Source organism: Nyctereutes procyonoides, unplaced genomic scaffold (genome assembly GCF_905146905.1).
Source record: "Nyctereutes procyonoides isolate TBG_1078 unplaced genomic scaffold, NYPRO_anot_genome, whole genome shotgun sequence".
Lineage (NCBI taxonomy): Eukaryota > Metazoa > Chordata > Mammalia > Carnivora > Canidae > Nyctereutes > Nyctereutes procyonoides.
The window spans coordinates 27,627,760-27,770,000 of record NW_026575142.1 but is presented as its reverse complement, the minus strand read 5'-3'; the positions used below and the strand labels follow the sequence as shown (position 1 = coordinate 27,770,000).

The 142,241-nt window shown below is 39.2% G+C and overlaps 1 protein-coding gene across 2 annotated transcripts; it reads right to left on the bottom strand.

Annotated features, from left to right (window-relative positions):
• Positions 1 to 49,784: 49,784 nt before the first annotated feature.
• On the bottom strand, positions 49,785 to 129,313 carry ACVR1C (activin A receptor type 1C). 2 transcript variants are annotated; one of them, XM_055308491.1, is made up of 9 exons: positions 129,157 to 129,313; positions 98,957 to 99,187; positions 76,397 to 76,633; positions 71,381 to 71,611; positions 68,623 to 68,790; positions 66,915 to 67,071; positions 64,988 to 65,112; positions 62,675 to 62,805; positions 49,785 to 56,899 (listed from the first exon to the last, which is right to left on the bottom strand). In XM_055308491.1, the coding sequence occupies exons 1-9, from the start codon at positions 129,224 to 129,226 to the stop codon at positions 56,774 to 56,776; spliced, it is 1,476 nt and encodes a 491-aa protein (XP_055164466.1). In that variant the 5' UTR covers positions 129,227 to 129,313; the 3' UTR covers positions 49,785 to 56,773. The 2 variants fall into 2 exon arrangements, with proteins under 2 accessions (XP_055164466.1, XP_055164467.1); XM_055308492.1 differs by lacking the exon at positions 129,157 to 129,313 and adding an exon at positions 125,938 to 126,075.
• Positions 129,314 to 142,241: the final 12,928 nt, after the last annotated feature.

Genomic DNA, 142,241 nt, shown 5'->3' with positions numbered 1-142,241 from the left:
CACACTATAGAAGCTGTTTCTAGTAGGTCAACAAGTATTAAAATTCTGCGATTTTTGAAAAACAATAGTTCTGCAAGCCACACTAAGTGCATATCCTAAAGTCAACTAGGTAATTTGAGTCTGACCATCCCTTCAGACTAATTTCCAACCAGAGAATCCAACCTGAGCATCCAAAGACGGTTGTGGAATTTCTTTCAGTTGCTTCCTCTTCCTGTATGAGACAACTTCCCAATGGTTACCAAGAAGTTATACTCTACTAGTGAAATCTTATCAGTAGAGGAAGAATGTGGACAGTGATTGGTAGACAACTGAAGGTTGGCCTTTGATGACCTATTCAAAAAATAATGTCTTATTAAAGTAGTTTAAATATTAAAAAAATGGTAAGAAACTAAAAGGGAAATGGGTACAATACAAACAACACAATAAATACCCATATAGATGGAGAAGTCAGCAAGGGCAAGGTGACAGAAATTTCCTACAGATAGCCAGAAACATTTAGCCGAAGCTAGTGCCCTTGTTCCTCTGATAGATGTTTTCTCAACACACTTAAATATGAGCACAAACTCTTTTAAAGTTATATCTCTGGTTCTAAGCTCTCGTAAGCACATCATCACGGAACCTTAACGATTCTATCGAGGCCAAACTAGGAAGAGGAGAGCCCTTGGAACTTGAATGCCCTATTTACACCCCTATTTACACAAGTATGCATATTGCAGGCGTACATGTGAACGTGATGGGAGACGGGGGAAAGATTATTCCCGGTGTCAGGCTGGTCTACTTTGGGGTTATCGGTTTGCGTGATGTGACACCAAGAGATAACAAACGTGTCAATGACCGGTGAGCAGAGGAGGTGGATAGCTGAGTGAGGAAGCTAAGTGTGAAAGGATGTAGGGCAGGACAGAGGAGAAAGGTAGAGAAACAAAAAAGAGAAAATAAGACGTACTAGGAATGGGTTGTGAAACAAATCCCACGAATAGAGACTTCCCTCTCGTGTTCACATCTTACATGTAGCTGACTCCACTTTGCTTGGTCAAGAGATGTGTTCTTTGATGCCAGACCTTAGTGGGTGTTATCGACGTAGTGTCGGTACCAGAAGGCCAACAGAGACACCATCGTGTCCAGCCTTTTCTCTCCTAGCACCTGTAATAACGATTTCCACCAAGTCTAAGAGCCAATGGGACACAGCCTAGACCCTCAGACTTCATCTTTTCTATGAAGGCTTTCACTTTCATCCTCATTTCACTACTGTCAAACCATTGCTCAGGCTTTTGAGCAACTCAGGTGAGCTTTGCTAGGAAGGGGCAGGGCTTAGGCGCTGATTGTGGTCCCCAGAGGATGCAGTTTTAGTGCACCTGCTCACATGAAACCCAGCACGGCACTAGTCCCGGTTTCTCTTGCACAGTCAAATAGCACTTTTCACACACCTCGCGGACAAAGAAGACAGAGTAAAGGCTTCTGCAGGTTTCCCCAGGGGAGTCATTTTATAAACACCTTTTCTAGCAACCCCAAGCAATTGTCTCTGGTGAGATTTTACACCTGAATCCTCCTTCTTTTTTTTAAGATTTTATTCATTTATTCATGAGAGACACAGAGAGAGAGAGAGAGAGAGAGAGAGAGAGAGAGAGAGGCAGAGACACAAGCAGAGGGAGAAGCAGGCTCCACGCAGGGAGCCCGACGTGGGACTTGATCCCTGGTCTTCAGGATCACGCCCTGGGCTGAAGGCGGTGCTAAACCACTGGGCCACCCAGGCTGACCTGAATCTTCTTTTTGAGATAATGGGGCAGTATCTTCATGAGCTCCATCCTTGTTAGCCCAGTTAGTGCAGAAAACTTCTTCCTCTTCCTCCTCTTAACTGGGATGGAAAAATTCAGTTTCATAGACATTAATTGAGCACTACTATATGCAAAGCTCTGAGATAAATCTGGACAGTAGAGGTATGAGCCTAAAATGATAGGCTCCTCGAGGCAAATTGTATTTTTTAAAGACGGCCTCATCGATATCGATAGGCTATCCCACACACTTTCCTTACAATGTGACTTTTGAGAGGCAGGCTGTACATTCTATCCCCTTGAGTCTGAGGAAGCCTGTGGCTACTGCAGAAATGATGCTCTGCAACATCCAAGAGCACATCACACACAAAATATATATAGTATCTGCCCTGTTTTCTTTGGATGCATGCAACCCGGCCACTATATTGAGGAAGCCAGCTCCACAGAAAAACCACAGGAGGGTGTCCCAGCTGCGGTCTAACTTGGGGTCCCAGCTGGAACACTCACATATAAGCAGGTGAGCCTTCACATGACTCCATCCCCGGCCTCTGAGCCATCCCCACCAATGCTGAGTGGAACAAGGATGATGACCACCCCTACCCCTCGAGCCTCACTCAAATTGCAGATATGTGAGCAAAAAAAAAAAAAAAAAAAAAAAGTTATCATTAGTTTTAACCTCTAAGTCTCAGGATCACTTGTCATTTATTAACAGATGACCAGAACAGCATGTGTAGCATGACCTCCGAGTGCTCACTGTCAGTTTAGGGAAATAAGCATGTTCACAACAACTATAATATGTCAAAGTGTAACACAAGGACCTGCCTAAAATAATGATAAAATAAGTGGGGAGGGTCAACTAGTGCCGTAAGCACCTTATGAGGCCAGAATGCAAGGAAGCATTAGAAGAGCTGCATCTTCTCTCCGCGTGCCTTAGTGGTCCTATCTATATCTGGAAATACTACCAGCCTCGAAGGCTCGAGTGCACACAAGTGCTTCCTGACACCAGGAAGCACTCAACAAACATGGATAAAAAGATCTAAGCAGGTTGTCTGCGTGGCTCAGCCGCTTCAGCGACTGCCCTTGGCTGAGGTCATGATCGTGGGGTCCTGGGATCAAGTCCTGCATCAGGGAGCCTGCTTCTCCCTCTCCCTCTACCTACAGCTCCCTCTGCTTGCGCTCTCTCTCTCTCTCTCTTAATCTCTCTCTCTGTCAAATAAATAAAAAATATTCTTATCAAATAAATATAAAATCTTAAAAAAAAAAAAAAAGATCTAAGCCATCCTGAACTGCTGAGCGTTGCCATGGCAGGTGGTCAGAGGGTCCCAAGTCACAGAATCAGACTGTTGCTTTAGGAAGAAAGACCCTCTCTCTCTTCTGAAGATTAAAGGATAAAAAAGAACCGGTGTTCTTAGGTACAATTACACAAGCGCATGACGGCAGTGATTACAATGTGACAACTGCAAATGCCACATTGACTTACTCGTTTTCCAAAATGTGAAGAGACCACTAAATTAAAACTTTCCATCCCACTTCCCCATTGTGCTTCCCCTTCAGGGTTTTCACTGGGTGTAACCAGTGACTGCCATCCACGGGAGGCCGAGGTTAATGCTCACAGTACTTTCGCATCTAACGTCCAGTTTTTCCCTATATTTTGAGAAGCTGGGCATCGCGTGGGTTATGTCAGAGGAACACTGATCTTTCCATTTGTCCTCATGGATGGTTTCCCCACTCGGGTTACGTAGGATGGGGTAGGCCACCCAGAAGGTAGAGAAGGATAAGTTAACTTCTCCCTCAAGGTGTCCTGTGTTCTAAAGCATTTGCGAAGACGTGATCTAGTTCTAGAGGTCAGAAGGATTGGAATATTCTAAAAGAGATGGAGAAGGCAAAGATGCCCATGAGATGACATGATGCGAGAGTATCAGCCTAGCATGTCAGAGTTGACAATGCGTTACCCTGAGGGCAGTACGTTTCAGGGCAGTGGCATCACCGCTGTGCTTGCAAAGCCAAATGAGTAACGAGCAGTTCCTCTCTGACTCAGAAACTTCTGTTGTTTCCTGTTTGATTTAACTTCCCCAAGTATCTTAGAAACAGATGAACTATTCTTTCGGCTTCTTAAAGGTGACCGGGCTTGATGTCTTTTCTTATGAATCAAGCGTTTCTCCTCCTCCAAATTTCTGGCATTTCAGGAACAGTTTCAAAGCTCCATTCTCCTTTCCCTGACTTAGAGATGATACCAGCCTCCCAAGTGCAAGAGAACTCTCTATGCTCACAATGAATTAAGCAACAGCAAAAAAAATAGTAAAAGAAAAGAGAAATCATGCTAAATGTGGTCAAGAGCCAACTTGTTCAATTTGACTAAAATGTAGCCACGTCAAGTCCCTTTTGGTATCAACAGGGATAAAATTAAATAAACCAAGAGAATGACTGTGTAACAAACAAATGCTGCTGGTTCCATCGCTGTGTAGTGAACATGAACAAATGTCCGTGTGAATTGTAATGAGTACAAAGAGTACATTGTGCAAACGCATACTCGGGGTTCTCCCTGACACGTAGGGTGGACTGGGATGGGGACCCGAAGGCTCCCTAGTTCGCTCTACATGGAGTTCTTGAAGGGGAGAAGCATTATCTACAAAGGTTCGGTGGCAACCTTAGTCCCCCTTAGCTGGGACTTCTGAAAGCTGGTTCAAACCACCAGCAAAAATCAACATCAGCAGCAGCAGCACAAGGGGCACATCAACAAGAAGGCTGGCAGTCCAAGATGGGTGGGCTCTGAGGCTCTCGTGTATAACACGGGACTGCGGTTGCTAACACTATATTATATAACTGAAATTTGTAAGGAGAGTAGAACTTACATGTTTTCCCCACACCAGAGAAAGGGCTAAATAGGTGAGGTGATGGATGTGATAATGAGCTAAAGGGGGGGGGCTTTCATGGTGTTTATATGCATCAAATCATCATTCTGTACACTTTAAATATCTTACCATTTTGTCCATTTTGCCTCCATAAAGTCGGAGGGAGGAGAAAGACGTCTACTGGGGTTGACATTACTTCAAAACAACAAGAGACAGAGCCCCACTAACTCATGACCTGAGGCTGATGCACCTTCTATTCTTAGCTGCACAGGCCATACCTCTTTTTCCACCACTAAAAGTGCCTCTTAATGATCTGATTAGAACCAATTTGACACCTGCTCTATCTTCATGCCCTCTAGGTGAGGAATTTAGACACTTTCTAATCCATCTGTTGAGGTGCACACATGCACACAGCCCCTCACCTAGCATAGACAGAAAATTTTAATTAGTTTATGTGTTCTTTCTTATTTTTATGTATTCTTACAATAAGTAAAAATTTTTTCATAATAAAGTGGTTTATTTAAAAAAATAGTAAAACTTTTAGGGCATGTCAAAGAGTCCGTATATTCGCAGGGTTACATAGGAAGTGCTGATGGTCACGATGATGATCTCATAATCCGGGCACCTGTTTCCCTAACCCCCAAGACGGGTGGTTTCAACTACAGTACCTCAGATTATCTTTTTAGCCAAGAAATAACATCGCTAAGCCCATGACAACCAACACTCAGCAGACAGCACAAACAAAAACAAACCAGAAAACTAGTGCCCAGTGACATTCCTGCCCCAGGATGGAGTATCCAGGGCTCCTCACTGATTCCTGACTTGAGTCTCCTGGACTGTATTTCTCCTTTAGTGAGACCCACTCGCCCCCAGGAAGACCCTTTGTTTGCCTTGTCCTATGAATCCAATGTTTACATCTCTACCCTCACCAAATTTATATATTGAAACCCTAATACCAGTGTGGTGGTATTTGATGAGGAGGACTTTGGGAGGTAAATACATCATAAGGGTGAAGCCCTAATGATGGGACTAGTGCCTTTATAAGAAAAGCCATGTGAGCTTGCCCCTGTCTCTGATCTTTTCATCATATGACACACAGCAAGAAGGAAGCAGGCTCTCAGCAGAACCCAACCATGCTGGCACCGTGATCTTAGACCTCCCAGTCACATGAACTGGGAAAACTGGGAGAAATAAATGTTTGTTCTTTAAGTCACCCAGTCCATGCTATTTTGTATAGCTGCCCAAGACTAAGATTCCTTAAAACCTGTGATAACTGTCAAAACCCAGGCTTTTGTTGCCAGTGTGTCACAGATCGGGAACGCTCCTAGGACACATGGGCCTTCTGAATCACAGGGACTGTAAACAGAGCTCAACAGCAATTTGCTGTTACATATTGTATATTAACTTCTAATGTGCTCCATAATAAATTGAGGATAATATTCAATGGATGAAAGTTTTTGAACTCTCTGTGCCTTGATATCCTCACCTGTAAAATGAAGATAATATATTTATTCTGCAGGATCGTTCTGCAGATATGAAAAAATGCTTTGGACAGTGCCTGGAATATAGTCACTCAACAATAACAACAACAGAAACAACAAGAAGCTTTAGTAGTGGTGGTAGGAGGAGGAGGGGTAGAAATGGTGGTAGTAGTAGCATCAGCAGTACAGGTAGTGGTAGCAGTTGTGGTAGGAGAGGTGGAAGTAGGAGAAGTAGTAGGGGTGTAAACAGCAGTAGAAGTAGTAGTTGTTGATGTAAAAGTCATAGTAGTAGTGTTAGTAGTAGTACAAGTAGTAGTTTAATAGTAGTAGCAGCAGCAGGAGCTATAGTACAAATAGCAGCCATAGTAGAAATCGTGGGGAGTGCAAGTAATAAAAGTGGTGGTGGTGGTGGAAGTAGTAATAACACGAATGAGGATACTTGGGAGGAGCCAGATAGAGACGTTGGACATTACAGGCAGATCAAGTTGGAGAGCGATTGTGGCAAGCAGCTGGACACTAAGGTTCAAAGAATCTGAGGCAAACAAAGAGGAATTTACAGAAGGCATCCCAGGGAACCCTCAGCGGCATGGCAGCCTTGCCCACGTGGACCCTCTCAAATGGGGTTATTCACGGGGTGGGTCCATTCTCAGAGGTCACTCTGGGCCTCCAGCGAACTGCCAGGAAAGTTATTTTTTTTTAATAAATTAATTTTTATTGGTGTTCAATTTTGCCAGGAAAGTTAGATCTGCAGCCAGACACCAGAAGAAACCCTGGGATCCAGCAAGACACATTCAGGATGTTTGTTCATGAAAAAGAAATCACCATTTATATATATATATTTTTGTTTAACATGTATTTAGTAACACTGAGAAAATGCCCCCCAATTTTAACAAATGGAAACACCACCAAAACCAGAGAATAATGACTGCTGTTTCCCCAGAGCCTGGCCAAGTTTGGTCTGGATGATTTACTGCCCTCTCACCCTGGGGCTTCTGGAAGTCCTGTATGTGCCTGTGTCACAGGCATCATGCCGGTGCATCCCATGGAGGAGGGACCTGAAAGCATCAGGCGCACATAGTTTTTGCCTCTCTTCTTCAGCTTCTATGCGGTTTCTCCAAGAACTTTCCCTGACCAATCCTCTCCAAAGCCATTCTAGGTGCCCCTCTTTTGTACTCGTGTTCCTATAACATGGGGGATTTTTCTTTCCACGGCATATTATTAATTGGCTCTTTCCTTCCTGTATTTTCCAATAAGTTGTAAGCTCCCTCCGGGCAGGGTCTCAACTCTTTCTCACTTGTGTCTCTAGCACCTATTGGAATGCCTGGCAATGGGTGCTCTTTCTATTTGCAACAAATTACTGAATGCTACAGGTAGATGCAGTGGCAGGGTTACATGAAAGGCTAACAGCACCAGGATTTGTAACAGGAAACAAAGGGGGCTTATGGAACATGGGGTGCAATCCCAGCCTAAAAATGGCTCCACGCTTCTGAAGAGACTTGGTGGCTCCACAGGCATTTGAACCTACCTATAGACATTCTGATTTTAAATCAGCATTTTACAGTTCTGTTTGTGACTTCTGTATTTCTAAAACAGCAGCAAAAACCATAGCTGTACTACTAGTAGATATTACTCACTAAAAGACGAACTGGCCCAAGTGACAAGATGTTCCTATAAATAGGCACAACACCATTTGCGTTTGAAAATCTGGCACTTGGTGGACAGTGTTTGGTGATGGCCGAAACAAATGGAGATGGGAGAGGAAAGAAGGTGAGTGTGGAAGAGTGTGAATCCATACACATCATCTCCTAGGCGCCACAGGGCAAAGCAGTGAAACAACGCACACGCCATGGTGATTCACGCCCTGGCATTGGTGACGCCACCTTTTGAGAGCCAACAGCCCGAATCTCATATCCTGGGCTGCGGGAGAACCCCCACAGGATCTTACTAAGAGAGGGGAAAGAAAATGTTCTCTACATAAAACACTTCATGGGATCCCTAGATGGCTCAGTCAGTTACACACCTGCCTTTGGCTTGGGTCATGATCCCAGGCTCCCTGCTCATCGAGGAGTCTGCTTCTCTGTCTTCCCTTCCTCCAGTTAGTGCTCTCACTCTCTTTCTTTCAAATAAATAAATAAAATCCTAAAAAAAAATAAACAATTCAGTGATGACTCAATGGAAAATACCAGCTTTAAATACACCTTATTTCTCTTCAAGTTTATTAGAGGTAATTACATTCATGTCTGAACCAAATACATTGATACCTCCTAAAAAGGAATGAAGAAACGACATTCCTTTCTACCGTGTCTGGATAAATGGCCACTCACTGTGGACATACGGCTGAGGTGATGGTAGGCAGGCGGGTGCAAGGGAACATAGGAAGAGATCCGGGGTACTGTGAGGAGACAGGCACCGAGAGCATAAACTTGAGTGTGGCCCAGGATCCAGCATGCTGAAAACAAGCAGGTCAGGGTCCAATTCTGGAAGGGTTTGATTAGAACCAAGAGGTCAAGATGAGAACTAAAAATGCACGGAAATCAATCCCCCTGGACACGGAGCAGAGCCTATAAGACATAAATACATCCGACTTCCCCGGGTAGACAAGCGTTTGAAGAAAATAATTAGAACTTCAAATTTCTCTGAGACATTTTAGAAAGTCCTGTTGAAGTGAGGGTGGGGAAAGTTGGAAAATTCTGTGTATATTTATAGAAAACTGAAAGCGACAGCTAGTAGACCGATTACCTCTACTCTTGTTGCTGCCCCCCCCCCCTAGTTTATAACAGCATGAACTGGAAAGTCCACAGGCTTAAATAAGAAGAAATGCTACACACTGAATTTCAAGACTCATTCCTTTGAAAACAGACAGTTGAGAGGTAGCACTGAAAATCTATGTGACATCTGTACAAACAAGAGCTTGGGCAGAGAACTGGTTTGTTTTAGACAAACACTGGCTTCTATCAACAAACCCCAGGGGATGGATTGGCAGGTCTTGCCAAAGGTAGAGAGAGAAGCAACTATCCTTGCAGTTTTTCTATTGACTCCATTGCTTTGAAGGGGCTGGCCAAGAGCGTGAACAGTCTCAATATTTTTATTCACTCTAGACTTTCTTCTGGCTCTGCCATCATCTCTGATTTGAGATATTTGTGTGCCTCTCACCATTTTCAATGATCTGTCTGCCCTTTGCCCTTGGTCTGTGTATTGCCCCTATACTTATTTTTTTTTTATTGAAAATACATTTCCTCCCATTATTGGCTCTGTTTTAGGCAGCTTGTAAGAGATAGAAGTCCCTACCACTAGTTATAGCCATGGTGAACATTTGTTATAATCCTTCAAGTCCTCTTTTACTGTTATTATTTTTAACTACATAAATAATTATGTATCATCCTTTGTTACACTTAAAAGCACTAATAACCATGTTCACTTCTCACTAAGAACTACTCATGACAGGATTTTAATTGTGGTAGGATAGTCCACCCTACAGCCACGCCATATTTTCCAGTTATTACCAGCTAATCCAATATATAATATTAAGTAGTTTCTAACATATCACTATTAGAAATGATGATACGATGAAAACTTGAACATAAATATTTGTCCACATAGCCATTTTCTTAGGATGAATCCACATATAAAAACACTAATTTGAAAAATATGGCTATTTTCAAACTTTCAATGGCTATTGGAAAATTATCTTTAGAAAGGTTGTACATGAAACCATCCATCCATCCTGCAGTGCTCCTGACAACCTTGATTATTACCAGTTAAAACTTGCCTGGTTTTTCTTGTAAAATGTCACCTAGTTTTTTACATAATTTGAATTTTTGAAAATTTGCCTTTCTTATAAGAGGGTGAGTATTTTTCATATTTTGTTAGCCATTTCCCTTCCTCCTTTGTGGTTTTCTCACAAGTGTGTATGAAAAAATTATAATTTCTTAAATATGTTCATTGTTTATTTTTTCTGTCTTATGATATATTAAAATTTTTATTTTTCCATCAGTATTTTCCTCTGTAATTTTTTAATTGCTTTTACGTTTAGAAAATCCTTTTTAATCCAGAGATCAGATACATACCTATCTATATTTCTTCCAAGTTATTTTGGTTCGCATATTTAGATTTAACGCCTTAATTTATTTGGAATAAAATGGGTAATTATCTTTATGGAGGGGGGCATGATAAACTGAATTTTAAAAATCTAAATAACTACTTTCCCCAAATAGAGTTGTAAAATTACCCACCTTCTGTTTCACTGATTTATGGTGCTTCATTTTTCCTATTAAGCTTTTCTATATTCTATTTCCAGTCTATTTATTTTTATTACATTAAGAGCTCTGATTTTCAGTGAATGCTATGTTGTTCTTACTATTTTCTTTTTTGTAACTCGGTAGAGTGATAAAGAGCCTGCACTGGAGCTAAATGCTTATTCTCAGATTTCAACTCTACCCCTAACAAACTATCTTACAGTGGGCTGGTTATGGCCTCTCTGTGATTCAATTTCCTTCTCTGTAAAATGGGACACACCAATATTATTTCCCTCATGAGTTTCTGAAGACTAAATTCATTTGTAAAATAATGAGCTTAGAATAGTGTTCAGCACATAGAGAGTGCCCGTTCTGTGTTAACGGAGGAAGCCCCTGTAATGCTCATCCTTCAAAATTTTCATAGCTACTTTGTCTGTTTTTCTTTTGAGCAATAGAAATTTTCAAAAGGAAATAGATTTATTTTTTTCTGATGATATACAATGCATCTTCATCTTAAGGACAATTTTTAGATAATGCATTAATGTACTTTGAAATCACCTGTAACCCCATCACCTAGAGATACATGCAGGAAATCTCCAAATAGTCACTCTTCGTTACATTAAAATGTAAAACATTTTAATTTGACAGAAGGTGTCGGAGAGACCAAGACCCAGAATGGATGTCTACAGCTAAATGTGAAATAATACTACAGTGGTCAAGCGCCAGTGTTGTCCAAGTGACTAAATGTCTCAGGGCTACACCACGCCTGACTTGACAGCTTCAGTTTTGTCTTTCTCTGCTTCTCATGCTGATTAAAGACCAACTGAAGTTGTGAAGAGAGAAAAGAGTGTTCTAAGAAAATAGAATCCCAGATGCTTTTTTTTTTTAAGGTAATAATGACTCACTGTGGAGTTACATCATTCAGAACTGTAACTGATGCAGGGTTCTCTGCAGCCCTGAGGTGGCTGCACCATCTAGGAGAAGGCTTCCAGGAAGAGGTGTCTGTGCCCCTCCACCTGTGCTGTTGCCCAGTCATCTCAGGATCAGTATCTCCCAGCATGAACTACAGACAGGAGGTAGAAAACTAAACTGCACCTATCATTTGCTAGGCATTCTCTGTCCAAGGGATGGACAAACATATAACAGATTACTTGGTCCCATATGGATGTGAAGAAATATGTTAGCCATTTGGAAAGCAGATGTCTCTATTTTGGCTACCTGTGACTCTTTATAAGAATAGTTCTACTATAAATGTTTAATAGACCTTATTTTTTAGAGTAGTTTTAGGTTCACAGCAAAACGGAACAGAAGGTATAGAGTCCTCATATACCCCTAACTCCTACATGTGCACAGTCTCTCCCGCTATCAACATCCCACACCAGGGGATTTGTTACAATTTTTTAAAAGATTGTATTTATTTATTCTCGAGAGACATGGAGAGAGAGGCAGAGACACAGGCAGAGGGAGAACCAGGCTCCCTGCAGGGAGCCCGATGTGGGACTCGATCCCAGGACCCCAGGATCACACCCTGGGCCAAAGGCAGATGCTCAGCCACTCAGCCACCCAGCGTCCCGGGACTTGTTACAATTATTAAACCTGCACGGACACATGATTATCACTGAAAGTCCATGGTTTACATTCGGATTCACTCTTGGTGTTGTACAGTCTATAAGTTTGAAAAAATAAGATATATATGCACCATTGTAATATGTACAGATTAGTTCCATTGCCCTAAATATCCTCTATCTATCTATTCATCCCTCCCTCCTCCTGAACCACTGATCTTTTTACGATCCCCATAGTTTTGCCTTTTAAAAATTTGACATAGTTGGAATCATACAATAGGCAGCCTTCCCAGGTTGGCTGCTTTCACTTAGTAATACCTATTTATAGTTCCTCCATTTCTTTTCATAATTTGATAGCTTATTTTTAGTACCGAATAATATTCTATTGTGTGGACATGCCACAGTCTCTTCACTCACGAAAGGACATCTTAGTTGTATTCAAGCTTTGGAAATTAGGAATAAAGCTGTTATAAACATCTTTTTTCAGGTTTTTATATGGACATATAACTCATTTAGGTAAATATCCAGGAGTGCAATAATTGTATTTCAGGGTAAGGACATTTTTAATTTTGTAAAAAATTGCCAAACTCTTCCAGAGTGGCTGTAGTGTTTTACATTCCCACTACAGTGAATGAGAGTTCCTGTTGCTCCATACCCTGGCCAGCATTTGGTGTTGTCAATATTTTGGATTTCAGTGTTCCAATGGGTACATAGTGGTATTTCATTGTCGTTTTAATTTGCAATTCCCTAGTGACATATGATATTGGGCAGCATACAAATGCTTATCTGCCATCTGTGTATCTTCTTTGATGAGGAATCTGTTCAAATCTTTTGCACATTTATTTCCTCGGTTTGTTCATTTCCTTATTGTTGAGTTTTAAGTGTTCTCTGTACCTTTTGGATAACAATCTTTCAGTAGATATGTCTTTTGCAACTATTTTCTACCAGTCTGCGGCTTGCCTTTTCATGCTCTTGACAGTGTCTTTTGCAAATAAGGAGTTTTTCATTTTATATCAATTAAATTTTGCCCCCAGAAGGGCACAAATGTAACAGAGCTGCTAAGTACAAGTTTCTCTGCCGCCCCGCAATGAGCCAGGAGGGCTCCGATCTCCTCCTGCAGCCTCCACCTTCTCCCAGGTGCCCTGATAGGATGGCAAGTGCTCTCACCCGCCACCCCCCACTGCCCTCTCCTTCCCCAGGGCAGTCTAAGCGGACGACTGGAGAGGGAAAGGAGAAGCAGCAAGTCTTCAAAGCCGTGAGGCGGCCTTGACAAGGGCGGAAGAGGGTGACGCTGCAGGTTCTTCGGCTACTCCCCGGACACACCTGTCACCCCTGAGCCAGGGCAACCATTCTTAAAGCCCGGGAGGGGGCTGTGGCAAGTGGACACCAGCCAGCATGGCCTGGCTACCTTTGACATCTGCATAGGCAGTGAGTGGCCTTGTCCATTCACTTCCTGTATCTGTTTGAACGGAGGGAGCAAAGAGGAGAGAGGGCTCACAGCACTGGGCCAACTTGCAAGCTTTCCTCTTGGGCCAAGTGAACTCAGGGGAAGAAGCCAGTTCGTGTTACCTTGCCATGTTCCCAGGGTAGTCACGGGCTGCTGACCTCGCAGACCCAGCAGCAGTAGGCTGGGTGGTAGTGCTGGGAACGGGGGCTGTTACATTTATAAAATCTTGCTGGAGCTGTATCTCCCATCAGTAATTTGGAGAGGCCCCCAACGGGCGCTCCGAAAATGGTCATGTGGATGCCTACCATGCACAGGGCCTTAGTCTGCCTGGTCAACATTAACCAGACAAAGAGCCAAAATCTTGAAGAGGAAGGATGAAAACTTCCCCACAACATGTGAGAAACTTGTCCTTTCTTCTCCTTCCTCCCTGCCCCAAATCTCCTCAAATTGTAGTAGTCTGGAAGAAGGAGAGACAGATGGTATCCCAGAGACCTACCACACCCCAACCTTCCTTCTAAGATCTTCTACTAACCGACGACGTCAAAGGAGATACTTTTAAGTTGCATTGAGATTGAATTTATATAACACAGAGTCGGTTGTGTTTTGCTTTCATTTTTTTTTTTTTTGTAGATCATGGTATCTGCCCAACGAAAAGGGAAATTTGACAAAGCTTAAGTAACTGGAGAAGAAAGCATTGTCACCTTCATGTAATACACACATGGGCATGTTCAGACTAGTCAGTAAACAAAGTGCTCAAAGTAAAAAAAAAAAAAAGAGAGAGAGAGAGAGACATTGCTGTTGGAAAAGTGCTCCCCTCACGTGGTCACAAGTGAAGTGTAGCAGGAGGACAATACACACACTTTGCACTGTATTTTTGAATAATAGAAGAGTCTGGATCAGGGTGCAAACTATACAGGCTTACTACGGACGCACCTAATAGAGCAGATTTACAGTGTCCTACAGGATAGAAACATGGAGTGAAGAGTTAGAAAGACCTGGCCTTGGATCCCAACTCTGCTATCGGTTCCTCTGTGACTTCCAATAGAAGTCATCATAGAATCCTCGTTGAAACTGGCCACAAAAAACACAAATCAAACCAAACCAAAATGGCCACAGTGATGCCTCCTAACAGAGCCAGAATAAAGATTAAAGAGGAACTAGAACAAGCATAACACCTAGGAGATCATAAGTGCTCAAAAATGGTGGCTACTGTTCACATTTCTTTCTTCGTCATTTATTTATCATCACCACGCACTATCATACTTATTTAATGAGAAGATATCCGGAACATGCAGAGAAATAACAGCACCGGCTAAAATGTATTTAAGTTGAAATTTGTGTTTGTGGAAAAGCCCTGAAATATTTGTATTTCACGGTAAACAAAATTCTTCAAAATAGCATTTACAATAACCTAGGTGCCCTCGTTTGGGGACTACTTCCCAGGTAAAAATATGAAAACATCGGGATGTGTCCCACCGTCCATGCCTTACCACTGTGTGTCAGGACGAGACGGGCATTTAGGGAGAAAAGTAAGACCCAAAGAGGCTGAACGAGGTGCTCGGGACAGTCTGGTGGCATCTCACCCCCTTTGGGCCTTGTATCCCCCACCCATTCATTGGTTGGCTGTGTCAGTCGCGGCATACCTTGCAGGGCCTCTGAATTTTACCTGTGTTTGAAGACAGGCATCTCCCCAGGGGTCGGCCTGTTTCCTCTGCCCCTCACGCCTGGCCCTGGGTGCACCTGGCAGCCGTCGGAGGGCGAGTCAGCGGGTTCAGTACCACCCGGCCCCTCGCTCAGTCACCAGACAGGGGGGTCATCTCATTACAGCCTTATGATTGGTGCCCCCTGCTCCTTTCATTCTCTTCCTTCATTACTCTTTCTGTGGACAGTGGGCGGCAGGTATGAACAAGCCACCGAATTGGATGCATTTCCCTTCGTTCCCCTCTAGAGGTCCTTGTAAAGGTTTTCCCAAGGAAAATCAATTTACTGTTGACTTACATAGCACGGGGGGATCAATTACAACTCCAATTAACTGTGCCATCTGGGCTGCTGATTACCACTCTTGGGAAACATTTGTAATGGTGAGAAAATGTGTCTCCCATCCTCATGTTTATGCATTTTCTGGTCTATGATCTATCTTCAGACCTCTTCCTTGGACCCCCAGGATCCAAGAGCCGGCCTCCTGGTCGGTCACACGTTGGCTCTGCGGGCCCCAAACCATCTTCCTGGCCACAGAGGGCTTATCACCGACATTTCCCTTCTCTCTCCACCACAGGAGGTAGTATTTCCTACTTGCATTATTTGGTGCCACTCTCCTAAGTGCCTTGTATGCATTATTTCTTTAAATCCCTAGAGGTAGACAATATGGTTGTCCTCTTCTAAAAAGGAGAAACCTGAATTTCAGAGAAGAAAAGCACTTTGTGCACAGCCACGGGGGATTCAAGCCCACACCTATGTGACACAGGCAGTGCCTCTTCATCCCAACTGCCAGGAGTCTCAGAGCCAGGCTCCTGGTGGTCTCTGAACCAACGGTCCTCCAATGGGATTAACAAGCCAGAGAAACCCCACATATTCTTCTCAAAAGTGGGGTCCTTCAATACCTGCACCTTTTACAAATGAAGATTCCCAGGGATATATTCATTCCCCACCTCCCACCCCGGCTTCCTGAATCAGAATCATTACAGGTAAAACCCGGCATCCAGTACTCGAACACCTGTCATTCTTAAAAGTTTGAGATCCACTGTCCTGTTCCCTTTGACACCCAATGTCCTTTAACAAAGCTTTCCTGGAGACGATGCGCTGACCCCTGGTGGTCTAACCCAACAGTGTGCCGGCGGTGAGGACCATCTGAGGGGAACACCTGCTGAGCCGCTCACCTTTTGACTCCTTTGATTGGGTTGCAGTGGCCTGTGTCTGAGCCCTGCTTACCTTACCCAGGTCCATCACACATAAAGGACCTGAGAGCAACCAGTTTGCTTTTTTTTCTTGTAGCAGCTATAAAAAGAGATAGCTTTTTGTTCAATAAATATTTGATTGTTTCTTCTTTGCAGATGATACAGAGCTAAAGACACACACACACACTGAATTTCCATGAGCTGCTTTACACAGTCTTCATCACTAGGGCATCACGTTTGAGCTCCAGTGCTTGGTCAATTTAAACTAGGCTCCTTTCCAGCTCTTTCTTTTCTTTTCTCTTAATAAGAGCTTGCAACTTCCTAGTCCATTCTCTTTTTTCCCTTTTCCTTTCTGTAATATCACACTCTCGTATTTATTGGACCTTCCTGGCTCTTAACAACGATAGTCGGGGTGTCACAAGCTCATCATCTCCCTTTACAGAAGACATTCCATCACCAGATCCACTGACCCTATTACTAAAGAAAAAGTAGAAGGATTCTAGTAACAAGAATAACAAGAACAAAAAAAGACCAACTTCTAAAAACAAGTAGAAGTCCAAAATATTTAGAAAAGAAACCCGAAAGAGCCAATCAGCTTACTCAACGCATGAATGAGGAGTTCCCGGCAACCATTCCCTCAGTATTTTATTTATCTTACTATTAACACTTCGGTAAAACTTGTTCCCTTCCTCCCCTCCTGGCTGCAAGAAAATAACGCAAAATGAGAATCAACCCACACATTTCAAACTCCAACTTACCATAGAACTCTGATTGGCAAATCTCAGCGATCCCTCCCGGCTTCCAGGCCCCGGCTCATGGGGTGCCCTGCCGTCTAGCCCCCTGCGACACCACGGGACACCAGCATTCGGAAAAAGAAATGTGATCTCCCCCTAATTCATACGGCCCTCCCCCTTCTTCCTGAAGGGAGATCCCGCCTGTTTATTTTAGAACCTGGGCAAACTGCCTAGTATCAACTACCTCACAAAGAGAGCGGGGAGAAACCAATAAAAACTCAATAACCCCAATGTGATTCTCAAGCTCCAAACAAATGGAAAATCAGGGTTCTTCATTTTATAATGAATCGAGCAGAGAAAGAAACCATTTCTTATCTGGAGTCACTCCCAAATAAATGTCCCACATGAGGCTTTTATGGGGACACTAAGCTCTCAGAGTTTCAAAGCGCGCACTATAATCTAGCTATAAACGTGCCCGGCCTGTGTGTGTCTTCAGGTTGATGAGCCCACTTTAATTGGAGACACGTTTCCTCCCACAATTTCCTTTTAAACAAAATGTAAGACTCTTGGTTGGCTTCATGCTCTCAGCAAAAGCCAGACTTACCTGAGCTTTTTCCTCGAAGCAAAACAGACATCGTCTACGTGGTCTTTTCAATGGGAAACCGCGTTCATTTTTGTCCACGTAGCACCCACTTCCAGTCCCTAGGGACAACCTAGAGCCAGAACAAATTTGCTGCATGTCCAGCAACAGGCATATGAACTTGTATCATGGAAAAAATGAATATATATCATGGAAAATTTCCCACACACGGAGGAACCCTCGTGAGCTGGTCTGGAAAACAAGTCACTTCAAAGTTGTGGAAAACAGGACCTGTTCCTGCCTTTAAGGCAAACTCTGCCCCGAGGGTCAATTCAGCTGTTCTGCGTCCAACCAGCCCTCCCTGCTTTACTTTGAGATGTTTGTTGAGTGTGAGCAGCTGAAAGCCAGTATATTATGACCTGCAAAACCCCACAAACCTCTCTCTCCCGAGTCTGTTCATAAGGGACAGCCATCCTTGATAAGCCAAAACACAACCAAAACAACAACAAAAATCTTGTTTCCCAAATCACACTTGGACTGCTTCATTATTGAGCTGGAAATTGAGGCAATCTTTATAGTCCTCAATACGTGGAAGCCTGGATCCCTCGTGAGGCAGGCCCCTTTATTCGCCACTCCCAAATATTTAAAAATTATGGAGAAAGCAGTCATAAGAGCTGAAACTTTTACCCACGTGAAGGCCATCTGGCTCGTCTCAGGAGTCCTTATAAGGCCACTCACTACTTTCTCCAGCTGCTGGTCAAGGCATTGCATTACGTGTGTAAACCCGTGGATACCAGGGCAGCCACCTGCGCTGGCACATCCTGCCAGGCGCCTGAGTGACGCCCCTGCTTCTCCTTTAGAACCTGGTCCTCGGGGCCCAGCCGGGGAACCTAAGGGCGTTTTCCATGGGGGCCCGGCACCCCTCTCCCCAGAGCCTCTTCAGAGGCCTGAAAGAAATCTTCCCAGGCCTTGCTGTGTCCCCCCCCCATCCTGGGGGGCTGGAGGGGCTGGAAGGAGGCAGGAAGGGCCTGCAGCTGCCCCCCGTGCCATCGTGGCCTGGCCCTGAGCTGGGGGAGGGCCCCGCGCCAGCAGCTGGAGCCAGACAAGGAGGGGCAGCTTGTGAGCAAACATGCCACCGAGCCAACAAAAACACCATTCTTCCTCCCAAGAAGCTCAGAGTGCTTTGCAAACATTCACTCGTGGGCCCCGGGAGCCTCGGAGCAAGCACTAGTTCATGGTGCCCTTAGGAGGACCACGGCTAACCAAGCACCGAGGAAAGGGCGACTGTCCATTGCTCCCTTGTTCCTTGGGTGTTTACCTGCTACACGCCAGGTACCTGCCAGAGGAGAACAAGCAACACGGGCAGGGTCGGGCCCCTACAGCATGAGGCACCAGGCTACCCTGCGTACACTTAGGTACACGTTATTTTTGTCCAAATTGTTTAATGGAACGTGCCCCCTTCTTCAGATGGCCTGCAGTGTGCTAAGTGCTGAGCAAACGCACAAAAGAAAAATTGTGTGAATTACCTGTAAATCTCATTATGATGAGAGGAGCTGGGAATATCAATTCAAAGTGCTTTCTCTTAAGATGCCATAAAGCCTCATTGTGAGCGATCCCATCTCTTACGATGTTTATGGGATCACTAGTCAGACGAGGAGAGTTAGATCTTTAATATCACGCCAGTTTATATAAATAATCCGGCTTTTTAAAAATGATTAGTCAGATGGGCAAGCGTGTTTGGAGAAGCAGAGAGCCTTGATCCACAGGTCTTTTCCTGATCTCCTTTTTATTTTAATGTGAAAAAATGGCAGGTCTGATAGAGGAAATGACTCATGCCATGTGCAAACTCTTTTCTTCAGGCACTGGATTCCAGATATTTTAGAGTATATGGTTATCTATAGTAGATAGATATGGTCATCTAAGCGTATGGTTATCGGAGTAGGCACTACTACTTTTAAAAGATGCATGACTCTCTGATGCATTAAAAGGGATTTAAGCTGTTTTGTTTCAAAGATGCTAAGTAAGGATTCTAGTCTGTTCTAGGAATCACTAACTCAACTCATTTTCATTTGGCAACTTACACATATTTTAAAAGACTAGGGAATTATAATATCACTTTAAACCCAACTTTCCTCCCTAGTAAACACTTCCCTGACTAACGAAGATTATAGATGTATAATATTGACCCGCCACTCAAGTGTGTTGGTTAATGCACATACCCAGTGAGAGTCAAGCTCCATTTCTCAGCCCTTAAATAGGGTCTCCATTTGGCCCCAAACTACCTTTCTAGGCTCAAGATCACCCACCCCCCAGTCATTCTAGCGACAGCACAGATTTCCATAAACTATACACACTTACCTGGTACACTGCCATGAAGGCTGCTCCCTTGCCTACTCCTTCAACACACGCACACACACACTTTGCCCACCTGGAAAATTTTTCATTCTTCAAGATTAGATGACTTTTTCTGGTTATTTCCTCCTCAATTCCCACATATTTATTTATATGTCTATCTAAGATTGTCTTATTCCTTTGTATCTTTGGCAACTAATATTAAATTTTTGTTGAAGTCACATTTTCCACAAAACATCAATAGAGCACTTATTGAGGCTGGCAAGGAGATCATTACACTTGGGTTTACTCTTCAGCTGGAAGCACAAATGGGAGGTTTTAAAACCCTTTATTAAGCAGAGCTGCTAACTAAGAGAACAAAATCAATTAAACAAATTTTCACTTTAAATTTTTTTTTATTAAAGGGCTACTACATTAATGTGAAAACCATTGGCATTCAACTTTTTGCTTTTTGGATGACCAATGACTTAAGACCTGGGACCATATTCTACCCCAATCCTAATCACAGCACTGAAGAGCAAAAAGTCGCTATGCTTAGAGAATTGCTATATGGACAAGAAATGGCTCACCCTCACCAGCAACGACAATGCTAGTGGAAACAACTGACTTCAGGTTTCAAATCAAACAGGAGGAGAACAGGACAGAGAGGAATAGGGAAGAACCCAGAACAAAAGAGGAAAAGAGGGAAGAGAGGGATTGGATTCCTGTACAAGATTATCCTTAGAATTCATTTTGGCCATTTATCTGTTTATGAAGGTGATAAATATAGATGTTCTTATGGCTTATCCAGAACATAGTGATAGGCACTACAAGGTAAATACTACACAGTAAAAAGTTGCTCTGTCTCCAGATCTTGTTACAAAAATTATTTTAAGGTCATCCTGCTTTCTTCCAATGTTTAGGAAGGCTTCTTTCATTCTCTAGATTTGAAATATTGGTATCTGTTTTCTAGTTTTACCCAAAATCAATTTCAGGAAGTCAATAAAAGCCAATAATCAAACAGTGTTGCCTAGTAACTTTTGTGTGAACCTCGGGTGTGTGTGTGTGTGTGTGTGTGTGTGTGTGTACACGTACTCTTGCGTGAACCTGTGCATAGTCCATATGTATAAAATGCCACAGTTTTAGTGGGCACAGTAAAGGCCTTTCACATACATGATTAGCTTGCTTGATCCTCACAAAAAAACTTTCAAAGTGGGTTTGGCGTCTGACACATGAAGAGACTCAGTCTCAGGGAGATTTAGTATCTTGCGAATTAAACCCAGGCAGGCTCACGGTACTCCTGAAGGCTTCTCCATCACCATCTGAATACATTAAAAATTATTAGAGATGTGGCTTTGATTCTTTACATGGCTTTTAAAATGTCTGCACTGTGTGTTTCACACCCTTGTTTACTGAGCAGAGTATACTTGTGATAACGAATCTCCCTGGATACCTGAAAACCCCCTAAGAAACCAGATGTCATTTAAAGGATGTGCTCCCTGATTAATTAGACCCCATCAACACACAAGCAAATATTTGTTTTCAGATAAAATCAAAAACCTTCCATCTAATTAATTCCTTAGCAGGCAACGCAAATTCATTCTTCCTGCCAAATCCAGCAGAGGGCAGGATGCTCCCACCAACAGCCAGCTAGCTGGCGCCACCAATCAAACCAGCACCACTACCAAGTAGAGAGTGATCCAGGATTACAACCGTCATCATTTGCTCATCCGTATCTGAAAAAGAGTTCAGGCTCGAGCTGAGAATAGGGGCTGTGGGATGAGGACTGGGGAATGTCAGGGAAGGCTTTGCCTCAGGGCCTGCCCACATTTTTGGGGGATTTGATCCTTCACGTACCTGGAAACTAGCCACTTCCAATTATCTTCCTGGAATAACTTGCCGAGGAGGCCACCCTCGGGAATTAATATAAGACAGAGCGTGATCATTTCTGTTTCTAGTTTTAGGCTGTCTGGGGTTGCAGTGGGCTGTTACACTCATAGGCCTTGTGGGGGGGGACACCTCTTCTATCTCCCTGTGTCCTCCAAAACTTGTGATGGTTCCTCACTGCTTGGCTTCCTTTGTTTGACATTACCACACAGCCCCCACTGATAAGAGATAATGACCTTTGTCCCCAATTCAAATCCCTTCAAGGTCCCCAGGCCCAATTCTGGGGCTATCTCAGGAAGATTTCTAGAATTCCTGGTCCTGTGCTCATCATCAAGAAACTTTCACCAAATGGACCAATAGGTGAAGGCTTTGTACCAGGTCTTGGGCCTAAAAAGATACACTCCATTCTTTCTAGTCCAGATTGGAGCATGGTAAATAAAACACGGAAGGGAGCGGTCTGTAGTTTCCAGAAGACACCAACCAGTGCTTCTAAAGATGGCAGAAATATTGTACCAATCTTCTATCCCAGAGTTTTCAAACTATGGACAAAAGGTTTGTCACCCATACCTCAAAGCCTCCCAGAGTGGAGTGGTGGCTAGCAGTGGGGTGGTCAGTTGGAAGGACTCTCCCCCACCCCCACCCTCATCTCCTCCAACCAGATGAGAGCAGTTCCATTTTTACCTGTATTGTTCACGAACACCTCTGGGTATTATACAATGATTTTTTTTTTTTTCAAAGAAAAGGAGCCAGTAAACCTGAGCAAACAATCTACTCATCAGTAATTACAAAACAACAAAATAAATGTTAAAAACACTTTGAAGATCATTGCTCAAAAATACAAAGGCCTCTCTTCACTTTTGAAGTAATTGAGCCTGGAAAGGAGGAAAGACCTGAGGTGCACTGTAGGCCGGAGTACGAAAGAAAGGGCACCCGAATACCTCTATCAAGTCTCTAAAGCCTGAGATGCTTCCGGATACAAAGGGGGCTTGCACTGAGCCTGAAGGAAGGAGAGGCATTAAATAAAGGGGTAGAGGCCTCAGTCACCTGTGAACAGAGTACTCCAAGCAGTGGAGGTACTCACAGCAAATGTGAGAGACAGATGTGCTTGCAGGGGCCTGACCAGCAAAGGAAGACTAAGGGTGTGCTTTTCTGCATGTTTATTGGATAACGTATTCCGCCCTGGGACAGCTTGGTGAATGAGATGGATGGGCACCGCGTTTGTGGAGCTTATACGTTCACAGGGGAAACAGACATGTGATTTTAATTTGATAAATGCTACACTGGAAAACTAGGGGGTGCCCACAAGACCATTCTTAAACCCTCTGACTCATACCACCTCCCGGACTATGCACTTGGCCCTCTTTCTTCAATTACTCAAGCAATCACCTATTCGAATAGCCCCAAGTCCTGCCTGGCTCTGCAGAGAGCTTCCCCCAACCCCCAAACAAGACAGAAGCAGGAATCCCCACACTGCCGTTGGCCCTTGTGTCTTCTTGGTCATCTCCAATCTGGGACTGGCCCTCAGTCTCATTTCCTTTGTCCTTCACGACCTTGACACTTTTGAAGAGTACTGGTCAGTTGTTTTGTAAAATATTCTTCAGTTGGGGTTTGTTTGATGTTCCTTCACGATTAAATGAAAGTTACGTATTTTTGACAAGAAACCACAGAAACGGTGTCATGCCCTTCTCAGGGCATCATGTTGGGAAGTCCAGGATGTCGATGTGTCACGCTACTGGTAATGTTAATCTTGATTACTTGGTGAAGTTAGTGTCTGCCAAGTTTCTCTACTGTAAGGATACTACTTTTTTTTTTCTTTGTAATTAGTATCTTGTGGCGAGATATTCTGAGATTATGCAAATATCTTGTTTCTAATTATATGTTTGCCCACTAATTTTAGCATCCATTGAGGCTTCCCTAAAACAATTATTACAGTGGCATTTGCCAAATGGTGATTTTATATTTCCACTGTTCCTTTTGCATTTACTCACTGGAATTCCACTGTAAGGAAAAACAGTCCTTTCTTTTGTATGTAGTTACTTGTTCAATTATCTGTTTTGTCAGTACAGACTTGGATATTTATTTTAACTGATGAATTATAATCCAATATTCCCAGCTTTGGTGATTGGGAACTACTTCAGGTTGGTATCTAACCTTTTCAACATGCTTCCATCATTTTTTGAACATTCACTTTCTGGCACCACAAGATGATCCAAGCTTACCTTGCACTCAGCCCTGGACTCGGCTATTTTATTGAAAAACAACACTTGCAAACCAAGTTTTGGGCATTAGGTATATTCATTGCTGCTGATTTGTCATTGCTTCTATGTCTTCTAAGTGAACAGAGCAAGGAACTACATATAGGTACACACAAGTACATGCACAGCTACATCTATCTCTGTATCTAACTCTCTATATATGTATTGAAAACCACTAGTTAAAACTCCGCCCTATGATCCTAATCCACAGGGTTCATTCTAGCTTTCCTCTTTCCTCATTTTTAACTCCTTTCTCTGACAGTAATAAATTGGCTCTCACTGTCCATAATTTATTTACTTATTTATTCAATTTTAGGATATATGTGAAGTAGTTCCAGAATTACTAAAACAAACCTCTGTGAAAAACAAATTTGCTTAAAAGAGTGCCATAATTGTGTGTCTTTGGCCTTGTAGGCCAAATATTTCCAATATTGGGCTTATTATTTTCTTTTTATCCCATTTGTTATGGCTGTGGTATTCATTTTCAGCAGTTGGATTCATTGGTTACCATGTGCATTCTGTTTGGGTCCCCACACATCCTAGTTAATACTAATTACCTATTTTTTAATATGTGAAACACTACATGGTCCTATTGGTCAGAACTATAACAGAAGATGAGCTTAGAGATATGCCCCTACTCATGCCTTCCACCCATTCCCACTCCTCCATTCTTCCCACTCCATTCCTAGTCACCTCTGTAGGTTAATTCAACACTTTAGAGTCTAATTTATGCCTTCCATATTCCTTTTTGCCCAAGTGAGCAGACGTTATGTATATTTTCTTAGATCTTCCTCATTTTTACTTGAAAGATACCCTACTATTGGTATATTTTGGCATTTTGCTATCTTTCACATAAAAGTATATCCTGGACTCTACTGTATGTTGGTTTGGTAAGATCTTCTTCATTCTTTTTTATAGCTGCATAATACTCTCTATTATATGGATGTACCATAGTTTATTTGACTATTCTCTTACATATGGGCATTTAGATGCTTTTCCATATTTTGCACTTTCAAATGGTGCCGTAATGAGTAACATTGTACGTGTTATTTGTATTGCTGTCTTCAGAATAACTATCTACAAACACGATTGAGCCAAAAGGCAATGCATATATACCTTTGTTAGATATTGCTAAATTTTCCTGGGGATATTTAATACCTAACAATGTCCACCCCCTGCCCCCAGAGGTTCTGATATAATTGGCTGAAGAATGCAACCAAGAATTGGTATCATTTTTTAATACTTTTTGTCACTTTATCGAGGTATACTTTACATCATAAATTCATACACTCTAAGTGTATGGTCCAATAATTTTTAAGATAAATTTATAGAGTTGTACAAACATCACCAGTATTGATATGTTTTCCAAGCTAATGAAAATCAAGCTTAACTCCACCAACTGGTACACTATTGTTGGTACCACATGATACCACATGGTGTCACTATTAAAGGCCTGGTCTGCTACTTGGAGGCACTGGGCTTTTCCTATACTGCAGCGCCCCTGCTGGTTTAGATCCAGCGGAACTGGTTTCACATTGAACAAAAGCACTCAGGTCAAAATCAGTCCTTATCCTTAGAATCGCTGGGCTATAAGAATGGCATTGGATGGACCTTCTAGCAAAAGTTACGTGCTGGTCCAAACCGGTTCTCCTCCACCAGACTCTTGCGCTATGACACTGTGTCATTAAATCAGACTTTGTGACTTCTTTAAAGGTGTTCTCTTACTCAGGGTCTGTTGGCCTTTTCTGTACCAGCAACCAGCTGTGCTTAACCCTAAACAGAGGAGAAGCCAATATAAATTTTAAATATTTGCCATGTGAGATAGCCCTTGTGGGATGTCTTCCTTAAGAAGCACTCATACAGTTCCATATATAAAGGGTCTCGCCAGCATAAACCCAGTCTGGGAAATGTTGGGAATGAATTTCTTAGGTAAGTGATATTTGAACAAGCTTTGGCTGATGACTCCTAATTAATCTGGTAAAACGGGGGGAGGTAAAGCAGTGCACATCCCGTGCAAAGCAAGTGGTATATGAAAAGAACCAGTTGGAGGACAGAACAGGAGAGCTGACATGACTGGTTTGCACAGAGAAGTGATAGGAGAATACACCTCCCATCTAGATAAGACTAGATGGGTAGATCTGAGGCCAGATCAAACCCTTTTAGACCTGAAGGATTTTGCTCCTAATCTTAAAATTAGTGGAGACCCACTGAAAAATTTTAAGTGCTGGATTAGAAGAAGATAAGGGAGAACTACATGAGCTTATTTACTGAGAAAAGTTCACTGTGACAGCAGCAAAGGAAACAAGCTGACAAGAGTGGGTACTGGAAGACAGATTAGAAAATAAATGTTCTGAAACAGGGAGAAATGATTTTTTCAAAAATCTGGCTGGTGACTAGAGTTGTGCTATATTGAGAAAAGCAATAGACTGATAGGACTTAATGATTGGTTAACTCTGGGGCTGAGAAAGAGAAGGTATCAAGGATGACTCAAGTTAACAGCCTATACCACCCACTTCTCCTGGTGGCAGTAATCTCTGGTTCTCCCCTTATTACCCTTCAACATTCTTTTGAAACTTTAAGCTCCTCACTCTGTCATTCTCACCATCCTATGATAATTCTTGATGATTTCAAAGTATATGCAAACAATTCTTCCATTACCCTGATTGTTTGGTTCCTTGATTTCCTCTTCTTCAATCATTTCGTATTCTATGCTACATTAACCACTGATTCCCATGGTCATATACTTGACCTTTTGCCACTATTAATTGAAATCCCTCCATAATTTTATTTGCAAAAGCCCCTTCTAGTACTCCAACTCCAATGATCCTTTGACCCTACTGGGCCTTATATTCCATTGATACTACCAAGATCACACTGTCCCTCATCCCATCATGTGCTCAAGTCCATTACTAAAAAGCTTAAATTCCAGAACCAATCATTCCAATCACTCCAACTCACTTACCACCCCCACCACCCAATCTGCAGAATCTCTTGTCCAAGTTACCATTCTGACAATTTTTTTAAGATTTTATTTATTTATTCATGAGAGATGCAGAGAGAGAGAGAGAGAGAGAGAGAGAGAGAGAGAGAGAGAGACAGGCAGAGGGAGAAGCAGGCTCCACGCAGGGAGCCCGACATGGGACTGGATCCCGGGACTTCAGGATCACGCCCTGGGCCAAAGGCAGGCACTCAACCGCTGAGCCACCCAGGCTTCCCCAATTATGACAATTAAATGATGCCCTTTGAACTTGAGTAAAAATAAGGTGAATGCAGGTATCTTCTATTTTCATGTTAAAATCCAATCTCCTTCCTTCTCCTCTCTACCTATTGCTGACCTAGAGGGACCACATACTACAGAGCAACCATACCCTCTTGGCTTTCAAATGGTTCAAGCAACGGATAGGCCTGGCAGGAAATGGAAGGGATAAAGGATAATTGAGTTCTATCTAGTTCTATTCCTACAAGTTCACCAAAAGTTGTCTTTGTCTCTAAGTGAAGTCAGTTCACTGGCTTGCTGTAGAAACTCACTCACTTGATTTTTGGAAATCTCTGCTCCCACCCAGGCCTTCCCTTCCAGAGATGTTAGTAGCTCTATTTCTAGTAAACCTGGGTTCCTACACATCTCTGTAGTTCAAGTGCACCCTACCTACAACTTTTGCATTACATTTATTATTAAGGTATGATTGACACAGTGAAATGCAGCCAATCAACTTTGACAAATATACACACCTGAAAATCCCACATTTCAATCAAGCTATAGAACATTTCCATTTCACCAGAAAGTTTTCTCATGACTCTTTCCAGTCAGTGTACTCTCTACTGAGGCAAGAACAGTTCTGATTTCTATCACCATACGTTAGATTTGCTTATTTTGAACTTGTAAACATTTAATTATATAGTTTTTATTCTTTTGTGTCTTGCATTCAACATCACATCTATGGACTGATCATATAGTTGAATCATGTCTCCTTTCACTGTCTTATTCCATTGTATGAGTAGACTACAATTGACCTCTTCTCCTAATCATGGACATTCTAGTGGTTTCTATTTATTGGCTTTTATACCTGAAGATGTTATGAGTATCCTTGTACAATATTTTTGTAAGCATATGTTTTCATTTTTCAATTAAAGGAGAGTGGAATTGGGCACCTGGGTAGCTCAGTCAGTTAAGTGTCTGCCTTCAACTCAGGCCATGACCCCATCAGGCTCCCTGCTCAGCGGGGGAGTCTACATCTCCCTCTCCTTCTGCCTGACACTCCCCCTCCTTGTGCTCTCTTTCATTCTCTCTCTCAAGTAATAAATAAAACCTTAAAAAAAAAAAGGAGTGAAATTGATGATTCTCAGGGAAGATCTATTTTTTTAAAGAAATTGCCAAGCAGTTTTTCAAAGTGGTTGAATGATTTTATATTCCATAAGCAATGCATAATAGCTCCAATCACTTCATGGTTTTGCAACATTTGGGGATGTTATATTGTCTTGATGTTTTTCGACATTTTACCGAGTATATAGTAGTCTCACTGTGGTTTTAACTCACATTTCTAATTCTGAGGACCTCCGCATGCACTTATTAACCATTTGTCAATATTCTTCTGTGAGGTGCTCTAGTCTTTGGCCCAGTGGAGAGGGAAACATTTATCTTCTCTGAGTTGAATTATGACAGTTCTTTTTATATTCTCAATATAAGATCTTTGCACATGTATATTTTGCCAATATTTTCTATTTAATGCCTTGCCTCTTCGTTTTCTGTGGATCAGAGAATAGAATTGTATCGATGGTAACTTCTTAGTTTGATCACTGTACCACAGTCATCTCGGAGAATGCCCTACATATTTGAGTAGCTAGAGGTAAAGAAGCATCATGTCTGCCATATAGATAAAAGAGAGAGAAAGAGAGAATGATAAAACAAATATGGTAAAATGTTAACATGAGGAATCTGAATAAAGGGTAATCAGGAATTCTTTAAACTAGCAACTTTTCTGTAAGTCTGAAGTTTTTCAACATAAAGTTTAAAAACCTTATGTGCTAATGAAAACTCGAGTCAGTTAAAAGCTGGCATATGTTGGAAAGGTGTATAGAAGATAAGTGGTCAGAAGCCTTAAATGTAGGACTAAAGGTAATTGTATTCCTAATGAAAACTCGAGTCAGTTAAAAGCTGGCATATGTTGGAAAGGTGTATAGAAGATAAGTGGTCAGAAGCCTTAAATGTAGGACTAAAGGTAATTGTATTCCTGAGAGCAACTGGAATAAATGAACAGTTGTTGAACATAGGAACATATGTGATGTACTATTTTAGGAATATTAATCCAGCAAAAGCATTCTTGGGAAGACAGGAGCTGGAGACACGACTTAATGAATAATTGCTGGCCTAGCAAATGAAAATGTAGACTTAGGTACTAAGGTACTATTCTAATGAGAATAGAAAGGAAGGGACAGATATGCAAAGAATTATGGTGCATTAGCTTTGGATGGGCCTTAGAAATCTATAATTTTCAAATATCTCCACAGAATTCTGAAACACAGCCAGCCATGGGAACTTTGAGACTAGAGTGGGTATTGGCACCTTAAGGTAACATTAATTGAGACATGGACCCCTGGATGGGGGAATTAGTGGTCAAGGGGAACCAGATTGAGGCTAAAGAAAATGGAAAATTTCCATAACAAAATTGTGGGTTTAATTATTTTAAGATGGAGCACTTAAACAAAATAAAAATTCAAAGTAATAAATCCAAAGGAAATGCAATGAAATTAACAACTTTACATTGACTGGAAATGGAGCCAGAGATTTGGATGGGACTGTTCAATATTGTTTAGGGCAAAATATTGCCACATCTTGATTAGATTATAATGCCTTTTAAATTTGATTTTGTTATTGTGTTTTAGTTTGTGTTTTGAGGACACTACCAGTGAATAAAAACATGTGTGACTCAATACAAGCTCTATCTATTCCTATTCCCTTTCTTCATCTCCTTCATTACCCTGAGCTGTAAAAACCTTTCCTGAGTATTTCCTAAGGAGTGAGTCAAATGCCTGTTCAAAAGACCTTGCAGTTATATACTTCATTCTCTGTAATTCCACCTCAGGAGTCTCTACAGCTCAACATAGAGCAATACTTTTGTCAAACAAGATGGAGTAAAGTCACCTTGCCCTAGTCAAAGGAAATACATAATTACCTTTTCCTCTTTCTTTCTTTCTTTCTTTCTTTCTTTCTCTCTCCTTTGAATGTCTCATAGAACTCAAATAATTACTAATAGTGAATACATTTCTAAGAAAATAAAGTTTGGCTAATCCAGAAAGTAAACACACGAGCAGACAATGGCATTAAACGAAAGCTACATAATAAAGTACTTTCTATGTCAAGGCGATCAATAAATAGTAGCCTCCTCCCATACCCAACTCCATCCACTATTTAAGGAGAATAAGAAGTAGAAAAAAAAATGTCACAATAAAGTTCATTTGTGTTTTGCTGACAATCTCAGTTCTCACCCCAGGCAACAGTTCATTTCCATTGGGCCCTGTTGGGATATGGACTGTTTTCCAAAAGGGGTGCAGAGAGGTTACAAAGTAGCTTTCAGGAATATTTTTTGCTTATTGTGGGTGGAAAGAAAGAGTAGGCAAAGAACTCTGGGAACAAAATTGTCTCTCCCACTACTTCTAACAATTAAAGATTCATAGTAGTTAATGAGCTGTTCTTTTAAAGTGCAAAGGTCTCATGGGGTTAAGCCTCATTTGCACCTGAATGTCATTAAACAAATAATCGATTTTAGCTAAAATTCGAGGCAGAAATTTTGTGATACCAGGGAGATGTGAAGAGCCTTTTTGAGGCATAGGGGAAGCAGCAGAGTCCTCATAGCTAGAGGCGCTGAGGGAAGTGAGTGTCTGAAACTAGGGGAAGAGATGGCAGGTGGCAGCGGGATTTCAAGACAGAGAGAGAGAGAGAGAGATAATGGCCAAGTTCAATGCTGATCATTTTGATCTGAAGTCAGAGAGCAATGAGTGTGTGCACCACCCATATTCCAGCAGGATTTTCAGATGACTACATTCAGACATCTAGACTCATAATAATAATTTCTCTTATTTCCATACAAAAATTATAATCGTTAAAACCATTTTGCAAGGCAGATATATCATCATTTCTCAGCTTAGGAAACCTGCACACAGAGAAGTTATATAGCCTCCTCGAGGTCATACCAAAGCCCGTAAATATAAGGGCAGAATTTGACCATAAATTTTCTTGACTGCAAAGTGTGCCTTGTTTTCAAGGAAGGCCCGTGTACTTGGCAGGTTACAAATCTCATCTTCTTTCTCCTGGGCTCAATCTTCTCAGGCTAGAGCTTAATGGAATTTTTAGTTCGGCTCAATATCTTTCTGGTCAACCTATGCCTTCTCACAGGAGTGGGTCAAAGAGTGGAGAGAATTCAAACTGTGGATTCAGACATCCTGGAATCCACAGCTCAGCTCTGCCATTTACATGCTATGTGGCTGTTAGCGTTTTTCTTCATCTGTAAAATAGATGATCATATCTAGCTTACAGTATTTTTGGTGTTCATTTGAGGTAACTATTGCTGTGTGACAATCACCTCATAATTTAGTGGCCTCAAAATTTTGGTATTTATTTGGTATAATTCCATAAACCGACCAAAGTCTGGTAGGGATAACTCATCTCTGCTCCATTCAGGGTCACAGCTCCAAGACGGCACAGAATCACGTAAAGGCTCAGTCACTCACGAGTCTGGTGATTGATTCCGAGTGCTGTCTGATACCTCAGCTGGTGCAGAGAGCCAGAACATCTACACATGGCCTCTCCTGTGACTTGGCCTTCCTCATAAGGTGGGATTCCAAGGGTCAGCATTCCAAGAGAAAGAAGTCAAGTGGAAGCTCTATTTCTTTTTATACTCTGGCCTCAGAAGCCACACAACGTGACTTTTGCAGCCTTTTATTCTCTGATGTAGTCACTAAGGTCTACTCAAGTTTTAGAGGATGGGATATGTATCCTATTAATTGGCAAATGGCAACATCCTGGAAGAGCGTTTGGGACCAGAAGTATTGTGGAGGCTGTTCTTAGAAACTAAAATCTGCCACAATCCACTTTTGGCCACACCAATTCACATCTCCTCCATATGCAAAATAAACCCACTTTCTCTGCCATGATCCCTCTCTAAAGCTCATCAGACTTGGGATCTCAAGATCCAGGATCTTGTCATCAAAATCAGATGACATTCTTTGGGTGTGGTTCCTTGGGTTTAGCCTTGAGTGACTTTCCTCTTGATATGCAGACGTGTGAACTAAAGAGATGATTCCTTTATTCCACACACACCTGACATACAATAATGTGATAGATGGAAGAAAACCATCAAATGTGCTCACATTCAAAATGAGGAAACTTGATAAAACACAGCTGTCACTGGTTCATTCCAAAATACAACCAGAAACAGTTACCAGTTCCTTGACCAGGACTCAGCCTTACCACCTAAGAGTTCCCCATGGCTCTTTGCCCTGTCTTTGGGCTTTTTCAACCCACTACCTTATCTTTTCTATTCCATAAAATGTGGATCATCTTTGCATCTGAATGATTTTCTTAATATGTTTCCTGCCCATAGATTTTTGGGGATCCAATGGCCTCTTAATTTTGCACTGTCTCTATCCTTTTTAGTACAAGAAGACAAAATTCCTTTAAACAATTTGTGGGTTTCTTATGAATCACTTTATAACCCACCCCATTATACAAAAGTAATATGTCCAAGTCTCACTGAGATAAGCCTTTTTTTCCTAACTTGGGCTCTCTTGAAAGACACCTACCTTAAGATTCTCAGAAGCCCTATTGTTTTACAGAAGGAAACTATAAGGCACTCCTTAAGATCCTTATGGGTACTTTTGTCTATTTGAAATGGTCTATAAGGCACTATCTTAAAATTTTATGAGGCTTTAACAAATGGTTTTATATTTAGACCATGTTTTCCTGACAGCACCCTGGATTTGATCTCTGCTCAGAAGCCACATCTTAATTTTAGTATCATTTGCCATCTGGAGAGGCTGGGAATGAGAAACAGTTTTCTTTTCCAACCCAGCAAGTCCTGGAGACTTTATATATAACAGTTCTTTCTTTAGCTCATCTCTTTTCCTTACATTTTACTACAGGCAGCTAGAAACAGACAGGTGGCAAAGCATTCTCAACCCTCTTTCTGCAAATCTTCTTAGCTAGAAAATAGGTATGTTTCTCATTTTCCACCTTACTGCAGGAGACATTGTTGCTAAACTTTCTATCACTATATAACAAGAGTCCCCTTTTCTCCAGCTTCTGATGCCATATTTCTCTCTTTCTTTTAAGTCTTTATCAACAGTCTTTCCAGGTCCATGAGGCTTCCTCTAATGGTCTCCTTGACCCCTTTAGTATTTCACTAACACTCTTACAGATGCTTCCCATTTCTGCCTGCCTCCTGGTCCTAAGCTGCTACTACATATATTAAGTTTAATTTTGGCCACACTCTACTCCCCGAAATTAAAATGTGTTCCAGTTGTCTACTGCTACCTATAAAAGCACCCTAAAACTTAATGGCTTAAAAGAATTATATTTATTTTGCTTGAAAATCTGCAATTTGAGGAAGACTCTGTGGGTTGCTCATCTCTGCTCAACGCAGCCCTAGGTGGGGGCATCTCAAAGACTGAGGATGAAATTAACATTTCACCTCTGCTTTATGATGGGTTTGGTACCCCAGCTGGTAGACCTAAAGCCAGTGGATGACTCAGGGTGGATCCTAGAATCACCTGAGGGCTTCTTAATTCACATGTCTGATGGTTGATACCGGCTGTTCAGGCTGAGATCTTTACTGGGGCCATTAGTCAGAACACCTACCCGTGATCTGTCCATGTGTCCTAGGCTTCCATCATGTGGCTGAATTCCAAGAGTGAACATTTTGAGAAAAATAGTGAGCCAGATAGAATATGTATTGCCTTTCATGACTTAGTCTCAAAAGTTATGTGTGTCACTTCTGCTGTTGTCTTGTCATTGAGATAGTTACACAGGTCCTAAGTTCAAGTGGCAGAAAAACAGATTTCATAGATAGGACAGTGACAAGTTTCTAGAAGGGCATGTGAGACCAAAAAACATTCCACCTCTTTTGGAAAATATAGTCTGCCTCAAAAGAGTTAAACAAAGTAATTTATATCAAAAAATAGATGTTCAATATATGTCAGCTCCTTGTCTGAAGCAAAATAAACATTTCTATCTTCACCCAAAATATGGACTTAACATGGGATATATTCATGATTTTTATTTATTTTCATTTATTTTTTTAAAGATTTTTTAAAACATATTTTGTAAAGATTTATTTATTTATTTATTTATTTATTTATTTATTTATTTATTTATTTATGAGAGAGAGAGAGAGGCAGAGACACAGGAGGAGGAAGAAGCAGGCTCCATGCAGGGAGCCCGACATGGGACTCGATCCCGGGTCTCCAGGATCACCCCCGGGGCCAGAAGCGATGCTAAACCGCTGCGCCACTGGGGCTGCCCTATTAATGATTTTTTTAAAGATTTATTTATTTATTTATTCATGATAGACACAGAGAGAGAGAGAGAGAGAGAGAGGCAGAGACACAGGCAGAGGGAGGAGCAGGCTCCGTGCAGGAGCCCAACGAGGGACTCCATCCCGGGACTCCAGGATCCCGCCTGGGGCCAAAGGCAGGTGCTAAACCGCTGAGCCACCCAGGGATCCCCCTGTTCATGATTTTTAAAGATAACTTGGATTTAATGTAAAATCTGGTTAGTATATATCTGTGTACATATATATTTTAATGTGGAGAGAAGCCATTAGAGTATTAAAATATCAATGACCAGGAAAAACATGATTGGAAACTATTTGCTGTGGTCTGCATCATAGAGTGCACCATTTTTTAAAAATCTATTTCTCCTGTAGTGCTGAAGGTCAATTTTACAGATGTTTCCTATAGAGAAATTAGCAGAAAGATAAAGGAGCATTGATACAAAAAAAAAAGTAAACTTTGTATCGCTTTATAATCCAATCAATTTGCATTGTATATTCTGAAGCAAACACATATTGTCTCTTTGTTCCATCCTGCCCCTAAATAAGCTCTCAGAACTGAAAACAAAACCAATTTGCAGTAATTTAGCATTCCTATTTCATTAGAATGGCCACCAAAAAAACACGTATATTATAATAGTTCTGAAAGCCACTGTGTCAACCTGCCCCTTGAGGTTTTTTTCCTTCAATTTCAATAAACAAGCTCTGGTGTCATGAATCTAGCCTCACAAGACTATAAACTAAATTTATGTGGATCATGAATCAAAGGTGACCAAGCCATGGGAAGGAGGAACTAATGAGTCAAAACTCTTTTCCTCTTCAATACCAATTCTCAACAGTGTAATTCCCAATATCCACTCCTTGAGTAACAAAGGGTAGGAAATGAAAGAATACACACGATCAGAAAGGAGAAAAAAAGTGGAAGGAATAAAAGGGAGCATAAGTGCCACATTAAGAATCATGTCAGGCACCTGCCACTCCAGCCCCCAGCATTCAAGAGGAGAAAAAAATGATAACTGTCAGAAATAAGGTAGAAGTATCAAAAGTATATATAATTACCTACATTCACTAGAATAATAATCAATGGTCTTGTTCTAGAGTTCTGTAAAAATTGCAAATTTGTAGAGAACTAATATTAAAAATCCAAGTAACATAGGTGCCACACGAAACATTATGTTCAAGTTACATCTATGATGAAATTGAGCATTGCTGGTATGATTCTGGAGATCTTTGCACCGCGTACAAGTAGCCCATTCTTCAAAATGAATATCATTCATTATCTCCCATCATGTTTATACTAACCCATCAATATGAGCAAATGATCATGAAGCTCTTGTGATCTTTCTCTCAATACTTGTCCTCTAGTCATGCTTCATATTAGAAACGCATTTAATAAATTGAACATGTCCAAAATTTTACTTTAGATATTTATTCTGTTGCACTTGACCTCATTCAGTTTTAATAAACTAAGTCCATAGAATAGATATATTATTGGATAAATAATTGAAAAACAAATATAATATGTAAAAAAACTTTAAAGCTAAAGAGACTTCTGTGGGCAGCCCAGGTGGGTCATTGGTTTAGCACCGCCTTTAGCCCAGGGCCTGGTCCTGGAGACCTGGGATTGAGTCCCACGTCAGTCTCTCTGTATGTCTCTGCCTCTCTCTCTCTTTCTGTGTCTCTCATGAATAAATAAATAAAACCTTTAAAAAATAGGAAATAAAGAGACTTCTGCTTCCATTCATAACAGAGAAGCTGGTACTATAATCCTTCTATCATAAACAGCTAAAAATCTGAAATAGAGGGAGGAGTTAAGATGACAGAGTTGTTTAGTAGGGGGCCCTGAGCTTGCCTCATCCTTTGAACACAGCTAGAGCAACATCAAATCATTTTGAACAACTAGGAAGTCGATCTGAGGATTAATAAAACAATGTGCGGGTAGCCCGGGTGGCTCAGTGGTTTAGTGCCGCTTTCAGCCCAGGGCCTTATCCTGGAGTCCTGGGTTTGAGTCTCAAGTCGGGCTCCCTGCATGGAGCCTGCTTCTCCCTCTTCCTGTGTCTCTGCCTCTGTGTGTCTCTCATGAATAAATGAAAGAAAGAAAGAAAGAAAGAAAGAAAGAAAGAAAGAAAGAAAGAAAGAAAGAAAACAATGCACAATTGGAGGGAGAGAGTGTGACAGATGTGAGGTTTGGAGCCATGCAGTGGTGGAGAGAAAAGCCTTGAAGTGGTGAAGGGGAGGGAGCCCTTTTTGTGGAGAGAAGTCAGGGAGAGAGGGAGAGAATAAGAGAGGGAATGGAACATGGGTTTTATACAATACGCCATGGTGAGGGGATCCCCTAGGTTGCACTGGGAGAGCTCACTGCCCTTCTTGAAGTACATTTAGAAGACAATATTTGCCTCTCCAAAGACAAATGGCCCACCAGGAGCCATTGAGCAGCCAATCAGTAGCAGGGGACAGAGAAGCATTTAGGGGACAGATAACCTGGTCACAGCTTTTCCCTATGCTTCACAATAGACAACAGCCACCGTGCACGCACCACGTGACTGCTTTTCTGGGACAGAATGGTGCCACATGGAAACCTCCCTTCTGGGTGAGGTGAATGGATCTCTGCCTTACCAGGCACCTAAAGTTTTGGAGTTTTGAATCCCAGTCACCAGCCAGAGATAAAACACAGGAGAACTATGGCGTTGGGTATGTCCATGGCCTGGGCACAGACAGGTTGGGGGCAGGGATCTATCTGACCAAAGCCTGGGACACAGGAGGGGAGGTTGTTTGCCTATCTGTGAGGGCCTCCTGAGCAGCAGCAGCTGTGAGTTCTCCTACCCAGGGATGAGAGGGCAGGGTGATGTCATCTTCCACCCCACCCTCCCCCACCCTCAACACAGTCAATTTGGAGAGAAACAACACCTCCAGGGAAAATAGAGTCACTTACACCAAATCCCACCACTCTGTGCTTGACAGGGGAATCTTTACAAGGGCAGATATGACTGTGAGTCAGCCCAGCCAGCCTCTCCCTCAGAAGACCAACACAGGCATGCCACATGTACCAGGTCCGCTGATAGAGTGCTCCAAAGCATCAGCTTCAGGAGTCTGGTGGAAAGGGAGCCAAACTTCTTTCTTTCTTCTTTCTTTCTTCCTTTCTTTCTTTCTTTCTTTCTTTCTTTCAATTTTTAATTTAATTTTATTTTCTTCTTTTTTTCTCTTTTTCTTTGGAATCGGATTTATAGTTTTTTGTTCATTTCTTGGTTTGTTTCCTTTTCTCCCTTTTTGGATCAGGCTTCTTTTTTCTTTCTTTCTTTTTCTTTCTCCTTTTTCCCCCTTATTTCTTTCTTATTCTTTGGCACCAGGCTTGTAGTTTTTTGTTTATTTGCTTGCTTTTTTGTTCCTTTTCCTTTTCTCTTTTCTTGGATCAGGTCGGTTTTTTGTTTGTTTGTTTGTTTTGTTTTTTCAACCAGGCTTATCTTAACAAACAAATCAAAGCACACCTAGTTCAGGTCCAAAAACTCCCCACTGCATGCAAGAAGGAACTCTGCAGAGAACTGATCTGTGGGAAAGAACAGCTAAAACACAGCAGAGTGCACAAAGCATACACCAGAACCACTTCCTGAAGCACTAGGCCCTGGATAACATAGGACTCCTTCTTAATACAGCATTACTTTCAGGAGCAGGAAACATAATACCTAGACGTAATGGCAAGATGGAGGAATTCTCCTCAAAAGAAAGAATCACAGCCAAGGATTTGCTCAAAACAGATATAAACAATATTTCTGAATAGGAATTTAGAACAACAGTCATGAGAATACTAGTTGGGCTTGAAAAAAGCATAGAAAACACCTGAGTAACCCTAGTTGGAGAGATAAAAGACCTAAAACCTAGTCAGGGAACATAAAAAATGCTATAACTGAGTTTCAAAGCTGGCTGAATGTAAGTTAAGGAACTAGGGGATTCCACAAAGCACAATAATATCTGTATCATAGGAGTCCCAGAAGAAGAAGAGTGGGAAAGGGGGCAGAGGGTTTATTTGAACAAATTATAACAGAGAATGTCCCTGATCTAGGGAAGGAAACAGGCACACAAGTCCAAGAGGCACAGAGAACTGCCCTCAAAATCAACAAAACCAGGTCAACACTGAGACATAGCATAGTGAAACTTGCAAAATACAAGGATAAAAAGATAATTCTGAAAGTAGCGAGGGACAAATGCCCTTAACCTACAGGAGTAGATACATAAGGTGAGCAGCAGAGCTGGCCACAGAAACTTGGCAGGCCAGAAGGTAGTAACATGATATAGTCAATGTGCTAAGTGTCAAAAGCATGCATCCAAGAATACTTTACACAGCAAAGCTATCATTCAAAATAGGAGAGATAGAGTTTCCAAGACCAGCAAAAACTGTAGGAATTCATGAACATTAAACAAGCTCTGCAAGAAATACTAAGGGGGACTCTTGGGTAGGAAAGAGAAACCAAAAGCAACAAAGACTAGGAAGGAACAGAGAAAATCTACAAGAATAGTGACTTTCCAGGTAATACATTGGCAATAAATTTTTATCTATCAATAATTTCTCTGAATGTAAATGGACTCAATGTTTCAAGCAAAAGACATAGGGTATCAGAATAGATGAAAAAGAAAACAAGACTCATCAATATGCTGCTTACAAGAGACTTATTTTAGACACAAAGACATCTCCATATTGAAAGTGAGTGGGTGGAGAACCATCTATCATGCTAATGGACATCAAAAGAAAGCTAGAGTAGCCATACTTACATCAGACAAACTGGATTTTAAACCATAAGAGATTGAGAAGGCCACTATATAATAATAAAAGGGTCTGTCCAACAAGAAGATATAGCAATTGTAAATATTTATACCCCCAACTTGGGAGCAGCCAAATATATAAATCAGTTAATAACAGGCATTAAGAAACTGATTGATTATAATACAATAATAGTAGGGGACTTTAACCCCCCACTCACAGCAGTGGACAGATCATCTAAGCAGAAGATCAAAACAGAAATCATGGCTTTGAATGACACACTGGACCAGATGGACTTAACAGATATATTCAGAGCATTTCGTCCTAAAGTAGTAGAATGCACATTCTTTTCAAGTACACGTGGAACATTCTCCAGAATAGATCCCATCCTGGGTCACAAGTCAGACCTCAACTAGTACAAAAAGATCATAGAACACATATTTTCAGACCACAATGCAATGAAACTTGAAGTCAACCATAAGAAAGAATTTGGAAAGACCGCAATACATGGATGTTAAAGAACATTTTACTAAAGAATGAATGGGATAACAAGGAAATTAAAGAAGAAATTTAAAAATTACATGGAAGCAAATGAAAATGTGACAGTTCAAAACCTTTGGGTTGCAGCAAAGGTGGTCATAAGAGAGAAGTATATAACAATATAGGCCTTCCTCAAGAAGCAAAAAAGGTCTCAAATATACAACCTAAACATACAGTTAAAGGAGCTAGAAAAAGAACAGTAAATATAGCCTAAAGCCAGAGAACAAGGGAAATAATAAAGATTGGGGGAGAAATAAATGACACAGAAATTTAAAAACAACATCAAGGGTAGAACAGCTCAAAGAAACTAGGAGCTGGTTCTTTGAAAGAATTAACAAAATTTATAAACTCCTAGCCAGACTTATCAAAAAAGAAAAGAGAAAGGACCCAAATAAATAAAAATTATGAATGAAAGAGGAGAGATCACAACCAACACTGAAGAAATACAATTATAAGAGACTATAACAAGCAGTTGCATGCCAATAAATTGGGCAATCTGGAAGAAATGGGTAAGTTCTTAGAAGCATATAAACTATATCAACTGAAACAGGAAAAAAATAGAAAACCTGAACAAACCCATAACCAGCAAAGAAATAGAATTACTAATCAAAAATTTCCCAACAAACAAAAGTCCAGGGCTAGATGGCTTCCCACAGGAATTCTACCAAACATTTAAAGAATAATTAATACCTGTTACTCTGAAACTGTTCCAAGAAATAGAAATGGGAGGAAAACTTCCAAACTCATTCTGGGAGGCCAGCATCACCTTTAATCCAAAGTCAAAGACTCCACTAAAAAGGAGAGTTACAGACCAATATCCCTGTTGAACATAAATGCAAAAAATTTTCAACAAGATACTAGCTAATCAAATCCATCAGTATATTAAAAGAATTATTCACCATGATCAAGTGGGATTTATTCCCGGGTTGCACGGGTGGTTCGGTATTCACAAATCAATCAATATGATATACCACGTGAATAAAAGAAAAGATAAGAACCATATGATCCTCTTAATAGATGCAGAAAAAGCATTTGACAAAATAGAATATCCTTTCTTGATAAAAACCCTCAAGAAAGTAGGGATAGAAGGAACATACCTCAATATCATAAAAGCCATATATGAAAAACCTACAGCTAGTAACATCCTCAATGGGAGAAAATTGAAAGCTTTTCTCCTAAGAGGGAGGACAGAGATGTCCACTCTCATCACTGTTGTTCAACATAGTACTGGAAGTCCTAGCCTCAGCAATCAGACAAACAAAAAGAATAAATCAGCAAAGAGGAAGTCAAACTTTCACTATTTATAGATGACATGATACTCTATGTAGAAAACCTGAAAGACCACCCAAAAATTGCTAGAACTGATACATGAATTCAGCAAAGTCAAAGGATATAATATCAATGTACAGAAATCTGCTGCATTTCTATACACTAATAATGAGACAGAAGAAAGAAAAATGAAAGAATTTATCCCATTTACAATTGCACCAAAAACCATAAGATACCTAGGAATAAACCTAAGCAAAGAGATAAAGATCTATCTGCTGAAAACTATAGACCACTTATGAAAGAAATTGAAGAAGGCACAAAAAATGGAAAATCTGTTCATGGATTGGAAAAACAAATATTGTTAAAATGTCTATGCTATAGAAAGCAATCTATATATTTAATGAAGTCCCTATAGAAATAACACCAGCATCTTTCACTGAGCTAGAACAAATAATGCTAAAATTTGTATGGAACCAGAAAAGAATCTAAATAGCCAAAATAATGTAGAAAATAAAAGCAAGGCAGGAAGAATCACAATTCTGGACTTCAAGCTGTATTTAAAAGCTGCAATCAAAACAATATGGTACTGGTTTGAAAACAGACACATAGGGATCCCTGGGTGGCGCAGCGGTTTGGCGCCTGCCTTTGGCCCAGGGCGCGATCCTGGAGACCCGGGATCGAATCCCACGTCGGGCTCCTGGTGCATGGAGCCTGCTTCTCCCTCTGCCTGTGTCTCTGCCTCTCTCTCTCTCACTGTGTGCCTATCATAAATAAATAAAATAAAATTAAATTAAAAAAAAAGATATTGGGCAAATAATTTAAAAAAAAAAAAAAGAAAAAGAAAACAGACACATAGATCAATGGAACAGAATAGAAAACCCAGAAATGAACCCAAAACTATATGGTCAACTAATCTTCAACAAAGCAAGGAAGACTATCCAATGGAAAAAAGACAGTCTTTTCAACAAATGGTCTTGGGAAAACTGGACAGCCACATTCTAGCCACATGAAACTAGACCACTTTCTCACCATTCACAAAAATAAATTCAAAATGGATAAAACACTTAAATGTAAGACAGGACCTCATCCTGATCCTAGAGGCAGCAACCTCTTTGACCTTGGCTGCAGCAGCTTCTTACTAGACATGTCTCCAGAGGCAAGGGAAACAAAAGCAATAAATAAACTATTGGGAACTCATTACGATAAAAAGCTTCTGCAGAGCAAAGGAAACAATAACAAAACTAAAGGCAATTATGGAATGGAGTAGATATTTGCAAATGACATAACTGATGAAGGGTTAGTATCTAAAATCAATAATGAACTTATCAAATTCAATGCCCAAAAAACAAATAATCCAGTTAAGTTTTAGGCAGAAGACATGAATAGACACTTTTCCAAAGAAGACATCTAGATGACTAATAAATACATGAAAAGATGCTCAACATCACTCATCATCAGGGACAGACCACCTTCCACCACTCAGAATGGCTAAACTTAACAGCTCAGGAAACAACTGGTATTCACAAGGATGCAGAGAAAGGGGAACACTTTTCCACTCTTGCTGTAAATGCAAACTGGTTGCAGCCACTCTGAAAAACAGTATGAAGGTTCCTCAAAAAGTTAAAAATAGAACTACTCTATGACTCAGCAGTGCACTAGTATTTATTCAAAGATACAAAAATGCTGATTCAAAGGAGCACATGCACCCCAATGTTTATAGCAGCACTATCAACATCAACAATAGCCAAATTATGGAAAAAGCCCAAACGTCCATCAACTGAAGAATGGATAAAGAAGATATGATATGTATATAATGGAATATTACTTGGTGATCAAAAAGAATGAAATCTTGCAATTTGCAACAATGTGGTTGGAGCTATAGTGTATAATGCTAAGTGACCTAAGTTAGAGAAAGACAAAGACCATATGATTACACTCATATGTGGAATTTAAGAAACAAAAAGGTGAACATAGGGGAATGGAAGGAAAAATAAAATAAGATAAAAACAGAGAGGAAGGCAAACCATAAGAGACTCTTAACTAGAAAACAAACTGAGAGTTGCTGGAGGGAGGTGGGTGGGAGAATGGGCTAAATAGATGATGGGCATTAAAGAGGGCACTTGGGATGAGTACTGGGTATGTCAGTGAAGAATCACTGGATTCTGCTCCTGAATCAGTACTGCACTGTATATTAACTAAATTGAATTTAAAATGTTAAATATATGAAATAAATATATGTGTAATATAAGTGTGAAATAGAAATGTAAGATTTTATATAATATATATATATATATATATATATATATATATATATATATATCAGACATTTAAAAATAGGACATACAGGATTATAATCCCTAAAACAAGGGAAACACATGAAACAAGCATCCCCATTATTGCCTGGGTTCTTTTCCCAGAGGCACTTCTTGGAGGAATGTGAGAAAGGAGGAAGCAAGCTAAGTGTGGCAGTTTGCTGGGTTGTAGAGACAGAGACTGTATTTGAGAAGGCTAAGATAACTCATATTTGCAGAATAAAGGGGAGTTTTACAGAGAAATAGCTTCAAAAGTCTGCACTGAGAGAACTTTGAATCTTTTGCTAAGTGCTAAGACTACTTAGGTGGATTTTCGTAAGACAAGGCAAAGAACACTTACTGAGAATCTGTGAACTGGACAATTTGCCAAGTTCACACAGGGCTAGCAGATGTTTGAGTTCTGACCAGCAGAGTATAGACAGTTTATCAAAACCTGGGGCACGTGGTTGAAATCCTAAGAGTTCCACTTTTCCTGTATGGCTAAAGTAGACCTAGGATTAGGCTACTCTAGACCTATCCTAACAAAGATTAAAACAAGACTTGAAAGAATAAAACTGTTCTAAATGCCTTCTAAATCAAACTTCAAATCTCCAGGAAAAAAAAATGACAATAAGATCCAGAAACTCAATTATTTAACCTATACAATGTCCAGAATCTAATTAAAAATTACTAGACATGCAAATAAAGAAAATATGATCCATAAACAAGAGAAAAGACGATTCAAAAAACAGCCCTAGAGGAAGGCAAAGATTTTATAAAAACACTTCAGGACTAAAATACAAAGTACACAAAGTAAAGTACACATAAAAATAATGAGAAGAGATACGGTATAAAAAAAAGATTTAAGTGATACTTCTCAAGGTAAAAAATACAATATTTCTGAAATGAAAATTTCACCAAGATGGTGTGTCAGGAGAGTGGAAAATGCAAAAGAAGGGAGTAATGAACTTGAAGTCACAGGTAATCAAAATAAATCAAGTTTGAAGCACAGAGAGGAAAAAAAAGCAGCAGAAAAAAACAAACAGAAACTCAGTTACCAACAGAGCAATGCCAAGATGTCTCACAGGGGTGTATTTGAAGATCTCTACAAGAGAAGACAGTTCATGAGGTAGAAACATTCTGAAGAAATTATGGGGATTAGAAATTTTCCAGATTTGATGAAAATTGTACACATGCAGATCCAGGAAATTCACTAAAACAAAAATAGAATATAAACAAAGAACTACACCAAGGCCCATCATAATCTGATTCATGAAGACATGGGGAAAAGAGGAAATCTTAGAACAGTATAAAAAGGCCACAACACAGGAGAAGACAAGAATTAGTGCTGCCTTTCTTATCAAAAACAATGCAAATGGGGAGATAATGAAACAATGACTTTAAAGTACTGACAAAAGAGACTCACAAACAAAAAAAGAAACTGTTAATTTAGAATTCTATGTCCAATGAAAATATTCAACAATATTTGCAAAAAGGTATTTGCAGATTAACAAAAGCTGAGAAAATTCAATTCTATACAAGGAAAGTTAAAGGAAAATTTTCTGACTGAAGAACATAATATCAGATTAAAACTGAAATCTAGGGGTGCCTGGGTGGCTCAGTCGGTTGGGTGTCTGCCTTTGGTCATAATCAGGTCATAATCTCAGGGTCCTGAGATCATGTCATAATCTCAGGGTCCTGAGATCAAGCCCCTAAATGGGTTCCCTGTTCAGTGGAGAGTTTGCTTATCTTTCTCTCTCTGCCCCTTCCCCCTGCTTGTGCTCTCTCTCTCTCTCTCTCTCAAATAAGTAAATGAAATATTTAAAAAAATAAATAAAATGCAAATCTACACACAAGAAAATGAAGATATAGTAAATATGATGGGAAATAATCCTCATTTAAAAGTCTTAAATTTGGGGCACCTGGGTGGCTCAGTCAGTTAAGCATCTGCCTCTTGGTTTCAGCTTAGGTCATGATCTCATGGTCATGAGATCAAGCCCTGTGTCTAGCTCCATGCTTAGTGGGGAATCTGCTTGCCCCTCTCCCTCTGCCCCCCCTCTCTCAAAATAAATAAATAAAATCTTAAAAAAACAAAAATTAAAATTTTAAATGTAATTTAATTATTTAACATATAATTCACAGTTTAAAGCAAAAATTAAATCAATATATTGTGAAATTATAACATATATAAAAGGACATTGTACAACAACAGAACCACAAAGGACAAGAGAAAGAAAATGAAAACCTGTTTTGCAAAGTTCTTACATCATATATAAAGTGATATGACAGTATTAAAGGTAGATTATGATAAATTAATGATGCTCTAGGCTACATAATGCCATTTGTAAGCATAGGGAAGGCAGATAGAAGACTAACGAGAGCAAAAGGTCCACTGTGGTGGACAGAGAAAGTGGATGGGCAGAAAGGAGATGGGGACAGGAAATGGTACCCTACTTCTAAAAAAGTTTGTTTCAGGAAGGAAAGAAGAAATAATAAGTAGCCAAGTCTATGTGTTTCTGAATGTCATCTTCCTACCTGATTGTAAATTTGGGGTATTTACTAAGTACTTTGTAGCAAATGGATTCTCAGTAAGAAGTTCATGATATCACCCATGTATTTCTGGTAAAGGAAAAGCTGACTTTGAGAAAAGTGCACTTCATGAACTAGTTCACGTATTATATAAAAGCAAAGATCTTGATTGCACTATAGAATTGAAATGTGTTTTGCAGTCTTGCTTTTGCTCTGTGCAGAAAACTAGCTCTATTTCCCTGTTCTGGTTCACTTCTATCTCTGTGTCACCTTGTGTTTTACTATTTAAAAAAAAAAAAAAAAGGCAAACTCAGCAGTTCCTTTTTCTTAAACTGCTTCAGTAACCAGCAGTTGCCACATTAAAAGCTTTAGCAGGAAGATTATAAAAATAGCCTAATGCTTCCTAGCAGGTAACTACTTTTGAACCAATTCTCCTTTCAGGGATGTAGCGAGGTCAAATCAAATGGCTAAGGAAGGACGGGCTAGGGGAGAGAAGAAAGCTGGTTGACATTCAAAGGGCAAAAGTGCATTGTGTTTGGAATGTTTTGTGTAAATGTTAAACAGTGCCCACATTTAACCACCTGCTTCTTGTTTGGAAGAGTTCAAATGAACAATTTCAAGCACAATTGAGTAACACTCAAAAGAAAATCAAGTGTAATTTCCTAAGTTGCTGAAGCAAGGGTTCTTCTATGAAATCACCATTAGTATTTCTAAGCCCAATTTGATTATATTTGAAATGTACTGCACACAGTTCAGTGGCACCCGGAAATTTTTCATGTGGAGATGGAATTATGAGGAAGACCTTTATAAATGCTTGTTTCTATGTGTGTGTTATAAAATTCATATTTGCAATAAAACCAAACTATTAAGGATAAAATCTTTCATAATCTTTAATTTTTTTTATCTTCCTTGTGAATATATTCTGCTTTGCTTTTAAGACACATTAAAAAGTGGGGGGAAAGCACCATATAAAGACACCTACATCACACCAACTGTACAGCTCATCTTAAAATTCTTCACGTGTCTGCTGTCTCTAAACATCCAGCAATTAGAGAGGAAAGGTAATGGAGGAATCTTCAGGTCTCTTTGATATATCTCCTAAGAAGGTCTTTTTAAATTTCTTTATGAAAGTAAGGCGTAGCTTCATTTTATTGTGCTTCAATTTATTGCACTTCACAGCTATTGTGCTTTTTGCAAATTCAAGGTTTGTGGCAACCCTGTGTTAAGTGAGTCCCTGAGTGCCATTTCTGTGACAGCATCTGCTCACTTTGTGCCTCTGTGCTGCATTTTGATAATTCTTGCAATATCTGAAAGTTCTTCATTGTTATTTTATTTGTTATGGTCATCTGGGGTCATAAACTAAGATGTGCTGAAAGCTCAGATGATGGTTAGCACTTTTTAGCAATAAAGCATTTTTAATTAAGGTATTTGCATTGCTTTTTTAGATGTAATACTATTGCACACTCAAAAGACAATAGTAGAGTGTAAACATAACTTGTATATGTACTAGGAAACCAAAAAATTCATTTGACTCATTTTATTGTGGTATTTATTTGCTTTATTGCAGTGGTCTGAAGTTGAGCTAGGAGGATCTTCAAGGTATGCCTGTCCCAAAGTCCCATTATCGTTGCTGCTTTAAGACCTTCAGTCTCCCTCAAAGGCAGGATCAAACTTAAATGCTGTAATCTGAATTTATAAAAACCCTCCTTTTTACTCCTGTAGATTGCTCAGTGCCTTGAGCATTCCTGTCTTTGTTTCAGACATTTTTCCTACCAGGGACCTCTCTGTCTGTCCCACTTACCCAAGTCTTTCCCATCCTATAGCATCAACTCCTTAATTTTCTTGAATAGTCCAACTTAACTCATGCCTCATTCAACTCTTTGCTATCATTTATATCTGTATTCACACTCGGCCTCAATAACTTTCTTCCTTATGACATCTCTTCTGTTACTAGCTTCTAAGGTTAGACAGGCCGTTTGTGTGCACACCTCATGTTCTTTCAACAGATTATTTTCTGAAATGCAGGAGCTTATTGTTTTCTTAGTAGCATCTGCAATAACTGTTATGATACTATGCACTTTGCAGCAATGTTTGATAAAGATTTATTTTTATCTTTATTTTCTATTTAGTTGATAAGGATTAATATTTGAGAGGGAAAGAATTTGAATCTATTTTAAGTATGGAAGGGATTGATGGTAATTACAATTTTGTTACATACAGCATTAACAACAACAATAATAAAGAATTTCTCTATAGAAAAGTTTTTGTTTCTATATAAAAGTTTTTGTCATTAAACAGATTTTAAAGAAACTATTCAAAGTTCAAATACTCTCTTTAACCACAACAAGTCTCAAAGTCATAGAGCATTTCTTTAAAATTGCACCTGTAGAACATCCCATAAAACAGCCTGGATTTAGTTATCCCCCAATGTCAAGGAATCTATCCTAAGCGAAAAAGAGGTGACTACCCACTTTTAAGTTCACTCATTAGGTAAATTATTTCATCGTTGTGAATGTTCATCCACTTTGCACACATTGGTGTTAAAAAATAAAAATGCTGAGAGGCTATTGCAAAGTCATCACTGAAAAAACCCGCTACCACCAGGCCTGCTGAAACAAAATCATTTGTCTTATTTCAGGCAGGAGTTTCACAATCTAGACTGACATAAGACAAATAGTTTGCTCTTCTCCACAATTCCAGGAAGAAGCTAATCATGAAGCCAAATGAGAACCTGACTTAATGATTGTTGGGGAGAATATTCAAGTGTGAACCTGGTTAGTACCTACTTAATGCAATGAGGGTATGTGAATAAAACTGCCCTCAACGTGAAAAAAATGAAGTAAAGGGACTGAAAACCCACACCAACAGTAAAACCAATCCAGTATTCTGCGTGTCTATGCTGAGTCCCAGAAAACAACTGGCTTCATAGGGTTGAAAGTACAAACCACACAACCTATTTTTCCCATCATGTCATTTTGCAGCAGCCACTATGAATTTGGATAAACTCTTCTTGACTGGGTTTATTACAGACATGAGGGAGGGGATGGGTGGGTGATGAGTCCCACAGACGATTTCTCACTGTGCACAACACATATTCTTCATGTTTTAAAACGACATCTTCAAACTTACGTGAAAAGATCCCTAATTCTACTGTTCAGGGTCTATGATACAGTATAATGCCAGTTTATGCAAAGTACAATAAAGAAAAACAAAACAGGCTAAGTGGACAGTGAATAATAAAGGGCGCTACTCTAGAAAGAATGGCCCCAAAATACCATTTGGTGTGATAGTATTTGACAGAGACCTACACCACCCGACTACCTGCCTACCAGGCAGAGGGAATAGAACAATCCCCTGGGGACAGGCAACTGTCCTGCAAGTTCAAGGAGCACCAAGAAGCTCAGTCTGGAGAACAGTTGGGGCTGGAGGTGGGGGGATACCAGAAATGAAGGCGCAGAAGTTGTCAGGCCCCATACCCTGGAGGTGGTTGTAGACCATGTGAGTGTTCAGGATTTTATTTAAAAGTGAAGGAAGCAATTTTTGGCCTGAGAGCAGGCCTACCCAGAAATCTTTCAATACATCCTTCAATAAATACAAGGAATGGTTACTCTACAGGAAAAACAAGACAGACTATTGTGGTAAGTTTCACATAGAGAAATAAATGCCTATTGAAGAAGCAAGTGTCTTCTCCAGGAAGAAGGAAGAAAAATCCAGTACCCATTGGAGCCAACATTTGAATTTACAAGACCCTCCTATTTACTGCATGCAAATATAAAGACAATTTTAAAATAATAGAACATAAAAACCGAAATAGGACACATTTTCTTTTTATTTAAAATAGAGCTCTATATGCTTCACAGAAACAAGTGCAAGGAGTGATTGATTTATTAACTTGGCCACTTTACAAAACAATACATTTTCAGAAATGCATACATAAAAATATAACATTTAGGCAGATAAGTCTTTACATTGGAGGCAGCTGAAAGTTATGCAATAATATTTAAAAAGCTTTAAAATAAATACTTTTCTGACTTGCTGTTGATAAAGTTAAACATTTTGGTATGAAGGCTATCACTGAGTTCTTACTAAATTTTAAAATACTATTATTTCTAAAGAAAATAAGTATACGTGTTACTACAAAATGCATATTTCCATAGACTAGAAGTTAATGAAACATCTGAATATCATTCATTTCTCTTTGGAATTTGGAATTCTTTTCAGTTTCAACAATTAAAATTGTAACTACAGAAATTGCCATCTGCATTTTTTATACTATATATTGCCCAGTTCTTATTTAAAACCTAATTTATTTCTTCGTATTTTTTATATACATTCATTTGGGCCCACCCGTTCAAGAGTAATATCTTGCTACATACCTATGAATATCAGCCAGCTTACAATAAGTCTTTACACCAGTGATTCTTTTCACAGTAGTTCAAGAGTTCAAGGCATGTTTTGCGATGTCAAAATGCAGTGGTTTTGACATTTGTAATATGTTCTTAGGTATAAGAAAAGTCACACTACCAAAAGAAAAGTATAATTAATATTAGTACTTTGAAAGTCAATCCAAAAATTTTTTTTGAGATATGAATCTAATTTTCTGATTTAGGCATTTTAAAACCTGAGATACAGATTAAGTTTGAATAATTTTCTCCAGTCTAGGTTCAGAAGAGTACAAGAGCTTGACACTAGTCATTGTGGAAACTAGAAGTTAATATTTTGGGTCAGACATCCTTTATATAAATAGAAAAAAGAGTTAGATTTTTGGAAAATATTTAATTACTTGTCTTCAGCCTATTTAAGGAAATGGAGATACTAGTAAATCTCATCTTATCCTTGCATTAGTTAGAATTTAGGCATGTAGTTGCCTCTTTACAGGCAAAGCCGATGAACAGGCTTACGCATGGAAAGACAACTCAACGGAGATATTAAATGTGGGCCCATGTGTCTTGCTGCAGATTGTCGGGGCTGAAAAATTAAATCGACAGAATAAACACACAATCTCTTTTCCCTGTCTTGGAAATGCTAGGATGAAGGTCTAAAGAATTTCCCACCAAAGTTCTCTAGTCAATTTGCAGATGTCAAGAAGCATTTTGAAAGTTTAATTCTCATTTTCTGAGGTTGTACAAGCAGGACCCTTTTTCTGCACATAAGGTGCATTTCTGAAAAATATAAAAATATTTGATTTGGAGGAGCCAATTGCGGGTTAGATTTCAGCTCCTATCTGCCCCTCAGGGGAGAGTACTTGTGTAAAGTACAATATACCCAGCTGGATCTGGTGACACTCAATATAAAGCTCATTTCCTAATACATCCAGGCTCTGTGGCTGTATTAACATTCAGGTTCATGTGCCCCAGTGTAAAGATCTTAAAACCGTTAGATCTGCAGAGAAATTCTTCTTGTACAATAACATGGACCAGTGATGAGAAAATATAGTCATATCTGAATATATTAAAATCTAGGATGAGACAGTGTGCATATTCTCCCAAATGTTGTGTTAATCTACAACTGAATTAAGAAGTACCCTGGAAGTTCTTAACAGAGGGATTTTAAAAATGGGAACTATTACTTAATTTCAATACAATCTTATGTTACAAACCATATGCCATAACAGCTTAATTCTAAAAGATGGCCGATGCAAAACAAAGCGATTGTATGAAACAGCAGAAATAAATTTAGCAATCACATTATGAGACTTGGATTTCACATTCTCTGTCCAAGTCATCATCTCTGAAGAAGAATTGGCATTAAGGCAAAAGTAGACATTCCTTATATGTTAGCTAAAAGCTAGAATGTAACTAACTGGTAGTCTTTTTAAAATGTAAAAGAAAATCTTCTCTGCCTTTAAGAAATACTCTCTTCATTGTGCCAAATGAAAAATCACTGGAAAAGGCAGGAGACGAGACCTCTCACATGTGGGCGTGGCAAACTAAAATCTTGCCAGGAAGTTCAGTGTGGAGCAACCTGAACATGGGCTAGAAGACTAGAAGAACAGGAATTACAGAAGAAAAACAGAACATAAAGTAATGAGAAACTGAGATGAGAGAAGACAATATGCTACTAGCCATGGTCTGAGATTCAACTACCTATCATGTCTCGCTCCCATTCCCAGGCATAAAAAGAACAATCCTTACAGAAAAGAGGAACAAGAGGCATGAGGTGTCTCATCATTACTTGCCACTTGCACAAAGAAATTCTACATTCTCACAATTCCTAAATTTCATTCAGCACTTTAGTGGTTGCCTACCTAACGTGACAACTATTTTACGACTTTTCCCTGGTCTGTTGTAGTTTTTCTCACTGACTCCACCATGAGTGAGCAAATTTATTTTAGCAGAAAAAAAAAAAAGAGAAATGAGATTTGATCAACACCATTAAACGGTGCATTATATCAGTATACATTCCAGGTAGGTCTCAATGCATGCTAATTATTTTTTAATTAGCAAATGTGGCAGAGCCCTGTGGTGGGTGTCATCATTTTTGCTAATGATGAGTGACTTTAATCTTTGATCCTTGGTTTCACCATCTATACAATTTGGGAACTGAATTATAAAATCTCTTACAGCCTTAACAATTTCCGAATTCTGGTTTTTGTTATTGTCTGTGACACATATTAAATAACTTAGACAACCAAGGAATTCTTTTTCATTGGAAGGCAAAATATTAGATTGATTAAGTTAAATAATATAGTTGCTTTTTACAATTGGGACTAAATATAATTTTGGAAGACGGTAGGGAATTTTTTAAAAGGAGGCAAAAAAATAAACATAAAAGCAAAGCTAGAGAGAAAAGGGAGTGTCAAATATTGGAAAATTTGCATTGAAACACTTTGAAAAGCTGCCTATTATGGAAATTCTATTTAATATTAACATTTTTAACGAAACTTTTGTATTCCAACCAACATTTTTTCCTTCTGTTTAGAAGAAGCCATCAGAAGCAAAGGGATGACTGTGTTCACTAAATAGTGCATAAAGTCCCTGTAGGCATTACCTTAGGGAGGGAGCCAATACAGAACAGCGTCAAACATAGAAGGAACACGTTTCACACGGAGAGGATATTTAAAATATCTTCAAAAACCATGACACCACTTTATGCTATGAATTCTTAAATATTTCCAAGTAACCTAAAATGCTGTATTTGTAAATTTATTTAAAGGGATGCTTATTGAAGGCATTGAGCGCCATCAACTTGACTCACTTGCTACTGTTACTTTCTCAATTTCCTGATGGGAAATAAAATGTCCAAACTTTAAATGAATTTACTAAAACAAAAAAAATCTCCATATTTATTTTAAATAAATAATCAAAACATATGCCCTCCTAAGCAATTTTAAGTTGAATTTCATGTAATGGCAAACGTGGGCTCCCTGCTTTCAGATAACTTGCTCAGCAGGTTCCCTGGTATTTTTGTGTAAACTCTAAGACAGCCCTGAGTTTTCTCTGCCCCAGTAAGTCACATGGTGGCAAAATTCCATCACAGTAGTTTTGTTTAATAATTCTACTATAGTAGAAGTATTAAGAATAATAAATTCTTATGGAACTCGTAACCTAATGAATCTATCGTAGATCTTCATTTTAAAATAAAAGCTGATTTTGAAGTCTTCAGACACTGCAACCAGGTTACTATTTTCATAAATCATGGAAATTTAAAATGCAAAGTTAATTGAAAGTATAAAGATGAAAAGCAAGTGCTATGCCTAAAATAGTGCACGACACAGTCATGTTTCACTTAACTTTCAAGTCAGAACATAAATTAAGAATTCTAGATGTGACATGCCAAATATTTTAGACATAGAAGAAAGCACACAACAGAATCTGTACAATTACACACTTAAATGCGTAGCTTAAAGGCAACAAGTTCATGCTTAATATTGACAACAAATAATGTTTCCCTTATTTTAAGGAAGTGATGCTGCATAGAAACCCCATCACCACTTTATACAGTACCAACATTTCATAAATAGCATTTTCCCAAGGTTCATATTATACTCAAAGTCAAAATATTTGACAGGAGCAAAGAACACTGACACATTGAGCCTAAGAAGAATATTTTTTTGCTTATAACACAATTCAAAAGAAATAAATATTATACAATGACACCCCATCAAAAACAAATAATACATACTTTAACAGTCTAGGTATATACAATAAATTTGTTTTATGCTCTAAACTTTATCCTGCTTTTGTAAGTGAGCATTTTCCATTTGTAATCATGTAGAGGATTAAGAAAAATTAGAGTTTTTAATTTTTTTTTTTTTACCATTTCTGTTAGCCTATTTCTTAAGAAGTGTGTTTGGTAATTAAGATGTAAGACTAGTCAGTCAGAAGCTATAGTAAACTAACACAAAACCAAGGAAAAATATCTCAAAATGTACAGATTTCTCTAGAGTAGAAGCTGAACCAATAAAAATATGGAGTTCTATTTGGACACACCCAAATAAATTATAAAACATAGTATCAAGGAAAATGGAGATGTTAAAACATTCTCTCAGAAATTAAATGAGTATATTCACCCAACACAAGTGAATAAAACAGAAAATACTATTCTCGTTTATTTGAACAACCATATAACTATAGTACAACCACAGTAAATAAATAATTTTATTCTCATATATTCAAAAACAATCTATGAGAAATCAAGGTATTAAGCACAAGCAAGATTACTCCTTCACGTAAGTTCTTTTTAAAATCCCTTCATATACGCAATTTAAAAAACTGATTACATAATTTGGATTGTTTGCAATAGCCAAATAAAGACACTTTCTAAATGTTTTGCAAATTGAAAATAATTTCTGGAACCCACTGTTGTAGGGAACTCAAGACTTCCTACTTTGTACTTCCTACTTTGTATTTATTTCCTTCTGCCAACCTGACACCTACGTCCCTGTTCCCATTTCCAAATTCGTCTTTAAAATCCCTGAGGGCAGATCCCATCCATCTTTTCTGTATTGGCCCCAATACTGTGGCAATGAAGAAATGGGGTCCCCTATCTTATTTAATGAATGGATAACTGCATGAGTGAGAGTACCACAGCTGTCAGATATTTGCCTTCGATATCTCATCCCAGTCAAATGAAGATGGATTCAGTAACAGATCCCATGGCAAAATGAACTATAATCACTAGATTGTGCTCTGCATGAAAATACATAGATATATCCTTTCAAACACTGTTACTCAAGTTACGGTGTGTAGAACACTAAAATGTGGGATAGTAAAAAGGTTTCCCCTCTCTTCATTAAAAAAGTTCCATGGTCAAATAACTTGGGAAATTTAATTCAAAGATATTCAAGTAACATTTCTTTACTGCTAGATTCCTCAAAGCACATGATATGCTAATGTGTACTATCACTTTCTAAGAATCTATCAAAGAACGCTTTCAGTCTTGGAACATCTCAACAGAAGAATGTACTAAGGAACAGAGCTTAGGAAATAATGTTTTAGAACAACAAAAGATACCATGTTAAATCTCCTTTACCAAAGCAGAATTATAGATTTGAATGAAATATTCAATGTTCCATGTATTATTCAGAATTCATCACTTCTGTCCCCACAGAAAGTAGAATAAAGGCTAAAGTGTCAGGAGCCTTCTTTTGCATCTACTTGCTCATTTTGAAAGAGGAGAGAAATAACCACTTCTAGTTACTGAAAGAGTTTTCATATTTTTTCTCAAAATATTTCCTACTTTCCTCCTCCTCCTATTCTTTCTAAGTGTGCATGTACAAAAGTAGTGGGGACCTCTGAAATAAGTCTTAAAGATCTCTTCTAACAACGAGTCTTTATGCCTGATTAATCTCTGGAAGAATTCAGAAAACATTTTATTTATCTAACAAATAGGCAGACTATGAAATTTCTATGCGGAAAATGTCAATGGATATTGTCCTCAGAATTCACGCAGGTCCATTATGACTGTGCAGAACAACCCAACTGGTCTTCTGTTTGACTAAATCACAAATACCATCATGAAAGACTTGTTTCTGCGTAGGCAGAAAAGTACTGTAGGGGAATTAAAGGGAAAGTAGGAAGCTAGCTAAGTCTACAGTGTGGATTATCACAAGATTTGGACCTAGTGCCAGCTCCACCACTATGTGACTTTCGGGATTTCTCAATGTCACAAGCTGTCAGATGTCTCATTTGTAAATGAGAGAGAGTAACAACTGTAGTGGCTTTCATACTGCTTCGGGGGCTGCTGTGGTAGTCGATTTATGAAGAGCAGGGCAGCAGGAAGAGGGGAGGCCAAGAAACTGGTTACTCTGACCTCACTTCCATCTGTCAACTGAGCACCTCCCCTTTCAAATGTTTTAGACACTAGAGTTCAGAGAAATATGTAGTTTTTTCAAAGATCCTTCTTAATTAAAAAAAAAAAGAAAACCACAGATTATGTGACCTAAAATTCTGCTGAGATATAACATGTTCTAGTTCACATTTTTAATGAATATGTTTTCATCTCAAAAAAATGCTTTTACATTTCTTTTTCTTCATTCATGTGCTCTTGATTCAAGTAAAATAAAACCTTAATGACTTGTATTATTTTTGTCTAGCTTATTTTACATTTTTGAAATATCTTTCGTATTAAATAAAAAGATGAATTGACGTGCTGCTTTTCAAAATAAAATTAAAGACAACATGGAGATGAAGTCAATTCTGGCCCGTGTTTGACTTTAGAGTTATTTTTTCCATGCTGCCTCTGGGCTCTTAAATACTGTACTGCATTATATTTGAGGTAGAACAACAACAACAAAAAGGAGAAATACATTCACAGAAAGAGGGAAAATGAGAAAAAAAAAAGCTGTGAGAGATTTCTTTTTAACACAACTATCATCATTAGGCTTTGCAGTCTTCTTTGACACAAAGTTGAGAGATCGTCTTCTTAATACGAAGGGCCGTTAGGCGGGCTGCCCCATTGGCATACCAACACTCTCTCATTATTCTCCCCATGACTCGGAGTGCCTTTAAGAGAGAAAAATATTAAACGTTTTAGCTAGTCACACAAACACAAGAGAAGCATAACCACAAGCCCAGGAATTGATGCTAAGCTCTGGTGAAGAAACAGTAAACCTAAAACAGTATTAGATCAGGACCAAACCTCTTTTTTTAAAAAGTAGAAACACACACATTAACCTTATAGAGACTCTTTTAAATGAAAATTCAATCTGGGAATTTTCTGAGAATACGGTAGAGTAGCTATCTTTTAAAATCTGAGAAGGAGCATGAAAGACAAAAAGGGCTATGGGATGAATTGCAAATTCCTCTATATTGATCTGGATGGTGAGTACGTATGTGTATACTTCTTTTTTTTAATTCATCAAGCCATATACTAAGATTTATGCATTTTAATATATTTAAATTATGCCATAACAAAATAATGATTTAAATGTAAATATCAAAAATTCTGAATTAAAAAAAAGTACAAGTGAACTGCTAAATAAATAAGATAAATACTCAGAGGGGAAAACAAGAAGAATGCATGAATCCAGAGAGCTATAAGAAATCACTGAAGTAAGTGGCCACTCTGGTGACATTTGCTGATCTCAAAGCCTAGAATTTCAGAATTGATGAACCACTTGTGAAAGACAGGAAACACAGCCCAAAGCACACAGAGGGTGTCAAGTCAAGATGTTTCCAAAAAAGTCCTTAATATAAGGATGAATCATTCTTACCAGGAATTTTATAAAGAAAATTATCTAAATCTTGACTTTTGGGAAGGAAAAAATCAAGCCCAGGTCTTAAAATGTTACAGTAATCCTAAGCTCAAGACAAAAATTCATGAGCACAAGGGAAAATAAAGTATCATAAGCTGGAATCAATTGAAACAACAAAAAGTAAAATCAAACCATCAAAACATTAGATGCTAGAATTAAGTGTATAAAATACATAAAAATAAATATTCAAAAAGCAAAGAGGAAACTAAAAAGATAAGTTAAAAAGAATGTTTTTTAAAGAAAAAGTATGAATAAAACATCTTGACAACTCCTCAGGGAAAAAAAGTGCAAAAATAAACTTTTGGGACTAAAAATTAAAAGCTTTTCCACAGAGAAGGAAACCATCAACAAAATGAAAAGCCAACCTATGGAATAAGAGGAGATATTCACAAATTATATATCTGATAAGGAGTAATATCCAAAATATATAAAGAACTTGTACCACTCAATACACACAAAAAACAAATAGTATGATTAAAAAATAGACGGGGGACCTGAATAGATATTTTTTCCATAGAAGACATACAAATGGCCTACAGACATATGAAAAGATGCTCAACATCTCTACTCATCAGGTAAATGCAAAACAAAACCACAATAACATAGCACCTCATACCTGTTGGAATGACTAGAATCAAAAAGAAAGAAATAACAAGTGTTGGTGAAGATGTGGAGAAAAAGAAACCTTTGTGCACTGTTGGTGGAATGGAAACTGGTGCAGCCCCTGTGAAGAACAGTGGGGAAGGTCCTTAAAAACTTGAAAATAGAAATAGCATATGATCCAGTAATTCTACTACTAAGTATTTGCCCCCTTCAAAAAAAACCCCACTAATTCAAAAAGATATATGCACTCCTATGTTTATTGCTGCATTATTTACAATAGCCATGATACGGAAGCAACCTAAGTGTCCATCAGTAGATGAGTAGATAAAGAAGATGTGGCTATAGATACACAGTAGAATATTATTTGGCCATGAAAAGGGAATGAGATCTTGCCATTTGCAACAACATGGATGGACCTAGAAGGTATTATGCTAAGTAAAATAAATCAGACAGAAAGACAAATATAACATGATTTTACTTATATGTGGAACCTAAAAAACAAGACAAATGAATAAATTTTAAAAAAAGCAGAAACTGACCATATATATAGAGAGAGAACAAACTGACGGTTGTCAGTGAAGAGGGAATAGGAAGTATGGGCAAAATGGATGAAGGGTAGTGGAAGGTACAGGCTTTCAGTTATGGAATGAGTAAGTCACTGGGATGAAAGGTACAGCATAGGGAATACGGTTAATGGTATCATAATAACATCATATGCTGACAGATGATAGCTACACTGTGGTGAGCACAGTATAATGTATTGAGTTGTCAATGTTGTATACCTAAAACTAATGTGTCTCAACTACACTTTAATAAAAAACAAACAAAAAAAACCAATAAATTTCCATCTTTTTCTGACTGAAGGAAAACTTTCTTGACATGAAAAATATTAAAATAAAAAAGTAAATGCATGAGACAAATGGCAGATAAGACACATTTGAAGACAAAACTAGTGAACTGGAAGATAAATATGAGAGATACTATACAAAGACACAAATGTGGAAAATAGAGGAGAATAAGAGACAAGAAAAAAAAGAAAAAAACATAAAAGGTCTAACATGCATCCAATGAATTCTCTAAAAATGGTCAAAAGAGGGCAGCTCGGGTGGCTCAGAGGTTTAGCGCTGCCTTCAGCCCAGGGCGTGATCCTGGAGACCTGGGATTGAGTCCCACGTTGGGCTCCCTGCATGGAGCCTGCTTCTCCCTCTGCCTGTGTCTCTGCCTCTCTCTCTGTGTGTGTCTTTCATGAATAAATAAATAAAATCTTTTTTAAAAAATGGTCAAAAGAGACAATGAAAGGAGGAACTATTTGGAGATCATGGTTCAGAATTTCCCAGAACTGAGGAATGTCACAAATCCTCAGAATTAGGAAGTCCAGGGGTGCCTGGTTAACTCAGTTGGTAGGGCATGCAACTCTTAATCTTGGGGTCGTGAGTTCAAGACCCACATTAGGCTACTTAAAATACAATTTTTAGAAATTTAATAAAAAAAGAAAGTCCAAAAATTCCAAGCAAGATTAATGAAGAGACACCAAACACATCAGAGAGAAATTGCAGAATACCAGACATACAGAAGTTCTTACGGTAGTCTGGAAGAAAAGATAAATTAACTAAAAAGAGAGAAAGCTCAACTGACTTCTCAACAGCAATAATGAAAGCCAGGGACAGTGGAATAACACCTTCAAAGTATTTAGAGAAAATAACTGAACCTAAATTTGTTCAAGATAATTTGTTCTGAACCTAAATTTGTTCAAGATAAAAAACCAAATAAAAATATTTTCAGACAACCAAGCACTGAAAGAACTTAAAATCCCTAGGTCCTCCTAAAAAAAAAATTTTTAAATATAATACATTTAAAGAATGTTCATCAGGAAATCAGAAAAAATGATCTTCAAAGGAAGCTCTGAGAGGCAAAAAGGAATGTTGAACAAAGAAAATGATAAACATGTTCTTAAGTCTAAATAAATAATAACAGTATAAAATTACAACAGTATCTAATACATGGGATTAATACAAAACAAAATAGAACAAAAATACTAGACAGAAACGGTCAAAAATTGCTCATATCCACAATGTACAAAATTGATCACATTAAAAAATGACTATATTAGGTCTATTCTAGAAATGTGATTGGTTTAACAGTGGGAAAATCTGTAAATGCAATTTATCACATTAAGAGATGAAAGTAGAAAGACCATATCGTCCCCTCATAGATAAGAGGAAAGCTTTTATCAAAACAAAGTCAGCTTTTATTTAACCTGATTAAAGTTTTGACAAACAAAGCCTGCAGCAAATATCAGATTTCAGGAGAAATGTACACAATTTTAAGAAGTAAAACACAGATATCCACTATTAACTCTCAGGCAACATTATACTGAAGGCCTAGAAACTAAAGTAACAAAGAAAAGGTTTGAGGATTGGTCCCAGAACTCACATTATTTGGAGAAATGATTGTCTATGTGGACACCTCCCCCAAAATCTACGGTTTTATACTCTAAGACATTTTTCTCCACACACATGCATATGTATAGCAGCGTTGTTTAAAAATATTAAAATCATACATAAATCAACAATAGAAGAAAAAATTGTACTCTAGCCATATAATGGACTACTGCACTGATATGAAACTGAACAGATCATGGCTACATGTGTAAAGGAAAGAGAAAAGAGATTAAGAAGAATAACTACAGCAAGTTTCAATAATATGTTTCACAATTACACAAAAGTAAACAATGTATTTTTAGTGTGAGTATATATACACATATACACTTTTTCTCTCATAAGGAAAAGCAAGGCAATAATAAACAATCACCATAGTAATCTCTCAGAGGGGTAAGGAATCTTGGTTCTATTTTTTGCACTTGGTAGTGAATTCACTGATTTTCATTTTATTATTATACTTTGAATTTCGTATTATACAAGAAATTGTTAACATTAGAAATAATTTAGTTCAATTTCAGTTTGTAAATGTCTCAAATCCTGCTCCTAAAGTAAGTAGGTAGGTAAGAAATCTATATAAAATAGGAAACGTCAAGACATAAATCCTTTCCTAAGTAGAGAAAGAGTGAAACATGAAGGAGGGGGAAATGAGGAAAAAAACCTACTATATAAAATAACCCTTATGACAAAGCCAAACTAACAAGCGACACTTTAAAAAGACCTCAAGGGCAGCCTGGGTGGCTCAGCGGTTTAGTGTGATCCCGGAGACCCAGGATCAAGTCCCACGTCGGGCTCCCTGCGAGGAGCCTGCTTCTCTTCCTCTGCCTGTGTCTCTGCCTCTCTGTGTCTCTCTGTGTGTGTCTCTCATGAATAAATAAATAAAATCTTTAAAAAATCAAAAAATCAAAGGACCTCAAGTATTATAATACGGCAAAATCTAACAGTAATGGGGCTGGGGAAGATTAAAGCCTCAAAATAGTTGTGGAACTAGTTAGATGGTTTGTAGTCTTTCCCTCATCTTCCCTGCCTTTTCCCTGAGGGAACGGGAAGTCTCCACCTGCCTGTCAGGGAGAACAGGCCCTGCCACAGCCACGTCATACGCCTACGGCCTATGACATGACGCTCACTGGATGCATCATTGGGGATGAGGAGGTAGCAGTGGACTCTGCCATGAGGAAGCTTTTCTGATAAATAAGCTGATAAACTCAAACTTGGGCCGGTGAGGGGTTAGAAATAATTTACTGGCTATAAAGATGATTGAACCTGTAATCCTCTGTCTGGCACAGACATGGACAACCAAACGTGTCTGTGCTCCTGGCGGGGAGAGGGGGCTGTGCAACTGACTCTGGTCTAGGAATCGTGAATGCAAGTGATGTGGGTCACCTGAAGCCAAAGCACAGAGCCACGTGTGCCCCTCTAGCTCTTCTCTTTTCCTGACCTAGATGCTTGGGAACTATGTGTTGAGACAGCAGCACCCCAAGATCAAAGTTACCTGGGTTACTGAATCACCACAGGGAGCACAGCTGCCTGACAGGTAAGGGACTTTATGCAGCAAGAAATAAAGCCTTGTTGGGTCAAGTCACTGGGATACCAGAGCCTGTTACTACCACTTAACTGAGCATTCTGTATACACATGACTAAAGGCAATAAAATCCTTCTGAAGACTGATCCGAGGACATACACTTACATATGTGAAAGGAACTGGATGCCTAGATTAAGAGAGAAGAACTGTATGGGCTTTGAAAATCTTCCCTGATACTGACCCCAAAATTATAACAGATAAAACATATAAGAACACAGCCTGGGGCTCCTGAGTGGCTCAGTTGGTTAAGCGTCCAACTCTTGATTTTGGCTCAGGCCATGATCTCAGGGTTGGGGGATGGAGCCTCCCATCAGGCTCCACGCTGGGCATGGAGCCTGCCTGAGATTCTGTGTCCCTCTGCCTCTCCCCCTCTGCCCAACAAAAAGGAACATAGTCTTACTTCACAGCTTTGCCACTGGTTTGGGATACTTGGTCGAAATTTCTGGTCACAAACAACTTTCCTCATTTCTTCTATTGAGGGATCTGAAGGCACCATGTCATAATAAGGCAACTGGTACTCCTCAACAATTCCTAGAAGAAATTTGCATAATAAATTTCCCAGTGTGAATAATAAACAAAGATGCTTATTTCAAAAGAATACCAATTAAGTCCTAAAAGCACAAGTGTCACCCTGGGAAACTGGAAAGTCAGGTTTATGAAAACTCTGAATCACTATAAAACTGAGGATATAAGGATAAAGCACTCGGCTGAATAATTATTGCATAAGTTTATAAAATGTGTACTATGAAAACTTACATAATTTTGATAATTACAAAAATTTTACATAAAACAAATTGTATCTATTTTATAAAATACATAATATCATACAATTACATTATATATAAATTTATATAAATGACATTTACATAATTTAAATTATATAAAAGAAAATTTATATTACAAAAATTATGTAATTTCTGATTCACATAAAATACCATCATACAATTCAAAAGTTATGCCTAATTGCAAAATTTATAGCATGGCCTCACTTGAGAATGGAGTCTGTTTCTGAATTAAATAACCTTTTCAAAAGAGAATAGCTTTCTCCTTTTGAAAATTGATAGACAGTCTTTTAAAAGTTGAATTTCTTACATTTGGATTTTGGAAGTACTGGACCGGAGAATGTGCCACAGCAGCAGCAAAGGTACTAAAGATGGAGAGTTCAACATGAAGGTTCATATCTAAAGAGTCTCAAATACAACAACTTGACCAAAAAATCTGTCATAGAATTTTGAGACCCATTAAAACAAAAGTTTAATGAGGAAAAAAAAAAAGTCTCAAATACAAAGACCTGACCTTAATTATCAGAATATTACCTGAACTTGAGAATTTCCTCAAAAATTGTTTGGATTAACAGTCCTTTCAATTTAAATATTGAAAATATGCCCTAATATTATGTTAACTAATATACTATTTCAACAGTTGAAGAAAATTTAAGGACAATGACCTAAAAGCAGATCCAGAAAAATATTAATATGAAAACTTTAAAAATTATTACAAGCATGTTTTAATCTTGCTATTTACCACACACTGTCCTAAGCCCTTCACATGTTTTAAGAAGAACCATATTATCCCTACTTTATAGAATGAGGAAACTGAGGCACAGAGTCATCAATTTGCTCAAGGTCAAAGAGCTTCTAAATAGCAGATCTGGAACTCAATCCCAGGCTTGAGAATTCCATTATAATTCTACTGCTTCTACAAATAGCTTCACCTTCCTGAATGGTTTACTATCTTATCTGTGAATAAAAGGGGAAAAGCATATTCTCTCATTCAAAAGAATTTTACCCTTGTAAGTTGAAAACATTTGTTTTTACTCATTTTTTAAAAAATGAAATTGGTGTAAGGTAAAATGACAGCAATACAAAATATAAAAAGTGACACTGATTTGATAATGACAGCTCTTTTATAATGTTTTCTATGGGCACGCTCTGTACTAATTAATTAACCAAATTAATCCATGAAATCCTCAAAGGCCAAGGGGCCAGTTATGTTATTCATTTTACGGATGAGGAAAGTGAGACCAAGCAACCTGCCTCCAGTCAGACATTGAGGAATTTGCTAAACTGTGGCTCAGTTTTAAATGTATCTCACTGGAAAGTGAAAACTCTAATCCATTCTCAACCAGTAGTTAACTCTTCTCCACGGATGCCACAACGTCGTCAGGCTGCATTTGGAAGGTTCATCCTTTCAAACTCTTCCTCTCATTATTAATCTCTAAACTGCTAGGAGAGGTAGAGTCAGGAAATTAGTCTCTGCCCACCTCTGCCCTCCACACTCTCCCCTCCATATTCATTATCACAGGGGAAAAACAAGTACAACAGCAACAAGAAAAGCCTGAAAACTAGAAGACCTCAAGTCCCGTGGCTTTTGGTAAGTCATTTAACAAGTTTGGGTCCAATTTCTGTTAGAAAGTAGGGATCCAGCTAACTTCATACAAGCTCAAGAAAATTTTCAAGTGCTTTGCAAAGTATCATTAAGAAAATCAGAATTATCAAGAGACTTGTCACCCCTACTTGAGCTGTAATCATAATACAAAAATCATCATTTTATGTAGGATGCTCCACTTTTGCCACTGGAAAGACCAGCAAAAGGTATTCTCTTAAATGTTAAAAAATGATTCAATATAGTGCTTAACAAATACATAGAAATCATATCTTGTATTCAGAGCATCAAGGAAAGACAGATGCGAAGAATACTTCCAACACCTTACCTCCAACTGAACACCTTCGGGCTATTTCCCAGTAAACCAGACCAACAGAATAGATGTCAGCTCGTTTGAAGGACTCAAAGATATTCACATTCATTGTATCGTCAAGCATTTCAGGAGCCATATACCTTCAAAAACATGCACATCTCAGATCCTCTGTATGACTTTATAGCAATCCGGTAAAATACAACCTTAATAAATCCTCACACAAAATATAAATCAATAGCTTACATCAATTTTGAAAGTAGATCTAAGCCACTGTAATAAATTAAACTTAAATAATACAGTTATTGACTGACCTATAATTTTATTTTGACTGAACTATAATTTTAAAAACGTTTTAAATAAAACTAGAGGTCATCCTACTCAGTGTGTCAAAGCACATGTGCCAGGAGCCAAATACTTGCAAGGACAAGCTAGAGGGAAATTCAGTAAGCAAAGCACTCAATAAGAGGGATGGAACTCAACTTCCACTAACAGACGTTGCCATGGAAAGCTCCTTGAGGGCAAAGAGCACCTCTTATTCATCGTGGTGGGCCCAGGACTCTCACAGAGTGCTCAGCAGCATTCCATAAATACCTTCTCTGAATGAACAATTTTATTATACGCTGGCTTCAAGAAATATATACACATTATATATTGGCTACAAGAAAAGCACAGCCTTGGTTGAATAAGATGAAATCAAAGAAAGTACAGCCCATTGGAGCTGATGGAGTCTAGCTGTCCTAGGGGGATTTTGACGATTTCCCAGAATATTAAGATGAGGACGCAATTACTACCCCCCCCAAAAAAAAACTCTTAAAAGTTTTAGATCCTCTGAAGGAATCCAACATCCAAGACTTCCCTGGGGGTCTCTAATGTGGGCTGTCAGATGAGCAAGTTGAAGCTTACTTTTCATAGAGAAAAGAAGTCCCATAGGGCCGCTGGGTTTGAATAAACTTCCCTGAAGTGTTTCTGGAGCCTCATTAAATTCTCCTAGGGAACCAAGTGAAGGGCTCCGAGGGACGGGCCTGGAATCTCAAATATGGTTTGGAGGCCAACTGTACCAGAAAGTCCGTAGTCCCAAGAGTCTTTAACAACTCCAGGAAAATATTTTGGTTGTTCTCTGATTTCAAGGTCAAGAACCCACGAATTATGTCAAAGTAGCATGAGCCTGATATTCAAATAAAAGGAAATGGAAGTATGCTGGCCATATGGCCACAGGCTGTCCAGAACAAGAAAACAGCTGAAATCCCATTACTAATGGGCCTGTCGTAATACAAATGTAGTACGTTCTGCTTCTCTTGTACTTGTTCTGAACTTTCAGAGACTGTGTTCCTTGAATGTGGGACTTATGTCCAAGCTCCTATTATCCTAATATACATCAATTTGGGAGACTTGTGCAATTACAGTAAATACAAAAAAAATGTTACATATTCTTAAATATTAGGGGAGTACAGTAGTACATGTACGCATTTATTTAGAGTCCCTCGCTTATCTATCTCCATATATCGACCCTGCATCTATTGTTTAGAACAGTGAACAAACAGAACCAGCCCCGAGTTTCAGTTCATTTATGAGTGTAAAGGCTTTGGAGAGCTATATCCTGATGACATTTATTTTCCTTCCTACCCATAGGAAAATGTATTCTCTGAAAGTGGAGCACTCAAAATAATGTATCATCATCTCTTCCACCCTCCCTCTCTACTGGATTCGCCACTGAAACGGCTACTGTCTATATGACTGAAATGCCAACCATCCTTGCTTCATAAGCATTGTGTCACTGACTTCTCAAAGACCCAGAAAAGACTCTCTGCTTTCCTGGGCCTAATGATTTTCCATTTAGACCCCCACCCCCACCCCACTCCCCAAAAAACCCCACATACTCATCCCAGGATTTCATGCTTACAGGGCAGTCATACATCTGAGTGTGCTATCAAAGTTATCTTACCTTTTGGTTCCCACTTTAGGATTCTGAGGTATATCTATCGTGTTCAGTACTGAATCATGCTTCACAGCCAACCCTAAGTCTGCTATGGCACAAGTTTCACATTTTTTCACTAAGATATTCTTTGATTTTATATCTCGATGAGCAATAGCAGGTTTACCTATGAAACATAAGAAAGAATACTCATTTTTCCTTTTTGTTACTGAAGACTGACTCTCTCTAAAAGGAATCATTTTGAAGACCTGGCTCAAGTGTCACCATCTAAGACAGGTCTTCCCTGTCCATACATCCCGATCCCCAGTCATTCTCCACAGAGTACTCCATTTTGCCCTCTTCATAACCCTTATTACTATCTAAATTATATCGTTCATTCACATGTGGTTTTTTCTAAAAGATTTTATTTATTCTTTTATAAGAGACAGAGAGAGAGACTGGCAGAGACATAGGCAGAAGGAGAAACAGGCTCCTCAAGGGGAGCCTGATGCAGGACTCAATCCCCGGGACCCCTGGATCACGCCCTGAGCCGAAGGCAGACGCTCAACCACTGAGCCACCCAGGTGCCCCTTTACATGTGTGTTTAATTATCTGTCTCTCTCAACTAGACTTTAAGCTGCCTAAGGGCAGTGCCTCTGTCTTACTCATCAGCATGTCTCTGATGCTTAGAACACTAGGTGGCACTTAGTGACCACTAATAAATTTTTGTTGCATGAACAGGGAAAGAATTAGCATTGCTACATCCACATTAGAACATAGCAAATATTCTCTTATAAAACAAGTTTCAAACTTCTACTACCCTAGACCAGCAGTTCTCAGATGTGACCCACCCAGATCTCTGGGAGTCTTGAGACTCTTTTCCAAACACATGTCTATGTGATGTTACCTTTTCTTCACATACTTCAGCAAAACAATATGATGGAACAACTGAATGAAGAATATGCATGAAAATCCACATATTAAGTCAGACAGTAAAGATATTTGCAAAAGTGTAAAACAAAACCATCACTTTCACTAGGTTGGTTTTTGTATTATAAAAAAAGATGCAAATTTTTGAAACTTATTTAATATTTAATTGATTAATTATTAAGCAAATCAATAAATAATTTTTCAATCTTAGCTTCTAATATAGTAAATATTAAAAGATAGAACCCAAACACATAAAGACCTTTGGGGTCCTCAATAATTTTTAAGAGTTTAAAAGGATCATAAATCCAAATTTGAGAACCACTGCTCTGACAGGATAAATGACTTTCTAGAGTAAATTCTCTATTAACTCAATAAATAGAAAAGACAGTGGGTATTATTTGGCCTTTGAGTACATGATAAGTAAATATTTTTTCAAGATCACATTACCATCTCCAACTATTTTATCTATCAAAGGTAAATATTTAAATTATTTATATTCTCTAATATAGAGCATTTACCACCAAAGCAAGATCTCCCGGGTATATACACTAAATGGCAAAGTTGGAGCCACCCAGTATAAAAATATTATTATGGCTAACATATAAAATGATGAGTATGTAGATGAGAGTTGGCTATACCATGATAGTACCCTCAGCTTTATAAAGTACCTTAGTGTTCCTTTGATCATTGTTTCTTAGTGTTACATTTGATCATTGTAATAAACTGAAATACAGCAAAACACTAAAACACAACTTGATGTTTCTATCCTCATACTCAAGCAGAAAAAACTTAGAAAGAAAACGCATACCTTGTGTCCCAACAATCTCCATATGTAGGTGGGCCAGACCACTAGCTATTGAAAGTGCCAGTTTGATCATGCCAGCCACTGTCACTATGTTTCTATTCAAATAGTCATATAAAGAGCCCAGCTCGTGATATTCGGAGACAAGCCAAAGTTGAGTCCAAGTTCCGTTATCTAAATGGGAAAAAGTCATTGTATTGCTGTAAGTATATGATGAGGAAGAAACCAAAAGCTTTTAGCAACTGTCAGCATTTCAAGTAAATCTATGTTGTTAACAAAGCAAAGTTAATTCCTTTAGTGATGATGCTGACAGTCCAAGATGGCAAAGTAAAATTTCTCAACGAATCCCTGAAGATATTGATGTACTGGGACCTGTTGTATGTACCCACCATAGCTACAGGAAGCTGTGAGAGTGGTTCTGACCAAGTGACAACTCCTTTCTTATTCCCTCTATGTATTGATAGTACCACATTCTAAGAGGAATTACTGACAGCTGCGTTTAGGCTCAGTGCTGGGCTATAAATTACGGTGAGCTTTTAAGAAAGATTGTTTCAGCATGAGCCAGAAATGCACCAAGTTTACACAATGTGTTATTACTGTAATAAAAGCTCTAAAAGTCTAAGAATGTTCACCTTGTTCACCTTTCAAAATACGAAGTCGATTTTCTCCAAAAGCTTGCGTTAAAGAGTCAAATACAGTTATTAGACATTTTCAAATAATTTCCTTCATTTAACCAAAAGCTAACCCAGCTTATAAAATATTTTTAGCAGAACAGAAATTTGCCTAAAACTTCTCCAGGTATTAGAATCCCTAGAGTTAGCTTTAACTTTCAGAATAGTGTCTACAACAACCCTGGGCAGTCCTGACCAGTTCTGACGCTCAGAGAAGGGAAGGTATAATGAGCATTTGCTAAGGACTTTTCTATTAAATGCTTTATGTATAAAAGCTACTCTTAATTCAAATATTTAATTTCCAAATCTGGGTAGTGATAAAATTTCCTAGGAATACAGAAATCAACATAGCATAATAAAGTTCAGTAATAAACTGACCACGTATAAAACTAATTCTTCCTCATACCTCTCTCTCTCCCTGCTCAGCACCAAGGGCTGTCTTGCCCTCTCACATCAACATCTTTGTCAGACAGTTGACTAACAAGTGGAACTATAAAAATACCACAAAAGATTTAGAAATGAGAATGTAACAGGATGTTAGCGGTCATTTGAAATCACCCACAAAGCCACTGGTAAGTAAGCCAGTGACAGAGGCAGACCTGTTAAACCGAAGAAGAAACAATCAAGGATGATCTTTCTTGGGCCTATTGTTTTACAATCAAATAAACATCATGATTAAATTAGCCCCATCAAAATAATCCATATAACTAAAGTCATTACTGCTTTGACAACAATGCTAATTAATCTAATCAGTAGGTGCAGTTCAGCTCAATCTTAGCAAGGAAAAGAAAAAGTTCAAAGCTTACTAAGAAATATCTCATTTTTGATAGTCTGGATATATTTTCAAAGTATATTGAGTTATGAATTTGGAAAGAACCTGTTTTGTTCAAAGCTCATCTTGGTTCTACTCAGTTTATACCTGACAAATCAGACAACACATGCCATCAGCAAACATAATTATGGCCAAAATGTACAATAGTTCTAAGCCCCTCTTTTGTCATCTACTTAATAAGAATCAAGCTTATACTAGACAAAAATAATCATAGATTTTAATTTTTATAGGCAATGATGGATCCCTGATATCCACAGATAATCTATGCTTTAGATAAAGGTTGCGATCTCTGCCTCACCAAAATTTTTCATGAAGTATTACTGATTCGAATAAAAAAATTGATTGGGTCAAGTTTTGCTCATCCTTGTCCCTGTTTCCCTCTGTTATGGGAACTGATGCACAGTTAAATGAGTAAGAGCTATGCAAAAAAGAAGAAAGAAAGCATAGGTAACCCACAAACTATATCTAGTCCCTGATGACTCAGGGATTTATGCCATATTTTATGAATACTGATTTAAATACCAGAACATTGCTGCTCTGTCTTGCGCCACAAAACTCAAAAAGTCACACTGTTTGGGGTTGTTGATGTTAAACCTCAAGATATAATTCATACTCAAAGTACATTAATAGAAAATTTCACTAAAATTAATTTGCTTGCTGCCATTCTGTGTTCATGGAAAATGTGAGTCCTGGAGTCGAAGCCTATTTATATAGATGAGAACTACAGTCCTAGCAAAGGTGAATATTCAGCTAGCACTTGCTGGTATGTCTGTACCAGTTATTAAAATATTGAAATATTTCTGTCCTCACTGGCTAACAGTTGGTATTCAAAATTCCAATGCCATTTCTTTGCCCTAGATACACAAAGCAACCTCCTCCACCTCCCACCACACCCCCTGACAAGATGCTTTCAGATCTCTGGGCAAATAAGGCATAAAAGCTAGCATGGCAGGGTTTCCCCAGGACTCTGTGCCAGCCGAAGGTGCTCTTCTGATTGGCTGATTCCGGTGCCACACCAGTCACCCAATATTTTAAATATCAACCTGGGTATGGCGTCACTATGGTTTCATATTACTTGTTTGCCCTGCCTTTATTGTATGGCTCTGTACATTTATCTGTGGGGAAGAGGAAAAACATTTTCTACCCTCAATAAAGAAATTAGATTTTTATGTAGATTTTATTAAAACAAAGAAATTATTTATCTTGACCTGATGATAGACATAACATATTTACTTGCTGAACCCAATTACATTGAAAATACCTTTGTTGTCAGCAGCAATGAAGCCAAGTATGTTTTCGTGTCTCAGCATAACCGTCTGGTAAATCTCTGCCTCACGAAACCAAGATCTTTCATCTCTGGAGGAGAATATCTTTACAGCCACATCTTCCCCACACCATCTTCCATGCCAGACCTCACCAAATCTACCTTTTCCTACTATCTCCTGAAGCACAATCGTCCTTGCAATTGTTCTTTGAACCAACAGAGGTAGACCTAACCAAAGAAAAGATGGAATTGATTAAAAACAGGCAAGTGTCAGAAAAGAACTGTCATGATGACCATTGTTTTCTCATAAAAAGGCAAACATTTAAGTGCTTTCATAATTTTACCAATTTTGAAGAACTAAGCACCATTATACCAAACTTTAATGTCAAACCATGCTCAAAAAAACCCTCCAAATTCTAAATATGAATTTCTCTTCTCGCATTCCCAAATAAAGATTTCTTGAACATAGCCTACTGATACATATAGCTGATTTTCCAAAACTGTTGCAAATCTCCCTGATTTGCCCACGAGAGCTAGTCAAGTTACTGAATACACAAAGGTCAAAAAAAAAAAATGCCATTAGCCTCTTAAAAAAATGCATTGTTTCTAGTACAACTAGGGAAGCAGAAGAATCCCTTGTGATTTTTTTTTTAAAATCAAGTTAAAATTGCACAGTGAAGAATCAGATTCAACAATCAAGGGAGGTAATCATGTTACACAAAAAGCAAGGCATCATCATAGAAAATAATAAAACGAGTATCCTTTGTGAAAAAAAATTCAAAGAAAATATATTCTGAGTGTATGTGAAAAGTTCAGGCTCTTTGAACCAATAACCGCCCCCCCTCGCCTCTAGAATTCTATCCTAAGGGTTTAATGCAAAACGCAGAAACACTTATGTCAAAATATTTGATACATTATTATTCATGGAAAATAGAAGGGAAAGTATGAGATAATAGAAAAAGGTTAAACATAGTGCAGCGATTAAGAGGACAGATAAGAAAGACCTAAGTTCAAATTTCAGCCATGCCACATGGTAACCACAGGCAAGTAACGGGATTTCTCTGAGCTTCAGCTTCCTTAGATAAAAAATAGGGGATGTTACCCCTGTCTCATAGGGGTAATACAAGAATGAATAAGCATGTTAAGCACCTAGCACAGTATCTGGTAGAGTACATGCTCAATAATGGTGAGCCCTTAATATTCTATCTTGGAACAGATTACTTGGAGCAAATGATAATGATGCTGCTGCTTATGAGGAGGCATTTCTTAATGACATGGGAAAATACTTTTGCCATAATGTTAAATGAAAATAGCACAGTAAATTTTACCAGCCACCTAGGTAAGTGTACCTAGCCATTCAAAATACGCACAGGAGAAAGACTGGAAAGGAAATTTGCTAGATGCTATGATGGTTATTCCTATTTTGTGGAATCAGGGTGAATCGTGATTTTCTTCTTTCTAATATACATTTTCTCAATTTCCACAACGGGTACTTATTACTCTTATAATTAGAAGAAAAGAGTTAAGAGGTTACAGTAGAAGTTTACTCTGGGAAGTCATGTTTAGTTATTATCCTCGTACTCAGATGGCTTGGACACTCTCATTCTGCAGCCCTGTAAGCTCTGCAGGCTTCGGCCTCTGCTCCTGAAACGAGCCGTGGTTTGTTCAGATGTTCTCCTCTCCATGAGAACCACCCACTGTGGCTAAATAAGCACAGACTATAAGGTTGCTATTATGGATCTCAACAATTAGTCACAGAGCCCCATAGCCAGAAAGTTCTGAGATTGTCTAGTTCCACTTTATCATTTTAGAGCTGAGAAAATGAGGGCCCTGCAGTAATCCAAGACTCGCCCAGAAATATGCTTTAGTGGGAGGCCGACCTACAACTAACATACTGGTGTTCGGTCCAAACTCTTGATCTCCCCATTCAGTGGATGTGCCTGCTGTCCTCTCCTGTTGGGAAGACTTCCAGCAATAACTCTAAGGGCTGTTTCTGCTGAATATGGTCAAGTTTACTACTTGACGGCACAATAAACGTTGTACTAGCAATTATCAGGCCAAACTGCAATCTCAATCTCTCTCCTCCCTTCCCCCAACCCCCCCACTCCCACCCGCCCCGGCCCAGTCTTGCAGGCACACACACTCGCAAAAACATCACCATTGTCAACTGCAACCAACAAGAGCTGACCAGAGAGCTGGATAAGCCCATGTTTTCAAATTGCAAATTGACCAAAGCACAAGACCAATGCCACAGACCGTAGACAAAGTAAGACAACAACATCGAAGGTACTTAGCACAGCAAGTAAGCTAAGACACTAAAACTCTGTAAAAGCTGCTTCTGTATCTTTCCAGGCAACCACCTCAAATAATCTGGTTCTTGTTCATAGGCTTAGAGATTTCATTTAAAGTTACAGAGACTTCAATTCTCCCTGTAGGTTCATTTTACTTCTTCTTCTTCTTCTTCTTCTTCTTATTATTATTATTATTATTATTATTATTATTTTAACCAGGGTTTGTAGAAGGGAATGCCTGTCTGATGGGAAGGCATCTTTCGGGAATGTCACCACCTTTCAGAAATTAGGACAGGAAAGCAGTGACTCCCCCAGTCTCTTAGGAGCCACCTGAGACACCATCCATTCTCAGAACCAGTCCAGCAGCACATCAGTCCACTCTCCTTTCTCGCAGGTATCACATCTCTTTGAAATATGTCCCTGACCTGGTCAGGGATAAGCTTCATACTTTTCACTTCTCACCATCTAACAAAACTGCCTTTGCCTAAAGTTTGCTGGCCAGTTAGGAGAAGCAAAGAGGGAGCAGAACCACCTGATTTCCTCCCAATGAATGAGCTTTCATGATGGAAACCTCCCTGCAGCTAGACCTGTTCTCTCTGATTACCAAAGGCTGCCATCAGCTACTCTTGGCCAGTGCTCACTGCCACATGGATGTGGATGTAGCTGGCTTTGAGAGAAAGTGCCTACAACTCTTTAGATTTGGTCATTTAAAAAAAGTCATCTGGGCTTGGATACATTTACAGCTTTCTTTTTAAGAATGATCTTAGAATAATCTAAAGATGAGAGTCCAGCAGGCATTAAATCCAGATTTAGGTTTAAAGGTGCATAAAAACACCAAAAATCTTAATGTTCATTTTTTTTTATATATTTCATGCTCTGGCACACGACTATTTTCTTAAACTAAATAAATATCCAGTCTCCGGTTATAAAATCTCCACTACTTTTATTTGAAAGGGAAATTCTTAGTCATCTTAAATACATTCAAGGAAGAGCTCTAAAACACGTATTTCTACTTAACGTCTTCAGAGGAACTGAAATGTTGGGGGGCATTAATTAGATGGTTATTTAATCACTTGAACTTTATAAAGAAATTATATTAGAGGAAGTGGGCACAAATCAGAGCTCTCTGTGGTCATATTTTGTGCCTAAAATGTTACCAGCGCTCAGGAAATTAGCCAACGCTGGGCCTGGGATGTAAAGTCAGGGAAGGAATGAGTACTACATCTGAACAGTTTTACTTTTAAGGGAAGAATGGCAGCTTTCCATGCAATAGTTTAATTTGGAATTTAGTTCTATAAATTTTTCCTGGTATGCCTCCTTTAAAACCTGCCACCTCCTTTGTGGCATAAACATTGTGACCATTGTCAACGACAGAGCAGGCGATCTTGCCCCCAGAAGCAACAGACTACCTGGGCTCTGTGAATAACAGCACTAGGCCTCTCTTTTCTGGACTCTTTGGTGAGTCTAAAGCTGCTTGATGTTCACTACAGATGCTCATACAGATGCTATCGCCCCTCAGTCATCTGCCCTTGTTAACCATGCCTGTCTGGAAGCTCCTATAGGCCAGGGGCTGTGGAGTTTCTGAAAGTCTGTTTGGGGTAATCATCCTTAATGACCCTTCCAAGCAAGAGAGGGACCCAGGGGCGTCTGAAGTGACCCCTCCCCCAGGCTTATCCTGGTTCACATTTCCACTGTACCACATGCCAACAGGATTTCTGGATGTATACATGAGGAACGGGCATTTTAGAAAGTCTGGTATTATAGAGAAATCTGCGTTGTCGCCAGAAACCCAAAATGCCCTCATACAGCTTGTGCTATGAGAAAGGCTCATTTAGGCCATAAAACAGCCTGGTATTTTGAATTGCTTCACCAGGGGTCCTAGAGTTCCCCTGGTTCTGGAGAAGAACAGAATTATCATAGCATCTTAGCAAACGCCAGCCCAGCAGTGCTTGCCGCTCCCTACCATCTCCGTTTCTATGCTTTAAGAATACATTCTTGGGGCCCCTGGGGGGCTCAGTGGGTTAAGCACCTGCCTTCGGCTCAGGTCATGATCCCAGGGTCCTGGGATCAGCCCTGCGTGGGGCTCTCTGCTCAGCGGGGAGTCTGCTTCCCCCTCTCCTCTCTGCTCGTGCTCCCTCTTGCTATCTCTGTCTCTCTCAAATAAATAAATAAAATCTTTAAAAAAAAAAAGAATACATTCTTGATCCTAATTTCAGGTCAGCTCCCTGTTCACTTCACACACACATCCGGGGTGCGGGTGCGGGGGTGGGGGTGGGGAACTATGGATTCTGAAGACTTTGGTCACCACAAGCAAAGACAGTGTAGGAATTCCACTTTGTAGAACTGACATCTTTCCCTCAGAATTCAGCTCCCTGAATATGGTAACTTTTGTGCCCATGAAACATCGTAAGAGAGCAGCAATGATCACTACTAACCGTCATGGAGGAGGGAGAAGGGAAACTCTGTCTTGCTTCAGAAATAAATTCTGAACGAATATAAAAATGAGAATCTTACTACCTAAAGGCAGAAAAGGCAACGGGGAGGACTTCAACCTTCTGGCCCCGACAGTGTGGATCTTCATCAAACCCCCAAACAGGCTGCTATACCACACACCACGGCAAGCACTCTGAGCCACACAATTCAGAATAATTGTGGCCTTTGTGTTCGATCTTTTTTTACTAAGAGTCTCTTTCTCACTGCGAAACAGGCCCCGAGCACCTACCGGAGCCGGATCCAGAGGCAGTCACGTCGTAGATCAGATCTCTCAGGGTCTTGCCAGCACTGACGAGGGCGCACTCGGAGAGGGCCTCCTCCACGTTCTGCCTCCTCCTCTTCCTGCTGCCGCAGCGGCGCCCCCGGCGGGCCCACAGGGTCAGGGCCGCGGCCGCCAGCAGGGCCCCCGGCACCGAGACGGCGGCCGCCAGCTGCACGGGCCCGAGCCCCGGGGCGTCTGGGGGGGCTTCGGTTACAAGAGAAAGCACAGGAGCGTAAGTCAACCCAGCAGCACACTCCACGGGCTGGGCCTGCGGTCACGGGGTCGGGCATCTTGGCTGCGGGGCTCGGCGCGGCCCGAGCGCGGGGACGGCGGGGGCGGCGGGGGCATCACCCGCATCACCCACATCACCGGCATCACCCGCATCACCCGCATCACCGGCATCACCCGCATCACCGGCATCACCGGCATCACCCGCATCACCCGCATCACGGGCATCACCCGCATCACCGGCATCACCCGCATCACCGGCATCACCCGCATCACCCGCATCACCGGCATCACCCGCATCACCCGCATCACCGCGCCCGGGGCACGCAGGGCGGCTTTCCAGAATCCTCGAGGCTTGCCGGGCACCGAGCGGGGCACTGGACGGGATGAGCCCTGGGTGTTATTCTGGATGTTGGCAAATTGAGCACCAATAAAAAATAAATTTATCATTAAAAAATAATAATAAATAAATAAAATCCTCCGAGGCGGGTGACAGCTGTTTTCTCCCCATTTCCCGGCTGCCCTCCCGCGGAGCGCAGGCCTTCACCCCCCCCTCCGCCCCCGCACCGGACCCCGGGCGCCCGGGGCCTCGGCCGCCCTCCGCCCGCGGAGCCACGCACCGGCCGGGCCCCACGCGGAGGGGGCTCCCGCTCCGGGCCGCGGGGCTGCGGGGGTGCTGCAGGGGGGCCGCAGGGGGCCGGGGGCCGCAGAGGGGCCGTGGGGGGCTGCGGGGGTCCGCGGGGGACTGTGGGGGGGCTGCAGGGGGTCCACGGGGGGCTGGGGGGCTGCGGGGGTCCGCGGGGGGCTGCAGCGGGGCCGCAGGGGGCTGCAAGGGGCGCGCCCGGGGATTGCGGGAGGCCAGGCCCCCCCAGCCCCGCACCCCCCGCTGCAGAGCAGCATGCACGGGAGCCCCGAGGTCAGGGCCCACCCCCCCCCCAGCTGCGGGACGGCACGCGCGGGAGCCCCGAGGCCAGGAGCCCCCCCCCCAGCCGGGCAGCGCAGGTGCGGCCCCCCGCCCCCTCTCTCCTCCCCCCCGTTCCCGCCCCCCCCCCCCGCCCCAGCGAGCTGGAGCTGCGGGCAAGCGGCGGGGCGGGAGCTCATGTGCAGGGCCCGAGGGCTGTGAGCGGGCGAAGCCGAGGGCCCCAGTGGTCGGTCCCCGGGAGTGGGCCGAGCCCCGTCCGAGGTCGCGGCGCCTGCGCCCCGGTCCGGGTCATCCTCCCCCACCCCCCGTTGGTCCCGATGATGCCCGGCTTCCCCCGCCCGGCCCGGCCACTCCCCTGTGTCTGCCCCGCGAACGGGCGCTGGGGGCGAGGAAGCGGCGGCCTCCGGGCGGGCACCCGCGGCGCCTACCTGGGCCCCAGCAGGCCTCGAGCGCCAGAAGCACCAGAGGCCCTGCCGGCTTTGCTCTCGGGCGGAGGGGGGGGGGGGGATGAGGTTTTTAGTTTTAGAAAAATAAACACGGTGACTGAAACCACGGAGCGCAAGGATGTGATTAAATTTGCGGGTCTGACATGAAAACACAGCTAGCCTCTTTTTCCAAAGTTCATCTTGCACTTAAGAAATCTTATTTTAGGGAAAACAGTGATACAGGAAAAATCCATTATGACAGATATTTTTCAAAGAAGTGATTTTGACCCTTGAAATGAGCACATGGTTCATTTTCTTTTCGTTGGCCAAAGACTGCCTCAGGATTCATGTCATGTCATCCCCAAGTCCTATCATCAGGGACGTTGGTTTTCGTTTTTAATAAACCTTAGGAAGTATTTAGTAGGATATGGGAACACAACTCTGGAGCCTCAGGTTCTCAGACATCACAGAAGTAGAAGGACGCAGGCTTTGAAGAAAGAGAAGCCCAAGCGAGCGGTCGTTCTCTCCATCTGTGGCCTGGGTGCCTGGAGCAAACCGCACCCTCCCCGAGGGGACCCCCCACCCCCAGGCCTGCAGACGACCTCTCTCCACAGCAGCAGCACAACACCTGCCCCTTACAGTCTAAACAAATGACCCTGCGGACAAAACAGACCTTGTGAATTGACCATTCCTCCGTCTCCCTCCTGTAGGACGACAATCCTGGAGAGCTTATTACACTAAATGCACTTACATTTTACTTAAAACATGTCAACCGGAATATGTAAATATAAATTTAAAACAAATATTATTTCATTCTCAAGGAAAAGGAATCAAATTCCTCAAAAATGTGTTCATAAGAGTTTCATTATAATCCAAAAAATAGGTGGGGTTTTTTGTTTGTTTGTTTGTTTTGTTTTTTGGGTTTTTTTTTTTTTTTATATTATCCCTAAGTAAAAGATTTTAAAATGTCACGTGAACTCTGGAAACAAACATAATCCCTGCTCTTCTTTGCCCAGGAAATTCTGGCAGATAACCAATGTTCCTGCTCCAGGTGTTCCAGGATTCCTCTGAAGGCATCAGAGGTTGTACAGGTGCAGATGAGGAGAACTTGGCCTTGAATGTCCTCATGACAAGGGACTAAAGGAGTTCTCGGACTTGACTTTGCTTTAGAAATCATTAACCGTGGTATCTGCCACTTCTAACGTTTGCTGTTATAAAAGAGTTTTATTGTCCATTTCACAATGATCTTTCATATCTACATTTCAAGTTGTGTCTCTATCTTTAGGTCCTTCATCATGGTATTCTAGGAATCCTATGAAAGCCACAGAAAGCGCCTAATCACTTGGAACCTCCATAAACATCTAAATTAAACATGTTTTTAAAATGAAAATAAAATAAAAAAAATAAGATTCCGCTACAGATACATTTATATGATTATCTTATTTCAATATATGTTATCAGGGACTATCAATATAAACATTAGAGTTAAAAAGCTTATTGATTGTCTTCATTTTAGTAAAGCCCTATTAAGCAGAGCTCGGATCATCACTATGGTAACCGATAAAGAGGCGAAAGGTCAGCAACCCTGAAAATAGAATAAAAGTGTACTGCTCTAGTGAAGGTTACTGCTCTCAAAGATGTTTATTACAGATGGGCAATGTTTCTACTTTTGTGAGCAAATTTACTGATAGGCGTTAGTAATAAAAAAAGATTACTCAGCTAGAAAAAGGCTAGAAGCAATATCCAGAAAGAGCTCCTTCAACACTGGGCAATTTTTAAAGCAAACATTTGTAAGGCTATCTTCTAAACCAAATGTTGATTGTAATCTCTGCAGGAGATAAATGAAAAAAAAAAAAAAAACTGTAGTCTACACCCACCGAGTCATGGCAAAAGGAGATAGTAGTGTAGCTAAGAATACATTTTAATAAGTTACCTTATTAAAGTTATTTATTATTTTTAAGATTTTTTTTATTTATTCATGAGAGACACAGAGAGAGAGAGAGAGGCACAGACACAGGCAGAGGGAGAAGCAGGCTCCATGCAGGGAGTCCGACGAGAGACTCAACCCAGGGACTCCAGGATCACACACTGGGCCAAAGGCAGACACTCAACCACTGAGCCCCCAGGGATCCCCAATAAGTTACCTTTAATGAGCACACTGTTTCCTAGCTGGTTTTACATTCTAAATCACAGGACAACTCTTATTATTCAATAATTTCCAATTTGAGATTGACTGTGCCAAATGAAATGCATTCTCCATAATCTGAATAGCTCCGTCGGGGACTATGTTTAACCCAAAAGTGAGGGACGCCTGGGTGGCTCAGCGGTTGGGCGTCTGCCTTCAGTTCAGGTCATGATCCCAGGGTCCTGGGGTCAAGTTCCACCTCAGGCTCCCTGCGAGGAGCCTGCTTCTCCCTCTGCCTATGTCTCTGCCTCTGTCTCTCTCTCATGAATAAATAAATAAAATCTTTAAGTAAAAAAACAAAAACAAAAACAAAAAAACCTAAAAGTGAGATTTAGGGAGTACTGCATTGTCCACTCATGTTACTTCACTCCCTAGCGAATTAAATAGAATAGAATGGTGGGGGGGGGGAGCACTAGCCCAGATGGGTGAGAGGAGCCTCGCTCACAAATATCTCCCCTATATAAGCTCTATAATACACTGAACCAAGTCAACATGGAGAATGAAGTACTTACAAGGCAGGCAGAAGGGTTGACCAGATGGGGATGGAAGATTCTGGATAGCTGGAGAGAGTCATGGGAAAGGCAGATGGATGTAAGAAAGATAACACAAAACAACAACAACCAAAAAGGAAGAAGGGAGGAAGGAAGGAAGAGAGGAAGAGAGGGAGGAAGTGAAAAAGAAGGACTTTTTTAAAAAAAAAAACATTTTGTGTGTGAACTTTGCAACTTCCCCTACAGACCTGAGTGGAACTGTTGATAGTGAAAGCCAATGGTCACTACCACTGCTCAAATAAATATCAGGACTAGTTTCGATGCTTCAACTTCTCCTAGGACAGCGCCTCCTTGCCACTCCCTACTTCCAGCTTTAGGTAAGCAATTCTCAAGATTAAAAGAAAAAGATAATATGGGTATGATCCCCGTGATCCCCATGTTTCCTCCTCTGCTGACCTCTTCTCTTTCCTTATTAAAAATAATTTTTATGATTACTGATGTTTATGAGATTTATGTGACCTTTAAATTAATTAATTTATATCTTCTTAGCATATGCTATTAGTAGGAGATGACTTAGAACTAAGTGGAGCTAACATAGAACTAAACGATCTATGGACAGATCAATTGTTTCAAATAGTCCATATTGACCATTGGCACGGAAATCTTATAGAATGTCTATGTTCCACGTAAAGACACATTTCTTCACTACATTTGAATGACCTTCAACTGACTACGAACGAAGACGTTACAATGGAGTGAGGAACTGTAACTCTTTGAAAAGGGGCATCTGGATGGCTCAGTCAGTTAAGCATCCAATTCTTGATTTCAGCTCAGGTCATGGTCTCAAAGTTGTGAGATTGAGCCTTGAGTTGGCTCTGCGCTGCATGTGGAGCCTGCTTAAGATTCTCTCCTTCTCTGTCTGCCGCAATGCCTCCACCAACTTAAAAAAAAAAAAAAAGCAGCTCTTTGAAAGTAGAGTAACTGAAGAGATATGTGCTGGCTGGACAGTGGTTAAAAAATCGGGATTGAGTCCCACATCAGGCTCCCTGCATGGAGCCTGCTTCTCCCTCTGCCTGTGTTTCTGCCTCTGTGTGTGTGTGTGTGTGTCTCTAATGAATAAATAAATAAAATCTTTTAAAAAAAATTCAGACAGGGGCATCTGGGTGGCTCAGTGGTCGAGCATCTGCCTTTGGCTCAGGGCATGATTCCAGGGTCCTGGGATCAAGTCCCACATCCAGCCCCCCTTGGGGAGCCTGCTTCTCCCTCTGCCTATGTCTCTGCCTCTCTCTGTCTCTCATGAATAAATAAATAAAATCTAAAAAAAGGGGAACCCCGGGTGGCTCAGCGGTTTAGCGCCACCTGCAGCCCAGGGTGTGATCCTGGAGACCCTGGATCGAGTCCCACGTCAGGCTCCCTGCGTGAAGCCTGCTTCTCCTTTTGCCTGTCTCTGCCTCTCTCTCTCCTCCCTGTGCATTCTCATGAATAAATAAATAAAATCTTTAAAAAAAAACTTCAAAGAAAACAGAGGTCTCCATCCATCCAAAGTGAAATTTTGTAAGACTTTATAAGGTTAGTGTTTCCTTCCCAGAAGCTGCTGGAGCAAGTAGCCTAGAGAAATTGAAGAGAATCCAAAACACTCCTAAAGAAACCACAGGCAAATTTAATATTAAACCACTCTTATTCTTTTCATTAAAAGTTTTGCCCCAAGTGAAAAGATACCATCCTGCAAGATAACATTCATGAATGTATAAATATCAAAGTCTTCAACTGCCTCCCCACCCATTCCCCCTACAAGGAAAAGTGTTTCTTTTTCCAGCTTGGAGCGTGTTCTCAGGTAGTAAGCCAACCAAAAAAGATAACGCTGCTTGAGATGCTTTCTGACGGGTCTGCTTCTGTCCTGGCACATGGGAGAAATGCCACCAGGGTCAACTGAATGCTGTGGTCCATCCACCTACCCTTTAAACCCTCTATTACACAGGTGCGTGACATCAATGAAAGGGTCTTTGTTTAGTTTTGTTCACAGGTTTCTGGGGGAAATCGTGGAAGGAATACGTGCAACTGAAACAAGAGAATACGTTGCCTCTAAGACTTTCAAAGCTACCTTGTTCATGAACTCCACAGGAATAATTTCTTTTGTCAAAAACAGAGTGGCTAAGCACAGAGAAGTCCCCCAAATCTTCCTGATGAACCTTCTTTAACCTGCCATTTCAAATCATCCTTAAATGTGGATACTGTCATTTCAAAACATTTGCTTGATGATAACGAAAATACATTTTGAATCAGTTTCTTACTGCTCAACTAAAAGACTGGCTCCAAACGGATTGCTTTGTATAATGTTGCACTGAGAACAACTGTCTAGGGAAGATGCCAGAAAGTCAGGCACAGTCCACATCCTCATGGAATTTAAATTCTACTAAGAAATACATGATCCATCTAGGGAACAATTCCAAAGCAATTCCAAAAGTAAAAATATGAAGACAACTTTACATAAGAGCAAGGGAAGTGAGAGATAAGAGAAAGAGCATGATGAAGAATTCCATTCATGATCAATCAGTCCAATATAAAACAATATGGAAAAAAAACCAATAAGGAACATGCACTTATTACACTTACTTACATGAAGTAGAACGGATCTCAGCTGCTAAGTCAAAAATATCAGTTTTATTGGTCTAACACTCCTATGTAATTCTGCACTCCCTAATTGCAGGCAGCCCTCCACTCCCTGGAGCTTGTCCTAGTTTCCTACTTCTTCACAGTGACCCTTAAGTGATAAGTGTCATCAGGAATAATCCAGTTAGAAGTTAATTCGGTTAGATCCCTCCAACATACTCCACTATAGGGAAGAGCAAATGGTCACCCTTCTCCACAGAGCAAGAATAATCATGTCGAACAGGTTGTTTGTGATCAACATGAAGCTCAAGTACTGAACGAGGGCAGCATATCTTTTAATCTAGGGACCCCTGCGTGGCTCAGTGGTTGAGCATCTACCTTTGGCTCAGGTCATGTTCCCGGGGCCCTGGGATCGAGTTCTGCAGCTGGCTCCCCATGAGGACCCTGGCTTCTCCCTCTGCCTATCTCTGCCTCTCTTTGTGTCTCTCATGAATAAATAAATAAAAATGTTTAAAAAATAATATCTTCTAATCTAGAGATTCAACTGGGCGAATGAAGGGGACAGAAATGACATGAGCATTGATCTCTGCCTTTTAACTGGATCAGACGAGCTATGGATGGGCCATTCCACTGTCCGGTGCTCAGAGAATGGCTATTTGCACATGCTGTCTTCCCCTGGAATGATTTCATGATTTTATAGCATGCGGGTTGCACTGCACCTGAAAGTATTTCCTGGCAGCTCTCCTTGTGTTATGGAGCTTCTGGGCGTAGGTGAGGAACACTGAGTATCTTCAAATCTTCTCTTGTCCACTTTTGTCTGAATTCAAGAATAATGTTTTTACACGTTAAGGAATTAGAAATGTGAAATTGAAGAATATAATCTTTGACTTGGGGTCTGCAGAACTTTGACTTAAGCAGAGATGAGATTAATCAAATGTAGAAAGGAGAATTTAAAACAGCTCCACGGTTTTTCTCAACTTCAGTGCATCCACCCAGAGGTGAGTTTATCTGTCATCAAAACACATATTCTCAAATGATACCTACTTGTAAAGAAATTAGATAGTAACTATTCAAGGAATATTTCAGGGTTTTTTTTTCTTAAGCCAAACTTTTACATGGAAAAAATGAAAGATCCTTGAAAGTAGCACCCACATGTCCTATCACAGTTCCCCCTTGTTCAGAGAAGGCATTTAAAAACACTGACCACAAGAGAGAGGTTACGCTTCTCTGTCCTGAAGCTCACACTACTATAAATTCTCCCACAGCATACACAGTCACACAAAGTAGCTCATTCACTCGGAAAAGACTGGTGTGAGATGATTCTATTTTGACCCAGTCCAATATCCTGTACATAATAATCACCCAAAAATGATTTCAGTAAACAGGTAATAGTATTTACATAACTGAGAGAGTAGGTGCTCACATAGTGTGAAATTCTCAATTTAGAATTGGTTATAAATTTACTTCCAATTTCCCATTACATCCCTATGAACAAAGTTTCATAATTGAAATCAGTGTACTTGTTTCCTGAGGTAGGAAATCCTTCCTTTATTAAACTTTAGAAGCACAAGCTTGACTTCTTTGTATCCTTGTATTTCAGAGCACTTTCCTAAATATAAAAATCATAGCACCTTTCAGTTTACGGAGGGAAAAGAAAAAAAAAAACCCTGTCTGGCACACCTGTCAGGTGTGCACCGAGTCCTCGGAGAATGAGCTATAAATGGATTTGTTCATGTGATAGCAGAACAATTCCACAAGGGGTCCCGTGAGTATTTCTCAGCATGTAGATGTCACCTTAGACTGACTAGAGCGATGAATTGGTTTAAAATAGAAAAGCATAAGAAAGTTAGAAAACAACAATGCATTTTTTAAAGGACAGTAGATCACAAGACCTTTAAAGCCCCAAAAGAATAATATGATCAGAGCGCAATTTATATACTTATAGCATCCTTTAAAATCATTAATTTTTGATCAATCTAATTGTACTGTTTTGGCAGTTTATCTTCCTTCAGATGTAATCCTTCAGTTTGGTTGAAATGGAAGTCTAATTTAGACATGGACCTAATCAATATGCATTGTTTACCTACCCTGACTGATATAAATAATCAATTTCCCTTTTTCTCTTTACACATCTGCAAACAGAACAGGAAGGTGGAAATTGTACTGAGGTTAATAAAGCACCCAATATTTTAATGTTGTGCGTGTCTTTTCTTTACTGAAACCAATTATCTGGAAAGCAAAAAAATATAATAGCATTATTAAAATAGTGTATGAAATCTGAAAGGAAATTATTAGCACATTTACCCTTTCAAGTGCTGTATGTTTTGGTAGCAAAATGGAAACAAAGATACCTGGAATTTGGATGTTTTTGTTGAATAGGCGATTTCCATATGAAAGGTGGTAATTAGTGTGAGCATGAACTAAATAGCAATTCCTATCAAAATTAACCCAGTAAATACCCAGCTTCTCTTGCCCGGTTTCCTGACCTTATCCCCGATGACTCTTCATAGAAATTTTTAGAGTGCTCTCAATGCTATCTGATATCACAGCTATTTCTCTGAGCATGTCTCTGATGTCACCTAGAGTCACAAGAAATCATGTTACAAACCGAAATGCAATCCAGCTATGAGAGAATCAAGTCACAAAATGCGAATCCTTCACAAAGGAGAGACATATGTCTTACTAATCAGGGAGAAAAGTAAGATCTAAAATTGTATTAAACAGAAAACAAAGGGTTGCAGAAGGGGAGGTGGGTGGCGGGATGGGGTAACTGGGTGACGGGCACTAAGGAGGGCACATGATGAGATGAGCATGGGGTGTTATATGTTGGCAAATTGAATTTAAATAAACTTTAAAATAAAATTGTATTAAACAGAGTAACTCAACTATGCTAAAGTAGAAATCTACTAAACTATTGATAGTGGGAACTCTAGGCTAGTGGGTATAAGCTTGCTACACACTGGGGCGCCTGGTGGCACGGTCGGTTAAGCAGCCAACTCGTGATTTGTCATGGTCTCAAGGTCCTGGGATGAGCCTGCATCCAGCCCCAGGGGGAGACCTGAGTTGGGCTCTGCACTCGGCAGGGAATCTGCTTCTCCCTCTCCCTCTGCTCCTTCCCCCTACTTGGTCTCTCTCTCTCTCCCTCTCTCTCTCTCTCTCTCTCTCTCTTTCTCTCTCTCTCTCTCTCCCCTCCCCCTCTCTTAAACACATAAAATTGTTTTAAAATAAAAAAGGCTTGCTACACAGAGACCGAGTGAATAAACAGGGAAAACCCATGTCTGCTAAGGAAGACTGAGTTACTTCTCAGCTTCGACCACCAAGTAGACTTCAAGGATGCCATGCCTGATTGTTCAAGGCAAGCCAGATATCTAGAAGTTTTATAATAAAACTCTTAATTTTTAACAATGTCATGAAATTCATGTTTCTTTCCTTTTGCTGAAACTGTAGGTCAAACAAACCCAGTCTGTGAACCAGCTATAACCCCAAAGCAGGAAGAACTCTGGAGGACTTGTCGTTTCTACGTTCATTGGAACTGGGTTTAGCTACATATAACAAAGGAAATCAGACAGCAGTTCCTTTTTCTCTTTCATGTGAAAGTAATTTGAAAATGGGTAGTCCAGGGTAGGAGGGCAAGTGGTCAGCCAGGAGCTCCCACGCTGCCACGCATATGGCGCCACGCACATGGCTCTGCACCCTCGTGGTCCGAGGGAGCCACTGAAACTCCACCCGCTACACCCAGGCAGCGTGATGGAGGTGGCATAAGAACGTACCAGTTCTGTTTTCACGGGTCTTCTCAGAAGTTCTCCAAAACACTCCTCTGGCCACTCATCCCATTTGCCAGAACCTAGTCATACGGCCACACGCATCAGTAAGAGTAGCTGAAAATACTATGTTAGGTGGACAGCTGATATTATCAGCTAAAAGCCTAGGGCCTGCTACTAAGTGGGTATTGGGGAAAACAATATGTCTTTGAAACTCTTATTTACAAGCATGATAAACCTTGATCTATTAGATTTTTTCAGTAGAAAAAGAACATATGTGCAAAGAGACAAGTCAGACTGTACAAGAATTGATAAGGAAAGAGTTACATAATGTCCTCAGCTGTTCAGCGCTCCAGTACCAACTTAGATGTTAATAGAATGTGCCACCTCAACTCAAACAACTTTGAAACTTGATGTTTTGTTCTTCTTTTATTTTTAAATATAGTGAATATACAGAAAAGTGCATACGTACATAGGTTGAGTATAAAAAGAATAAGTTCCCATGCATCACCACCCTCCTTCATCCCCTTTCCCCCTCTGCCCTCACTCTGAGATACCCCCACATGATCACAACCTTATTCTTTCATCAACGGTAACCTTTACCCTGATTTGATGAAAAATGATTTCCTTACCCTTGTACTGTGGTTCCCAGAATCCCTTTTCTTATATGGTTCCATGTTCAAGTTGGCATATTTGCATACATGTTCAAATATGAGGGTGGCATGTAATTTCCTCTTCTTATATTGTCTTTGTTGGGTTTTGATATCAAGATTATGCATAAAATGAGGCACCTGGGTGGCTCAGTGGTTGAATGTCTGCCTTCGGCTCAGAGTGTAATCCTGGTGTCCTGGGATCGAGTCCCACATCAGGCTCCCCACAGGGAGCCCGCTTCTCCCTCTGTCTGGTCTCTGCCTCTCTCTGTGTCTCTCATGAATAAATAAATAAAATCTTTTTCAAAAAAGATTATGCATAAAATGAATGAAGGAGTGTTTCCTCTTTGTGTACATTTTGGAAGAGTTTGTGTGAGTTATCTGTTTCTGAAGTTTGTCAAAATTTTCTGGTAAAGCCTCATGGGCTTTGAAATTTTCTTTCTGGGAATATTTTTCACTACCTTTTAAAAACTATGGTATTTATTATCATAAGACTATTCAGATTTGGTTAATTGCAATTTTCTAAAAATTAGGCTGTTTGAAAACCATATTGTTTCAACTCTATATGGTCTCACTAATTTTTTATCTATTTGTTCTATCAATTACCAAGACTGACTTATAAAAATCTCCCTCTGAGATTGTAGAATTCTGTATTTCTCCTTATAGATCTCGAAATATTTTATTTTTGAGTCCCACCCTTAAGTCCACAGAAATTTAAATTTATTAAGAATCTCTGGTAAATTGAAACTTTAATCATTACAAAATGACCCTTCTTAACTCTAGTAATATTTTTTGCCTTAAAGTTAATTTTGTCTTCTCTTAATATAAAGAAGCTAACAGGGATGCCTGGGTGGCTCAGCAGTTGAGTGTCTGCCTTTGGCTCAGGGCGTGAATCCCAGTCCCAGGATCCAGTCCCGCATCGGGCTCTCTGTGAGGAGCCTGCTTCTCCCTCTGCCTCTGTCTCTGCCTCTCTGTGTCTCTTGTGAATAAATAAATAAAATCTTTTTTTTTTTAAAGAAGCTAACATTTTTTGTTTTAATGTATGTATGGTCTGTCTTTTCCATCAAAATAACTTCAACATTTTTGTAAACTTTCCTTTTTCAAGACATTTTTAAAACGATATTTAATTGGATTTGTTTTCTCTAGTTTGGTAACTTTTGCTTAGTCTATTTACATTAAATTATTTATATTTAATTATTATTGGCATTTGGATGCTTTCTTTTTGTCACCTCTGTTACGTGCTTCTCTCTCTGCCTCTCTCTCTCTCTCGTTACCTCTTTTGGATAGTTTTTATTGTTTTATTTTTCCTATTGTAGATTAGAAGGAACGTAGTCACACTCTACTCTTTTAGAAGTAATTTAGAAATGACAACAGAGACATTTCAAAGCACAAGAATTAACAATCTTTTTACCTTGACAAAAAAAGGCCCTTAGAAAATTTTAATTCCATTTACCCCTCTCTTGACATGTACAGTATGCTATTTTTATACTGAGTGACCATTTTATCTCTATTTTTAAAACCCTAGAAGACATTGCTGCTCTTGTAGATTAATGCTCTTTAGAATTAGTTACATAGTTAGTACTTTTTTTTACATTCCTCCTTGCATGCCAGAACTTTGGTACAGTTTCTTTCTGCCTAAAGTTCATCCTTAGAATTTCCTTAATCAAAGACTTTGATAATGTTAAACTCACTTACTTGTGTTACTTTGAAATGTCTTTTACTTAACCTCATTCTTTAAAGATATTTTTGCTCTGTAGAATTATGGATCACCAGTTAATTCCTTAGAGAATATCAAAGATGTAATTCCATTTTTTCTCTTTTTACATTTTGCTATTGAAAGGATATCAGCTCTTCTATAACTCCTTTGAATTTCATTTACCTTTTTCATCTGTCAACTTTTAGGATTTCACTTTGTCTTTGGTGTTCTGCAGGCTTGCTATGCTATGTCAAGGTTTGGCTATCTTTTTATTTCTTCTCTTGATATTGATTGAATTTCTTGGATTTATAGATTGCTGTTCATCAATTCTAGAAAATTCTGAGCGGTTAATTCTGCAGAGACTTTTTTCCAAATAATTCTTCCTTCTCCTAGGACCACTGCGTAAAAGTATACATTAAATCTTTTTATGCATTCCTCTATTTGTCATTCTCTCTTCCATATTTTCCATCACGTACTTTCTGTACTACTCCATACAAAAAAACTTCTGAACTCTACATGAGATTCCTAATTCTCTCCTTATACTAATTGTTATTAAACTCATCCATTAAGTTTTCAACTTTTGTTATTATATTTTTAATTTTAAAAAGTTTTATTCTGTTATTGTTCAAATCTGGTAGGTCACTTTTTTATAATATTCTATTCCCTAAAAATATTTCCAAATTTCTGCTGGCTCATGCTTGCTGCCTTGCATCCCTGTGTGCTTGGGGTGCTTATTCTTCACTATGTACTGTTCCTGTCCTTGAAAAAGTGTCTATTTTATCTGCTTGAGGCCTAGCATTAAAGTCTCTTTCTCTAGAGAGCTAGTACTTTCTTCTGGCAGACTTGGGAGCGAGAATAGTCTGGGACTGCCTTAAAGAAAGTTTGTTCTCTGGAGAGTCCCTGTACCACTCACTCAAGCAATGGGAACATAGGCCTAAAATCCATGTGATGTCCAGGCCCTGGACATAGCTTCAGAGGAACAGGTTTTATGTTTGTCGTTCATTGCTCCTGTTCTGCTTAGTGATAAGCCCAAACCTGCCCCCCTGGACTTAGAAGGAGATGGGTTTATATCTCATTTAAACCTGCAATAAGCAAAGAGACCTTTGATATCGCTGCTCAACATGGTGACTTCTATTAGATGATCTAATTTGAGCAAATTGTGTTTCTTGGCCTTCATCCTTCAACCTTGAGATCCTTGATAATAAAACTCAACACGTTCCATATTAGAGAAAGCAGACACACATGAGGAAAAGAGTATCAGATAAAAGTATCAGAAAGTCATATAATACTGTCTTAAAAATAAGAGTGTTTACTGATTCACATAACAAGAAATCTGGAAATACGCTGATGACATTGTTGAGTCTCTTTGTTAACAAACTTTAGAACCAATCTACCTCCAGATTTCCTACCATGATGAGTTAGCAAACTGCCTTATTAAGACATTATTATCTAGGTTTCTGGTACTTTTAGTAGAAAACATCTTGACTGATACCTTATTCTTTTAACTTACGTAAATCTAACGGATGGAAAAGAATGGTTGTTTTAATTTGCATCTCTACAGCTATGAGTGATGTTGAACATCTTTTCAATACTCTGACCTCTTAGAACATTCTCTTCCATAAAATTTCTGTTTGTGTCTCTTGCTCACTTTTTCGTTTAGTGCCCCCTGTCCTTCTCCCTCTCCACTCTCTTGCCATGCACAGGCACAAAAACACATGTACACACATATGAGCTCTTTACCTTCTCATAGTTAATTTCCTTCCAGTCACACATACTGCAAATATTTCTATGCCATATTTAACTTATCTTTGGTTTTATTTATGTTATCTTTCATTACTCATTTTTATTTTAGTTTGCATGCAATTATATCTCTTTTCCTTTTATAACAGTTGGATTTCCTGTCTTATTTAAAAACAGCTTCCATACTATAAAGTCATAAAAATCTTTTTTCTAAATTTTCCTCTGACATTTAAATTGTTTTATATTTCACAATTAGATATTTAATCAAGCTGTAATTTATTTTTGTATATGGTATGACACTGTGGTACAGCCCTGTTTTCTTCCAGATGGATAGATAATTATGCCAGCATCATTTCAAAAATAAACTATCCTGGAATTTCCATTTCTGCCAAGTTACACTTTAGATGTCCACAGAAGCCCTTCTTGGTACAGCATACACAAAAATGCTGAATAAAATATAAATGAAAAAGTCTTTTTTTTTTCTATTACATGATTAAGCTTGTTGGAAAAGAAGTGAATTGCTCAGAGCCACAAATAAAGCAAAACTCCAGAGAGACACTTGAGCACTGGGACTGCTATTTACCCTGGAGGCATCTGTCAGCTTCTGGTGGTTACACACTTAGCTTACCAGACTGGAGTACAAGATCAGAAGATGAAACATGGTTCCTAGGACAACGAAAGGCCAGATCAGAGATCCTCATATAAATCAGGCAACTAAGAATGGCATTACAGTGAAAATAAACAAAACACAAAGTGTTCTGTAGAGAGAGACAGAGTCTGAACCTTGACTTTGATACAGAAAAAAAAAAAAAAACTTCAAGAACTTCTCCCCCACTCCATGTATCCATGTATATACCATGGAATATTAGAATACAGGGTACATACCCCAAGTATGCACTAGAGGCAGGCTTAGAGCTTGAATTCATATTATATGTTGGGGTTTCTCCCTCTGTCTGTATTTCTGCACGTCTCTCTCTCTCTCTCTCTCTCTCTCTCTCTCTCTCTGTCTTTCATGAATTAAGAAATAAAATCTTAAAAAAAAACTAAACATATTATACGTTGGCCAAAATAAACCTAATTAAAACAGTGGATTTCAGTTGGTAGGATCTCCAGGTACATAAAAGAAGCTAATGTACATCCTCTCTAGAGGAACATATTTTAAATACAGGCTCGAAAGTGTCCTCCAGATACAGTTCCCAAAAACATGAGCTCACATTCAAAAATCACAAAACACAAGGTAAGCAGCCACCAAAATATGAGTCAGCAAAATAAAAAAACAGCACATCCAAACCCACAGAAACTGTAAATATTAAAACCATCAGAGATTCAAACATTAGAAAATATGGGGGAAAGATTTTAAGAGACATGAAATAGATACAGAAGGCCCAGCTCACATGAACTCAGTGAAAGAATTGTGAGAAAAACCGAAGAGAACCCATCAGAAGACTTGCAGACAAAATCCATAGTAGAGACACACCCAAACGCCTTCCAATGCGAATGGAACCTATTATTATGTGTTTACCCTACCTGATTCCCCAGCTCCCCACCAAGTGCACACCAATTTGTGGAAATAAGTCTTTTATTTTTGAAATGGAAGAATTTATCAGTTACTTTGGAAGACAAATTTTCTCTCCTAAATTCAGAGGAAACTGAGAGTGGACGATTGCAGGAGTTTCTAGGCAGGAAGCTTCCTGAAGCCTGGAGTACTAAATTAAAGTCAGAGCTGGAGTCAGAGTGAGAAAAGTAATATCCAGATAGGTAAGCAGATATCTTGGGAATTGCAGATAGCTATTCTTATCTGATCTAAAAATAAACAGGAAGGATACATTAGACAGGGCACACTACATAAAGTATATGTCTCTCTTGTTTAACCGATTTGCGTGGTCTATATTCAACTTTTAAATATTTAGCACTAAACTTATTTTGTGAAAATAGTAACATTTGCTGTTAATAAAAATTTGAACTCAAAGCTCTAGTCAAACAAATGGCTATTTTTGGAAATGGATGTTGTCTTTCAAAGTTTTATATAGGAAAAAATCTCTAAATATCTGGGATAATACTTGAACTTGGAAGGTCACTCCAGCGACATCAAAGATACCAACTTCAATAAGCTTCAGGGAAGGAGGCAAGTTTTTTCTGATATTTTATCTCTATCAAACTATAAAATTGCTTCTATCCCCCAAATTATTAACTCCTAAAAATTAAACCTGTGTGCAATGTCAAAGAAGAAAGTATGTTTTTTAAGGGCAAATGATTGAATTAAATGTGATCTAAATCAAACCTTGCTTACAATTATCTAAATTAATTCAACTTAAATCTAATACAACTTAGTATTAAAAATGAATGGGTAAAAGGCTTTTAAAGGCCATTTAGAAAGAAAGCATTTTAGATTAAAACAGTAACTAGATTCTTAATAGATTTTTGTGCAAGTAAATGAAAATAATAAGTGTCCTTGCTCCATTTTAAATTACCACATTTTAAATACCTACTAAAGTGGTGTTTCTTAAACTGTGAACAATCTCTTAATGGAGTCTCACCAGAATTCTTACTCAAGGAAAATTCATATGGAACCTCATACATTTTAAGGATATATTCTGTAAAATTCTTCTTTTTTAATTTTTTTATTTATTTATGATAATCATACAGAGGGAGAGAGAGGCAGAGACATAGGCAGAGGGAGAAGCAGGCTCCATGCACCGGGAGCCCGATGTGGGATTCAATCCCGGGTCTCCAGGATCACGCCCTGGGCCAAAGGCAGGCGCTAAACCGCTGCGCCACCCAGGGATCCCATATTATGTAAAATTCTTACGTCAGTTGTGTGTGCATGCAGTTTGAGGGAAACTGTATAAAATGTATTTCTTTCTGTGTGCCACAGTGGAATCCTGTATAAAAGCCACTAGTCTAAGGCTTTAGAAATTAGAACCAAACTTAAAAGGATTTTTAGGAGGTAAAGGGTGAGGGTCTACATTTTTCCAATTGCTGAGTTACAACTGCACAAGCAGAGAGAGGCAGGGAGAAGAAAAGTCCTGAGCTGTATTCAAGGTAGGGATTTTGTCACGAAGAAACAAAGCAAGAGCCCAATGGTTACACATAGGACTTAAGGGCAGAAGAGGGTCAGCTGAAAGATCACAAGCCTTGGTTACTACACTTCCCATCAACTCATTACCCAGAAATGGCCCCACAGCCTGGTGTGAAGCCTGAAAGAGCCAAAGAGGCAAGGATCCACCTGGCTTTCAGAGGAACCAAGAAGGGAGGTCCAGGTTTTCTCCAATCTCTTCTAGGGAACCACTGTCTCTTTTCCTATTTTGTTCACAATGTGATGCAGAACATTAACACTGTTGAAATGTCACACTCTTTCCTTTGCACAGTGCTTTTGTATATTTCATGTATATGTAACCACATTTGAAATTAATAAATGTCCTCCAAGCAGAGCAGGGGATGGATATCAATCACGCTTACTGATGACACAAAAATAGTGGAGTTCTTGGCACTGTGGCTGGGTCAGTGCTCAGCCTGGAAGCTCCTTTCCAAACAGCTGCTGTTCCAAATACAGCTAATAGCCATTTAGTGCTGCCTTACAGACAGAACAACCCGACACAAGATGACTACACATACGATCCTATTCAATTTCATGTCCATTGACCATACCATGTCACTAAAAGACAAAATTTCTTAGTTTCAGTGCAAAAATTTGAATTCAATAAATGTCACATAGCATTTGGTGTAGACATATTAATTACTGACTAGACAACACATATCTTCCCCATTATAAGTAATATTTGGAAACCAATTAATGTAATCATCACATCAATACACTGGAGAAGAAAAATCATGCTATAATTTCAATAAATTCATGAAAATACTTGAAAAAATTTAATATCCATATAGGATTAACCTTCCCCAAACTAGGAATAAGAACAAACCTCATCAACTGATAACAGGAATCCGTAAAAATCTACAGTTAAAATCATATTTAATGGTAAAAGAGGGAGTGCATTTATTCCTAGGTCAGGGAAAAGGCAAGGATCTTCACTCTTAGCACTCTTATTCATCATCATATTAGCAGTGTTAGTGCAAAAAAGCAAGAAAAAGACATACAATGCATACAGATCAGAATAGATGTCAAATTGTCTATACTCACGGAGATGATGATTATATATGTAGAAAATCCCAAAGAATTTTTAAAAAGAGCTACCAGAACTCATATAATTCATTTTGGCAAGCTTGTAGGAAATAAGGCCAATATACAAAATTAATTTTATATTCATACATTAATAATTAACATGGAGCTATTAAACACACCATTCACAACAGCATCCAAACACAGGTAATACTTATACATTCCAGGAAATACATACGAGACCTGTTCTCTGTCAACTACGAAACATTGCTAAGAGTAACTGAAAAAGAATAAAAAAAATGGGAAAGCATATTATATTCCTGGTTAATATTGTTAACATGACCATTTTCTTCAAATAACTTACCCATTCAACTCAATCTCATAAAAATCTCAGCATGTGTTTTTGCAAAAAGCATCGAACTAATTCTAAAATTTAAATGGAAATGCAAAGGACTCAGAAGAACCAAAGCAACTTTTAAAAAGAACAAAGTTGGAGAGGTCACAGGACCTGACTTTGATACTTACTATATTAAACTACAATAGCTACAATAATAAAAAATGTTGGATAGTGACATAAACATAGACATACAGAATACTGAAGCAGAAGAGCAAGGCCAGAAATATACCCACATGTATATGGTCACTCATATATATGGTTCAAACCAAGTGGTAAGGTAATTGAAAGGATAGATTTTCAAACAATTGATGCTAGAACAACTTCAGATCCATATACAAAATAAAATTTCACCTAAACCTCACATAGTAACACAAACCTCACATAATAACACAAATTATGGTTAAACTGAATATAGGCTTAAATGTAAATGCTGAAATATTAAAATTTCTGGAAGAAAACATAAAAGAGGGTATTTACAGCCTTTGAGTAGATAAAGACTTCCTCATTTAAGGCATGACACATATAAACAATAGCAAAATACATACTTCATCAAATGTTAATCTACTCTGCAAAAGACATGTTCATGAGAACAGCAATCCACAGAATGGGAGAAAATAGTCAGAATACACATATCTGATAAAGGACTCATTCAGAATATATAAAGAAGTTTTAAATTCAACTATAAGAAGATAACTCAATGTTTTTAACATGCAAAGATTTGACATGTTATAGAAGAAGATACACAACTGTCCAATATGCAACTAAAAATAACTGAATATAATTAATCATCAAGGAAATGCAAACTAAAACCACAGTGGAATACCACTACACAATCACTTGAATCACTTGAAAGGCTACAATTTAAAAAAACTGATTATCCTAGGTGACCGTAAAAATAGGACCAGCTGGAACTATCGTATATTTCTGTGGGGGGTGTAAAACAGTACAGTTTAAAAACTACTTGGGAGATTATATTTGTAAAGTAGATACTTATATGATCCTAGGATTCCACCTTTCGGTATTTTCTCATGAGAAGAAAAAAACACATATATCCAAAAACTTATACCTAGATGTTCATAGCACCTTTATTAACAGCCCCCACATGGAAAAGATCTGAATACTCATCAGTGGGTTATGGGTAAAACAGCAACAGCTATACTATATTCATATAATGGGTATCACCCAGGAATAAAAAAGGAACAAGCTACTAATACACCCAACAACATGAATGAATCTCAAAAAGATGCTGAATGAAAGAAGCCATGTGCAAAATAGTATCTTCCAGAAGGACTCTATTTTGTGAAACTCTGGGAAAAATAAATCTAGTCTATAGTGATAGAAAATAGATTGATCTAGCCCTGGTCAAAGTGGGGCCTGAATGAGAACATCCTGAGGCAATGGAAAAGTGGTGGTGGTTACATGGGGTATATGTGTGTCAAAACTTATCAAACCGTGTGCTCAAAATTTCTGCATTTTATTATATCTAAATTATACCTCAATAAAATTGATTTTTTAAATAAAAAGACTGGTTCCTACATGGACTTGAGGGTAGAACATAAGGTTCTCAGTAGTTGTTAGGCAGAGCTTACTGTTAGGCTGGAGAGGTCCTACGTTCTAGCTACACCGAGTTTCTTTAATTTGCCCAACTGCATATGAACCATCTTGTCCTCCAAGACCTGTTGCTGTCAGCGTACTACGGTCTTGTGTCCATCCTGAATGGCTGAATGTAGTCTTGTCAGTGATTCTTTACTGAGAAGCCTCCTCAAAGATGCCACCACTACAGCCTAACGCAGACCTACCACCCCCTCCTTAATTTTTGGATCTTGGTCACGGGAAGACCAGCATCAGATACAGGGAGCTTCCGTTTCAGGCTGTCTTGGGCCCATAGATAACCCTGGGAGAAAAATATAAGGGAAGAAAAATACCCAGAACAAATGCCAGATCACCACCAAACCAAGGAAGTCTATGGAATCTGAGGCAGGGGAGTAAGTGTGGTCTAAGAATCAAGACTGCAAGATGAAATATGGCAAGTATGACTTCTAAGGCTGCAATAGGTAGTATAATGAATTAGAACATTCCCAGAGTGGGACAAGTACCGGTGGTGATTCATGAAATGATTCTAAGGGTTCTTGAGACCATTTGGAGTGGTCAACAAACATGATTTAAATAACAATGAATCACATGATAACGATTGATAATTTTTTCTTTAGTTCTCTTAGTTTTGCTGATGATCAAAAAGCCTCATTTTGTACCAGTATGTCTTGAACATCGCATTCTTCTCTTTTTTAAACACAGAGAAAATCCAAAACACTTAACTGGAATGCAGTAGCTATGTTTGGTTTTGTACATAGTTGTCTTCTACATATGGTAAGGAAACCAGTTTTTCCTTTGTGGTAGTGACGCCAAGTTTCTGCATAAAATAAATGTTCTTTGGTAGGAAAGGGGAACCGTGAATTTATTGAAAAAAAAAAATTGGTTAAAAATACCGGAGTAGGATATTGATATGGTGACACAGGAAGACCTGAGATTGGATAATGGTACCTTAAAATGTCACTTTGTAAATAAGACTATATATATCTGTGTGAAGATATTATATTAGCATATCAATAAGCACTGGATTATTACTAAATTAAAAACAATAAAGAAAACCCACTACATAGTATTTTCAGGTCATACATTAGCTTGTGATTTTAATTACTTGCCCCTTAACATCTCCAAAATTACTGATAAACACCAGACTAAGATTGTCAGTGTCTTGTAAATTAGGATAAAACACCATGAAATTGGGTGAAAGGCAAGACTATACCTGCACAATAAGGAAGAGTTACGTTCCATCCTACCTCCATCTTTCTGCTCATAAGTGCTTGCACTTGAGCGTGGGCAGGCAAAGAAGATATGCAGAAGGTGCCCATGAGAAAAAGAGTTTGTCTTCATAAAAGTTGGCAATCTACTAATTTTAGTTTTGCTCCCTTTTCTCTTTTTTTTTCTTCGTATATGTGTTAATTTCTTTCCTTTACAAGAATCCATACAAATTGACATTTTACTTTAGGTCCATTAATCACTTCAAAAAATACAATCCACGTGGACAAATGTCTTCAAAATTATTATGCCGTTGTCAATGTTTTGACAGTCTTGTGCAATTAAAAAAAAATCAACCTCATCTAGGCTCTAGAGAATGTCACCAGTCAAAAAAAAAGGAGAGAACCATAAAATGGATTTTCTTACTTAAAGAAACATCCAGGGTGCTTATAATTTCCCAAGAGTACAATTACATTTGGAATGAACAAAGATAAATGCATTACCTGTGGGAAGGTGCAGTGTTATGTTGTTGCAAAAGTCTGTGAAGCAGCATTCTGTTTTGGTAACATTGTTGGAACTATGACAGAAGACTTGAGCATTCAGTTCTGGGAGAGAGACGCAGGACTTGATCACTTGTTCTTTTCCATTGGTCAGCATAACTGAAGCCCAGCATGCTCCTTCAGTTTGGCAGGTAAAGTTTGAAGAGTCACACAAAAGACAGACACACTTCAATCCTGAAAAGTGTAAGACAGAAAGCTTTAAGATATAGAAAATACCATGCAAATTTATTTCATAATACTTGAATTTAAGAATTCAATCTTAATGAGAATTGAGGAAGGATTTCAATGAACGGCACTGGATAAACACAGGCTACTGTTCTCAGCAGTCATGCATTTTATTACACAGGTGGCCCAATCATCATTTACTACTGCTTGTATTTTTGTGACTTTATTCAGTTGCTACTACATTATAAAACCATTTTCTTGGCCATGGTCTAAGTCCCTCCTTCTCAAACTCAAATTGGCCTATTTCAAAGTCAACAGCTCTCATGAAATGCTGGGATACGGTAACACAGAAACCCAGGGGCGCTGTCCAGCATCACTTGTAAACTGTGGTTGGAGAGCTGGGTAACCAAACCATCCAGGGTGCTCTGTTCATTGACCCCTTCTCCCTTTAACTTTTAAGTGAATGTTCTAAACACAAACCTAATCATAGAAATTTACAGCTCTAAAAACAAAACAAAATAGTGTGATTCTTTACCCTTGTATTCGATGATGTGATAATATTATTGCTATTGTCATAGTAGGCACTGATAAAGGCACTGATGAGCCATGACACTTCCCCCTCTTCACTAAGAAATACATCATAGAATAAGAGTCATTTGAACAGAGACCATGACCTTCAGGCAATTTTCTTTAATGAACGCATCTATTCCATGAAGCAAAACACATCAACAGTAGAATTTAATATCTCAACGTCAATAAAACTTTCAAAAACTGGACTTTGCTAATCTGTCCACTGTATAAATTTCCTCCATCCTCCTCACTTATTACACACACACACACACACACACACCCTACACACATGCACATGAACTCACATGTTCCAAGTGACACAGCATTCCTCTGTGCTGATGTAAAATATCCATCAGCATGATGAAGTTCAGTGGTTGTGACAATTTATTCAAATTTTATTTAATTACATTGTTTTTAAATAGTACAATACTAAATAAGCCTTTTGTATTATTATTCTAATGAGTTTTCTGTTAAATCATAACTACTCCCCACAATTATCTGAATGCACCAAGTTTTATAATAAAAATCATTTTTATTGGAATTGAAGTCTTTAAATCGCTAATTACTGAAATTAGAACTATTATAACTGTACAATTTTTGATACATAAATAATAATTTTTATACTTGACTTCAAATATCAATATAAGGGCAAATATGGATAATATTCCTACATAACTGTGTAAGAAAGAACAAATTACATATTGACCAATAAAAATTATCTTTCCTCTGGTCATTTTTCTTGATTGGTATATAAATACCATCTCTATAAACATGTTTATTATGGGATAAAAGAACTACAGTCATAAAATAAGATATTCTTTTGTTAACGACATTGGACCAAACATAATAGCTCACTCCTCCGTTTATTCTAAGGGAGATTAATATAAACAAATCTACAGCTGACCCTTGAACAACATGGGTTTCAACCACACCCATCCATTTGTAAGTGGATTTCTTTTCAATAAATGCAGTACCATACTCTAAATATCCTTTTTCTTCCTTATGGTTTTCTTAATAACATTTTATTTTCTATAGTTTACTTTATTGTAAGAATACAGTATACAATACATGTAATATACAAAATATGTGTTAATTGTTTATGTTATTGGTAGGGCTTCCAGTCAACAGTAGGCTATTAGTGAAGTTTTGGGGGAGTCAAACATTAAGCAGATTTTCAACTGTGTGAGGGTTTGGTGCCTTCCCCTGCACGTTGTTCAGCAGTCAACTGTACGCATTTGTTGGTATGTATGTGCTACAGTAGAACCTTGTAATCTACATTGATTAGGATTCGGTAGAGCTAGATGTATAAAATCCAGGTGATCTGAAAAATGTTTTAAGCCCCTTTCCTTGTATAAAAGAGAGCTCATATTGTCACTATCCATCCAATCAGGTGTCTTCTGTCAGTGCAATCTCTCTCTAGTACTTTTCAATTCCAATCTGACAGAGGCCTTCAAATCCCCGTTATATTAGCTTTGAATCTTGGCCATTACTTGGCCTCTTTATGCTTCCATTTCCTTATATGAAAGATGAAGAAAAGAAGAATATACCGCCTCATCTGTTGTGAAGAATAAATTAATCTACATAAAGCTCTTAGAACAATTTCTGGTGCACAGGAAGCCTATGTAAACATCAGTGACTATGGCTTGTCCTACCAGAGGAGGTAAAGCTGGTTGTCTTATGCTAAAAATTGAAATACATTCATAATCCATAAAGGAATGGCTGAATGGACTAGGCTGTAAGACCATTTAAGAGGCATAACAAAGAAACGCATCCCTTTCTACTCTGTGGAGTAACTTGAATGTTCTCCTTCTTCAAATGGCCCAGGTTAGAATCTAGAGAGTCACACAGCAGGGTGGTGTTTGGCCATGGTCCAGATAAAGAACTCAGGAAAAGAAAGTCTCAGTCCTATCTCTGTCACTAACATGCTCATTGCCTTTAGAGATGATATTTGACCTTACAGCGCCTCAGTGCTTACTTCTGAAAATGGGAAATGAACTGGGGTCAGGGTAGTGGATCCCAAATCCTGAAATCTCAGAGTGCCACCATTTTATGACTCCATGATTTTTTTAATTCACAGAAATTTACAACTGCAAAATATAGAAAACTTTTTGACACTGAAGAAACTTAACCCACTGTGGTTATTCTTTATCCTCATATTTTAAGGGGATGAAGTTGGGAAGACTAAGTCTCCTGACACACAGTCTCAAACCAGTTATTACTGGACTCCTCATCAGAGTCTCCATGAATTTTCTGTTTCCAGGAAAAGCCTAGCCTGGAAATCAATGCAATTAACTACAGAAGAGGGGTTCATGGAAGGAAGACAACCATAAAGCACTCACAATTAAACATAAGTTAGTTTCATGTGTGTTTATCATTACGTATAATTCCCAGTGCAAATGTGAGATGCCATCATCTCCGTTTTCTAGATAATGAAATATGAGGGTCAAAAAGATCAAGTGGCTGAATTAATGTAGCAGTTATTAGATTATACAAGCAATGTTGTTTCTGCCCTCACCAAAGCTGATATATATCTAAAAAAAATTTTTATTTTTTATTTTTTTAAATGATAGGTTCATAAAACATTTTCCAACCTCACCAATTTCTCGCAATTGAATAAAATATAATTCTAATACAGCAGAAAGAAGTTAATAATTAACAATTGATGATTGAGACGTTGCCCTGTATTATCCTAATTATCTTTTAAAACACAATGATATATTTTTTAAAAAATTTCTACCTACTTATTTTCTGAGAAGACAGGAGGTTAAATAAGAGTCAATTATCATGTGCGTGCATCTACATAAGTAACCTTATCTTTCAGATTGTCTAAGTTTTGTATCAAGTGTAAACCTCTAAATACCTAACCTGATACTTTTTCTTTGAAAGACTACTAGCTCCTTATAAAAATGATTATATAATAGCTCTTATCAAGGAATGATATGGATACTCATAGAATGTTTAACAAGCAATAAAAATTTCCTTCAGTTTTAAATAAAAGGTACCAATAAGAAGATTAATTCAGACCCAGGTGATAGAGTTAAGACACAGTAAATACCACCTCACTTTAAATGGTGCACAATGGAAAACACTGACAAAACTGAGAATTTGTTGATAACAGCTTCAAACATCGGCTAGATGTTTTCATCTATTCCAGGTCAACTGGCAGTACCAGAGCACTGATGGAGAACAAACAACAAACTGAAAGGAACCTAAGATGTATCACTAACATACAACATACTCAGTCTTGCATTTTTCGTTTCCCACCAAACCACTATATGGTTACATTTGGTATATAATTAAATTATATTTATATCAACCACCCTCAACATAGAACCCTTGTGCTGCCAATTAAAACATAAGTTGCCCTTAGTGATTAGACTTATGCTTTCATATTTTGTTTTTTAAAAGACTGATGTTAATTGAGTCAATTATACTAGAATATTCCATGACAGGATAAATCTGGCTGTTAGCAGACAGTAGTCCAGCCTTATGTTTTTTTATTTTGTACTTTCCCATTATAATGTACTTGAGTCATATGGAAAGATAGCAAATGAAGTTGAAGAAGGAGGTAATTACCCAGAATAAGGAGGTCTATTAGAGTTTTCCCCACAAGAAAGATTGCACTTTTCTTGCGTCTCTTCCCACCCCTTTAATTAGCCCCCTTTCCCCCTTTTTGCCAATTAGTCTGTAAAAGCCAAGACATCTGTTACTCACAAGACATCTGTTACCCACATGAAACCAAAGGATGTGCACATTCCTAATCAACCAGAAAATAAATTTTCATCCATATTTACATGTGATGGCAAGCACATCCTGGTGTCCAGAAATGTAAAAACCATCAGACTACAGAAAAAGAACCAAATTCATTAATTTGCATTTATTCTTTGCACTTGCACTATTCTCGTTAAACAGCCAAATATTTGCTTGGGAAATATTAGTTGTTTTGAATTAGATACTATTTTCAATAAGTTAGTTGCCTACATTTTGGGTCTATATGCTGAAATATCTATTGACCAGTGCTTAACACCAATTTCTGACAATATGCCCTTCCCTCTTCTCCAGACATCAGTTGATTCCATTTCCCTAATTTTAGAGTAGGGTACTGAACACAACTTTTTTTTTTTTAATTCAGAAAACTGTCTCAAATTTGACCTGCTGCATATATAATCTTTTCATCATTTGCAGGCTTCTGAGTTAACAAAGGAACAATTCAAGCTCATCCATGTGCCGAATATGAAAAGAACACCAGGGCAACCAGCACTAGGATATGTAAAGGAAAGCCAGATGGGGTCAAAGGAAATCAGGCAAAGACCTATCTTCCCTTCTTTTCCTTTTCAACATTTGATTTTCATGTCATGGGATCATTTCAAATCATTTCTCTTTCTTTGTGGTAGGGAAAAATATGATAGAGAAAGAAAGCAGCATTAATGAAATATGGACAATATGAATGTAAATCTTTTGGCCAAAGGAGTTTTCAATAGAGACATTACTTTTAGAAATTCTATTTACCAGGCTGTATCTAAGGACATTCAGAACTCCTAAAATATGAGAATACATCCAGCACAAAGGAAAACTGTTCTTTTGTGTTAAGTGGTAATTATGCTCCCTGTTCAGGAAGGCCTCATCCTTATAGCTGAGAAGGAAAAGGAACTACTCTCATGGGAGGGATTCCATCCAGGACAGTTGTTTTCACTTCCAGCTGCAGGGCTCAAATTAGGAAGAGTCCAGCACACTTTGAATTATAGGACTAGCCATTTTGAATGTCCTCAGTCCACAGGTAACGCTCAATGAAACCGGAGGTTTTGGCTCACTTCCACCACAAACCACCCAACACTACACCTCCACATCTTAGATTCTTCACCTGAAATGTGATCAGGTCAGGAAGCAGATTAAAAGATTTCTAAAGATCCCAGTTTTATGGTCTTTTCCTGCTCTGAGCCCATGTTGCAATTCTCAATACCAGTAACTACAGGGTTATCTATGTATGACAGATAAAAAGAGATAGCACCCAAAATATAGGTTTATACCCCGAAATTCACGCACTGGTATTTCAGTGGATGAAAGGATCCTACTAGTTTATAATCCAACAAAATTTCTCCAGTTGGTATTAAAGATGATTTATCTTGTCCTGTATCATATGGGAATCTAATGCTTTTTCCAACATCAGCACAATATTTTAGGAAGTAAAGGGAAAGTTCACAGCTTCTCTGACTTGGGCCAGACACCCAGAGTCTAATCCCCCAATCCTATATATATATATATATATATATATATATATATATATATATATATATATATACCATCACAGAAATGGCACGCAAGACCAAAAGCTATTCAAGGGTACCACACCATAGCAACCTGATTCTATTAAACAGAAATGAAAACACTTTCCAATAATGTCTAAATGGCTGACAAAAAGAGTAGAGTTCAAAACTGGCCAGGATTAGTTTATTTATTTAGTTACTTATAGCCTCAAAATGAGGACTAGATACAGAAAGGACATGTACTGCGGCATAATGTCAAAAAGCTTTCAGTACAATTTAAAAACGTTTTAAAAGAGGAAAAATGATCAGTTTAACATTTTTGCTTATCAGCACAGTTATTAACTGAAAAGTTCACTTTTCAAAGAAATGCTTTTCCAAAACTACTATTAATAACATTAGCCCCTAAGCTCGTACAGTATGGTACAAAAATAAGTCAACCATAAAGGGATATAAACTAGTCTAAAAGGGGGATGGCAATATTATTTGTGCAGATTCTCTGAAAATATCCCTGTGAAAGCATGAAAATGCAGAAGGATTCTGAGCTGTGGAGAGGATAGCCTTTTCCTTCCTGCCTTTGGAAGTCAAGGCAGTAGCCAGCAGCAGGCTGGCAGGGGTGGCAGTTGCATGATGACTGCTTTTGGGAACAGTGTGACATCTCTTAGAGTATATGCTTATCTCCTTAGGGAGGGCACATTTCCTGCAATCTTCTGGCCAACTTAAAACTTTATAGTCATCCACGGAAGAAAAGGACCTCATTTGGGGCCTCCTATATCAAAGGATCATATCAAAGAATAGTGTTCCTAATCACAAGACACATTTCCTCTGCCACTCTCCCATGTAATTTTCATTTAATTTAACAACAAGTTATACTCTTGGGCTACCAGCCTCAATGGTTCCTCACCAAACCATTCTCTTAGTCTTGCATTTTTTTTATTGTCTTCTAATGAAGAAAAGAGCTATCTATGTTCAATGGATTCTAATTACATCTAGAATAAAATAAAATCCACAATCATTATTTGTGACCTAATAGGCCAGTAGGTCTGGGTTGGGTGCTTCCCACTTTTGAACCTCATTGCTTATAACGGCCCTTCAGACATACTGGTCTCCTTTTCATAGTTCTAGAAAACAAGTTCTTTCCCGCCTCACTTTTTTTTCTGTGGCTATTCCCTTTGCCTGTAGTGTGCTTCCTCTGCTTCTAATTCTTCAGGCTCAGCTCAAATGTCACCATCTCAGGGAAATCATCAGACATTCTTCTTGAAGAGTGATCTGCTCCCCATCCTTTCTGGCATATACTGTAATCTGTAGTAAGCTAATTTATTGTATCAGCCCTACCAGAATTAAAAATCCACGAAGGCAGGGATCTTTCCTACTACCATCTACCATCACATCCCAATGCCCACAATAGGGTATGACAGATGATTTTTTTAAAAAATCAAGAAACATGTATTAAATTAAAAAGCATAAAAAACTCTACAGAAGAATGCAAAATGGCCAAACACATAAGAAGACTCACAACCAAAAAAAAAAAAGACTCACAACCCTGTAACTATTCTCATTATAGTATATTATCTTCCAGTTTTCTTCTATTCCATAGTAGATTTCTATCTATAAACACAATTTTACATGCTGCCTTTTTATTCTATTATCATCATGTCATAAGCTTTTATGATCTCTTGTTTATAGTCACTTAATGGCATTTACAGACCTCCCATTAGTGTAACTGGATGATATCCAGCATTTTCTTGCTTTCAGGCCTTTCACTTGTTTCCAATTTTTGCAATTAAATAACACTGTGTTGAATATCTCTGCGGATTAATCTTTAACCAAATTTAGTTTCCCAGGCTAGAGTCCCAGAAGTGGAATTACAACATCAGACCTTCTCGAGAGACACTGTCAAATAGCTTTCCAGAAATGTTGTACCAATTAAGATTTCCACTGGCCCTGTATGAAAGTACCCATTTCACATACACTTGTCAGCATTAGCTATTCTCACTAAAATCTTAATAAAATGATGGGTGGAAGTTGCATCTTATTTTAATTTGCATTTCCCTATGATTGGGGTTGAACTTTTTTTCCAAATGTTTCCTGTGGATTTTCTCTTGAGTAAGTTTTTTGTCCATGCCATTCAGCTCTTTGGTTAGTCTTAAATTTCTAATCAATTTAAAGAGCTCTTTATAAACATAGAAATCCTTTGCTATATGTGTTACATACAACTTTCCCCACTATCACATTTATTTATTTCTTCCTAATGTACCACCTTCATTGTTTTGGAAGGGAAAAAAAGTACCTATCCCTTGTCAAAAAGAAGTCAAGTTACATGTATTATATAATACATATAATATAAAGAAGTAAAATCAAATACATCACTCCTAATCCCATATCCCCAAAATGACTTAACGTCTTCTCCAAATATTTTTTCTATGGAGCTTTACTTATAGCTATCAAAAAAACTAATGTAACAGATGGAAATTCTGTTGATCAATCTTTTACTTAGCACTTTCTTCCTTTGCCTTTAAGCTTAGGAAATCCTCATCCAGTTTATGATTTTTTGTAATACATCTAACCCCTTAATTTATGTGGATTTGATTGTGGTGTTAGGTAATACATAAATCTAATAAATAAATCTCTTTGACAGGTGATAATTGAACTACTTTATGGTAAATGTCTAGTTTTTAAAAAATTTCTTTAAATTATTATTTAAAGAATATTGTATTAGTCATGCTTTTCCAGAAACAGAGAGCCAGTAGGATGTACATGTATACACACACACACACACACACACACACAAAGAGAGAGGGAGAGAGGGAGAGAGAGAGACAGAGAGAGAGGCTGAGATTTCATTTAAGGAATTGGTTTACTGTATTGTGGAGGCTAATAATTCCAAAATTTCCAAGGTAGGTTGCAGAGAAGAGCTGATATTGCAGTTTAAATCTGATGACTGTGTGGAGGCAGAAATCCCTCTTCCTCTAGGGACCTCAGTTTGCTTTCTCTTAAAGTTTTCAATTGATTTGATGAAGCCCATCCAATTATGGAGGGTAATCGACTTCATTGAAAGTCTACTGCTTTAAATATTAATCTCACCCAAAAAATACCTTCACAATAACATCATCCAGACTAGTGTCTGACCAAATATGCAGGCAGGTACTGTGGCCTAGCCAGTTGATGTATAAAATACACCTTCCCAAACATATACTGTATGTCAAATATTATGCTAAGAGCTGAGAAAAGAAAAAAAGATCATTCCCTGAAAGCACTGTAGAGTCAAAGCACATTGGAATAGTGTGGTGAAACAGTCAGGGACGTGCGCACTATGTGTTCGGGCACAGAGGCTGAGCACTGCTTAATCCAATCTGGGGCAGAAGGGACAGGTGCAGGCAGGTAATTTTCTTTGAGGTGAGTCTTGAAGAGCACAATAGTTCTTCACCATCCCCAGCCCACTTCCCTCCTCCACTGTCCGACCTACCCTCTCAGTAGTGGTCAAAGATCCTCCAGCAATCCCTACCAGCCTGGGGAAAATGAGACAGACAGTGGGAAATGTCTCCTGTGGGTGGGGCTGATATGTATGGGTTTTAACTTGCCAACGTGTTCTTGTCACACACACACACACACACACACACACACACCCCGTTGGATCCCCATTTCCAGTTCCAAAGGCATCTCTGCAACCCAGGCACAGCCTTGCAGAGGCTCAGTTGCTGGTTGGAAAAGTTCGGCCTTCCCTGGAGTTGCAGGATGGGACTGGGAACCCTCCCCTAGGACAGGGCCCTGGGTCTTCCGCCTTCTCTTCATCTGACCCATTTGCCAGCCTCCTCTTGGGTCACGGGGGACCCTCAGGCTTTCAGCCAGGCACTGGCATGAGTGCATTCCAGACCTGTCAGCCCCTGGCCATATAGCTGTTGATATTCACATAAAATCATACTTGATAGTGATTACCAGATTTTGAGATTTCATCAACGAGTTGAATTTCAAAAATAATTTTGGGACTCAATCAGGATTTCATTAAATTTTTGCTTTCCCCAAGGAAGAACACTGGGGACCAGGGGAAGCACCCCATACCACCATCTCAAAAAGAAAGGTTATTATAATACCAAGTACATTACAATATAAAGAATTATAGACTGAGGGATAGATCAAGGATATCTTTTTAAAATTTCAAATGTTGAAAAATATAATTATCCTCTATAATGTTCAATTTCTTTTGTCTTTTTCTGAAACAAATTGTTAATCTGGGGGTTGACTATGTATCAAAAGGCAGAGCTTGAGTGCCCAACCTGTTCCTGTGCTTTGTTTTGTTCACAATCAATGGCCATAACCCACATAGAAATGTTCTCTAAAATGGAAAAGGCAATTTTCCATAATGCTATCTCTACTCAATATGGATATTCCGGAAAACTGAAAAAAAAAGCTGAATAAAGAAAGCTAATAGTCCCAGATCAGTGGTCTGGCCAACAAGGAACTTCCTTGTTTAGTGAGTGGGCTACTGGGCCTTTTGGCCTCAACTCAATGAGTTCACTCTAGGCAACGCCTCCACCAGTACCGGGGCACAGAGCTTAGCACTATATTTGATCAACCTGCACATTAGAGTCTATTTTACAAAACTTGGAGGATGATATATAATTTTTGGATCATTACACACCTGCATTCAATATATTGCTTATTGTATCTATGATTTACTTGATAATAAACTCCTGTTCAGGAACATCCAATATAATTTTAATATTGTTCACATGGGAAATTATGACCAAATATAACCAACTCCAGTAAGATACAATTTCCAGCAACAACTTGTGGTGATATGCAGAGATTGCTATTGTGTTGCATGGAGAAATGAACCTGGGTAAAGAGAAGAAGAGTGTAGTTGTTCTAATCCAGTCTGGTGCATTTAGGGTCATGTTAGGAGACCTGAGGTTCTGATCCTAGTTCTACTAACGTGGCCTTCGAGGCTTCTGTGCCTTCAACTGATCTGTCCAAGAAAGAATTCAATTTGATGATCGCCAGTTGTTCCAAAGTTGTAATACCCAAAGAAATGAATACCCTGGCTGCCATGTAATATCAGCAAGAACAGTATGAGTGTCGGATGTATATATATATATATAAAAAGTTGTTGTCCTGGAATCATAGTTAACAAAGCAAATTGTTCAGGAAAATACTCTATCATTCTGATAAGGAATGAAGTGAATAATCTTGAGTTCATACTTTGGAGGTCCATTAAGTCATAGAAATCTAGTTATATGTTTCCAATCCCCATGAGGTACAAAAGATGGAAAACAAATGGGAGAGGATCACAAAGAACCTGGTCATGGAAGGAAAACAGGAGCACATGACATGGTCAATCTACTTGGGAGACAAGAAATAAACTACAAAATTTAATGATAAAAACGTAAGTGTTTAAAGCTAAGGAAGCTCTTACTTTTTTAAGGGAAGCAATTAACTAATCAGTAAAGAAACAAGTAATCAATAGTTAATAGTCAAACCACAAGGCTAAAAGAATATGCAGATAGGAAAAGAGACAAAACTATCCCAAGTTTAAAATGAAAATAGCAAAAAAAAAATTTTTTTTGAAAAGTTAAAGTCCTTGAGTTCTCAGGGGTTCACTTGTCAGAAATTTTTATCATGATCCACAGCTATTCATTTATATGATCAGATATGGTAAGGAATAGATAATTCTCAATCTAGAAATAAAAGGAAACTATCCAAAGTAAGATGATCTAACTAAAAATAGATTGCCAAGTGAAGAGTTGAAAGGGGAAAAGGAGGGCAAGTGATTTTAGAAGGAAAGTTTTTTCTTAAAGGCTGATCCTAATTGGGCCTCTTTCCGAAATTGACCCCAAAACTAAGGCCTGGCTTAGATAGTATGAAGAGCTTATATTATGCAAGCATAAGACGGGCAGCATCACCTGCTCCTCTATTCATAGAAGGTACCTGGGAGTAAGAGCTGAGGCACCTGGGTGGCTCAATGGTTGTCTGCCTTTGGCTCAGGGCGTGATCCCAGGGTCCTGGGATCGAGTCCCACATCTGGCCACCCGCAGGGAGCCTGCTTCTCCCTCTGCCTGTGTCTCTGCCTCTCTCTGTGTCTCTCATGAATAAATAAATAAAATCTTTTTAAAAAAGTGGAAGTATCTAGAATTCTTGTTTTTGTTTTGTTTTGTTTTGTTTTTTGTTTTTTTACTATTCAGAAATAAGATGGACTAGGTTGTAGAAAAGGCCCTTTGCTTGACAAGACGGTTAATGTTCGATGTTAATATTCAGCATTTAAAAACTCGGGATCGGCGGGAGTCAGAATTGTTGAGTTAACGGAGGGATGGACTTAGGTTAAGAAACTAGTTTTTCAAATACCGCTTCTTGGCCTTTTGGCTAAGATCAAGTGAAGAAACTAGCTTTTCAGAAAAACCAATTATCTTGGGGGTTGGCAATCAGTTTAACAGATTCAGACTCTTGGATTGATCCCAAAGGCTAGTGTCTCTTCTGGAGCAGCTGGAATCCGCTTCCTAGGTGAGGCTGGAGCCTCCCTAAGGAGGGAATGTGTAGAGCCCACCCTGCCCTTCCAACAGACTCCGCAAGAGTCTTCTCCGGAGCTGAGTTTGCAGGGAAGCTTCAGTCTTGTAGTCAGGGGGCTGCTGAAGGTGGGAAAGTGGGGCTCCACTTAGGAGAGCGCTAGATCTCAGTACCTAAGACTCTCTGCTTGGTGAGGCTAAAGGATGGGGGGAGACAAGGTCCTGTACTTAAGAACTCTCCTCCACTGTAAAACCAAGCACAACCGGGAATGAACAGGAGAGGCAGACTGGGCTAAAGGACGTGTCTGTTTAAGTACAAGGCCTCGCAGGCTCAGTCTAGAAACGTGATAGGAGAAATGCTGCTGTGACACACATAAAGGGTGCTTGACCGTCCCACAGGAAGAGGCTCCATGAGGAAGGTAAGTGGGAAGAGGTCTCTCCCTCACCAAAACCCAAAAGGGGTTCACTTGTTCTTTCCTGGTTCATAAACCATAATAAAATTGAAGCATGACGTAAAGGATGCTAGAGAAGAAGAAGAAGTGTGTTTTGCTCCCCACTGTCTCCATTTTAAAACGGAGACAGAGATAACTGGTAATAAAAAGAAAGAACTCCGTGGTGTTCAGCGGAGCACATCCTGGAGCATAGGCCGGACATAAGAGCAGAATGTTAATTCTTATATTGGTTACTACATTAATTCTTTCCCCTTCTTGAGTCTGACTCATTATTCCTTGGGTCTGACAAATAAATTTGGGAAGGACAAATATGTCAATGAAAAAGTAAACAAAACAAATGACAATATCTATTTCCACTTGCCAATTAAGAAATGATTTTGCAAATTAAAACACCCAGAAGTGATAAGGGGCTATCAGTGAAATTTCACCTTTTTTCATAGCTGGTAGAGTAACAACTGGTACAAATTTTGGGGAGTGCAATCTGAAATGTTTGTCTCAGGATTCCTAAAATGTTTATACTCTTTGTGCTTGTATTTCCTCTTGATGAAATAATCAAGAAAACAAAATTTTATTTTAATTTTCCATTGCAGTTTATTATTCACAAAAGTAAAAACTGAAAATAATAAAAAATCTCCCTAAATCAAAATGTTTAAGTGAATTTTGACAAAACATATGATGGCATGATATCCTGTTTTTAATAATATTTAAATAGAATGGAAATTGCTCACTGTGAATATTAAATAAAAAGTAGAATCATAGGATGCCTGGGTGGCTCAGTCCGTTAAGCATCCACCTTCAGCTCAGGTCATGATCCCAGAGTTCTGGGATAGAGCCCCAAATTGGGCTTTCCACTCAGTGGAAGCCTGCTTCTCCCTCTGCCCTCACCCCGGTTGTGCATTCCCTCTCTCTGTCTCTCTGTCTGTCTCTCTGCCCCTCAAATAGATAAATAAAATCTTTAAGAAAAAAAAAAGAAAAGTAGGATCATAGAGGATATGATCTCAATTTACATATCTATGCACAGGAATAAAAACTAGAAGGAAAATATATCTAAATATTAATAGTGGCTTCCTCTGAGCTAAAAACTAAAGGTGATTTTTACATTTTTCAACACTTTTCTCTAATTTCCTATAATGAACACATATAAATACTATGACACTGAGATCATATTTTGTTAAAATCATGTCTTACTCTGTAGAAGTATTTCATTCATGGAGATTTATTTTGGAAATCACAGGGATACCATCAGTCAGCAATTGTGCACAGCCTTTAAAAATCACACTGCTGGTGGAGTCTGGTGAACATCCACATGCCCACTGCCATGTTACTCCATAGCTTACAGCAACTCTATTTTCTAGGCCAAAAATTGGAATTTGTGGTCTGAAAATAGGCTAGCATATTTGAAAGCTGGTTGTCCCTGAAAATTCAGATAGATGATTATTACAGAATGACTGCCACTCAACAGTGAAACATCCCTGATCCTGAAATGTAAACCAACAGACTTGCTAGCCTGATGTTCTTTCCATAATTTTACCTCTCATCTTTAAATCTGTCTTGGTAGAGGATTAAGACAGGTATCGTGACTTCCCTGACTGTGTGGAAGACAATCAAGAAAATGCTGACTGACCACTGTGTACATGACATTGTACTGGACAAGGGATACCTCTAATCTAACTCAGCAAAATGAGGTTTGTTAATGCAGTAATGAAGCCTGTGTATGGACTGCTGACGCAAGCAGAATTCTCCATAAGCAAGCTTAATGCTACAGGAAACCAACAAAAAGAGCCCAAGCAGCCCATAAGTGCTCTCTTGTAGGTGATAAATGACCTTTCAAGTAGAACCAAATGCTTTCACCTAAAGAGAGCAGGGGAGTGATGCTGCATTTACAATAGGCTTTATCTACATGTGGAAAATGTCCCTCACTTGAAATTTTCTTTGCCCAGAGAAGAAATCACTACTCCAGTCTAATAAATTAAACATAGTCTGATCTATCCTAATTTGATTTCACTACTATCTATGCCATTTGACAGGCTGAGGATGATACAAAAAACATTTTAACAGAAATCCCTTATTTACATAGAAGTTACGTAGCAAAAGCAAATCAATTCTGTGTCATTTTAAAATATCTTTTGTTTGTACAACCAACCCTATCAGTGCATATGGTAAAAAAAATATACATATATAGGAAAAATTAAAATAGAAAGCATTTATCAAGTGACCCACTTCTCTCCCCTGTCTCACTTCACAAAGGCACTTTTAACCATTTTCGTTGTTGTTCTCTAGGACGTTTCCATATATGGGACATTAACTCTACAACTACACTGCTGTTCTTAATTAACCAATTTGAAACGGTACTGGCTGACTCCTTGATTGATATAAGACTTCTTAGTTCTCATACATGCTCTCCAATCTGGGGAGGAGGATCAGGTTTATTAAGATTGAATTTACATGTAGTAACATTCATCCTTTTTAGTGTACAGTTCTATGGGTTTTGACGACTGCAGTTCAATCGCCCCTCCTCCCAGATTTTCTCAGACTCTTTTAGACAACTCCTGCCACTCCAGTCCCTGGCACTTTCTGTCCCTGATGTTTGTCTTCTCCGGAATGTCCAATGAATGCAGCCTTTTGATTCTGGCTTCTTTCATTTACTTCTTAAGGCTTTCATTCAGGTTCTTGCATACATCAGTAGTTCACTGAATGGACATACAACAGTTTGTTTATCCATTCGCAAGTTAAAAGCCATGTGGGCTTTTTTCCTCAGTTTTTTCTGATTTAAGAATATGCTTGTAATAAACATTAATATACAGCTCTGTGTGGGGAATAATTTTCATTTCTCTTTACTAAATCTAGAATTGAAATGACTATATTTTATATAAAATGTATGTTTAACTTTATATAAAATTACCGGTGTTTTTTCACTTTATATTCAGCAGTAATGGATAAGAGTTCTAGGTACTTAGGATTCCTACCAATACTTGATATTGTCATCTTTGTTTTCTTGAGCTCTTTTTTTGGTTGTTGTTTGTTTTAGCCAATCAAATAGACGTGCAGGGGCATACCGCTGTAGTTTAATAAGGACTTCTTCAACGACTAATGATACTCGGCAATTTTGGTGTGCTTATGCACATTCATATGTCTTCTTTATACCTGTTCAATTCTTTGCCCACTTCTTATTGAGCATTTTCTTACCATTAAGTTTTGAGAACTCTTTATATGTTCTAAGTGTTTTATTAAATATGTGTCATGTAAATACTAACTCCCAGGCCATGGCTTGTCTTTTCATTCTCTTAACAGTATCTCTCAAAACAAAATAAGTTCTCAATTTTAATGAAATCCAATTTTTCAATATTTTCTTTTATGAATTATGCTTTTGGTGGTCACATTTAAGAAATATTGCTTAAACCAAGATCAAAAGATTTTCTTCTACTTTTCTTTTAGAATTCTTTATAGTTTTAGATTTTATTTTTAGGTTGATGATCCATTTTAATATTTGTACACATGCAAAGCATATTTTGAGGTATTCTTTCTTTCTTTTGAATTTGAATATCTAATTATTCCATAATCATTTGTTGAAAAGACTATCTTTTCACCATAGCATTGTCTGTACTTAGTAAAAAAAAAAATCAATTGGCTACATACATATGGGTCTACTTCTGGTCCCTCTATTCTATTCCATTAATCAATGTGCCTCTCCGTTTGCCAATAACACACTGTCTTAATTACTGTAGATTTATAAGTCTTCAAATAAGTTACTGTAAATATGACAACTTTGATCTTTGTCAAAACTGATTTGGTTATTTTAGTTCCTTTATCTTTCCTCATAAATTGTAAAAACAGCTTGGTGACTTCTGCAAAAATCCCCACTGGAATTTTAATTGGGACATTGATTGGGATTACACTGAATCTATAAGCCAAATAGGGGGATAACTGTTATATTAACAACATTTTGACTTTGATTCTGTGAATGTAGTATAACATTCCATTTATTCAGATCTTGTCTAAATTCATTCAATTGTGTTTAATAGCTTTCAACAGACTTTCCATATATCCTGTTCGATTTTCACTTATTTCATGGTTTTTTAGGTGCTATTGTAAATGGCTTTCCAATTTCTAATTTTTCATTGCTAGCATATATAAAAATACAATTGATTTTGGTGTATTAATGTGTGTCTTGAAACCTTGAACTAGAATTTATCAGTTCTAATTCCCTTTTTTGGAGATTCTTTGGCATTTTCTCTATATAAAACCAAATCATCTGTGAATAGAGAAAATTTTACTTATTCCTATCCAATCCATATGCCTTTTATATATTTCTCTCTTTTTTAAGATTTTGTTTATATTTATTCATGAGAGACACACAGAGAGAGGCAGAGGGAGAAGCAGGCTCTTTGTGGGGAGCCCGATGTGGGACTTGATCCCCAGACTTGGGATCATGCCCTGAGCCAAAGGTAGATGCTCATCTCCTGAGCCATCCAGGTGTTCCTATTACTCTTATCTTAATGCATTGTCTGGGACTTTCAATGTAGTATTGATTAGAATTGGTAAGAGCAGACATCGCTTGTTTTCACTAGTAGTGAGAAACATCTAGTCTTTGATTTTGTTTATTATCTACCATTTTTCTGCTTGCTTTCTATTTGTTCCAACTGTGTTTGGTACACCTTTGCCATTTTGTCATGTTTTTGGATTAAAATTTTTTATTTCATTTTATGTACTTTATTATATTCTTATTTACGCATTAATATTTTAATTTAGATTTCAGTATTTTAGGGGTAGTTCTTGGTTGTACAATATGCATCTTTAATCACAGTATAACTTGAAATAATACTATAATACTTCACATAAAATACAAAAAACTAAACAATTGTATATTCTCAATTCCTCCTCCCCATCCTTTGTGCTAAGGCTGTCGTATATTTTGTCTACATTTTATCTATACATATGCTATACACTCAAAGAGCATTGCTATTTTTGCTTTAGAAAGTCAATGATATTTTAGAGTGATTAAAGTCAAGGAAAATATATCTTATATTTATCTTCATTTATTTCCAGAGATATTTTTTTGTGCATTCAAATCTCATTCAAATCTATAATACTTTCTGAGAAAGTTCCTTTAACATTTCTTGCTGTACAGGCCTAGGAGTAGTGAATTCTCAGTTTTTATTTATTGGAAATGTCTTCATTTCACCTTTATTTTAAAAGATAAATTCAGGGGTGCATAGGTGGCTCAATTGGTTAAGCATCTGCCCTCAGCTCAGGTCATAATCTCAGGGTCTTGGTATAGAGCTGCATATCAGGCTCCCTGCTCAGCGGGGAGTCTGCTTCTCCCTCCTCTTCTCCTCCCCTGCTTGTGCATGCATGCCCTCTCTCTTTAATAAAAAAATAAAATCTCTAAAAAATAAATGATAACTTCATGTGGTATGGAAAACTTGGTTGCTTTATACTTGCTGCACTTTAAAGTTGTCACTTCATCGTTTTCTTGTTAGCACAGTTCTGATGAGAAGTCTGCTGTAATTCTTAACTTTGTTCCTCTGTAATAGATCTATTTTATTCGGGCTGCCTTCAAGATTTACTTTTATCTTTGAATTTCATCAATTCACATATGATGTGTTTAACAGTGTGGGGTTTGGGAAAAGAGATACTTATCCTGCTTGAGCTTCTCTGAGCCTCTGTGATTGGTAATTTGATATATTTCATTGTAATTGGAAAATTATTAACCAGTATCTCTTCAAATTTCTATCCCATTCTGTCCCTTTTCCATCTAGGATTCCATCTACATATATGTTATACCACTTCATATTGTCTCAGCTCTTAGATGTCTGTTTGAGGCCTTTTCACTCTTTCCTTTCTACCTCCTGACACCTTCTACTTTAGTGTAATGACTTTATAATACTATAATTACACATTTCTAAGGTCATTTCTATTGGTCTATCTTCAATTTCATTATTCTTTTTTTGGCTGTGCTAAGTCTACTGATGAGCATATCAAGAGTATAATTCTTCATCTCATGCTTTCACATCTAGCATTTCCATTTGAAATTTCCTTATATTCTTTTCCTGCTAAAATGCCATGTATTTTCATGCATATTTTCTACTTTTTCTACTATAGTTTTTAGTCACAATTATTTTAAATTCCTACACAATAGTTCCAACATTTGCATCATACCTAAATCATGAGTGCCCTGTTTCTTGCAAGTCAAGTTATTTCCTTGATTATTTGTGTGTCTCATTATGTTTGGTTGATGTCAATATAATTACACTACTGGAAAATGTAATCATACTATTATAAGGTCTTTACAATAAATGTAAAGGAGGTGTCCTGGGATAAAAAGGGAAGTGAAGTAGGCAAAATGAGGTGTCAAGTGTAAAGACTGATGTATGAAATAGTGTAATACTGACTCAAAATGAATATTAAACTAAGAAAAAATACACACAAGCCTACAACTACTAAAAAACTAATTAAAAGAGAATGTTAGGAAATCAATAAAGGGAATGAAATGGAATACTCAAAAAAGTGACTAGCTCAAAAAAGGCAACAAATGAGAAACAGAAGCAATAAAAAGAAACAAATAGCAACATGGTAGGCTTGAATCCATACCCCTAATTACACTAAATGTTAATGGCCTAACCACTTGAATTAAAGGCAGATATTGCCATATAGTAAATGGGTAAAAATCAAGAACCAACTATATACTATGTACAAAAGTTGCACATCCAATGTAAAGACACAGATAGCATGCAAGTAAAAGTATGGGAAAAATAAACATGCAAATATGAAGCACAAATAAGTTGGCACGGTTATATATAACATTACACAGAGTAGATATGAAGACAAAAGTATTACTGAGATGAAGTGGGACATTCATAATAATTAGTCATTGCATCAGGAAGACATGACACCTGTAAATGTGTGTGTACCTAATAAGAGAGTTTCAAAATACCTGAAATAAAAACTGACAGAAGTAAAGGGAGAGAAAGATAAATCCACGAGTATAGTTGGAGATTTTTAACACCCCTCTCAGTAAAAATATAGATGATGTGAACAATACTATCAACAAACTTTACCTAGTTGGCATTTACAAAGCATTACACTCAACGGTCAAAACTAATCTAAAGTGGAAAAAATAAGTACTAAAGAATGGGTAGAAATATGAAGAAACTCATTGTGGTGATGTTTATGATTAATATCTTGAAAAGATTAAGAGAATGAATTTCTCAAAACACCATGAATGCACATATAAGATTTATGAATGTTATTATATGTAAATGTTTCATCAAAAGAGAAAAATGTTAGCACATACTGAACTTGTGTAATATGCATACTGAAGTATTTAGAGGCTAGGGTACTGATATTTGTAATTTATTTAGAAATACATATAAAATAATATGTATTAATGAATAGAGGAATAGATAAATGTATATATATGTGATAAAGCAAGCAAAATGGTATAATCTACTTGGTGGATATATGGGTGGATGGTAACTAAATATCTTTCAATTCTAGGTGATGAAATTTTTTTATTATTAGTTTAAGGGATAGAATTTAGTGATTCATCAGTTGCATATAACAATCAGTGCTCATTACATCACCCAGTCACCCCATCCTTCCACCCCTCTCCCCTTCAGCAACCCTCAGTTTGTCTCCCATTGTTGAGTCTCTTATAGTTTGCCTCCCTCTCTATTTTCATCTTATTTCTCCTTCCCTTCCCCTATGTTCATCTGTTTTGGTTCTTAAATTCCACATATGAGTTCAATCATATGGTATTTGTCTTTCTCTGACTTAGTTCACTTAGCATAATACCCCCTGGTTCCATCAATATCATTGCAAATGGCAAGATTTCGTTATTTTTGGTGGCTGTGTAATAGTTCATTGTATATGTATATACCACACCTTCTTTATCCATTTGTCTATTGATGGACATCAGGGCTCTTTCCATTGTTTGGCTCTTGTGGACACTGCTGCTATAAGCATCGGGACACAGGTACCCATTCAAATCACTATGTTTGTATCCTTTGGATAAATACCTGGTAGTGCAATTGCTGGGTCTTAAGGTAGTTCTATTATTTTTACCTTTTTGAGGAACCTCCATACTGTTTTTCAGAGTGGCTGCACCAGTTTTCATCCCCATCAACAATGTAAGAGGGCTCCCCTTTGTCCACATCCTTGCCAACATCTATTGTTTCCTGAGTTGTTAATTTTAACCATTCTGACTGGTGTGAGGTAGTCAGTTGATGAAAAGTTTAATAAAATTTTTGAGGAAAAACGAAAATGAAATAAATCTTTTCCAGAAAACAAAAAAGCATTAGGATTCATTGTCACAAGAACTGAAATACAAGAAATGTTATTCAGGCTGAAGGAAAATGACACCAGATGTAAAATCACATCTACGCTGAGTAATGAAGAGCAATGAACAAAAATGATATATAGGTCGGTAAATGCAAAATCCTACATTCATCTTTTTAATTCATTTAAAGGTAATTAAATATTTAAGCCAAAATAAGAACTATTTTTTCAAGGTCTATAAGATATTTATAAGTAAAATATGTGAGATTAATAGCACAAAAGACAAGAAGAGGAAAATGGAAGAATATGATAATAAGGTTCTTAAAGTACAATAATTTAAAGATGGAAATTATAAAATCTGGAACAATCACAAAAAAGAGATGTAGCTTATAATAACTAATAATGGAAATAATACAGAATAGTAACTTTTTTTAATTAAGCCACACAAAGGCAAAAATAGAAAGAGAGTATAAAAATAACAAGATGACAGATTTAAACACAACCATATTGATAAATACATTAAATGTATATGGTCTAAATTCTCTATCTAAAAGACAAGTGTATAAGACCAAATAAAAAAGCAGGACCTAACCAAATGCTCGCTCTCTTCAAGAAGCCCAATTTAAACATATATTTATGTGTGTGCACACATAAGTATATACATTTATATACAATAAGAGTTTAGAATGAGAGGATAGGAAATTTATGATATGCAGGCACTCAGTAAAAGAAAGCTGGAGTAGCTATATTAAAAGAGATATATAAATATTAAGTGTAAGAAAGCTGGGATACTAATGACAGAGCAGACTTTAAAGATTACCAGTGATAAAGAGAGATGTGTGTCATAATAATAAACAACACCAGGGGTAAAGTGGGAGATTGCCTAATGATATAAACACACATTAAGAGGACATAAAACAACCTTAATGTATATGTACTAATTAAAAAACTTTTCAAATACATGAACCAAAAATGAAAAAACTAAAAAGAGGAGTAAACAAATTCACATGGATGTGGGAGATGTCAACATCGTCTTTTGGTAATTGATAAATCAAGAAGACAGAAAATCAGTAAAGATATAGAAGCCTTGAATAATACTGTCAAACAACTTGACCTAAATAACATCTATATAACATTCCACCCAACAACAACATAATATACGTTATTTTCAAGAGCATGTAGTATATTCACTAGGTCAGACACATGCCTAGACACATGCTAAAACAAATAGACAAATTCGGAAAAATTAAAATCACTCAGATTATGTTCTTTCCCAGTGAATTTACTTTTTTTTTTTACTTTTTTTTTTACCCCCAGTGGATTTAAATTAGAAGTCAATAACAAAAAACAACCTGAAAACTCCCCAGATATTTGGAAATTAAACAACAGACATCTAAATAACCCACAAGTCCCAGAAAATCATAAAGAAATTTAGAAAATATTTTGAACTCACTGAAAGTTAAAACACAACATAGCATGATTCATGGATGCACTGAAGCATTGCCAAGAAGGAAACCTGAAGCTTTAAATGCTTATATTAGAAAAGAAGAAAGGTCTTAAATGAATGATTTAAGAAAAGACCATCAAACTATGGTCCATGGGCTGGCCTATTTGTAAATAAAGCAACACCTAGGGGCACCTGGATGGCTCAGTGGTTGAGTGTCTGCCTTCGGTTCAGGGCATGATCCTGGGGGTCCCGGGATCAAGTCCCACATCGGGCTCCCTACAGGGAGCCTGCTTCTTCCTCTACTGATGTCTCTGCCTCTCTCTCTGCCTCTCTCATGAATAAATAAATTAAAAATCTTTAAAAAAAAATAAGGCAACACCTATTTGTTTATGTATTGTCTATGGTTGCTTTTATATGAAAATGGCTGTATTAAGGAGGTGCAACGGAAACTGGCCCACAAGCCTAAATTATGTAATATTTGATCCTTTAAGAAAAAGCTTGCCCACTGCTGATCTAAAGTACCAACTTAAGAAGCTAGAATAAAAAAGAATAAACTCAAAGTAAGTAGAGGAAGGAAATATGAAGATTAGAGTAGAAGACAACTAAAGAAGAAAAAATAACCCTGAAAATCCAGAAAACCAAAAGATATTTATTTGAAAGAATTCAATAAAATTTTTAAAAAGATTTTATTTATTTGTTTATTCATGAGAGACACAGAGAGAGAGGCAGAGACACAGGCAGAGGGAGAAGCAGGCTCCCCACAGGGAGCCCAATATGGGACTCAATCCCGGGTCTCCAGGATCACGCCCTGGGCCGAAGGCAGATGCTCAACCGCTGAGCCACGCGGGTGTCCCAAATTCAATAAATTTGATAAACTTCCAACCATATCGTTCAAGGTAAAAAGAAAGAAAATTCAAATTCTCAATGCCAGGGATATAAGAGAAGACAGCACTATAAATTCTATAGATATTAAAAACATAACAAAGAAATACTAGCAAAAACTTCATGATAATGGCAATAGCTAAAGCAGAGTTCAGTAAAAGCAATTCTAAAGGAGCATCTTCATCTTGATTTGGCACAATAAATCTCATTCTTTTAAAGAGGTCCATTTGTCTTAATGAAGTCAACTTTCTTCTCTGTGCAAAAAGTAATACCTTTTAATATAATATACTCAATATACAGCTAGAGAATAGCCGTAGGAAAAAAATTTAAAAGAGAGGTTCATTTAATTACACATTTATTATTCTGTAAGAAACGTTCTGTTAATCATATATTTATTCTTTATTTAGTGTTTCAAATTTACAACGTATTATCTACTTCCTGGAAATAACACTACAGATTGTAAATGGAATTTGAGTGAGAACAAAGTTTCACTTTGATTACTAGAGCAGGCAAATATTCACAGAACAGATCTTTACTCTTGAAGAGCAATAATGGTGATGGAGAAAAGAAAAAAACACACTTTTAGGGGAGCACGCCAGAAAAATGTCATCAGATGAAATTATGAGATGTGATGAGTTAATACTCTTTAATATATTTGGCTCTGTTTTAAAACAATCTGGTTCCTTAAAGCTGTGTTAATCTGGATTACCACCCTCTGAGTTAACATCTCTTGGGTAAGCACGCATTTATGAAACTAAACATTTTCCTTTAAAATGATCATTGTCTGGACCATAATGGGTTAGATTTCTTTCTAATCCTGTTTTTGACCATGGAGTACTTATTTCAGTCAAGCATGGCGTTAAGCGAAAAATTTAAAAGGAACTCCAACACCAGATATGGCGTCTTTATCATTGTACCTTATCATGAGATAAGGATGATAAAACAAATTAGAAAAGATATGTGTCTCACTTTTAAAACTAAAGCATCCTAATCGTTTTCTTGATGTGAAAAGTTTAATGAAAAACTAGATTGATCTAATTTGGGATCCTTAAGTCACTGGCAAATTTAAATTGTTTAAAAAAATAATAAGCCAAGCTCTTGAGTCATACTGAATGATTCACCCATGAATTCTTGAGGGGATTAATTTAAAACAGTTCCAAAGAAACAGTATCTTCACATACCTACTCTAAAAAACAGAAGAGAACAACAGAAAAGGGAAATTATTCTAAAGGAGAAAAAATAAAGAATGAGGACAGAGCAGGGCCTTATTCTCCTCGTTGGCCAATCAGAGTAAGTGAATTCAAGAGCCACATGATAAGGCAAAGGAGCATCCCCTGAGAAACGGGCGTTGGCATCTATGGAAATAAAGTCTTCATGCCTGTTTCACACTCCTACTCACCTCCTCCCTCCTTTTTACTTTTTAGTGGATCCTAAGAATGAGGAGTAGTGGTTTTACTGTCCTCATTCCAGGGAACCAAGAGGTTCTGGGCTTTAGGGAAGCAGCTTTCAAAGAATGGGAAAGGCATGGGGGTTCATGACCACAGTCCCGTCTTCTCCAGAGGCAGCACATGTGGGAAGGGCAGGACCTGCTTCCTCGTAGAGGAGAACCAACCACTTCTCTCCACCCCTTCCTCCCTGAGCAGTAGCCCCTGACATTATTGCCTGAAACTCGCCCGAGCTCCCAGGAAGCCTGGGTTAACGTGAGGCCCAAGGGAAAGAGGTCCCCGCTCGGCCATCCGGGCTTCACCTTGCAGGCAGCACACAGCGTCTCAGTTGGCGTCAGGATCCAGGATGCTGATGGACCACAGCCTCCTCCCTTTTATCCTTAGGCTGTTTAATTACTAAAACTAGTTTTGAAAAGAGGAGTACGTTAGAGATCTGCCGTGCAATTTGGGGACAAAGTACCAGGTAACCAAAAGAATAGTCACTTTGCTTTATTTTGCCTCTCCTTTCCAGGTGTCACCCTGACACTGCAGGAGGCACGGCTGAGACAGGAGGGCATTTAGGTATCCCTTCTTCTCTTAGGAAAAGTGGAAATTCTATATCACTTATAAACATACCCCTTTACTATCCCAGTTTCTTAAACAACGTAAGGATAAAACCTGAGATCTGACAATCAGCTGCGAGTATTTAAAATAGAGAAGGCCAAAGCAATGAAAGATGCAGAGGTGGCTTCACAGATGTAAGTGAAAAGGAATAATACACAGTACACTCTTTGTGCTTAGAATTCTCCCCCTTTTTTTTCCTGTTTAGTTCTGTTTTCCATTTATATTTAGAAATCAACTCTCTTTATTTTATTAATTCGACTCTTTACAAACACGTGAACAGATCCATCTGAGCTTGTTAATGGTCATGGAATAGAGTTGTTCATTTATAGGTCACTGTCCTCTACAAATCCTAAATTGAAGCCAATACTAATCATTTGGTAGCAGGTCAAGACTTGCAAGTACTTTGGGAAATGGGCAGGGCTACCTTAATATCAGCGACAAGTTCTTTAGTTCCTGCTCCTAGCTAAGTCTTGACCGTCTCATAGGTACCTGCTCGAAAACCTCCATCTGCCTCCGATGAACAGGTTCTGTGAGGCCAACCACCTCCCTGGCTCTGCCTCTGTCCGTTCTCCAGTCCTGTTAACCTTCTCTTATTTACAGTAAGACATACAAGTCCTGCCAAGAAAAATACAACGAACTGCATCTTGCCTACTGCCTGGAAGTACTTCCCCTGAAAGAGAAACAGGGGGGATCCCTGGGTGGCTCAGTGGTTTAGCGCCTGCCTTTGGCCCAGGGCGTGATCCTAGAGACCCAGGATCCAGTCCCGCATCGAGTCCCGCATCGGGCTCCTTGCAGGGAGCCTGCTTCTCCCTCTGCCTGTGTCTCTGCCTCTCTTTCTCTCTCTCTCTCATAAACAGATAAAAAATAAATCTTTAAAAACAAAACAAAACATTTTGTGTGTGTGTGAACTTTGCAACTTCCCCTGTACTTCTGCTGATCAAAGGGTCAGCCCCACAGGCAAGGGGAGCAGCTTAGCTCACCGCAGTATTTCTCTCGCGTCGGGCTGCCAGGCCAAAGCCCGGAACACCTGTGACATCGGAATGAAACAGCAACTAATTTAACCCTCGATATTTTAGCATTAGCCTAGCCTTGCGCCCTGAACCCTAGACCCCAAAAAACCGATGGCTTACTTGGTATCTCCACTTTAGGGTGCATGAGGCATTCTAAGTCCCCACAGGGAAAGAGCAGCCGCCCTGGGCGACACCCCTCCCGGCCCGCCTGGGCCAGACCTGCTCCTGCTGTGATCCACCGGCCCCACACAGGGCTCTGCTCCTCCACTGCTCCGGGCAAAACTTTGGTAGCATTCCCCCATTCCTCTCTCATACCTTACAATTATTTGTGTAGGACGATAGCCAATCAGAGGAACTCTATTTGATACTTCTGTAAACTTGAGGCTAGATAGCAGGTTGGGGCACTGTAGTTAATGAAGAAATATGCCCCCAAGGACTTCTGCACAGAGTTTCTCCCGGGCCAAAGAAGTGTCTTCCTTGGAACCAGGAGCCTGTCACATGTGTGTCAACCGACCAATAAATGACCCTGCTTAAAGGAGGGCAAAGGTAGCAACATCTGCATTTATGCACTCAGCCAGCCCAGGGCTTTCACTTTCACTTCCAGCACACCTTAAACTGTACAGTGAAAAAAATCTCCCTGCCTGAAACCCCTACCCTGGTTATTAAATGAAATGATTATCTTTTCACTTCTAGAGCAACAGCATCTAGCTTTCCAGACTCTTTTTTTTTAAGACTTTATTTATTTGAGAGAGAGAGTGAGAAAGAGCACCAGCACAGAGGGAGAGCTGGAGAGGGAGAGGGAGAAGCAGACGAGGGATGGGGTGTGGGAGCGCCATCCCAGCACCCCAGTATCATGATCTGAGCTGAAGGCAGCCGCTTAAGCAATATAGCCACCCAGACACCCCCTGGACTCCTTTTTTTTTTTTTTTAAGCTTTCTGGACTCTAACTAATCCTTTCCCAACCAGAAGCCCCAGGACTTTCATAAAATTAGTAGAGAACGCACAATGTATAAATGTATAAATCCATAGAATATTCCAATCACAGCTTCAAACTTCAGATCTCCAGGATAGTTTGTGCCAACTCTTTGTTTAATATCCTGATAAATGTGAGATCTTGTCAGGCCTCTCTTACCAAGTAACAGGGAAACTGGAAACTAGATAATTAGAGTAACTCATGGTAGACTAATTTCTTAGCCAGCCCAGACCAATAAATACCTTCTCTAAGTTTCCATCAGTGATAACCCTCTAAGAGCCTCATCAAGGAGCAACGGTTTCTACCCTACTGCTAGTGCAAGATGTGCCTTAGGTGACAGAGATGCTGGGGAATAACAGCCCAGGCAAAAAAAAGGGTTTATTGGCTTATCGATGTCTCTAGATATTGAAATTCCTAGGCCTGGTGGTCAGCAAAGTCAAACTGGTAGGTTGGTGTTTTCTGTCACCCAGCTATCACAGAGTTAGCAGCAACTTCTCCTACATTTTCAAAAATATCCATTATGATGATAATTTATAAATTAATAATTATAAATTATTATAAATTTATAATTTATAAAAGTGACTAGATAAAAAATGATGTAGGTTACCACATGAGAAAAACAATTTTAAAAATGAAATAAACTAACTTGACTCCCTCTACCAAATAATAGATGTGTATAAAAGTTAAGATTCAAAAAAATTAGACAGAGGGACACGTGGGTGGCTCAGGGGTTGAGCATCTGCCTTCGGCCCAGGGCGTGACCCCGGGGTCCTGGGATCGAGTCCCGCATCGGGCTCCCTGCATGGAGCCTGCTTCTCCCTCTGCCTGTGTCTCTGCCTCTCTCTCTGTGTGTCTCTCATGAATAAATAAATAAAATCTTTAAACAAAACACACACAAAAAAAAAAACCAAAAAAGTAGACAGCAATAGACGTTGTTACTGTGGGACACAACGAGGGATAAAGTTCTTAAAAGAGATTTGAAAGTGACTGCGTTTGACATAGAAAAGCTTATTGTAAAAGTTCAGTTTTGGTAATACTTCTCTTCTGTATTGACACATCATCTTCATATTGGGCATTTTTCTTAGTCCTCAAATTTTGAGGAGAAAAATCACATTTGAACGGATAATTTGTTTTTTTCCTTTATGTACATCTCGATGTCAAAAGTTTCCGTCTCTTTTAAAGACCACAGCCTGGCATGTTCTCCTGTACTGCTATGCGCAGGGCCTCTGAAACTTTCTAAAGAGTCTGTCATATAATAAAACATGACTTTCAAGCTATATTTTTTTAAAAAATTGAGTATTTCTTTAAATGTCTGCATCAAAGTTATTAACTCCCTAAAATAAAAAGGGTTGTACAGACAGCGTGTGGAGGCCATTTCACAGGTGCCAAGTCAAAACTGTGATATCTAGAAGGCTTTTTCATTCTCTTTTTCTGTGTTTTGGAAAACCTATTAAATTCGTCAGGAGTACTCTGAGTATTCCAAGTCAGTGCAGTTTCCACTTATTTCTTGTAAAGACTCTCCCATTGTCGGTTTTCTTCCCATTGATGAATTTGCTAACTCTGCAAGTATTTCCCTTTATCCCACTATCCTCTGGACAGTCTCTGAGTAAAGGCTTTCCTAAAAGGCTGTGCTTTTCCAAAGATAACTAAAATGCTCGAATCCTCATATTGTATTAATTAATCACGTCCAATAATGAATTTTCATCTGAATATTGTATTTAGTGATTCTCTCACACCATCTGAAACATGAAATCTGCACATGACAGCAATCATACTATTCAAAACATTCCCCTGCACATGTCACCAAGAGGAAAACTAACCACCCTGGAGTATAGCTATTAATGTCAAACAGATTGTCATCTGGGAAAACAGAAATGCATAAAAATCAGCTTCGGACAAAGTACAGCTCTACGGGGTGGGGGGGAAGCACCAGGTTTTTGTGTGCAAATGTCTTCAAATGTGTGATCCAGACGTTTTAAAGAATGAGTTAGCAAGGAATCTGCTGCCGCTCACGTATCCTGGGATAACGTTATAACGAAAACAGTCCTAGAGCTGGAGGGTTTTCATCACAGCACCCTGGGATTTCACCGGAGATGCATTTGCCCCAGTTTCTAGTAAACATCAAAAGAGATGTTTGGTTTCCAGCTTGGGCCAAGGGCTCTATTTAGCCTATCAAGGCACAGACCTGTGAATAACGCTGGGGCGCTTGCCAGAAGGTTTTTTCCCTGCGACTCCCGGTGAAGACCGTACCTCGAAAGCAGTGAACGCTGCAGACCACGCAGATCCACGCTCCGGGTCCCGCCTGCGCACCTGGCGCCGCGGCTGCCGAGATCCCCCGCTCCCGCGGCTCAGCCCGAGCCCCCCCCCCGCGCCGCCCCCGCCGCGGCCCCGGAGCCCCCGCGGCCTCGGCCGCCCGCCGCCCCCACGTCGGCCCCGGCCCCCGCGGCCCGCCCCCCGCGCGCCTGCCGCGCCGCCGCCCCTCCCGGCCGCCCCGCCGCCCGCCGCGCACCTGCCCGACGTCAGGTGCCCCCCCCCCCCGGGCCGCAGGAGCGCCCGCGTACCTGCCGACAGCGCGGCCGTGGCGAGCAGCAGCAGGGCCTGGCGGAGCGGCGCGCGCGGCTCTCGGGCCATGGCCCCGCGGCCCCCGTCCCGGAGCCCGGCGAGCGGTCGCAGCGGCGCGGGCCGCTTTGAAGTTCCCGGCGCGGGCGGGAGGCGCGGCCGCTCTAAGCCCCGCGGGCGCCCCCCCGCGCCGCCCCCATCCCGCGCGCCCGCCGCCCGCCGCCCGCCCCGCGCCGGCTCCGGGGGGGCCGAGCCCGCCCCCGCCGCGCCCCGCGGGGCCCGAGAGCTGGGGACGGGCCGGGGCGGAGGGACGGCGCCGCCGAGGCTGCGGCTCGGGACAGCTGAGCGCCGCGCGGCCCCGGACGGACGGTCGCCCGCGGACGAGCCGCGCGCCCCCGCGCCCCGACCGCGAGCAGCCGGCTGAGGTCTCTAGGCGGTCGGGTCGGGGCGCAGCCGGCTGAGGTCTCTACGCGGTCGGGTCGGGGCGCAGCCGGCTGAGGTCTCTAGGCGGTCGGGTCGGGGCGCAGCCGGCTGAGGTCTCTAGGCGGTCGGGTCGGGGCGCAGCCGGCTGAGGTCTCTACGCGGTCGGGTCGGGGCGCAGCCGGCTGAGGTCTCTAACCCGCCCGAGCGCGGGCCCGCCCGCCGGCAGCCGGCTGAGGTCTGTCACCGGCCCACCGTGGGCGCCGCCTCGGCCAGCCCCGGAAGGGGACACCCGGCCGTGCGGCCCCCGCGCCTGGGCTGCCGCCTCCCCTCCAACCCCCCGCGGCCCGACCGCCCACCTGTGCGCGCCCTGCTCCGCGGCCCGGGGCACAGGACCTGCCCGCCCCGCCCCCCCGGGGCCCGGTGGCCGCGGGGCCTGGGCGCAGGGACGGGGCCGGAACAGGGCGGCGTGGGCCCGGATCGGGAGACCGGTGAGCCGCGTCCGCGGAGCTCGGCTGAGCCCAGTTCCCGAAGCCGCGAGTCTAATGAGTGAGCCTCCCCCGCGGGCTGTGATGGGACGTGGAAGGGCAGCGTTACACTTCGTAGAAAGTAGCCCAAACTCAATCCTTGCAGGCAGCCTGCACAGTAAAATGGATGGCATGGATGTCATCCGAATAACCCAAAAAGCCCCAAACCCAACGTTGGAGTTGTTGCCACTGTTGGGGGCTTCCTTGAAAATCGACCGTCCTACAAATTAAATGCTTCGGAGTAAAAGCTACGACCTGCTTCCTCCCCACCTCAGCTCCGAAGACCATGGGTCCTTTGTGAGGGCTGCGAGGGACCAGTGCTGAAACCACGCACCTCCCTCACTTCACTGTCACAAGATCGCGGCGGGGGGGGGGGGGATGTTTGTTGGAGTTGGTGACAGTCCTGGGGATCTCACCCCCTGGATGAATCAAAACATTCCTAAGCGTAAAAAGACTTTGTGCTAATTTTATTCTGGATCCAAGCAAACAAACAAACAAACAAATGGAGCTGTGGGACAAGACTGAGCCCTTCCACACACCCACAAAACAGATGCTTTAAAAAAAAAAAAAAGGCAAGAAAATGCTAGGGCACGTTATATTTTGGCTGACTTGGCTCACTCATTATTTGATAACTGAACCCTAGTTTGTGATCTGCCATTGGATCATGAGATTTGGAGCTGAAAGAGAAGGATTTAGTGTCTGCTTCTTCAAAAGTAAATGGAACTTCATCTCCCCTTTTCCCCCTGATTTCTTGGAACCATGGATCCAAGATTTAAAAGAGGAGTGAATGTGAAAGCACTGTGAGACCATCAGGCCTTGTACTAATGTACTAATGTACTAATATTTACCTTCAATATCTATTTTGTCTCTCGAATACAGTGAGCAACATCCCTGCCTGTTGGAAAGCTCTCATCTTGTGAAAAAGCAAGGTTCGTACCCAAGAAGTCTAACATTGAATGACTTTAGTATTCTAAAAAAAAAAACTCGGCACTGCCCTCTGAGGCCAAGGGTGCACTCTCTGCTGCGGTGATCCACTGGCCACACGCTGGTACGGCGGCCACGTCTAGGGAGTAAGCACTTAAAATGTGTAGTCCCAGAGTTAGAAGTCTTTATGTTCTGTGTCCCTTTCTGATATCTCCCACACATTTCTTCTCTAACTCTGGGAAATGAACTAGGGGTGGTGGAAGGGGAGGAGGGCGGGGGGTGGGGGTGAATGGGTGACGGGCACGGAGGGGGACACTTGACGGGATGAGCACTGGGTGTTATTCTGTATGTTGGTAAATTGAACACCAATAAAAATTAACTTATAAAAAAATAAAAAAAATAAAAAAAATAAAAAAAATGTGTAGTCCCAACTGGCATGGCCTAGAAGTGTAAAATACGTGCTGGATTTCAAAGGCTTGGCACAAAATAGAATATAAAATATATTATTAGTAACTTTTATATTGTTTATGCTGAAGTGATAATATTTTGGAAGTACTGGGATAAATATATTGCTAAAATTAATTACACCTATTTTTTGTCACTTTTTAACATGACTACTAAAATATTTTAAATTACATATGGCTTGTGTTATATGTCCAGTGAACAGTGCTGGTCTAATGACTCTTCATCAAATGGCAAGGATCGTCACCTTTGTCTCAGGCACAGTATAAAAGAAGAGTTGTTAGGTGCCTTGCCAGTCGACGTACGGCCAGCCAGTAAAGGAATCAGGATCTTTTGAATTCTTTGCACAAAGTTCTGTGACATATCCACACAAAAAAGGTTAGTATGTCAAAAGCTAAGTACTTAATTTGTAGAAGTATTTTACTTTTTTAAAGATTTTATTTATTTATTTGAGAGAGAGCACACGTGCAGGGAGAAGGTCAGAGGGAGAGGGAGAAGCAGACTCCCTGCTGAGCAAGGAGACCGATGTGGTGCTCCATGCAGTGCTCTATCCTAGGATCCTGAGATCGTGACCTGAGCGGAAGGCAGCTGCTTAACCAGCTGAGCCACCCAGGCGCCCCATAGAAGTATTTTAAATTTCATCTTCAAATACTACTTCTCTCTGTCCTCTTGTGCATGTTCTTCTTCCAACATCAATTCTATAGAAGCTTTGAAGTAAAGAGTTGGTCACTCTAAAGGTATTAAACCCCAAGAGCTGGCAAAGTATATTCTTAGGTAATTATAAATATTTCTGGTATACACCACCTTTGTGACAATCAAGAAAAAAACTTATGTGTCCAGTTTTTACTTAAAAGAGTATACTTTTAACATACACACACACACCCTTATAGAAATTAATCCAGTTCTAATCCAGTAGCTTTTTGTGTGAACTATTATTGAAAAAATACCCTTTGAAGCATATTGAGTGATTTCCATCATTTAATATAAGAAACACAATGCACTGCTTGTTGAAGATATGATATAATATCATATAATGGAATATTACTCAGCCGTTAGAAACAACAAATACCCACCATTTGCGTCGATGTGGTTGGAACTGGAGGGTATTATGCTGAGTCAAGTAAGTCAGTCAGAGAAGGACAAACATATGGTCTCGTCATTCATTTGGGGAATGTAAGAAATAGTGAAAGGGATTAAAGGGGAAAGGAGAGAAAATGAGTGAGAAATATCAGAGAGGGAGACAGAACATGAGAGACTCCTAACTCTGGGAAACGAACTAGGGGTGGTGGAAGGGGAGGTGGGCGGTGGGGAGGCAATGACTGGGTGGTGGGCACTGAGGGGGGCACTTGACAGGATGAGCACTGAGTATGCTATATGTTGGCAAATCGAACCCCAAGAAAAAAAAAAGATATGACATAATATAATACATCTTTTATATTTTTTGTACACAACAAAAAAATTCATATGAGTGTTTTTTTATTCACTGGAAAAAATTTATGTGCAAATGTGTTTCTTAGGATTTAACCTCCCCCCCACCCTTAATCATCTATTTGTACATATTCATTACCATAGCAACATTACATCATGACTCTTGGATTCTCATAATCAAAAGAAAACAACAGCAATAATCAAGGAGTTCATAACTCACCAGTGAAATAGACTTTGGTTTAATAAATCTTACATAACCAAGGGAAACAAGTATAAGGACTTTAAGCTATAAAGACTTGATACATCTGCAGACTAACATCCCTAATTAATAAGGCAAATAAATGTGTATAATAATTGAACTTCGAAAATGACTACTTGTTGGGTATGATTGTTTGGGATTTTCTTTATCATACATGTTTCTTTTTTTGTTATCCTTTCTAGAATCTCCAATGCCATGCATCTTAATTTTTCATTTCATCTTGGAACATGAACTTATCATGGAATGAGCATATGGTGAGGAGGCATACTACGATAATTTGCTATATACTATCAAGGTCTAATCTGTTCTCATTTGACTGCATTTTTTCTTCCCTAAACTCATTCTCCCTAAAGGAGCCTACGACACACTCATTTGCGCTCATCTGTCTCATCTTGTAATCCCAGAAATCTTTCTATTAGGGAACCTAGGCTTCACCTCTGTTCTCCTCCTCCTTTTGATAATGCCATTCCATGAAAATAGTCATGTGTTTTAGGAGCTCTATTAAGGATCTACAGTGTGTACCTTCAATATGTCTACCTTATGGGACAGCTCAGGTCTCATAAAGGAGAAAAATAATGGCATCTCTGTGGATATGATAATGGGCATCAAACAGTTCTTTGATCAACTGCCACCTCTAAAAGCTTAAAGTCTTTGAGTACTTACATTAACTGTTTTCACCACCTTCCAAAATGGTTGCACCCCTTCACTGATTTTCCATATCCTTTTAATACTATAACTATGGTCTCTCCACACAACTCAAACTTTGTCTGTTTTCCCACGCACTGGCTAGTGTCAGTGTGCTGGGCTGATCAGCTGCATTCAATACAGGCTTTGTCTGTAGCATGCAGGTCAGAGATTCCGTTCCAGGTAAGCAGGCCGCTACCCCTTGGCTCATTTCCTTAGAAAGGGCCAGTAATTATACTCTATCAGAGTGAGTTATGGGACTCAGTACAAATCCATCCCTTCCTGAGTAAAGAACTAAAAAAAGAAAGAAAGAAACAGTTATTTCACTCCCAGCCAAATCAGCATTGGCATTCTGATGACCTTGACTCAAGCAAAATAATAATCTAAAGCTGCTGTTGAAGGTGGTAGCCACTAGCTACTTGTGGCTCTTGAGTACTTGGAATATGACTAGTCTGACCTCATAGGTACTGTGAGTGTAATATATACACAAGATTTCAAAAACTTAATATCCCCCAAAATCTCAATAATTTTTTATGTTCACTACATATTGAAATGATATCTTGGATATATTGGGTTAAATGAAATGTATTATTAAAATTAATTTTACCTCTTTTGCGCAGCTAGTAGGAAATCTAGAATTATGGCTTTCATCATATTTTTATTAGACAGTGCTTACCTCCTGAATCTTCATCAGATGTCAAGGATCATTTTTCCCATACTTAAAATGGTAGGAGAAACAAGACCTTTCTTCCAAACACATAGTTCCAACATCAGTTATCTTTTACTCCTTTCATTTCTTTAATAGTGACCCACAATCAGTCAATAATAAAATCACATTTATTTTCCTTTTGTGTTGTCCATTGTCATTCACACTGTTATTTCCAAAGTTCAAGCCCCTAGCATCTTCATTCCCTGAGTTGTTATAATTACCAACCAAATCACCTCCACAACTTCATGTCATCCCCATCACAATGTATCCTCAAGACTGCCATCAGAATAACTTTCTATTAACGTGACTCTGATTATGTTTTCCCGTGCCCTCAAATCTTTAGCGATCACCCTTGCATGTAGAATCAAGGCTAAATTCTCTAGGCTGCTGGTTCTCAGACATTTTGATGTCATCATCCCTTTACACTTCAAAAATTCTGAGGACCCTCGAGAGCTTATGTTTAAGTGGGTTAGAACTATCAACATTTATCATATTAGAAATTTAAATTGAGAAAATTTTAAAAACACAGGGGTACATTCCATTAGCCCTCAAAGCAATGACATCATTACACATCTTGTAGCTTCTGGAAAATTCCATTGTACCTTTGTGCCAGAATGATACTGGAAAAGAAAAGTTACATCTTAGCAATACTAATAGACGTAGTTTTCACCTTGTGAATCCCCAAAATAGTCTTGAGCACCCCTCAGGGGTCCCTGAATCATACATCGAGAACTGCTGCACTAGATCATTTCTCTACACTTCCCCTTGGTGATCTAATAATTTTCCATGACTTCATGTTTATTTCTGTGTTATGTGCTTATGATATGTGCTTACATCCTACAGTCCTCTCTACCTACATATTCCAAAAGTGGCCAAAACTGACATGTATAAAACAGAACCTGCTCCCAACCCTACTCTCCCTGTCTTACTTATCTCAGTAATTGTCACCACTCGAGCCAGATACCTTGGTGTTTTTCCTTTTCTCTCCCTTCTTTCTCATCATTCACATAACAATTAATCAGTAGTTTCCATGGATTCTAACTCTTATAAAAATTTTCTCAATTTTTTTCACTTCTTTCCACTTCACTGCCACCACTCTACTTCAGATCAACCATCTTCTTTTACTTGAAATGTCAAAAAAGCTTCCTAACTGTTCTCCCTTCCTTAAGGTTCATTCTTCTCCAATCTATTCCCACTGAACCTTCAGCCAGAGGGATCTTTTTATAGCAAAGGTGTGATCCTAGCACTGAAAGCTATCTAAGACATATTGCCATTTCTAACACCAGCAATTCTAACATTGGCATTTGAAATCAGCTTAGCTCATAATAAGCACTCAATAGCTACTTGTTGAACGAATAAATGACATTTAAAACCCTCAACTGTGTTACCCCAAGCCTGCTTTACCAAGTGTATATTCATCTTCCCCTCCGCTCTCCTCACACTGACACTATATTTGTTGAGTGAATGAGTTAGCTGAACAACAAGTGGCATTTTTATAACTAAAGATTTGTTCCCTTTGTAGTCACATTGCCAAGCCAGAGACAGTGGTTTGGGTAAAGTACACATAATGAGAGTGATTGCCAAAGCTGAGAGTGAGTAAACTTTTTTAAGTGACCAAAGAGCATTCATTAAAGACTCTCTGGCTTGTGGGCTAAGTCATCCCAGTAAATAACTTGAGCTACATATCAGTCAAAGATTTCAGTTGCAAACAAAGAAACCTGCCTTAATAAGTGTAAGCAAGAGTTAAACGTATTAAAGAATCTTAAGTAGCTTGTAGCTTCTCTAGAAAAGTCTATGAACCAGGCTTGGAAGCTACATGGCCAGGGACAGTGTGCCCATCCTGCCACACACCTGGCCTCAGAGATACTCTGCCTCCGTCACTTCGCTAAGCACAGACAATGCATCTTGCACCATTACCACCCTGAGATTGGACAGCTAAAGCCTTTCCAACCACAGCATCTGAATACTAGTTGCAACTTCCTTCATCCTAATGGGAGCTTCGAGGGAGACCTTGGAGCTGAGCATCAGGCTTTTATAAAGATGCAGGGATTCATAAAGTAGGGAATCCCCTTCAAACTGGATGAATACTCACAGGTGCTGGTGGTCCAAAAGAAATGACAAGCCAAAAAAAAAAAAAAGAAAAGAAATGACAAGCCAGAGTTCTAGTCTCAGTTTTCCAAAATTTAGGCACATGACTTAATCTTTCCAAAGCTACAGTCAGAAATTGAGTTTTTTTTCCTGTACGCCTTATGAGCCACAGCTTTACCACATTTTATAGTCTTTCATTATGCAAATATAAAGTGGTATAAATATTATTTTCGTGAACTGGGTATAATATTTTCCCCTGTATAAAATTGTTGATGTGAGATAAGATCATGCGGAGTCTTTTTGAATTTCCAAAAAAGTTGAACAAACGCAAGGAACAGATTTTTAATCACTTGCCTGAGAAAGAAAAGAGTAGAATACTTAAATGTAACTTAAAAAATCACAAGTCACGCTGTTGCTAAAATTTTTGAAAAATACTGGATCTTTGTTTGCCTTTCCTGTTTTGATGATAAATGAAGTTTATGTGCAAATATTGGTTGGCATGAGTGACCTATTTCCAAATGAAAGGGACCATGTATTTTTGTTTGTTCCTATTTGCCTGTTTCTTTATCTGGCAGGGGCTTGGTTCTCCATGTTTTTCAAGACAAATTGTGAAACATAAAATGTAAAAAATCAAAAAAGATTGCAAATGACAAAAGCCCTAAAAATACATATACATATATCAAAAATAATCACTTTCTGCTCCCTCAGATGAGGCCTCTTGTCCCTAACCACAGAAATCAGGGCTTCTTCCAAAACCTAATAGGAAAGAAACTAAAAAGAACAAGGATGGAAAGCATGACTGTCTGAAGCTCCAGAAACACAAGTATGAGAGTGAGGAGAAGGATGGTGGACCATCTCAATAAAATCCAACAGGGCTGGATTTTCTATGTGACCCAATATCTTGCATAATTCTGTTGCCAAATTGGGGTACTTGTCTTGTGGTAAGATCCCCAAATGTGTCTCTGCTCTGAGAATTCATAAGCCATTATTAACCCACCTATTTCCTTTGAGATGACTCTTATAGCAGGACTTCTAACATACAGCAAACCATGACATTTTGGATGATGGAATTCATTATTTTCTTGGTACTCCCCTCCTCCTTATTTATCTATTGTGTATAAATGTAAAATGCACTGATACTTGTATTTATGCATTCTCTGGGAGTCAGATTGTCTCTAAGAAACCCTGGTATGGTTGGGGAAAAAGTCACCCAGTACTTGGCCCATCACTCAAAACCATGTGAGTTAGGCTCATAGCTCATAGCCAGGCTCATAGCATATCACTTTCCCCACAGAGCAAAAGGACTCAGAGCAGGGTCTGTTACCCATATCTAGTTGAAAGTAAATATGCCTCATTCCAAGAAAAAAAGGTAAAGTAACCCCAGCTTGCCTTTGATATTCCTAGCCTCTCTTATTTCCTTCTTCCCTACACAAAAGGATCCTATTTCTGGCCCATTCCTCCCATTCAATCAAGAAATGTCAAGAAATAGTATGTTTGTGGGTTGTTATGTTGTATTTCAGAATGAACAAAATTCTATCAGACTACTACTATAGCTATTTGTTTACTGTGGCCTTCAGCTTTTTTTTTTTTTGAGAAAATTTTTTCTTCAATGACTTTCAAAGAACAGCAACCTGATTAGGCAGAAATCTGAGAGCTCTGGAGAAACTTGAAATGTTACTGTAAGAAGATTCTAAAGATATTCCTCTAAGGAGACCAGAATCTTGCTCAATACGTCTAATATCTTCTGTGATTTCAATGGGGGAGAATATTGTAGGTGGGGAAGAGATAGATGGATAGATATCTACTAATCAGTTCTGCCACCATCACATGGTCCCAGAGAGTGAGGACATCACATGGTCCCAGAGAGTGAGGACATGAGGGACACAAGTAGAAGCAAATGTCCACCTGTAACACTCTGGCTCAAATGTGGACCACAACTGTTCTCTAAATATCTAGTACTAGAGTTAATGCAGGAATGGAGCATTTAAATAAATTCCACTTAAAGCTCAGATACAATAAAAAAGGAAACAAACCAGATAAACACAACACCATACAACTAGGCAACATAATTCACAAAATATCATTTGCTCATGTTTTATCTTGTTGTCTCTAGAGAACTCTTCATGCCTCTTTCCCCAGCTCCAGGTTCCTTTCTCAGTGGCCCCTCTTTGGCAGGGGCCATCTTTAATGAAGTGGAGGCTGACCGCAGAGAGCAACAGATATTTCCTCTTACATTTTTAAGCCCACCTTCTAAATGTTGATTCTTTCCAAGAATCCTCCCCTTCACCACCTCATTGACTCCAGGAATATCCAACTCTTTAAAGTGAAATTCTTCACTCTCCTCCCACCCACATAGATACCACTTCACAGAATAACCATACCAGAATCCAATGCAAAAAGGCATGGAAGAGAAACAATGCACACACACACACACACACACACACACAGTAGCAAGGGTCTCAACTCTCTGTAACACCAGATTTATCTCTCTGTGGATGACTGGCAGTCAAGTCTGAAATCAAGAGCACCTAAGGTGAATTTCCCTGAAGAGGATGGCCAATTCCATTACCCACTTGCAGGTGTCTCTAAAAAAACCAAGCCCAGAAAATAAGAGAGGGACATGGAAATGGACAACCAGCTGTCATCTGCTTCTTCAAGGTCCTGAAACATGTCATGCCATAGCACAGACACATCTAGCAAGCTCTAATGTCCTTAGGATAAATGAAATGGAGAACAAGAATGGTTTTAGATGCTTTCATAAACCTCAGAGGTCAAAGTTTCTAATAGCACATGTCATAGAAGCAGATAGAAAACTTGCTGTTTTCCACCTTGATTAGATGAAGACTACTTCTACAAAGCCCCAAAGTTTTATTTAAGTTTTAAGTTTTCAGGGCCATTAACACATCTTTAGTTTATGTATCAAAGCACTATTGCTAATAGCTATCTTTTCTTCATTCTTTCAGAAGTGATCATTATGTAATGGAAATGGTTTCTTGACACACAAGTCAAACAGACTTAGATTCCAGCAACTACTTTTGTTAATAAAACTCTAAATAAATCAACATAGTTGTTTAGAAATATTTATTTAAAAAAATAATAGAAATATTTATTGAACATCTACAACATGGGAGATGTTAATCCAGGGTTCTATAATATGTAAGAAGATAAATTTGATCTGTCGGAGGTAGCAAGGAAAGTTTACAGTGGAAAGTTTATAGTAGCAAGTATGCTGAAGAGAACTTGAAAGTAGAATAGAAATTAGTTAGGTGTCATGTGTACGTGTGTGTGTGTGTGTCTGACGGACTCAGGCAAGAGGGTGCATGGTTTTAGAGAAACCTGAATAAGGCCAATGTGACAAGATGGGAAAGTACTAGAGATGAGTCAAAAATAAACATTTAGATCAGGTGAGTGTCTTTTAGGCCACATTAAGGACTTAGGTCCTAATTTCTTACTTTTTTAAAATAATAAATTTATTTTTATTGGTGTTCAATTTGCCAACATACAGAATAACACCCAGTGCTCATCCTGGCAAGTGACCCCTCAGTGCCCGTCACCCATTCACCCCCACCCCCCGCCCTCCTTCCCTTCCACCACCCCTAGTTCGTTTCCCAGAGTTAGGAGTCTTTATGTTCTGTCTCCCTTTCTGATATTTCCCACACATTTCTTCTCCCTTCCCTTATATTCCTTTTCACTATTATTTATATTCCCCAAATGAATGAGAACATATAATGTTTGTCCTTCTCTGACTGACTTATTTCACTCAGCATAATACCCTCCAGTTCCATCCACATCGAAGCAAATGGTGGGTATTTGTCCTTTCTAATGGATGAGGAATATCCCATTGTATACACAGACCACAGCTTCTCTATCCATTCATCCTTTGATGGACACCGAGGCTCCTTCCACAGTTTGGCTATTGTGGACATTGCTGCTATAAACATCGGGGTGCAGGTGTCCCGGCGTTTCATTGCATCTGTGTCTTTGGGGTAAATCCCCAACAGTGCATCCACGAAGGTGAAAGAAACAAAAGCAAAAATGAACTATTGGGACTTCATCAAGATAAGAAGCTTTTGCACAGCAAAGGATACAGTCAACAAAACTAAAAGACAACCTACAGAATGGGAGAAGATATTTACAAATGAAGTATCAGATAAAGGGCTAGTTTCCTAATTTCTAAGGTAATGGGAAGTCAGTGAAAAACTTCAAGAAAGAGAATACCATTATCAAACTGAAATATTAAAACATCACTTATAGATCCTAGTGTGGAGAATGGGTTGTGCCTTGGCATGAGCAAAATCTGTCACTAGCTGGGAGGATTATTCAGTCATCTGTGCAATAAAAGAGTTTTGGCAAGAACCCACTGGGCAGGGGAGGTGGAAAGAAAGGAATTTTATTGAGGAAGGAGTAGGCAGGAAAAGAGAGGAATATTCTCGGTATGCCCAAGAGTTCTGATCTCTATACTGAGTGAACGAAGATGTCATTCACTAAAAAAGGGAAGAGTCAGATCGGATACGTATGAATCCTGCCTGAGACTCTGAGTCTGAAATGGCTGTGAGAACCCCAAGTGGAGCTGAGGAGGCAGGAATTTAAAAAATAGGTTTAGGGTTCAGAAGATTGGTCTTGGCTAGAAGCAAGAATTTGAGAGTTCTCTTGGTATGCAAGAGATAATTAAAACCTGTAATAAGGTTTTCTGGATACATGTTTTTAAACCAGACATCCAGTGAAGGTGTCTTGAGTTTTTTCCTGATTTTTTATAACCTCCTAGCAAAGCTCAGTTGGTTGGTTCATCCTGACTTAAAATGTTTTCAAGAGCCATACTCTATGGCACCAAGGTTTGGGTTCTCAACCACTTACTATAACTACTCAAAAAAAAATCCAAAATTCTTCCCTGAGAAAAAATACCAACTGTATGCATAGATATCACTGTACTGGCCAATTCCTGTCCTGGTGTGTTGAGCTTTTGACTGGGATAGACCTCACATTTATGAACACATTTATATACATAACTAACAGAGAACTTTGCCCCTTTGAATCTGGGGTTGAAAGCATATGGCCTTCACTGGATCCAAAACACAAAATATATATAATAGAGATACTTTTTGGAAAATCTAATCGTGAATGAAAGTCATCTTTCTTGCCTCAGATAAGCATTCGTGGGGGAGGAGGGAAACAAGATACAATCCTCTCCTAAGTTAATCAGTAAGAAAAGTGTTTGCCATTGAAGGTGTTTGTATTATTGCAGCTATGTTGCCCTAAGTGAGGATCTTTTTTTTTTTTTTTGTATTGGTGAAGGTTATGGTATTAAAGAACAAATTTCTGCAAGATTTCAGAGCTCTGCCTCTTTTTAGGCACAGAGTGGCAGAAAAGGCAGAGGCAACCAAAGGTAAATTTTTAATTTATATTTCTCTGTGTTCCATGAAGAATTTGAGATGCCTTTCAGTAACATATGAAATATACATATTCAAAACAAGGAAAAATACAAATTGGAGCAGATGGTTATGACTGAGGAAAAGGTAAAGTGCAAATATATAGGCCAAGGGCCCCTGCATAAGCGTTGAAGATTTGAGTCTGACATTTCTGCTTTTG

Excerpts from the sequence above, each read along its gene's own strand:
- ACVR1C (XM_055308491.1), bottom strand. The coding sequence starts at position 129,226 with ATGGCCCGAGAGCCGCGCGCGCCGCTCCGCCAGGCCCTGCTGCTGCTC. Across the intron at positions 76,634-98,956 it reads AACACTGCACCTTCCCACAG|CCCCCCCAGACGCCCCGGGG; the intron begins GTAATGCATTTA and ends TTGTAACCGAAG. Across the intron at positions 65,113-66,914 it reads CCTAAAGTGGGAACCAAAAG|GTATATGGCTCCTGAAATGC; the intron begins GTAAGATAACTT and ends ATGTTTTTGAAG.